Source organism: Adiantum capillus-veneris, chromosome 20 (genome assembly GCF_014529385.1).
Source record: "Adiantum capillus-veneris isolate H3 chromosome 20, ASM1452938v2, whole genome shotgun sequence".
NCBI classification, from domain to species: Eukaryota; Viridiplantae; Streptophyta; class Polypodiopsida; order Polypodiales; family Pteridaceae; genus Adiantum; species Adiantum capillus-veneris.
In genome coordinates this window covers 63,045,313-63,189,491 of record NC_140950.1, presented here as the reverse complement: position 1 = coordinate 63,189,491, position 144,179 = coordinate 63,045,313, and positions in this window count along the sequence as shown.

The following is a 144,179-nucleotide window of genomic DNA, read 5'->3' as shown; positions in this document are numbered from 1 at the left end:
AAAAGTAACATCTGCCTTCCTGCTCGTCAGATCCTCCTTCAAGTCATAGCTTAATTGCCCATCCCCTAGTGGAAAATCTGAAACATGAAACTTTCGACGAGCTCTCCTTTTCCTCTTGGCCTTGACATCCTCGCCTTCATGGCTCTTTCCTTTCTTCTTACTAGGACCTGAGGCATTTCTTCCTTCCTTATCCTCTGTGGTCCTCTTCCCAATAGGCATCACTAATGTATCCTCTAGCTTTGATGCCTTCTCCAAGGTGACTACACTTAGCACTTTTGTTTTTCCCTTTTCCTCCTGGGTCAGTCCACTGGTTCCTTCGTCTCCCTTAATTTCGATGCCATAATCATTTGACCTAGTTAGCACCTGTCTTGGCAATGGATACATGTCTCCCCCCATCCTTGGTGGCTTATCACATTGCGGGCTGATGTGACCCAACTCTCCACAATTATAACATGTGGGCGTCCGCCTCCAAAACCTACCATTGCTTTGTCCAACACCATTCCTAGGCCTTTCTTCACTTCCTTGCTGATTTGCAAACCTCCCTCGACCTCGATTATTTCCCACTTGACCTAGCATGTTTAAGCTGAGATTCTTCATCAAATCTACCATTTGCCTCATGTCTTGCCTTAGCCCATCATCTTGCACTGCTGTAGTGACCACTGCTAGCATAACCTGAGTAGTACTAGGAACAACTGGTTCGTGATGAACCCCTGACATGCGCCCTTGTAAAGACTCTATAGGCTGAAATTCAGACCTCATTGGCAAAGACTCCACCCCTAACTGGCTCATTTTCATCAGCTTCCACTCTTTGTTCCTTGCTACCTGTAGTGTATCCTCATATGTCCTAGGCTTCTTTAGCTCCACTCTCCAACGTATATTCTCCCAAAGACCAGCTAAGAACCTGTCCTTCTTCATCATGTCAGGCGGGGGTACCTGTGGTGCTAAGGCCTTGCACATCCGCTCCCATGCCAATGAGAACTTACGTATGTACGCATCTACTGGCTCACCTTCCTTTTGCACCAAACCTTGTACTTCTTGCCACACCTTGTCAGGATCTTCTATCTTCACAAACTCCACTTCCAACCCATGTCGTAGATTGTCCCAACTCAACCTTACAGGTGGATCAGCCACACGCAACTCCTCTTCAAATGCTTTAGACCAAACTCGTGCATCACTCTTCAAACAAATTTGGAGAAGGAGTAACATTTGCGTAGGGTCATGAATCTGGTTGCTAATGCAGGCAACCTCCATCTTTTCCAGAAATTCTTCCACATCTTCATCACTTCTTCCATGAAACTCGGGATAAGAGAAAGCCATGGCTACCCAAATTATGATGCTTTGAGAACCCCTTCGAACACACGTGCAAGAACCCAAAACTTTTCACTACCCAATCCCCAGAAACTTCAATGGAGCTCAGCTTTAGATAAGGACAAACACATGCACATCAAATGAGTTTTCATAGTTAATCATCGGAATGACAACAGGCAAAGGACATTCCAGGATCTCTCTCAATCTTCTTGGCCCAAACATAAAGACTATGCGCTGCTGGAAAAAGATCTTCCTGGACACATGAACATTAATCTGAATTCTTTGAGTTAAATGAAAAGGAGTGAACTGAGGGCCATTTTGATCATCCATTAAAGCCAACCATGAAGCTCCCAAGAAGGCACACTTGACTCAACCTCTGATTTTGCCAAAATTTCAGCAGCATAACAACATAAATGGCTCAAAATACCAAAAAACTAGCCATCATAACTTCGGAAAATTTTGACAGAGTTTCCCTAGAAGTAGAGCAGTAGGAATCCAAAATATAGATTGTATCTGTATGCATAAACTGCCAACAATAGAACCTGAGCATCAAATAGGACTCACTAGTACATAGCCCATGGCGAGGTCACGAAAAGGGTGCTCCAGCTACCTGTATCACCGAAAGGATCTCCACATTTGAGAATCCCCCAGCTCAATAAAAACCTCACGCTATCGACCCTCACACGAAGGCTAATGCAAATCGCATATAGTCAAGTCTCAGAAATGACTATCTTCCAGACCAAGTCTCAAAAATGGCTGGGACTGCCAAATACAACCAAGTATGGCTCCACAAATGTGTACAATGGCAGTTTCCACAAGTAACGTACAATCCAGCAGACAATGCGCTCAAACAGGCGCCAAGTGATGCATACCCACAACAACTGCAAGTGACATCACTGCTAGTATATCACTGTACTCCGGCTACCTGTACCTGTGTGAATCACCTGTACCTGTACCTGTCCCTGTCCCTGTAACCTGTAACCTATAATCTGCAATCTGCAACCTGTAATCCCGAAGCTCGAAGCTCGAAGCTCGAAGCTCGAAGCAGAAGGTACTCGAAGAAGATCCTCCGTGGGGGCGCCAAAAGAATGTGAGCGGGATGAAAACACACACAGCGCCTCTATAACGACCCGACACACACTCTTGGGAAGATACACACACACACTATGGGGCACCACTCGGCTTAGACAACACACCTGGCCGAGACAGGGAACACACCTCTGGAGTGAGAGGAGAGAGACTATCCACTTGCCCACTCCACACAGACACACACACACACACACACCCCCCCAAAAAAACTCAGCTCAAAAGAGGAGAATTTCTGATGTTTAGATACAATTGAGCTTGGGCCAACACCAATGGGGCAAATAGCTCACACAGTATGGGTAAAATAAGCTAGATATAATCACAAACTGGAGCAGAAACTTCGCTCATAGGAGAAACTTACACAGAAAAACAGCAGGAAAAGAGTGAGGAATTTGGCAAAATGGACAGCGCCATCGCGTTCGGACACTCTTGGGAAGATACATACACACACTATGGGGCACCACTTGGCTTAGACAACACACCTGGCTGAGACAGGGAACACACCTCTGGAGTGAGAGGAGAGAGACTATCCACTTGCCCACTCCACACAGACACACACACACACACACACACACACCCCAAAAAAACTCAACTCAAAAGAGGAGAATTTCTGATGTTTAGATACAATTGAGCTTGGGCCAACACCAATGGGGCAAATAGCTCACACAGTATGGGTAAAATAAGCCAGATATAATCACAAACTGGAGCAGAAACTTCGCTCATAGGAGAAACTTACACAGAAAAACAGCAGGAAAAGAGTGAGGAATTTGGTAAAATGGACAGCGCCATCGCGTTCGGAACGGCCCAAAACCCCAGTCTACAATGTCAAAGTGCTCAAATCCGACCTCGGATGAGCAGTTTACGGCCAAAACAGGCTCCAAAAACCCAAAAAACACACCTGCGGCTGTTCCTCCTCTCTTCTCCACGTTTTTTCTGGTCTTCTCTCTGTTGTTTCAGTTCCCACACTTAGCTTTATTAGTTGGGCACCCTTGGCCTTGTAGATGACCTCAAACGGACCCCGAACAGGCCAAAAATTGACCTCGTAGTGCATAGTTGTCACCATTTTGCATCATCCGCACACCTGGCACTCAGCTTTTTTCCAATAATGCATCTCGCCACCACGTGAAGTGGCCCCAAAAAGTGGTCCTAATGATGACCTTTCTGCGTAACTCTCACAAGAAAACACCCACGTTGTGTCCGTCCTCATCTGCGTGCAAATATTGACCTCGTTCGCCCTCCTGATGCCACTAGATGCCATCTGACGCATCTGCTGACCTCATGTCGTCGGCCCGCGGATAGCTTCCTCGAGAAGTTTTACACGGTATAAACTCCTCATTATTGTAGAAAAACACAGTGGTACTAGTAATAGTGAAAATCGATGCACTATGTACACCCTGTCCTACCTGTACACATGTGGGCCCCACATAACCACCTGGCTAAGGAAAATGGGCAATCCTTTATTTGATGCAGCATGCATGTATATGTACATATGCGCAATCCCTTGCTCCAAAAAACTCGTGACAACGGTTTGAAGTGCTGATTTGCAAGGAATTACGACTTGAATTTGCAAAAAAGGCAATACAAGGAGTGAAGCATTATATCTGAAGCCAAGAATAAATTTCCAAGTGTGAAGTATGTATTCAATTGAGTTGTGTGAGCCCATATATGAACTTAAGATCAGGCAGAGTTTTGGGAAACTTGGGTACCTGCGGGAGAATAGGAGTAGAGCATTTGCAGAAGACAGTGTAAACCAAGGGACACCATTAGAAACTATTGCAGAAGAAGTACCTGACACTTATTCTGACTCAATCTTTGAGATATCTTCCTTTTCAACTCAACCAGGAGGTGGGACCTCTCTCAAGTTCAAGCATATCTTGACCTTATTCAAAACCAAGAAGTATGAAGCCCATATCTACCTAGACACTAATGAGGAGTTTGTTGTAAAGATCGATGACCATCCTGGCGAGTTTGAAGAAGGGATTAGGGCCAACAAACATGACAAATTCTGTATGGACCAAAATGGAGCTCAATACCTCAAGATACAGGATCTTGATTTAGTAGACAAATGGGATTGGAGGTTAATACTCTAATTCCTAATAAGGTTGTGAAAGAAGGACCTCGTGTACTCGAACTAGAAGGATATGACTTGATAGATACCAAACCTCTGAAACGTTCCTACGGATAACCCTAGGATTGGATTCTATTGTTGGGAAGCCAACAATGTCACAGATTTGATCTGGACTACCCATGCCAAGCTAGGACAATTAACACCCTTGAAGATAGTGTATATTTTTAAGATCAAGGAAAAGGGTTTAACAGACCTACCGATTCATCTCTTTAGGGATTGCTATAACAACAAGTATGTCATGATGACTCCAAAGGAGATTGAGAAGTTTAAATACTAGGTCCATTCTATTTGAGAAGTGATTACGGGAACGGGCACATGAAACTGAATAGAATGTAGGCCCAAATGATAAAGCCTATAATAGCATGTTCAATCAAAGAGGAAGCATGTCTAGGGGAAACCACCTCAATGATGGGACCAAGGGTAGAAATGCAAAAACCACCTACAATAGGGAAAGAATGGGTGACACTAGGACAAGGAGAGGTCCAAATGAGACACATCTACCAAACAACTGGTTTGAAGGTTTAATGGAAGAAACCCCGGCTAGAAGAGAGAGAGCAGGTACTGAGCATAACCGTAGAGTCAGGCCACTATACTTTCAAAAATGGGTCAAAAAATACAGCAGGTCAGGGGATCCTTATGACCATTTAGCAAGATTCAGTAGATAGATTTTGAGAGCTAAGCACATAACCGACTTCCATACACAATTTGAGGGATTTGGGATGACATTAGAGGGCAAAGCTTTAGCCGGGTTTCAAACCATACCTCCTGGGTCAATAACCAATTTATCAGATTTGGCAATGAGATTTGTTTCTTTTTATTCTAAAATGGGAATAAAGCATAGTACCGTGGCACAAACTATCAGAGATAGTGTGAGTCCAATGAGGCAATACATAGACAGATGTCCAGAATTGGAGATTCCAACCGTGGAAAGACTTGTCTTGCTGTTTCTAGAGGGGCTATTAAACAAAGATTTGCATGCTATTTATATAGCAAGAAACACGTGATTTGGGGCGCATGTAGTCCATATGTGATCAACTTTATGATAATTGTAGGATCTTCAACGAGGAAAGAAAAGTTAAAGATACTCAGAGCAAGCGAACTACACCCACTGTGCCAACACAAGGAGGACTAGTTGTTGCAACTCCTACAAATGCTATAGAGGACATGCTTAAATGCATGAACAATATGATGACCAACATGCAAATGATGTCAATGAGAGGCTTGAGATAGGGACCAAATTAGGAACAACATATGGGACAACAAAGACAATTGAAATGGTGTACCATGGAAGGAAAATGGACAAATCAAGAGACAAACGAGTGCTACTACAAGCCTAAATATGATGAAAATATTCAGCACGTGCCAATGAGGCCACAAGGATAGCCCATGTATAAGTACCCACCAAATGTGGCACCAATGCAAAGATTGCCTATGAATATGGAGAGACCACATCCATCATTAGACCAAAAACCACCACAACTAGTAAATAATGCTATATTGATCAAGTACATGTTTCTTGAGGGACAAGTGGATGAACAAGTACTACTACCCGTTACTCCTTATCGTGAAACGACTTCAGTAAAAATGGGGATAGAACAAGAGTGCTATAATCAACCTACTCAAGTCCCTGTAGAGCCAATGTATCAAGCACCTACTAATACAACACCTATCTACTTTATTGCAAACCAGGGAGTGAGAACACCTATGATGATGCCAATGCCCAAACCAAAAAATGAAAGTTTCCATAATTGTGGAGTGGATGACCATTGGAGAAACAACTTTCTAGAACCAAATTAGAATGCGAGACCTATAGAGGCGTACTGTGGAGCTTGTGGATGTAAGGGTAGACACTTTTCTGAAGACTGCCCTAGGAATTAGCAAACAACGGGAAGATTTCCATAAATGTAGTTCAGGTTGTGCCAAGTAATTCATCAAAAGGGGAACCAGAAAGAATTGTTTGAGTGATGACAAGGGCTCAAGCCAAAGGGAATAAATAGAAAAATGCAAATCGATCTGACAAATCTAGCAATTTCTCTAAAAACTCCAAAAAAGAAAGATGCAAACAATACAAACTCAAGAGACAAAAACTACAAAAGGAAGTTGAAGGAAAGATACGGAAGGAGGTTGAGGAAAAGATACAAACTTTTTCAACAGATTTTAAGGAACCTACACCAAAATCAATTGGATCAGTACTGGTCGAAAAAATTTACAAAACAATCAACACAGCCTTGGAAGCTTTTCAAGCCGGGTTAAAAGCCGGTCAAACATTGGAAGACAAATGGAAAAAATATCCAACACCTGATATTAGAAGCCTACAAAAACCTGGTGCAAATCATGCAAACCATGATGGAAAAACAGAATCCTCAGTTGGAAGTCATAGGAAAAACCTGCAAAACTGAGACCAAAGCCGTTAGAGAAAATCTCAAGAAAAGGGTAAGTCACAAACCTTGGGAAACGATAATATGCAATCACCTAAACTAGTTGTTCCTGATAGTGAGGAAGGATGGGACGGAGTGCAATAGTTAAAGAAGACTATCCAAACCATATGTGGGAAAAAGTTAGGAAAGCAAAAGATGGGAGCTTCACTCTAAAAGCAGCACCAATTGAAGAAGTACGGCTGGATAGACCACCCATGGAACTAGATGAATAGTCCTTGTATGATATTGGAGAAGGCAGGCTCTACAAAATCTGGAACATTAAGGACACTACCTTCTTACCTAGGAGAGAATGGAGAGAAATTGATGGTCTACAAAACGAAAAAAACTAAATAGGCCAAAACAAACATGGATGTGGCTAATCTGCAATCCATTATGTCAACACCAATTTAGTGCACAATCACTTTAGGTGAGCTACTAAAGTTACAGCCACCTATCAGGAGATTTGCAAACCACAATGGAAAAGATGAGATTAAAGGGAGCATCTCAAATGGACCTAGAAAAATTGCAAAATGAAGAGGCACAAACTAAACTTGTCAATTCGGTGCCTATGAACAAGGTAGGGGACTACTGTGAAGGGAATGAGGGAAAATCTACCCTTCTAATAAAATACAATGATGTAACGGCCATGGCTATTTTAGACGATGGAGCAGGCATTGCCATAGCAACCAAAGTTGTGTCACAAGTCTGGGAAAAGCTAGTAATCAGGAAGACAAGAATGAAACTGCAATTGGTAGACGGACACATGGAGAAATGTGATAGTCAACTCCTCTGGGACTGACTAGCAACACACTTTTGCCATTGTAGACTTTCGAAAGAAACTCAACTATGAAATCATCTTGGGAAGACCGTTTATGAGACAAATACAATTAATCTAAGATTGGGGCAATGATTGTCTCTACTTGAAACAAGTAAGGATGATTATCAAGTGAGCTTGAGATAACATTCTTAAAAGGATGTCCTGAGGACACCAATACAAGAATTGGACTCTAAGACCTCTGCATAGACTAAAATGCCATCATGGATACATAAAGACATTCTAATTTGGATGTGTGGGGCTTCAAATTTTGGTAGTTTACAAAGGGAGAACTGTGTTTTAGACAAAGAATTGAATGATGCAAATTATGTACCTGAACCATTCCCTGAACATTTGTTCAAACCGTTTGAGTGGACCCAGATTCTGGCCACAATGTATGTGTGTGTTAATGAATCTACATCTACACACTTTTGTGACGGAGAGGGTTATGATATAGTCCCAATATAGATAATATTTATCAAATGATCGAGGAGCAAAATGTCTTCTTTGATCCCTATTATGATGCCACAAATGAGTTGGGAGAAGGAACAATTAGAACTGAGGGATCATACTCGGAAAAAGAGCATGTAAGAGCAAAACTTCTACTCAGGGGAGGAGAATTAAAAGCAATTGAGTCTCCAAACCAACACAAAAGACACCAACAAAGATATAAAAGAAAACGAGACAATAACTTAAGAAAGGAAACTACAAAATTGACATTGTGGACAATAAAACTCAATTCTTGATCAAAGTTGTTAACTCAATAAACGTCAGTTAAAAGGAGCTATTAAAGACCGAAGACGTGTGGATGCATATCGAAGATCAATAAGAAGAAGCAGTAAAGATTGGAGTTACACATTTTCCACATTTTCCCAAAATGGTAATGTATTGTAAATTCCCGATTTATTTCAAGCCATTGTAATATTTCAATGTGTTACGGGCTCAATGGGAGTTCGAAGCTGTAAACAACATGTGAGTTAGTGTGCCTAGGTAGCAGATTCAGTAAGTGGTGGATCCTTAAAGGCCTTGGATGCCCGGACATTGCAAATTTTTACCCTAGGTATATAAGGCAGTGTGTAAAAGAAATTAGGGTTCTCAAGCTCATTCGTTGAGAGCACTCTTTGGTGAGAGCTCTTGAGGTGTGTGGCTATGGAGTCCTTGAGCTTCTCCTTGCCCATGTGACTTGGTTAACACTAATCAATGCTAATTTCTCTTTCACTATGTCTCTCTCATGCTTCTTATGATTGCTAATGATGCTTAGATTATCTAGATCGTAACTAATTAGTGGTTAATCTCTCTCTAATCTTGTGTGATTTCCTCTTTTTCTTGTGTGTGCATGTAGGTTTTATTGGAGTATGGTGCTTGATAGATCTATGTGTGTGTGCTTGCGATTAGTGTGTTGCATGATAGGATTAGTGTTGTGTGCGTCTTGCAATCGTTAGTGTGTGTGATTGGGTTGATTGGAGGTGAAGGGAAGTGTATATGGAGATTTCCCTTCATTGTGGCTTAGCTCCTCCATAGGCCAAGAAGCTCATCTCGTAGAGTTAACCATTTGTGTTTCCATGATTAGCTCACTAATCGTGTGAGTGTTTCCATGACCTAGCTGGGTAGCTCATCCCTCCGGATTTATAATTTTATTGGTCATTGGAGCTATGCAACAATGGGACCCCCAACATTTGGCGCCACTACCAGGGACGATGGCCTATGCTAATGTAATTGTAGCATAATTGAATGTGTTTCCTCACTAATTTCACTTGTGTGTTTATTGTTTTGTGGATTTTGGATGTGTGTGCATGAAGCAATGTGTTCATTGTTCCCTAATTTGTCATCGTATCTTGCCAATTGTGTGTTTATACACCCTAATTTCACACTAACCCCTAGCTAATTTGATTAATTTTTCTAGCTTACACACTAATTTTCTATGAAGGATTGGAGCTTTCAGCCGTTCAATTGATCTTCATTGGAAAGGTAATCAAGGTGGTATTCTCAACCTCCCTAGAATCAAGAGATGTATAGAATTGTGTAGAGACTCCACCATGATGCAATCTAATGTTGATGCTATGTTATCGCAATGCAATGTTGATGCTATGTTGCTTTAAAAATTTTTTGATTGTTTGTTTTCATGCCGTCGTAATGCCGAAATTTTTCAGATTTGGTGGCGTATGAATTTGACAAGTTCAATTGCTAATTGGTGATTGTGTGTTTCTAATTGTGTGCCTAATTGATCTAATTGCATACTTGAATGGTAAATTACAAGTGTGTGTGCACTAAAATCAAGTATGTGCGCATTTTAATTGAGTGTGTGCATGCCTAATTTTAGGTGTGTGTGCACTATTTTGCGCTTGTTTGTGCACCTAAAAATCAATGTGTGCTTAGTGATTTTCCAATTATGATGATTGATTTGTGTTGTGGTCATGCCCAACTAATGATTTGTGAAATCTCATTGCAATTTCTACAAGATTAACTCTTTTGTGTGCGCACCTAAAGATTGGTAAAAAAACTATCAATTATTAGTACGCGTGTGTGCCTAAAAAGTGCTTAATGTGCATGATTAATTCAATTTTTGATTGCATGTTTGATGTGTGTAATGGTTAATTGCTGCATTTTTTAGCTCAAAACAAGGATTTACAAACTTCAATTGCATCAAATTTTGACCTAATTTTGCTGCTAATTTTATCGATTTAATTGCCTACTTTGTATTTTATTGATCAAATTAATTGGCAAATGAATTGATGTGCTTTTTGTGATTTTATTTTGCTGCACTAATCTCCTATGTGTGGAGAATGTTTAGAAGTTTTTGGGTATTTTTTGGATAATTTTTTCAATTTTTTTGCATTAATTTTTTGTTAACTCCATAAAATTTTGATATCCTGTGATCTTTCAAGCTGTTTTGAATGTGTGTTTAGGGCTTGATTTCAAGCGCATTTGGACTTTGTTTTGCCAAATTTTGAGCGTTTTACTATTTTTGAGAATTAGGTTGACGATTTTGTCAAATTTGGTGTTTTTGGTAAAAACTGCTATTTGTGGTATGCTTTTGCATGTTGAAAGTGTTTGATTGTGATTGTCAATGATTTTTTAAGATTTCTAGAAATTTTCAAGAAATTTTTGGATGTTTTGGGTAATTTTTTGGGATTTTTAGACGATTTTATGGATTTTAAAGTGAATTTTTGGATTTTTGGCACTTTTGGATGTAAAAAATAAAAATCAACGGATTTGGAGTTTCGGTGCAGATCGGTGAGACTTTCCAAACCTCGGTGTGCAGTCGGGTATGGTGTCGACGTCATGGCAGGTGATTTTTTTTTTGCGAGCCACGGCAAGAACAACCCCTTATGGTGCTAAGGCTCAACTTTGTCAAAAATTTAAAAAATAATCTTTTTTAAAAATCCCTCCCCCTCCTAAAAGCCCGCTTATTAACACTCTCTCTCCTTCCCCTCACTCTCTCTCCAATTATTTGTATTCTCTCTCTAACCCCCTCACTCTCTCACTAACTCCCCCTATCACTCTCTCTCTAACTCCCTCATTCTCTCAATCGCGCTAATTTACACTCTCTTACTAACTCCCCCTCACTCTCTCTCTAACTCCCTCTCTGTCCCCGTTGACCCTCTCTTTTTGTTGCTTAGCTCACACACTACACACAAACACACCCACTCGCTCTGTCCGCCTCGATTGACGCTCACCGCGAGCTCACATGGAAACTCTTAAGTTGGTCTCTCCGGTCCGTGCTGCCCACATCGTCTCTCTCTCTCTCTCTCTCTCTCTCTCTCTCTCTCTCTCTCTCTCTCTCTCTCTCTCTCTCTCTCTCTCTCCTGCACACGCAACGGCACTGTCCCACTCCCTCTTTCTCTTGTCATCTGCTTGCACGCCAGGGCCCCTTCAACGTCATCTCTGCCAGACCTCCTGTAGCCCACGCGTGCCCACATTCAAGTGAACTGCCCAATGTGATCCCATTATTTATTTTGGCTTTTTGGTATTTATTTTACTTATTTGTCAAAGTCTCGATAGGGCACTTAGGTGGGTATATATGCAACCCATTGCCTCCATTGTATAAGCATAAGTTATTCATTGCCAAGGTTGGTTGGTTCAGGAGTCTCTCTCTCTCTCTCTCTCTCTCTCTCTCTCTCTCTCTCTCTCTCCTGCACACGCAACGGCACTGTCCCACTCCCTCTTTCTCTTGTCATCTGCTTGCACGCCAGGGCCCCTTCAACGTCATCTCTGCCAGACCTCCTATAGCCCACGCGTGCCCACATTCACACACACACACACAGTTCCCACAGGCTCCCCCTCTCACTCGCTTTACTCTCTCTACCCCACTGAGCCCGCTGCCCACCTTCCCCCACCGCGCATCCCGTGCGTCCGCCACGTTAGCACTGCGTGCACGCCTACTCTCCCTCTGCCTTGCATGCGCGCTTTCAAACCGCTATTAGGCAGGAAAGTCAACACCGAAACTCGCGCTACCAGCGCACCAGGTAAGCAGGTGAGTTTTCTTTTTTTTTAAAAAATCATTATTACTATTTATTTTGCATTATTATTATTTATTTTTAGTTACAAAATAATTAAAAAACAACAATTTCTTTTCTAAAAATATCCATTAAATAAATAAATATATATATATATATAAGCTTTTAAAAATTAGAAAAATCACACAAATTTTTAAAAAAATCTCTTTACAAAATATAAAAGCAAATTTATTAAAAAAAAAAAAAACTAGAAAATTACCAAAAAGAAACTCATCAAAAATTTTGAAAAAAGAATAAACTTTACTGGAAAATTCACAAAAAAACACAAAAATAGTTGAAAACTCAAAAAACTCACAGAAAATTCATAAAGAATCTTAACTTGACTAGGAAAAATCACAGTAAATAAAAAAACTCATAAAATCTTCACAAATAATTCATAAAAATTACAAAAAAAAATAGAAAATTACCAAAAACATTCTTTAAAAATCAAAACTTTCCTCAAAAAATCATAAAAATATTAGAATAATTAGAAAATTCAAAATTTTATAAAAAGTTAATAAAAATAAAAAGGAAGTCGTCGAAAGAGCTAGAAAGAGGCAGAAAAAAAAAGCAAAGTCGGAAGAGTTGCACATCGAGCAATCTGCACAAAAGCGAGCAAATCGCGAAAAAAGTCAAAAAAGCAGAAGAGCAGCCGAATAAAGTGAGAAAACAGCCAACTCAAAGCTGTTTGAGGGACAGACAAATTTCAAAACTTTGCACACTAGAAATTGGGTAGTGCAATAATTGCATTGCAAATTAGCTTCCAGTTGGACGAACAGGGGCACAAAATCACGGTGGATTGCAGATTAGGCTATTCAGAGCCCAGATTTCATCGTTTCAAAAGGCTGCAATCAATTTTGAAACTTTGAAGCTAGAGATAATCAACTCTTGCGAATCTGAAGAGCAGTCAACTGCAAAAATTTCTTAGACTAAAGTAGTTTAATCAAACCGAGCATGAGAAATTCTGCTAATCAACACAAAAATCTGCTAGGAGATAGTTTTTACAGAACTAGTCGACATGGACTCAAATCGAGCCGAAAGTTCAAGTACAACAGAGCAAGCTAGTAGCAGTAACAACACATGCACAACTCCAATAGAGCAGATTTTACAGCTATATGGCTACAATGGAGATAAATTCTTATATGAAAATTTAGAAGGCCATAGATACTTGATGAGGAGTAAAAGCAACATAGGAGCCAAGATCCTATTGATGAGAGTAAAGGAAGACTCAAAGAACTCCCAGATGCTCACAGACTTTAGTGGAGCCAGGTATTACAAGCTCAAAGATGAAGTGCAGATAGAAGTTCAGAAAGTCAATCCAAGTGTTTATTTAGAAATCTTCACAAGCCAGCAAATTATCCATTTAGTGCATATGCAATCAGGGTCATTGTACACAGATTACAGTGGTCAAATCTATAATCGAGAACTAGAAATTCAAGATCCAATAGATCAACCAATAGAAGCCAGTCTAATTGGAGAAAAAAGCCAAAGACGGTATAAAGGTCAAGACGGAGCAATCTACAACTTGATGCTTAGTGTTTTAAAAGAAAATATTGACAACTTGACAAGCACAGAAGCTAAAACTTCTTAGCTAGAGCTTGACATGATAGAACCAAATGAAATACCATCAGTCATGGCATATTGCTCAGATTGTGGATGAAAAGGTGGACATTTTTCTGAAGATTGTCCAAGAAATCCAGACAACAAGGACACAAGCAAGGTACAAAGAAAATTGGAAATGCGATCTCGATGTAAGTGCATTTAACTCGTCACTTTTAATACAATCAGATGATTCTGCATTACCATTAGAAGCACGACTAAAAGCACTACAAATTCAAAATCAACATAAAGATGCACAGGCACCTAAAATGCTTAAAATTGATTCCTTGAATAACAAATTCCTGCATGAATTTGGTCAAGATGTCGAGATATGACCGAATGTTGAAAAGACTGCTTAAGTTGTAAATTATTATGCATCCACTACCACAAGTGTGCAATCATTTATGAGTCTAAGGGACACATCAAATAGAATGATGTTAGCTTTGTATGGTACACATAATTCATATGCACACTATGTAGACCAAAAAGGAAAACTGTATAAAAAGGATCAACCAGTGTTTGAACGGCCCACACACCAGCTCATAGAAGTACATTCAGTGATAGATCAGAAAGGATGGTTCATTTCATAAGAAAGAATCTATTATAGCCAATCCGCTCTAGAGTTGAAGGATATTACCAGAATGAACCCAAAAATATGTTCAGAGCCAAACTCTCCTCCATCGGAAATCAAGCTTCGACATTGTAACCAAACGAGCATATACTTTGATCAAAACAGTCTTAGATATAGACGAGAGTCTAGCATCTATGATGCCTTGGGTCCTAAAACCACAGAAGTTCATATCATAGGAGACCCCTGGGATAGACAATATCAAGGCAAAGATAATGCTATCTATAGCTTGACTTGGGGAATATTTTTTCATGTTTCAAGGAGATACATAGGGAACTATGCAGAAGGTTTACAGATGCCAAATGCCAACAATACTACCCAAAGTGTACCTTCACAATCCCAAAAGGTGAAACTAAACCAATGCCAAACAGTTTTTAACTCTTTACAATGAAATAGGCTATAGTGATCACCTTAGGAAGGGGGGAGCTATAAATCCATCAAGCTTAGCTTATGTACCAGGAAATGCTACACCAGTTAGAACCCTAGAGCTTCTAGCCAACAGACCCTTCAAGAAAGAAACCATTGAAAGATCATATGGTTGTTGGAAGTTTTCGATTGACCTAGATTCCCTCAAAATCTGCAGACAAATACCTCTATGAAGAGGACAAAATTTTCAATTGATCTCCACAAATCAAACTCAAAAGCCGACAAATCCAATAGTGTTCAAATAACTACATGTGATCAAGCTCACATATGGATATCAAGATGCACATGGCAATGAATATCAGGAAGATCACGACCTTGTACAAACCCCTACGAATGGCTGGACTGAAGTGAAAGACTATCTGAAGATGATGCAAAGCCTCAAGCTGCCAAAACAGGTGACAGAAAATTCAAAATTAATGAAAGCTAAAGTCTAGAAAGATACACAAAGGTCACCACCAAAATCTCCTCCAAAGAGACAGATTCTACCAGAAAGTATAGTGGATCTATTAAGATCAAGAGTTACCCAAATGAAAAAAGAAAATGCTCAACAATTGCAAATAAGTGCAGTATCATAATCATACGAGTCGACATCAACGAAAGCAGGTAGTCATAGCAAAGAAATTGTGGATAAAGCTCAACCAAAGGACACAACCACTCTTGAGACGATCAGGTGCAACATTGTTGGTGAAAACGAAGAAAAGTTGTCAAGTTAAGTAAAGCTAGATTTTCAGCTAGACAAGAACCTCATGTAGTTTTGCACTTGGAAAAGATGTGGCCAACCACAGCTAGAAGATGCTCCTGAATTTGTGAGCATATCAAGAAACAAATGAGCAGAATGCTGGGGAATCATCTCCACCACCATTGAAGTAAGTTCACAGATCATCATAGCTCAATTCCACATGATCACAACAAAAGATATGGAAATGCCAATGGTTCAAAAGATGTTAGAGATACAAAATTCAATAAAGATCCAGTCTTTAGAGACAATCAAGAATGAAGACCAAGACTGGTCACTCGTGGACGACATCACAAGGTCCTCAAGCACAGTTAAAATGGAGACTTATATCAAAGAAGATCTTATTGAAGATGATTCATCTCCATTGAACAAAACTTCAATAGAGCTTGAAGCAAATCAGGAAATAGCAAGTCCAAATCAAACAGAGCAAAGAGCAACCACCAAAGCTATTGAGGAGGGAATGCCATCAAAGCTAGAAGTTAAGAAAAACAAGGTTGTAGACAACCAAGAAGCAATAGGAAGTCCAAAGATCAAACAGACATTGCTAGCTGAATCAGCTGATGTAAGTCAGAGTGGAGCACAAAGTCTCAAGCTACCCTCCATGAAGACACAATTATATTAAGATGAAGTCATAACAAAAGCAGGACAAAAATCTTGAATAGAACCTCCAATGATAATAGCTGTAGTTCTCAGCAGTACAAAAGGAGCAAGCGTTAGGTGCAATGCTCTATTGGATAATGAAGCAAAGTACAATATGGTTGCAGAAACATTTAGAGAATTCTAGAGATTACTCAAGGCAGCCAGATAATAGAGAAATCATGTGTAAGGCTACAAGTCAAAAAGAAATGGTTGCTACCCTTAGCATCCAAAATCATGCAGAGCAAGTAAAATTTCAGGTGAAGCCTTCAAAGGAAATGCTTGTAGATGTCATCATTGGACATCAGTGGTTAGACCAACACAAGGCCTACAAAGAAGATACAATGCTACCACTCTCTTTTCCAAGAGGTAACCAACAACATTTTCAGGTACCGTTAATGCTAGATTCAGAGTTGCAGAAGTCACAAGAATCAAAGACAAATCTTGCAGACAAAGGTAAGGATAAAGTGGACCCTCCACCGATTGGTAAAGAAGGTGTGACATCATATGCCTCTACATCAAAGAACCCTCATGGATCAGCTTCTTCAAGGAAGTCAAGCTTTCAAAACTTCAAGTCAATTGCTGACCCAATTGAGACCTTCAGGAGACACCCAAAAAAGCAAAGATATATCAGCCAAAGGACTCAAGAAAGCAAAGGAAAGTCAAGCAAGTGTTTGTTCCGAGAAGTTAGTCAAAGTCAATGATCCGGTTTGGATTAAAGACAGGAAATCAATACAGAAAGACAAACACATGGGATGGATAGCATCACAATGGAGCTTAAAAGAACATGAGTACTATGGAGGTAACAAATAGATATGGGTTCCAAAACCTCATGTAAGGGCATATGAAGTAATGTCAAGTCCCTCCCAAGAAATAAGGCCCACAAGGTATCAACCTCGACAATATCCTAGGACACCTAAGAAGCGGGTATACAATGTAACAACATCAAAAGATGCTAAAGTCAACCACAAATCTCAAGAGGATACAGAATAGAGATGGATCTCAAAGAATCTTCCTCTTAGACAAGGATTCTACAAAGTATATACAAAGATTTGGCTACCAGTCAATTGCAAGCTAGCTGCAGCTACACCAGACCTACATGAAGATCTAAAAAACTCAACAAGACCTAGAGTGAAGGAAAGTCAACAAAGGAGTTACAAAGGTCATCAAGAGATTTGGATTCCTGAGTCTTCCAATGCTTCTAGTGAAAATCCAAATGAAACAGTGAGCAAAGGCCTACAACAACATCAAAGATTTCTTACAACGGGCCTAATTGGAGAATCAAACAAATAACGTAGTCTTCATAGTCAAAGAAGGACAACCCAACCAACACGAATGCAGATTCAAAGATGATAAAACAGGTATGGAAAAAGAAACCTTCAATGCCAACTTGGTCCTTCACAAATCCTGTTTTTGAGGATTCAAGCTTACTTTTACCTGAAGAAATATTTGTAGTAAGCACAAGAATGTAAAAAGTCAAGCCCCCACGGTGCAAAAAACACTCTTTGGCATAGTTAGAGTCGGGCTGTTGAGCCATAAAATGAGCAAAGCATTAGACCCAAAGCTTCAAATCATATTAAACTCTGTGCTAAGATTCGTAGTTATTAGGCTTACGCTCAACCTGGAAGAGTTGAGCATATCTAATTTGTCGGCTCATGCTGGATGAGATGAGCATAAGAGTCAAAGTCTATTAACTTACAATTGGTGGAGTGTCATAGAGTCCAACACTCACGCACAATGCACAGTAAGATGAGAGCACATTACCTCGTCAACAAAAAGCATTATTAAAGGGGTGCCAACTTACAAAGCCATGTCATATGCTTTTACAGCTACACCATCTTTTTGAAGAACTCCTCAAAATACTTCTTGCACAGCATATTGTCATCGGACATATGCAGTAGACACTCCTTTTTCCTTCCACCAATGCACCTTGAGTGGACTACAATAGGAAAACCAATGTTCCATCAAACTACCCTCTCATATTTGCTTCTTTTTTAATTCCGTATCTATCAACAAATAATCCCTTTACTTTATTAATATTTTCCATGCTAATAAGTACTCCAATAATGTGCGTATCCCAAAGGCACTTTTTTTCCACTGGGTTTTTTCCCTTTGGTCATCCAGGTATTAGGCCCTAGTTTAGAAGCTCATCATTCTACTTTCCTTGTACATACTTTTCATAAATAAACAATAGCCTCCCCATTATGCTATTACAATGGACAAATGCAACATCATCTCTCACAATAAACATATTTGAACCAATCAAGATGCTGGAACGAGTTGAACCTCATCAACAAATCCAACGACAAATGAAGACGATCAGCCCATCAACAACCAATCAAAACCTTCCCTTGCCTCCATGGACACATTTCACCAATGCCCGAGGACGGGCACTAAAATTGTAAGGGGGGAATGTTAACTGAATCAACGTTAGTTAACAGGAGATGCTAAAGATCGAAGACGTACGGATGCACATTTAAGATTGATACAAAGAAGCATTAAATATTGGAGTTACATATTTTCCACATTTTTCCAAAATGGTCATGTATTGTAAATTCTCAAATTATTTGAAGCCATTGTAATATTTTAATGTGTTACGGGCTCAATGGGAGTTCCAAGCTGTAAAGAACAGGTCAATTAGTGTGCCTAGGTAGCAGATTCAGTAAGTGGTGGAGCCCTAAATGCCTTGGCCACCCGAACATTGCATTTTTTTACCCTAGGTATATAAGGCAGTGTGTAGAAGAAATTAGGGTTCTCAAGCTCATTTGTTGAGAGCCCTCTTTGGTGAGAGCTCTTGAGGTGTGTGGCTATGGAGTCCTTGAGCTTCTCCTTGCTCATGTGACTTGGTTAACATTAATCAATGCTTAATTCTCTTTCACTATGCCTCTCTCATGCTTCTTATGATTACTAATGATGCTTAGATTAGCTAGATCATAACTAATTAGTGGTTAATCTCTCTCTAATCTTGTGTGATTCCCTCTTTTTCTTGTTTGTGCATGTAGGTTTGATTAGAGTGTGGTGCTCGATAGATTTATGTGTGTGTGCTTGCTATTAGTGTGTTGCATGATAGGATTAGTGTTGTGTACCTCTTGCAATCATTAGTGTGTGATTGGGTTTATTGGAGGTGAAGATAAGTGGATGTGGATATTGCCCATCATTGTATCTTAGCTCCTCCATTGTCCAAAAATCTCACCTTGTAGAGTCAATCATTTGCGTTGCCATGATGAGCTCACTAATTGTGCGAGTGTTTCGATGCCCTAGTCAGGTAGCTCATCCCTCTGGATTGATAATTTTGTTGGTCATTGCAGCTATGCAATGATGGGACCCCCAACAAAAGTAAATGTAGTGGACTGCATAAAAGATAAGATAACTGGAAGGTATCTAGACGCAAAGCATTCAGTGTGATGGAACCAAACAAAATCAAAGTCATTCAAGCATAATAAGACCAAAGGGGAAGAACCTCTGATGACAAAAATGGAGCGTCGGGAGAAATCAATGCTATATCTCATTATAAAAAATACACTTTGAAAGATCACAGGGTCATTGTAGAGAAACCCTTTCAACAATCAAAAGAATCAAGGAGATCCTATGAGGGACCTGAAAACACCAAGCAAAATTGACCTTGTAGAGCTTGGAGGAGACTCAAGACCAGCATACATAGCTACAGATCTATTGCCAGAGGAATAAGAGATTCCCATAAGAACGTTAAAATAATATAGGGATGTCTTTGCATGGTCATACAAACATCTCAAAGGGGTGGATCCTGCCATATGCCAACACACTATCCCTATGAGGGATGATGCTAAGCCGAGCAGACAAAGACCATACACCTAGAATGAGATATTTGCCAAAAAAATTAAGGAAAATATTGAGAAGCTCAAGGAGACTGAGTTCATCTATGAAATAGAACACACTAATTGGGTATCACCAATTGTTGTGGTGCCTAAAAATAATGGAAAACTTAGAAGGTGAAAGCCGCCACCATTTTGAAAAAACTATCCTCTTCCTATGGCAGATCATGTGCTAGTACGAGTAGCTGGAAAAGAATCTCATAGAAATTTGGATGGCTTCTCTTGATACAACCAGTAAACTATAGATCCCAAAGGTCAACATAATGCATGTAGTTGGAATTTCTCCCTTTGTAAAACTCAACAATTAAGTTGACTTTGTCGTGTAAAGTCTTTTACTAAGTCAAGTGCCTTGTAGGCATCTGTAACGGTGATTTGGATGTCCAACCTACTAAAAATTTTATCTCTTTTTGTGGGTCCTAAAGTGATATCCTTATTCTCTTTCACTTCTTGAAGGTGATCTTCTTTCTCTTTAGCTTTAAGGATGACTTTGTTGAAAAAATAGTAGTAGGAGCTTGTTCTAGATTCAATTTGGGGGTTTGCAACAAAGTATCCATGTTTGCCTCAAACTCCATCCCCAAAGACCTCCAAATATCATCTTGTTCCTCGCAACTTATAGATGAATTTTGTTGCTTGCTCCTGCTTCCGGTCCTGCCTATTCTTCCTGCGGGTTTCCTAATGTACCTGTACTATGCCTGTATCTCTATTGTCAACACTCTGATTTACTGTCACTGAAGGAGATTTATTCATTACTGCCTACAATTCCATGTTTCTTGCCCTGCCCCCCCCCCCCCCCCCCCCCCCTCTGAGGGTTATCATACTCATAGCATGAATATGTAAAGCAATTAGGAATGCAGCAATCTTTGTAGTTCTATCTCTTTTTTTCTTCTTCTGATAAATTTTAGTACCAAGCCTATGGAGAGAAGATTAGCCCATCCAATTTTCCTTCCACCTTTAGCAGCATGCAGAATTGCAAAGTTCTCCTTGGAGATGCCTCCAACTTTACCAACCCACATACTCTCTCCATGTACCATTTTATCTATTGAAATCTTAATGGATTTTACGTTCTACTAATTGGATAATATGCTCTGTTTTCTTGAGGGTGTCAAAAATCCTTCTCCATTAGCTCATATGAAGATTTTCCAACTTGATTATCCTCCTCTACATGCAAATTAAAAAAAAATTCCAATCAAGTCAGGACTAAGAAACATGTTGCCAAAAATATTACCCTTGGTGTCTTGCATCTGGGTCAAAATAACCTCCAGTGAAGTATTATTTCTCCAATGCTTCCATGGAAGCATGGCATATGGAGATCCAGTTCTCTACAGCCATTCCCTGTGTAGTGGCATATGGAGATCCAGTTCCTGCTTCATGTCCACAAAGGTGTAACCTACTAGTCTAATCTCCATGGTCAATGGGGACTCTTCAAGCGTTGTTGCATCTCTTCATTTATTACTTCAAGTGATGCAAAATGGCATGAGTTGTTGCTTTTTGCTTTGCGGGTTGATCTTTGTGTGACCATGGTGTCGACTCCCTCAGTTTTTCAAGAAGGTGACAAAGCATCCTTCACTTTGACAGTGAGAAAAAGCTTAGACATAAGGTGCGAGAGAGATAAAATGCTTAGACATAAGCTGCAAAAGAGATAAAAGCAGAGATTAGCATATTAGAGACACACGAGTGAGATAATCGGAGGGAATAATGCAAAAAGAGTGCTTCTTAGATTTTAAACTTCAAATTGGGGATGTAAGAGATTTGATGCATGCCCACTTATTGTGTAAATCTCCCCAACATATTCTCCTTGATTTAGGGGATTTGTCCCACTTCCCTCAAAACGAGTCCCTTCATTATAAAGGGTTTCAATCCAAAGCCATCTATTTCCTTTGGGAGAACTCTTCCCTGAATGTCTTCCAATAGGTAAGTTGATGGTCCAGCCTCTTTGGCAACCTGAAAAGGCCCCAAATATCTCAACTTCAATTTTCCAGGTCTCTTGCCCAACCTACTGCTATGCATAAGCACCCAATCACCCCCATTAAAGATTTTGGGCTTTTATCAACCCTTGCCTGCCTCCTCCTTTGCATCGCTTCAGAAAGTTAGGTTTCTTGAATACCAATTTCCTTTAATTTCAGGAGCTGCTCTTGTCTAAGGACTAAAGCATCTTGTCTGGAGAATTTATGCTTCACTGCAATTCTCAAACTTGGCACCACAAATTCCATTTGTTGTCTACACACCATCTTAAATGGTGTTGCCCCTATACTTACTTTGAAATCTATCCTAAATGCCCACAATGATAAATCCAACTTAGTATCCCAATCTTTCTTGTTTTCTCACACCATTCTCTTATTAATGGATTGTGCTTGACCATTTTCTTGAGGGTAATAGATTGTAGACTTCTTGTGTACAATTAGGAGATATTCAATCAACTTCTTGATTACCTTGTTGATATAATGGACTCCATGATCAGATACCAACTCAGCTAGACACCAAAATCTTGTGTATATTTTCATACAAGAACTTTTCCACACTTTCTGCTTTGTTTTCCTTCATTGCTTGTGCTTCCACCCATTTAGTGCAATAGTCAGTTGCAACTAGAATGTATTGATTTCTTGTGAATTTTGCAGCTGGTTGGACAGGTCCCACAAAATCAAGGCCCCACTTTTGAAAAGGTTCAAGTGGAAGAATGGGTTGTAAAGGCATCTTGTACACATCCCAATGTTCTATCATCCCTTTGACAGGTCAAACAAGTTTTCAGATACTGATGAGCATCCTTAAAAACCGAGGGCCACCATAATCCTACTTGAAGAACCTTCTTTTCTATAATGTCACCTGAAAAAGACCACCTGCATTCCCTAAATGGGCTTCAATTAATACTGCTTTTTTTTCCAAATGTTGACCACATCTCCTCAAAATCTGACCAATTCCCCTCTTATAGAGGGCTCCCATGATAACTGTAAAAGATCTACTTCTCCATGCCATTTTCCTCCTTTGGACCACTACCATTTGTTTTGGAGGGACCCCTTCAAGCTTGAAGTAAGGCATGTCCTCATATCAGGAATCTTTGTCATCTACTAACTATAACGGAAACAGTCCTACATCAGGCAATTCATCAATCTCCTGAATACGAGATTCTCCTGTAGCTAACCTGCTCAAATAGTCAGCTATCCCCTATTCCTACCCCCACCTATGTATAATTGAATAATCAAACTCTTGCATCAACAACACTCATCTAGCCAAACTTCCTGATAGATGAGGTTTATTGACAAGATACACCAGGGCTTGATCCACATGGATTATTTCTTTATTTTCCAACAAGTAATGTCTGAATGTTTGCAATCCAAAAATCATCCCCAAGGCATTCTCTCTCAGTAACTGTGTAATTCTGTTTTGCAGGTGCTAGCACTCTACTAGCAAAGTAAATTAATTTGAACCAAAACTTCTCCACTTCTTGCATTAAAAACGCTCCCAGTCCTTTTTTAGATGCATCCCCAAACATATGAAAGTGCAACTTCCAATAAGGAGGAATTTGTATAGGTGCAGTCACCAACATCTTTTTGAGCAGCTTAAATGTAGTATCCTACACTTCCTTCCACCAAAAATCTGCATTCTTCTTTGTCAAATTTGTAAGTGGTAAGAAAACATGTGCTAAATACCTCAGACATTTGCTATGCCACTTTACCTTCCCTATAAACCTCATCATTTTCTTGAAATATTTTGGAGGTAATGCTTTCAAGATTGATTCCACTTTCCTTGGATCAATGGCTATACCTTTCTTGCTAATAATGTGGCCCAACAGAATACCACTTTTGATAGCAAAAGCATATTTTTCAAGATTAAGGGACAATCTTCATTCCCTACATTTCTCAAAGCATAACCTCAGATGCTTGAGGTGATCCTTTTTATCTCTTGAGACACTGAAATCATATAAAAAAGCATTCATAAATGTGGTTAAGTAAGGACCAAACACCTCCATAAACCACTTCTGAAAAGTAGGTGTTGCATTCTTTTGTTCAAAGTTCATCATTGTAGAAACATATACTCCCCATTTAGTGATGCAATCTTTTTTGTCCTATCCTTCAAAGGCATTCTAATCTGATTGTATCCACTAAAGCCATCTAAAAAACTATACATCTCCTCTCTTGTTACTGCATCCAGCATTGTATCACAATATGGTAGAGGAAATGGATCAGTCATTGTGGCAACATTCAGTTTCTTGTAATCTACACAAACCTTGATTTTCTCATTCTTCTTTGGGACAACCACAATTGGTGACAACTAGGTAACCATATCTACAGGGTAGATAAAAACAATTTCCAGTAGTTTATCAATCTCTTCCTTCACCTGTTTTGCATAATATGGATTCATCCTGTTTCTTTGTTGCTTCACTGGCATAGCATCTGTTTTTAAATTTATTGTATGTTGACATATAGTTGGATCTTCTCCCTTCATGTTAGTGTATGACCAACCATATACATTTTTAAACTCTAGCAGTAAAAATTTCAATGCTTTTTAAAATCTTATCTCTACCTTAGTAGATACCTTCACCCTTTTAGGATCATTTTCCTCTCCTAGATTCATATCCTACAAGGCATCTTCTCTCACTCTAAAACTCTTAAACATTCTCTCTACCTAAGATTATAAAGGATTCTTTTCCAAATTTTTCCAAATATTCTACATTTCCCTTGATGGCCATGATTTTGCAGGTGTCTCAACATCCTGAGTTAGTTAGATTTCCTTTAGAACCCCCAATCTGATTATGTCATGTGCTTTCTAGTCCGTTGGTCCTTCAGGGTCATTATCTTGATCCTCATATTGTATTTTTAGCTTCCCCTTTGACCTGGCACTAGTTAAAGTTTTTAACTCCAGAGGTTTCTCCACAACCTCCTCAATCTTGATGCATGTAGGTCAATCACATTGAAAACAATGAAAAGAATCTCCTTCTGGTTTTTTCCATCTTGCTTGTGGTTGTTCAGTATATTGCTTCCAATTTCTACCTCTTTCATGACTATCTTGCTAGTCAATTGAACAAGGTGTTTCTTCCAAAAGCATTGCATTCACTTGAGTTGGTGCTTTCATCCTCCCATCATTTGAAAATCTACCTCCTGTATTTGTAGGAGTGTAGTTCACAATTGGAATTCCTCTCTCATTCATGTGCTTGCACCAAAGTTCACATACAAGTCCCTGCCTATGTCCCAAGTTCCACACTAAGTACAGGGTTGCATTGGATTATTTGGTTGTTGATATCTTTGCACATGTTGCCAATTTCCTTACTGAAATGACCTTGGTTGAACTGAATTTTGAAATCTGCTCCTGAAGGGTTGTGGTACAACCACATTCGCCCCTGATTCCATCTTGGCAAGAATATTTGCTAGTCTTCTTCCCCTAAAATTAGGGTTGTAATAACAATTTTCATAATCATGTACATGCCTTTGACATACCTGACAAAATGGTTGTTTTGGAGGATTTACAAATGGTCAAGGTTGAATCTCCTTCAACTTCTCCAAAATCAATTTGTTGATACTAGTAGCATCATCAAGATCTGATTTACCATTCTTCTTCTTTCCTTTTCCCTTTTCCTTCTTTGTCTTGGCATCTTTCTTATTCTTTGGTCTCTTTTTCTTCTTTGCACTCCAAATGTCCTCTTCATCCTCATCATTTTTTGACTCTTGATCTAAATATAAATCTAAATCCACAGCTTGGATTTTTTTCTTCTTACTCTTATTCTGCTCACTTGTCCCATGCCTTCTTTCAACTCTCAATGACGGCCCTACTTTAGGGTTGGGTGGTGGTTGAGCCATTATTGGTGGTTGGGGTGGTGGTGGGCCTCCTAAGGGATTAAAAATTAATGGTGGTATCTAAAGTGGGGGTACCTGAAACATTAACTTCCTTTTTTATTTAAAAAACTAATGGACTACTCAAACTCCAGCCAACTAATGGATAAAGTTTTAAGGAGCTTCTGGGGTTCTTCCTGCTCTCTTTGCTTAGGTGAAGAACTCTCCCCTTCTTCCTGTTCCTGGTCACCACTTGAAGTGCTAGAATCTTCTGACTCTGTCCTCTCAATAATTGGTGGCATGCTTGTAATCACCCCTACTTTAGGAATATCATCTCTTGAATTACCACATGATCTCTAAATTAGAGATTCCAACCAAGAATCTTATGTTCTCCTCTGAAATGTGGTGCCATAAGTAATGCTTGGTGGTTGTTCCCCTAAGTCAGTCATACATCTCTCCTTCCTTTTCTAATTCTTCTTTGAGACCTCAGATATTGAATGACATGACTTTTACAGTAAAATGACAGATATTTAGGAGCGTTGCAGGCATCAAATGGAACCAACCCTACTAACTTTGTAATGATGAATCCTCATTGCAATGTTGAGTCTTATGTCATCAAGTAATAAATCAAAGTAAGTATCCAAAAAAGCTTTTTTATACTCTTCAATCTCCTCTTCCTCAGTAACCCAATTAGAGAATTCTCTCAAGAACTCCTCAGGTTCAGTCTCTATTAGCTTTAATCAGTCCCATTGCCTAATTAGCCTATTGAATTCTTTCCGCAGTCAGCGGGATTGCCAAGTGTTACTAGGGCTTATGGAGACTCACAAACACCACATAATCAAGACTTAGAGGTATTCATGTCATTAAGACTGTGTTTGGATGACTAACAGTAAAGAAACAAAATTCAAAAGACACTTAGAAACTTGCATCACCATTGAATTCTAAAAACAAAAGAAATAGCTTAACACCATTACACAATTGTAGAACCTCTTCTCCTTCTTCCTTTCATTTTCGTTAAAACTCTACAATCCCAAGGATAACAAAGAATCCTGATTTGAAGAGGTACATATTCCTTTTTTAATACAAAAAACTAAAAATAAACTAAAAATCTACAAAAACGTTACTGCAAAATAAATACTCCTAACTTATGGGTTTAACAAAAACACCTATATTGCTATCAAAAGAGAAATGAGCACGCCATGTAGCTTGACAAGACTTCAAAACTGGGGATGTCCCCCACCCTATCTCCAACACAAGAGAATCCTCCAATCAAAGCAAAGCCAAAATAGCCTCCATAAAAGCAAGTTATCACTCCATTACTCCTCGAATAGACACCATTCCAGATGAGACACTTTTTTTTGTATCTGGAAGGAAATGCATCCAACAATCATTGTCTTGCCCAATGTGCAATTTTTTGAAGTCCTCTTTCTAGCATTATAAAACATCAAAGGATGAGTATCCAAACAACAAACAAGAAAAGGACATGCAATCAAAGCTGCAAAAAGACGAAGGCAATCAAATCATCATGTGGACATACTCACACAAACCTCTAAACCAATCATAAAAGAGTTATCAAATGAGTACTCACAAATATATTTTCTCCTCCTTCATTGACAAGACCATATGCTAGCTTGTCCAAGACAAAAACATGACGTGCAATATCAAGACCTTGGATTCAAACATACTGCTCAATCCATGTAATGCATGTACCTAAATAAATAGAAAAAAGTATACATCACTCAAAAGTCAAAACTTTTGTGCTTGATTTGAATGACTGGAAATATGACAAGAATTAAGAGATTAGCTATGAGAGGAGCCATCATGACAAGCGAACCATTTTTGCCCAAGAAAGTTGCCGCAATTATCACACCAAATCTCACATGCTCTTCAGTGAGTCTATTTCGTTGTGGAACTCCTTGGAAGCCCTCCAAGTCAAATCCAATGGGGAAGTATAAAAATATAAAATTTGATGCCCATTTCACCTTCTTTCCCATCCTTAGAGAATCCTTTGTCAATCCAGTGCCAAGAAAAATCATGCATTCTAGTATACGCTTCATTCTTCTTCCCACTTGCAAAATCTTGGCCCATAGCTATATAGTCACCCACATCACACCCATATAATAAAGCATATCAAGTTATTGAAACTATTGAAGCCAAAAAAAGTATAGTTTATGAATTTAACTTTCTCAATCTCCCTTGTCTCTTTCATATCAACCAAAGTGTTGGCAACTTCATGCTCAACAACTGTAACTTCTACACCAAACAATATGATTATGACAGGATAGAGTTTGAAATAAGAAATAGACTATATCAAAGCAACCCATAAATTTCTTGAAAGTTTTCTTACTGTCATCATGCATTTCTATATTTTTTGCATTCTTATCCTTCTTCTCATTGTTGGAACTCATGGATTGCTTCCCACGTCCATGGAGTTAAAAGAGTTATCGCTCTCTTGCAAGGACAACTCCAGGTTTAAGATCAATCCACCAAGGATCATTTGAAAGCTCCCATGAAGAAAAACCATCCATGCATGTTGGATACATATGACTCACACTTCCCAAATCAGACCATGAGAGGCATTGTACATGGAGTTCTCTCAATTTACCCTCTTTGACCAATGTAGAAAGATATCTACAACACATTTAAAGCCAAACCATGGTAGCACCAAAGACCTATAAATACATTATATTTTCTTTTTCACTTTCATATAATGAATCATTGATTGGAGGTTACTTGTAGTCGACACGTTGTGTTGCTTAGTCAAGCTCTATTGCCTTAGATTGTGTAGAGTCACCATTGCAAGCACCCTTGTACTCCGACTTTGCATCCACTATCCTCATTGATACAAACATATGATTTCTAGCTTCACTGTATAATCTCCTTCATATAAGCTTGCAAGGTATAATCATGGGGAAACAATAATGAAGAGGCTAGATCACATAGAGAGCAAAGATCTCATAGAGTAATTGCCGATGCACACTTGATTTTCTCCAAGAAAACTTATTTTGCTAACCACCTAGAAAAGGCACAAAATGTCACACAAATGTTATGTACAAAATCAAAGATGATAGTATTTGGCATATTACCCTCTGTAGTCAGTCTCCCAAAGGCACAAATTACATCTCTTGAATGCGCTTACTTGCATCAAGAAGGAATAAAAGATTTACTCTTTTTTCAGCCCTCATTTTTGTCATGGCAAGGCTCTTTAGCTTACTCAAGGTGATGATACATCTTTGCTATCAAACCATAGTGAAAAGACCCTCTTTCCATACATCATCAAGTCGTAGATCAAGGACACTCAATATCTAAAGAAACACAACATTGGTTCACCAAAGGAAAATATAGAGGATGGATAAAAAACAAACCTAATGAAGAAAATCTACTAACCATGCCCATTTTATTGGAGTACCTTTTATGGATGCGCACTTTCTCCTTCGTTTTAGATTGAAGTATTTCCTCATCTAGCTTTGTCTTTACAATTATCTCCAATGCTCAAGCAAGATCTGCATTATACTCAACTTGGCCATTGATTAATCCTTCAAAACATAGCATCACAATAAATACAAATATATATTAAAATATGTGAGTAATCACCTGAAAAACTAGTTTTTCCAAATAGCCTAAAGTAAATGGAAACTAAGGCTTTTTTCCCTTTCTCTCTTTGTTCCTAGACTTCTCAAGTATCCTCAATTGATCCTTTGGAAGACTCTTCATATTAACTCTTGATTCACAATCACAAATATTATTTGTGTTGATGAGGGTATCACGATGTAAGGACATGGTTCCTATGGGCAAGGCCACCGACACAACTGAATAGTGTGTATTCTAGTGGGAGGCTATATGATAACATGGTTGGGTGGAGACTAGCACATGGCATTACTCTCGTCCTTTCAGTGGTATCGAGCTATTTCGAAAAAGGGAAAAAGTGGTCTGCATGTGTATGCGATGTGCATCTCATCTCCCATGATCTGCAAGCAGGGAAGACGACGCTCTCCATAGTGCAAAAGATAGACACAGAGTTTTGTTTGCATCACGAGAATACATACATTGAAACAGTGACCATAGCCACACACCTATGCCCTCCACAATGTACGACCAAGGTGGACGGGCGGGTGACCAAGGAAAACTCGGCCGGCAACTCTACGACACTGAGGCTCTGTTGGCACCGTTGGCTGTGTGTATAGGAAGACCCTCTAAACCCTTGCATGAAGGAGGGTTGAACCCACCCCATAAGGGTAAGAGGCCAACACTCTACCATCCAAGCTATTCAGCCTTGTTGTATACAACAAGAAAAGATAGCATACTTGAGTTGACAAAGAAAGCTAGAAGGAAAGGAAAGCTACAAACTTCAAGGAAGTAGTTTCACCCTTCCTTTTCACTTCTTAGAGAAAGGCAAGTTCTCCTCCAAACTTACTTTTTCTTTAAGGAGGAAGCTTCAATAGTGAACAAAAGCCTTCACAAAAATGATGAGGTTTTGTGAAGAATTAATGAAAAGACCATATTAGGTATTTTGGTAAAAATCTCACATTATGGGAATCCCCAAATCGACTAAATTCATGTAATTTGGGAATTTTCCACTTAAAGTGGGAAAAATTGAGGTGTGTGGTCAGTAAATAAAGTGAAAATCTCATAGGATTGTGGTGTTGATAAACACCAAAAGTCAAGAGGATGTACAACACATGGATTTGAATAATAACTACGAATTACATAAAACAAAGGAAGATACAAAAAAGATTTTGTTTACAAAATTGACTAGTATAGTCACAATAGAAGCTCCACATAATTCTACTCCACATTTGATACCATATCTAAACTTTGATCCAAGTGTGGTTGATGTGCACGAGTGAGGCCTTCTTTGGCTTTTAGAGCATGCCTTTCTGGAATCTTTATTCTAGAAAATGGTCCTTCTTTGTTGGGTCTCCAGGACCAAACAATTGCATCTACAGTTTCTTACACTTGTGGGTCCTTATAGTTGACAACCCAATAACCCTTCCAACAATTACTGTAAGCTTGAGTATCTGTCATCCCTCTTTTTCTCGCGCAAGGTGCCCAATATTGAATCAAGAGTTTTTTGTAGTTTGGTGATGTAGGCTCATTATCAATGTCAGATAAATCCATTGCAAGCCACACTGGATAGACTTCTATGTCACTCGGAACAAGCATAAGAAAGTCACCTTGGTGCACATCAGACATAGGGTCAAACTCTTCCCTTGGCCTATCTCGTTGAGGCCCACAAAAATGATCGTTCAACTCTTCAAGGCCTAGGAATCTTTCTGCTCCTTGTTGCAAATTCATTGTAGTGCTTTGTAGGTGAGCATATTCTTGAGTTTTTGGCCAAAACATGTCATACAAGACTCCCTCTCATATGGTTGCTTTTCCAATCTCTTCAATTACCTTGATCCAATAATCTATCACGGGTCTATAATATCGCGGAATACTTGAACCATTCCCTAAATTTTTCCAAAATTTTATATAGTTCTTTAGCCCCAAAATGACTTCTTTGTGGGCCTTGACATACTCCGCCATTGGTACTAGAGGTGGATCTCCATGTGGTAACATTGGCTTGCCTTCTGTGTCTGTTTTCCAAAGGCGAATACTTCCACTCCAACTTGATACACCTACATGTGCCTTATATTGCGTCATTGGTGTCTCATCCTGCATAAAGAACCTGAACTGAAGCGGTTTGGAATGTCCAACAAGTATATCTTGTCCATCACAAAGATAGCCATCACAATATTGCTTGAAATCGGGGATCTTTGTGAGAAAAAATGGAGCTGGAGATGAAGATGAGTTGTTTCGTAATGTATCCATCAAATGTGGAAAAGTATAGGTTTGTGTAACTCTCAACTTCTCTTAAACCCTACTAAACATGGCGTCTATGTCCTCATGTGTATGCCCAACCATTAAAAATCCTAGCTGGATGGTTTTGAAAACACCCCTTGCAACAAGCATTGACAAATAGGCAAATAAGTATCGATTTTTGTTTTCCCCTGCACAATTATCCAATTGTAGCAACAAGTTCTCTGGCAACCTGCGAAATGTTGACCCCAATTCCTCTTTTGCAATTTCTGATGACTGCACAATGGGCTCTTTTCCATCACTCAAGATATGGTAGTCCAAAGGATCCCTTGAGTTCAAAGCATGTAGTAGTGAAATATTTCTCCTTGGAAGTCCATTTGTTACTAGATCACCAAGAGGATGCTTATCTATCCTCTCTAGGTTATGTAAACAATTAGCAATTGAGCCAATTGTAAGATTTGGATCAGCTGGCCACAAACCCTTCAAGACAAAGTGTCCGTAATGACCTTCTCCATGTCCATGAGTGATCATGACAATCAATGCCACTTGCAGATTATATCATGAATCCACACCCTTAGGAACAATGCGTAATCTAGGAATGGCAGTCTTCTTTTGATCCATCTTATCATGGATTATGTGTACATATTTTTGTGGTTGGGTTTCTGAATACGTGCGCCATGCATAATATAGGCTTCTACAACTCTTTTGTTGTGCCATGTGAACTTCTCTCTCCCTCAAGAGAAGAGCTCTCTCTTCAACAGAAGGTTTAGCTTCTAACCTTGCCTTGATTGAGCTACAAATATTGCACTTAGAGAACTCACTCGTCTTTGTTAAAGTGACATGTGGGTACTCTTTGTTCCAAATTCTACCAAAAGAAGATTGGGATAGCTTCTTCTCATAGCCCATTTGGTCAAGTGTCGTGTTGATTTCACATAAAATATCCACTTGTTTGTATGTTGATGGAATCACCAATTGAGTCTCTCTTGAGCCATCTAGCAGTGTTCTACTTCTATGTGGCATCTTCTCAGAGTTGTTTTCCACAAACTCATTTAGTAGTGCTCTTGCTAAACTAGTATGTTGAAGTCCCCTTCTCAATGTACATGTGTTCCCATGTACATATTGGTGCACACCATTTTCAAAGTTCTCCTTGTATCGATAAAATGATGTCTTTGGTATTCCATGTAGCTCATACCATGCTCTACAACAAACAATAGAGCCATTTAGCCTGGATTGGTATCATGACTGCTCATCTTTCTGATAACATATAGAAAGAACATCATAAACATAATTAATGCGTGATTTTTGAGACTCTCCCCAAAATTGTTGTCGTAACCTTGTCACCATATCACGATCTGTAAACTGGCAACATTTTTGTGCACAACAATCAATGCATGATACCCTTCAAATTGATTTTTTTGAAAGGTAAAAAGTGGAAGCTGGTGCTGCTTTTGATTTTTGAGTCCTGTTCATGAAAGTGTATCGTTCTTCCTTGACAACTGGACAACATTACTCCCATCAAGTTTTTTTCCAACATTGTCATCGTTGGATACATCCTCATATGTAGCATGCATGCCATCAACAGGAACAAAGCGTTGTAATGGGCTCCCATTCAACATTGTTGTCTACTTGATGGGCCACTTTAGCAAGGTGATGCTACCCACTTCAACCACATCATCAATGCTTGCATTTTCTCTTTCAATACCCACACCCACACAATCATGACCAAGTTCCTAAAAGTTGACATAATCATGTGGAAATACATATAATATGGTCCCTTCATTCACGGTTTGCATCATTGTGTCATCTTTTAAAAGGACCCTCTGATTTTTCCAAGACTCTCGAATCACTGCTTCAAATTCTGGGCTTGTCATAGGTATTGCATCTGTAACTAAAGGGTCAGAATGATCATGATCTTCATCACCATTGTAGCTTTCCTGTGGATCAATTAAGTTCCCATTTAATATAAAAGATCACAAAAGAAGCTTTGACCATCAAACAGCACTCCATAATGATCCTTGGAGAGATGAAGTATCCATTGTAGGAAAAGGTAGGACCACATCCTTCAAGCATTCCTCCACTAGTATGGAGACATTTCCTTGCCCTATCTTTGTACCACCACAAGTGGAATCTGGATCTGTTCTACACACACAACCAATATCAACAATTTCATTGTCAAGTATCATATGTACTTTCTCCCTAGATTCGAAGTCCATCCTGTAAGTGAAAAAGATTACATTGTTAAATCCATAGTTATAGAAAAATACTCTTCAAATAAAAAATCATGCTACAACATGAAAAAGATTTGCATAGGTTGGACAAGTGGTGAACCTTGAGACCAAATCCTCCTTGCTATATTAATGGAAGAAAGGTTGGAAATTATGGTGGATCTTGAAACCAAAGCATCCTTGCTATATTAGAGCATAGTTTGGACAAGTGGTGGACCTAGCTATAATACCCACTGCCACCTATCAACTACTATAGGACTATGCTTTCCAATGTCCAAGTATCCCTTGAGTTTTGCAAGGTTGAACACGTGGTGGATCTTGAAACTAACATCCCCTTTCTATATCAAAGCATAGCTTGGACAAGTGGTGGACCTATTTATAATGCCCAATATCCAAGGTGAAATACCTTACGACCTTGCTACCTTGCTTGCCAATGTTTACGTAGCCCCTCATTTCTTTAATGGAAGCAAGGTTGGACAAGTGGTGGACCTTGAAACCAAAGACTCTTTGCTATATTAGAGCATAGGTTGGACCTAGTTGTAATACCCACTACCACCTATCAACTAATATAGGACTATGCTTTCCAATCTCCAAGTATCCCTTGAGTCTTGCAAGGTTGAACACGTGGTGGATCTTGAAACAAAAATCCCCTTTCTATATCAGAGCATAGCTTGGACAAGTGGTGGACCTAGTTATAATGCCCAATATCCAAGGTGAAATACCTTAGGACCTTGCTACCTTGCTTGCCAATGTTTACGTAGCCCCTCATTTCTTTAATGGAAGCAAGGTTGGACAAGTGGTGGACCTTGAAACCAAAGCCTCTTTGCTATATGAGAGCATAGGTTGGACCTAGTTGTAATACCCACTGCCACCTATCAACTAGTATAGGAATATGTTTTCCAATGTCCAAGTATCCCTTGAGTCTTGCAAGGTTGAACATGTGGTGGAGTATTGAAACCAAAATCCCCTTTCTTTATCAGAGCATAGCTTGGAAAAGTGGTGGACCTAGTTATAATGCCCCTCCTTTTTTTAATGGAAAAGTGGTGAATCTTGAAACCCAAACCCTTTGGCTATATATAGAGGATAGCTTGGACAAGTGGTGGGCTTAGTTGTAGTATCCAATGTCCAAGGTCCAAGGTGAACTATGTAAAGACCTTACTTCCAAAAACAATGTCGTACAAGTGGTTCTCCTTGAAACCAAAACCTCCTTAGTGTATTAGAACATAGCTTGGACAAGTGGTGGACTTAGTTGTAATGGTGAATGTCCAAGCAAACTATTCTAGGACCTTGCTTCCCAAATCAAGTTTGGACAAGTGGTGGATCTTGAAACCAAAACCCCCTTGCTCTATTAGAGCATAGCTTAGATAAGTGGTGGACCTAGCTGTCATGGAAAATGTTAAATGTGAACTTCTACAGGACCTTGCTATTAAATGTCTAAGTAGAGCTAGCTTCTTTAATGGAATCAAGGTTGGGAAAGTGGTGCATCTTGAAACCAAAAGCCCTTTATTGTATTAGAGCATAGCTTGGACAAGTGAGGGACCTAGTTTTAATGTGTGATGTCGAAAGGAAAGTATTACAAGACCTTGCTTTCCAATATTTGAATTGGTCAAGTGGTTAAAACTAAGTATAAAACTTTGACCATTTTCTTCCCGAATTGCCAAAAAGCTAGTTTTAGACACACCTAAATGAAAATGGTTTAGGGTGGCCTTAAACAACGTTTTTTCAAAGACTTGAACAAAAGGGTTGCCAAAGAGTAATGAAAATTTATTATGGCTTGAAGTGCCTGAGTATGTGAAAACAAGCCTAGGTTTTCCACGAGGCAAAAGGTGACCAAAAAGAACGGTTGTCTCTTATGACATAATAAGAACATTGGAAACTTAGGATTGACCATGTGGACTAAAATTTGGCAAGTGAAGTGGTGGCACAGTGTGCACTTGGTCCTATATGTGTTGACCACTTGGCTAAATCTAGGACCATAAGGCCAAACCTTTGGTACCTTAAATATAGTATGGGACACAATCTAGAAGTGATATACTAAATTAGTAGTATAGTTAATATATTAATATTTGTATTATATTTAAGTATATGCTAAATATAATTTATGTTCAAAATTTCACTAATGAAGAATGTTCCCATTTAGCACTCCAGATGCGGGGTCTTAGGGCAATGCCACAATGGGGTGACAAGGCAGCGCTTCCACGTGAGGTTTGGGGGTAGCGCTCTTGATGGGGATGTGGAATATAGCGCTCTCCATGGGGGGGTTGGGAGGCTGATTTTGGGATATTGTTCTGGGCAGGGTCAAGGGGCAGCGTCCATAGATTTTTTTAAAAAAAGTGAATTCCTAGTATAGAGTTACGCATATTTTGCATATTTTCAACCATGATTTCTTTAATTTTGGTCGTGTGAATTGGTTAATGTTTTATACTGCTTTTGTTTTTTTTAATCCTATGATAAAACGTGGACTTGTAGCTCACGTGGCATTCTAATAAACCCTATCAAAATTAGGCACAGAGAGAGAGCACGAGCAACGCACACAGAGAAAGCAGGAGAGCAACAAACACACAGAAAGCGCACGCGGATCGCACACAGTTGAAGTATACGCGCGCGTAGAGGAGCAAACCCAGCATCGTACACAACGCACAGGTGGAGCGCACAGGATTGACAGTTCACACACAAGATAAAGAAACAGCATCATACACAACACTTTCCAGAAGGGCAGGATCGGGCATAGCTTCTTCTCAGGAGACATTGCACACCTCATGAATAGAGAAAAAACAGGCATTTCTCTCTCTCACACTCCCTGTCTTTCTCTATATAGAGAAGATGGTTCTCTGTAACTCTTTCTTGCACACACTCTCTCTCGTCAAAAGACAGAGATACATAGTTTAAAAGTATTCCCTCACACATACACATATTCCCACACATCGTCTTCCTCTCTTCCACATACATAACCATGGTGAAATTTGTTATCTTGCTGTCTCTCTCTTGAAAATACATGCACATATTCCCACACATCGTCTTCCTCTCTTCCACATACATAACCACAGTGAAATCTGTTATCTTGTTGTCTCTCTCTTGAAAATACATGCGCATATTCCCATACATCATCTTCCTCTCTTCCACATACATAAACACAGTGAAATCTGTTATCTTTCTCTCTCTCCTCTCTCTAGAAAACAGTTATTTTGCTCTCTCTATCTCTCTATCTATCTATACCTGTATCTTGCTATCTCTCTCTTGAAAATACATGCTCATGTATGTGTGCGTCTGTGTTATCTATGTGTATGTATGTATATTTGTGTTGTTTCATTGTAATACTCATACATAATGTAGATACACAACTACACTTAATTACGATATGCACACATAGTATATATACATACATAAATATCACAGATAACTAGCACATTGTAATACTAGTAAACTTGAATGGAAGACTTACTTGCGTGATCTGTTAAAGTCGATTCTTGTAGCGAGTTCTGGATGTATGCTGAGCTGATTTTCCTCTAATCCATTTGTAGATATGATTGTAACTTCTGTTTCTCAACAAAAGTAGTCTTGTTTAGTGATACACCTAATGGACATAAATGGTTGAAACTAGGACATGTAGACCAAAAATACGTGATGATTTCTTTGGATGAATATATACACTTTTTGGTGACCCTTACTACAAGTGGTGGACCTTGAGACCAGTGGACTATAAGGACCTCCAAACAATACCTTGTACACGCAATCCTTCTTGGTATCTACGTTGGACAAGTGGTGGACCTTGTTCAAATTCTCTAACCACTCTCTCTAACATGGTGACATAATTTAGGTGTGATAAATTCATATCTATGCAAACTAATAACAATTTAGGCTTGTTAATTTGAATTTGTTTGAATTTATGTACAATATAATGATTTGAGGTTTGCATATTTGAATTTAGGTGGGATAATGATATCTTTTGTGGTAAACTTGAATTTAAAATCAATTTCGCACGGAATATTTTAAATTTAAGCGGTAAAATTTAAATTTTATAAAAAAGTTTGAATTTTAAAATTTTGGCGGGATATTTAAAATTTGGGAGGGATATTTTAAATTTAGGCGATAAGATTTTGAATTTTAAATTTAGGCGGGAACGTTTTGAATTTATAGCGAGATCTCCCATACATAAGAGAGTATAGGTTGGACAAGTGGTGGACCTTAAAGCTAGAGCATCCATGCTACTGGACATGATAGGTAGGGAATCTAGTTCAATATTGTATGTATAGTATATATGTAATAGCTCTAGCTTGGACAAGTGGTGGACCTTGGAAACACACCCCATGTAAAACATATCATGCACATTCCAAGTGGTGAGAAAAAATATCATTAAAGATATAGCCTTATAGGTTGGACAAGTGGTGTACCTTAACACCCAAACCTTCTTACTATAATGACATAGAGTGTAAAAGTGGTGAATCTTGAGACCAAACCACTCACGCTACTAAGGATAATAGGTTGGACAAGTGGTGCACCTTGAATGTAAACCCCCCATGTACAAAATATCGTGGGCTTAAGGTATTCCAATGGAGCCTAACATCTTGGAGACATGGTGCAACTTGCTTCTCTTCATGTTCCAATGGAACCTTTCTTGGACAAATGGTGGAGCATCTTTCTCTCCATGTTTCAATGGAGCCTAGCTAGGACAAGTGTTGGACCTTTGCTTCTCTCTATGTTTCAATAGAGTTAGCCTGGACAAGTGGTGGACCTTGGAACCAAACCTATCATGGTCACTCCAAGTGGTAAGAAAGAATAACCTTTAATATATAGCCTTATAGGTCGGACAAGTGGTGGACCTTAACACCCAGATATTCTTAATATAATGACATAGAGTGAAAAAGTGGTGAATCTTGAGACAAAACCACTCATGCTACTAGCAATAATAGATTGGACAAGAGGTGGACCTTGAATGTAAACCCCCCATTTTTCAATGGAGCCTATATTGGACTAGTGGTGGACCTTTCCTTCTCTCTATGAGAAGAATAGAGTTAACTTGGATAAGTGGTGGAGCTTGGAACCAAACTCCCATGTAAAACATATCATGGTCATTCCATGTGGTGAGAAAGAATACCCTTTAGGATATACCCTTATAGGTTGGACAAGTGCTGGACCTTAACACCCAGATCTTCTTAATATAATGACATAGAGTGGAAAATTTGTGAATCTTGAGACCCAACCACTCATGCTACTAGGGATAATAGCTTGGACAAGTGGTTGACCTTGAATTTAAACCCCACATGTAAAAAATATCGTGGGTCTTGGAGACATGTAAAAAATATCCTAGCATCTTGGAGACATGGTGCATCTTGCTTCTCTTCATGTTTCAATCAAGCCTATCTTAGACAAATGGTGAATCATCCTTCTCTCCATGTTTCAATGGAGCCTAGCTTCGACAAGTGGTGGACCTTTGGTTCTCTCTCTGTTTCCATAAAGTTAGCTTGAACAAGAGGTGGACCTTGGAACCAAACCCCCATGTAAAACATATCATGGTCATTCCAAGTGGTGAGAAAGAATACCTTAAAACCCACATCTTCTTAATATCATGACATAGAGTGGAAAAGTGGTGAATCTTGAGACCAAACCACTCATGCTACTAAGGATAATAGGTTGGACAAGTGGTGGACCTTGAATGTTAAGCCCCTATGTACGAAATATCGTGGGTTTAAGGTATTTCAATGGAGCCTAGTATCTTGGAGACATGGTGCAACATGCTTCTCTTCATGTTTCAATGGAGCCTATCTTGGAAAAATGGTGGACCATACTTATCTCCATCTTTCAATGGACCCTAGCTTGGACAAGCGGTGGACCTTTGTTTCTCTCTATGTTTCAATATAGTTAGCTTGGACAAGTGGTGGACCTTAACACCCAGATATTCTTAATCTAATGACATAGAGTGGCAAAGTGGTGAATCTTGAGACCAAACCAATCATGCTACTAGGGATAATAGGTTGGATAAGTGGTGGACCTTGAATGTACACCCCCCATGTACGAAATATCGTGGGTTGAAGGTATTTCCATGGAGCCTAGCATCTTGGAGACATGGTGCAGCTTGCTTCTCTTCATGTTTCAATGGAGCCTATCTTGGACAAATGGTGGAGCACCCTTCTCTCCATGTTTCAATGGACCCTAGCTTGGACAAGTGGTGGACCTTTGCTTCTCTCTATGTTTCAATAGAGTTAGCTTGGACAAGTGGTGGAACTTGGAACCAAACCCCCATGTAAAACCTATCATGGTCACTCCAAGTGGTAAGAAAGAATAACCTTATAGGTTAGACAAGTGGTGGACCTTAACACCCAGATATTCTTAACATAATTACATAGAATGGAAAAGTGGTGAATCTTGAGAACAAAACACTCATTCTACTAGCGATAATAGGTTGGACAAGTGGTGGACCATGAATGTAAACCCCCCATGTACGAAATATCTTGGTTTTAAGGTATTTCCATGGAGCCTAGCATCTTGGAGACATGGTGCAGCTTGCTTCTCTCCATGTTTCAATGGAGCCTATCTTGGACAAATTGTGGAGCATCCTTCTCTCCATGTTTCAATGGACCCTAGCTTGGACAAGCAGTGGACCGTTGCTTCTCTCTATGTTTCAATAGAGTTAGCTTGGACAAGTGGTGGACCTTGGAACCAAACCCGCATGTAAAACATATCATGGTCACTCCATGTGGTGAGAAAGAATAACGTTTAAGATATAGCCTTATAGGTTGGACAAGTGTTGGACTTTAACACCCATATATTCTTAATATAATGACATAGAGTGGAAAAGTGGTGAATCTTGAGACCAAACCACTCATGATACTAGCCATAATAGGTTGGACAAGTAGTGGACATTGAATGTAAACCCCTCATCTACAAAATACCGTGCGTTTAAGGTATTTCGATGGAGCCTAGCATTTTGGAGACATGGTGCAGCTTGCTTCTCTTCATGTTTCAATGGAGCCTATCTTTGGACAAATGGTGGAGCATCCTTCTCTCCATGTTTCAATGGACCTTGGCTTGGACAAGTGGCGGACCTTTGCTTCTCTGTATGTTTCAATAGAGTTCGCTTGGACAAGTGTTGGACATTGGAACCAGACCCCCATGTAAAACCTATCATGGTCACTCCAAGTGGTGAGAAAGAATAACCTATAAGATATAGCCTTATAGGTCGGACAAGTGGTGGACCTTAACACCCAGATATGCTTAATATAATAACATAGAGTGAAAAAGTGGTGAATCTTGAGACAAAACCAGTCATGCTACTAGCGATAATAGCTTGGACAAGTGGTGGACCTTGAATGTAAACCCCCCATGTTTCAATGTAGGCTATATTGGAAAAGTGGTGGAACTTTGCTTCTCTCTATGAGAAGAATAGAGTTAGCTTGGATAAGTGGTAGATCTTGGAACCAAACCCCCATGTGAAACATATCATGGTCATTACAAGTGGTGAGAAAGAATAACCTTTAAGATATAGCCTTATAGGTTGGACAAGTGGTGGACCTTAACACCTAGATATTCTTAATATAATGACATAACTGGAAAAGTGGTGAATCTTGAGACCAAACCACTCATGCTACTAGCCATAATAGGTTGGACAAGTAGTGGACCTTGAATGTAAACCCCTCATCTACAAAATACCATGGGTTTAAGGTATTTCGATGGAGCTTAGCATCTTGGAGACATGGTGCAGCTTGTTTCTCTTCATGTTTCAATGGAGCCTATCTTTGGACAAATGGTGGAGCATCCTTCTCTCCATGTTTCAATGGACCCTAGCTTGGACAAGTGGCGGACCTTTTCTTCTCTCTATGTTTCAAGAGAGTTCGATTGGACAAGTGGTGGACCTTGGAACCAGACCCCCATGTAAAACCTATCATGGTCACTCCAAGTGGTGAGAAAGAATAACCTTTAAGATATAGCCTTATAGGTCGGACAAGTGGTGGACCTTAACAACCAGATATTCTTAATATAATGACAAAGAGTGAGAAATTCGTGAATCCTGAAACAAAACCAGTCATGCTACTAGCGATAATAGCTTGGACAAGTGGTGGACCTTGAATGTAAACCCTCCATGTTTCAATGGAGCCTATATTGGAATAGTGGTGGACCTTTGCTTCTCTCTATGAGAAGAATAGAGTTATCTTGAATAAATGGTGGATCTTGGAACCAAACCCCGATGTAAAACATATCATGGTCATTCCAAGTGGTGAGAAAGAATACCCTTTAAGATATACCCTTATAGGTTGGACAAGTGTTCGACCTTAACACCCAGATCTTCTTAATATAATGACATAGACGAGAAAAGTGGTGAATCTTGAGACACAACCACTCATGCTACTAGGGATAATAGCTTGGACAAGTGCTTGACCTTGAATTTTAACCCCACATGTAAAAAATATCGTGAAGACCATATTAGGTAAAGTGGGAAAATCCCAATTCCCAAGTTGGACAACTTTCAATATATCATGTACAAAATATAGAGATTTTGTCAAAAATTTGAGTTTTCTTAAGGTCTCATTCCACTTTATGCACATACAATACACAATGAAAACAACTAAAGTACCATGGTTTCAATCAATTGGATTATTAGGAGACGAGTATATTGCATCCATTATCGTTGTCTATGTCCTACTGTCCTACCTACAACTTATCTCAACATGGAGAGCTTGGTTTCTAGGTCCACCACTTGTCCAAGTTAATGTAAAAGTGACTCAAGGTTCACAACTTGTGAAAGAAAGGATCCATTGAGGAATACAATCCACTTGGCTATTTTTCCTTAATTTATTGCATGTGACATTCAAGCAAGGTCCACTTCTAATCTATAACTTCTTAATTTGAGGCATAGGGCATACATAAAATATGTAACATATGCTCTATTGACTCATAGGAAGGTTGGTTTCAAGGTGCACTTATCCATGCTAGCCTATCTTGGAGAAATGATGGAGCTTGCTTCTCTCCTTGTTTCAATGGAGACTAGCTTGGACAAGTGGTGGACCTTTGCTTCTCTCTATGTTTCAATAGAGTTAGCTTGGACAAGTGGTGATCTTGGAACAAAACCCCCATGTAAAACCTATCATGGGTATTCCAAGTGATTAGAAAGATTACCATTTAAGATATAACCTTATAGGTTGGACAAATGGAGCTTGGCTTGGAGAAATGGTGGACCTTTGATTCTCTCCATGTTTCAATGGAGCCTATCTTGGATAAATGGTGGAGCTTGCTTCTGTCCATGTTTCAATGGAGCCTAGCTTGAACAGTTGGTGGACCTTTGCTTCTCTCTATGTTTCAATAGAGTTAGCTTAGACACGTGGTGGATCTTCAAACTAAGCCAACTACTATCAATGTTTCCTAGCTTGGACAAGTGGTGGAGTGTTTCTCTACTCCATGTTTCAATGGATCTTAGCTTGGACAAGTGTTGGACCTTAAAACAAAAACCCCATGTACAACATAGAATGGATTTTCTAGATTTCAATGGAGTCTAGATTTAACAAATGGTGGAGCTTTTCTTCATCCATGTTTCAATGAAACTAGCTTGGACAAGTGGTAGACCTTGTAACAAACCCCCCCATGTACAACATATCATTGGTTTTCTAAGTGATGGGAAGGAATACCATTCAAGATATAAACTTATAGCTTGGATAAGTAGTTGACTTTAAAACCAAATTCATCATAATACAATGAAATACAGGTTAGCCAATTCCTAAATCTTGAGACCAAACCTCCCATGCTATTAGAGATAATATATTGGATAAGTGGTGGACCTTCTATTATTTTCCCATGCCTAGTTTAGACTACCGGTACACTTTGCAGCTATAAAGGTTGGACGAGTTGTGGAGCCTTGTTTCTATCCATGTTTTAATGGATCCTAGCTTGGACAAGTGGTGGACCTTGGAAAAAAGCTTCCATGTACAAAATATATGAGGTTTTCCATGTTTTAATGGAACCTATCTTGGACAAATGGTGAATCTTGCTTCTCTCCATGTTGATTTTGGAACTACCTTAGACAAGTGGTGGAGCTTTGCTTTTCTACTCTTCATAATACAATGAAGTATATGTTGGTTACATGGTGAATCTTAAGGCCAAACCTCCCATTTTACTAGAGATGATAGGTTGGACAAGTGGATCAACCTTCTATCATTTCTCCATGACTATATTGGACAATTAGTAGACCTAACATCTCTCTATGTTTTCTAGAGATAAGCTTGGACAAGTGATGGACCCTGCTTCTCTCTTCCCTTGGTTTACTAGTTTGAAGACTCAGTATATATACTTTCTTAGATCTAGCTTGAACAAGTGGTGGACCTTGTATCCACAATCTTAATTCATTACAAAAAAGTATATGAAAAAATAACATAGGAATCTTGGTTTGAAGGTCAAGCAATTAGGTTCCAAATGCACATAATAATATATTTTCCACCCATAATAAAAGAAAGTTAAATATGTTATTACCAAATTGACAAAGGTAACGTCCAATAATTCTAGCTTTGCATCTTGTCAGATCTAAATCTTCATCAAGGCGACATGCATGTATACATCAACTTTCAAGCCATTCAAGAATACATGCACTTAGATTCCATAGCTTTGTTTTCAAAGTCTTTTAGGTTCTAAAACTCTTTCACGTAAAGTATGTAATGACAAAATTCTTGAAGCAAACATTTGTGCCCAAGAAAAAGATCCCTCTCACATATTTAAAGTCCATGAATTCTCTGATCCATACTTACAAGTTTTATTTTGACATCAAACATCAATTCTCTCATAGTTACAAATAAATGCAACCTCGATATGAATTGACTAAAAATGAATTTCTTTTACTATATGACCCAACATAGGCCCCAATCAAATAAAAAATGAGTCTCCAAAAATTTGGGTGCACTCTAGCAATACATCAGAGTCCCCTTACAATAGGATGCACTCCAATAGTACATTGAAGTCCCCTTAGAGTAGGGTGCACTCCATTCAAGTGTTCATAAAATTGACACACCTTTGTTTTTTTATAAAAAAGACTATATCAAATTATACAAATGTTGAAAGATACACACTAGAATTAAAAAATCATCTTATGGCCATATTTATTCAATTCTTTCGTGTTGACAAGTACACACCAAGGACATAATTTGTCTCTGAATCACTATACTGATTTACAATTGTGTTGTATGTATAGACTCTCTTATCTCTTGCATACAACCATCCTACCAACCATGGAATTATGGTTCTCTGCAAGAAGTTTTAAAGTTTCTCGGAAGTTTGCCTCCACATCTTTGGAAATATAAGATATGTCCCTGGCATGTTCCACATCACCCTATATGGAGTGTCATAAAAAATTAAGGTATTGTTTGCATCCAAATCCTCAAATATCTTCCAAATATCACTCAAATTTTTGTGATAAACCCTTGTAAATCCTAACATAATATTTGGATTTTGGCAATTTTTGTTACTCATAAACACCTTGAACTTGGTATATAGCTCAGGAAAACATTTTTGTGTGATGCGTTGCACCCTTGTTAAGTTATAGAAACTCCATATCCATAGCTCAAAGTATTCAGCACAAAAATCCAAAAAACTTTGTGCGTCTGGTCGCACCACATGATAAACTTCATCTTTATCCTCCACAAGTCGCATGTGTTGAGCTCAAGATGGCATAGAATCTCCATGTTTCATTTCAATTGTCTTGAGAAGTAACCCCTCTAGATCCAAGATAAGTACTCTTTTGATGTCCTTGAAAGAAAGTGGTAGGTGATAAGGAGGTGATTCATTCCTTGGACAAGGTCTTGGAGGAGATTGGATGGGTAATTCAATAGTTTTCTTCAATTTATGCCAGCATATAGCCAATGCATTTTTCTGTAATGGTTCTGAAATTAAAGAACAAGAACACTTAATGCAAACACAACAATAGACATGAGTTTTACATTGTCTACCCTAAGGTTTTATTAGATACCAAAATCCATCTATGATCTACTCATTAATAGAAAGAAAGTCAAATTAAAATCTTGACTCTTTTTTATGCTACACTCTCTCTCAGTTTCAATACCATGGAGGTCAACTAGACTTAAGTCAACTAATAACTACTACTTGTTGTTAAAGGTATGCTTGAAGTGCATAAGGCTTTACCAATGCTCTAGTGTAGAATGGGTATTTAGGTCTCAAGGTCTACCACTTATCCAAGCAAAGATCCATTTAGATATGGAAACCCAATTTTTCTTAATATAATGATATAGAGTGGACAAGTGGTGAATCCTGAGACCAAACCACTCATGCTACTAGGGATAATAGGTTGGACAAGTGGTGGACCTTGAATGTAAACCCCCCATGTACAAAGTATCAGGGGTTTTGGGTATTTCAATCGACTCTAGCATCTTCGAGACATGGTGGAGCTTACTTCTCTCCATATTTCAATGGAGTCTATCTTGGATAAATGGTGGAGCATCATTCTCTCCATGTTTCAATGGAGCCTAGCTTGGACAAGTGGTGGACGTTTGTTTCTCTCTATGTTTGAACAGATTTAGCTTGGACAAGTGGTGAACCTTGGCACAAAATCCCCATGTAAAACATATCATGGACATTACAAGTGGTGAGAAAAAATACCATTCAATATATAACCTTATAGGTTGGACAAGTGGTGGACCTTAACACCCAATTATTATTAATATAATGACATAGAGTGGACAAGTGGTGAATCTTGCGACCAAACCTACTAGGAAAAGTAGGTTGGACAAGTGGTGGACCTTGAATGCAAACCCCCCATGTACAAAATATCACTCATGCTACTAGGAATAATTTGGTATTAAGGTCCATGTTTCAATGGAGCCTAGCTTGGAAAAGTGGTGGACCTTTGTTTCTCTCTATGTTTCAATAGAATTAGCTTGGACAAGTGGTGAACCTTGGAACAAAACCCCCATGTAAAGCATGTCATGGGCATTACAAGTGGTGAGAAAAAATACCATTCAAGGTATAACCTTATAGGCTGGACAAGTGGTGGACCTTAGCACCCAATTCCTCTTATTATAATGACATAGAGTGGAAAAGTGGTGAATTGTGAGACCAAACCTACTAGGGATAATAGGGTGGACAAATGGTTGACCTTGAATGTAAATCACCCATGTACAAAATATCATGGGTTTTGCGTATTTCAATGGAGCCTAGCATCTAGGAGACATGGTGGAACTTACTTCTCTCCATGTTTTAATGGAGCCTATCTAGGAGAAATGGTGGAGGTTCCTTCTCTCCATGTTTCAATGGAGCCTAGCTTGGACAAGTTGTGGACCTTTGTTTCTCTCTATGTTTAAATATGGTTAGCTTGGACAAGTGGTGGATCTTGGAATGAAAGTCCCATGTAAAACATATCATGGGCATTTCAAGTGGCGAGAAAGGATACCATTTAAGATATAACCTTATAGGTTGGACAAGTGGTGGACCTTAACACAATATAATGACATAGAGTGTACAAGTGGTGAATCTTTAAACCAAACCACTCATGCTACTAGGGATAATAGGTTAAACAAGTGGTGGGCCTTGAAATAAAACCCCCTAGAGTGTTTCAATGGATCCTAGCTTGGAAACATGGTAAAGCTTGCTTCTCTCCATGTTTCAATGCAGCCTATCTTGGATAAATGGTGGAGCATCATTCTCTCCATGTTTCAATGGGTGGTGGACCTTTATTTCTCTCTATGTTTGAATAGAGTTATCTTGGAAAAGTGGTGGACCTTGGAACAAAACCCCCATGTAAAACATATCATGGGCATTACAAGTGGTGAGAAAAAATACCATTTAATATATAACCTTATAGGTTGGACAAGTGGTGGACCTTAACACCCAATTATTCTTAATATAATGACATAGAGTGGATAAGTGGTGAACTTGGGACCAAACCTACTAGGGAAATAGGTTCAACAAGTGGTGGACCTTGAATGTAAACCCCCCATGTACAAAATATCACTCATGCTACTAGAAATAATTTGGTATTAAGGTCCATGTTTCAATGCAGCCTAGCTTGGAAAAGTGGTGGACCTTTGTTTCTCTCTATGTTTCAATAGATTTATCTTGGACAAGTGGTGGACCTTGGAACAAAACCCCCATGTAAATCATGTCATGGGCATTACAAGTGGTGAGAAAAAATACCATTCAAGCTATAACATTATAGGTTGGACAAGTGGTGGACCTTAACACCCAATTCCTCTTAATATAATGACATAGAGTGGACAAGTGGTGAATCATGAGACCAAACCTACTAGGGATAATAGGTTGGACAAGTGGTGAACCTTGAATGTAAACCCCCCATGTACAAAATATTATGGGTATTGGGTATTTCAATGGAGCCTAGCAACTTGGAGACATGGTGGAGCTTATTTCTCTCCATGTTTCAATGGAGCCTATCTAGGAGAAACAGTGGAGGTTCCTTCTCTCCATGTTTCAATGAGCCTAGCTTGGACAAGTGGTGGACCTTTCTTTCTCTATATGTTTTAATAGAGTTAGCTTGGACAAGTGGTGGACCTTGGAATGAAACCCCCATGTAAAACATATCATGGGCATTTCAAGTGTGAGAAAGGATACCATTTAAAATATAACCTTATAGGTTGGACAAGTGGTGGACCTTAACACATAGTTCTTCTTAATATAATGACATAGAGTGTACAAGTGGTGAATCTTGAGACCAAACCACTCGTGCTACTAGGGATAATAGGTTGGACAAGTGGTGGACCTTGAATGTAAACCCCTCATGTACAAAATTATGGGTTTAGGGTATTTCAATGGAGCCTAGCTTGGAGACATGGTGGAGATTGCTTCTCTCAATGTTTCAATGGAACCTATCTTGGAGAAATGGTGGATCATCCTTCTCTCCATGTTTCAATGGAGCCTATCTTGGACAAGTGGTGGACCTTTGCTTCTCTCTATGTTTCAATAGAGTTAGCTTGGACAAGTGGTGGGTCTTGGAACAAAACCCCTTTGTAAAACATAGCATGGACATTACAAGTGATAAGGAAAAATATCATTCAAGATATAACCTTATAGGTTGGAAAAGTGGTGATGGACCTTGACAAGTGGTGAAGGATACCATTTAAGATATACCCTTATAGGTTGGACAAGTGGTGGACCTTAACACCCAGTTATTCTTAATATAATGACATAGAGTGGATAAGTGGTGAATCTTAAGACCAAACCACTCATGCTACTAGGTATAATACGTTAGAGAAGTGGTAGACCTTGAATGTAAACACCCCATGTACAAAATATCATGGTTTTAGGGTGTTTCAATGGAGCCTAGAATCTTGGAGACATGGTAGATCTTGATTCTTTCCATGTTTGAATGGCACCTATCTTGGAAAAATGATGGAGGTTACTTCTCTCCATGCTTCAATGGAGCCTAGCTTTGACAAGTGGTGAACCTTTGCTTCTCTCTATGTTTGAATAGAGTTAGCTTGGACAAGTGGTGGACCTTTGCTTCTCTCTATGTTTGAATAGAGTTAGCTTGGACAAGTGGTGGACCTTGGAATGAAACCCCCATGTAAAACATATCATGGGCATTTCAAGTGGTGAGAAAGGATACCATTTAAGATATAACCTTATAGGTTGGACAAGTGGTGGACCTTAATACATAGTTCTTCCCAATATAATGACATAGAGTGTACAAGTGGTGTATCTTGAGACCAAACCACTCGTGCTACTAGGGATAATAGGTTAGACAAGTGGTGGGCCTTGAAATAAAACCCCCCATGTACAAAATAAAATGGGTTTAGGCATTTAAATGGATCCTAGCTTGGAGACATGGTGGAGCTTTCTTCTCTCCATGTTTCAATGAAGCTATCTTGGAGAAATGGTGGAGCATCCTTCTCTCCATGTTTCAATATAGCTTAGCTTGGACAAGTGTGGATCTTTGGTTCTCTCTATGTTTCAATAGAGTTAGCTTGGACAAGTGGTGGACATTGAAACAAAACTCCCATGTAAAACATATCATGGGTAGTTCAAGTTGTGAGAAAAAAAACCATTTAAAATATAACCTTATAGGTTGGACAAGTGGTGGACCTTAACACCCAATCCTTTTCAATACAATGACATAGAGTGGACAAGTGGTGAATCTTGAGACCAAAGCTATCAAGCTACTAGGGATACTAGGTTGGACAAGTGGTGGATCTTGAATGTACATCCCCTATGTACAAAATATCATGGGTTTAGGGTGTTTCAATGGAGTCTAGCATATTGGAGACATGGTGGAGCTTGCTTCGCTCCATGTTTCAAGTGGTGGACCTTCAATTATTTTCCCATACCTAGTTTAGACAACCCATACACTTTGCAACTATAAAGGTTGGACGAGTGGTGGAGCTTTGTTTATTTCCATGTTTTAATGGATCCTAGCTTGGACAAGTGGTGGACCTTGGAAAAAAGTCCCCCCTGTACAACATAGCTGAGTTTTTTCATGTTTTAATGGAAGAGAGATTTGACAAATGGTGGAGCTTGCTTATCTCCATGTGGATTTTAGAACTAGCTTGGACAAGTGGTGGAGCTTTGCTTTTCTACTCTTCATAATACAATGATGTATAGGTTGGTTACATGGTGAATCTTAAGGCCAAACCTCCCATCTTACTAGAGATGATAGGTTGGACAAGTGTCAACCTTCTATCATTTCTCCATGCCTATAATTAGACAATTAGTAGAACTAGCATCTTTCTATGTTGTCTAGAGCTGAGCTTGGACAAGTAGTGGACCTTGCTACTCTCTTCCCTTGGTTTATTAGTTTGAAGACTCATTATATATACTTGCTTAGATCTATATAATTACTCATTAGTTAGGTTACAAGTAGGTATGTAATTTGTTAGCCCCAAGGGACTTTGAATATTGAATAGTAAGAAAGTCAAGTGCTGGTTTGAAGATCTTTTGCTTATCTAAACTAGACTCTAACTCAATAATAAGTCTCTTAAGTTCCACGAATTGTCCTATCTAGGCTCCAAAAGAGTCTTAATTGGTTTGTGCTAGATTCTAACTTCCTTGATGGGGTAGAATCCTAGAAAAATGAGGCACTATAAGTTTTACCTTAGCTCAAATGGATTTTCACTTAAACTAGACTGCAATTTGGCACTCTAGTATCTTTGTCTTGATGGAGTTTAACACTAGATACATAGTAGTGATATTTAAGCTTCATGTCTCTTCACTTGATCGAGATATGAGACCATACTTTCAAGGTCACCACTTGTCTTACCTAAAGACCAATGTGAGACATGGGAGCAAGAAAGCCATCCGATATTGTTTTAAGGACTATTACATAGACAATCAATAACTTAAGTAAAGCAAAAAGACTTGGATCTTTCACAATTAATAACTTAAGTAAAGCCAAAAAGACTTGGATCTTTGACAGTTTTTTTCAAACTAAAAAAAGCACAATCTCATGCTAACAAAACTATAAATCACAATTGAAAGTTTTGAACGAGAAAAAGATCAGCAATCTTATAAGAAGGATACTTTTCATTTCATTTGATGATTACAAACTAAAATAAAGTCTCTCAAGAAATTGATAAACAAAAAATGTAGGTGACTGCTTCATTATTTTGAGCAAACATATCAAAATCTCTATTGATTGAGCTCCATCTAGTAGTATCCTTTGTAAGATCCTGCAGAAGGAATAAAAAGAAAGATTTGTTAGATACCATGCACATGAGTGTTCAAGTATGTGTATCAAGAATATATGACATGTCACTAGTACCTTAGGGTTGCTTTCTATCCAGCCTTAGAAGATTGTTCTCAGCTTTCACCTTATTTATATAAGCCTTTGCTGTGGTTGCCTTCAAAACTCCTTTTGTGTTACAACCCAATTGCCTAGCTAAAGTGGTCAATTGTGACGCCTTCATGCTTTCAATGGGTGTACGCTCCTTTGCTAAGATCTCTTGTATTTGGGCTCTTCTCATTTCATTGCGGTGGCTTGTGTCACTTGCATTTTCAATGATAGTTTCATCCCTGTCACCTTTTGCAGGTGGTATTCTTCTTGTAAAGAACACCTTAGCTGACCAAACATCATTTTTTTGCTTCCAATACTCCATGATTTGTTTGTATTCACTATCATTTGTCACTATAGGTTGTCCATAACGATTAGAAGCAATTAAATCACGCACATCCCTTCTCTCATCAAGCTGAATCAAGTATGGCAGTAGCTCCTCCAAGAGCATATTGTCAACCATCTTCTCAGCATCAAATTGTGGTGGAAAAATGCAATTGTTTGCTGGTGAAATACATCCCTTGTAAGGAGAGTCATCAATAAGCACTGTTCTTTGTGGATCACATTCAAACCCCATGGCAATTTTGGCTAGAGGCTTGAACATTGCCTCAACGTTTGGATTGTCGGGTCTAAACAATTTTTGAGTTTGAGCGGTGTAGCAAACATCTTGCGACCAAATTGCAAAGAAAGGCAATGTATCCTCAGCTAAGTTGTTTAGTGCTGCAAGGATTTGATACACATTATTCCTAGTAGCTGTCGACCAAATTGCAACATTAAACCTTGTAAAATAGTCTTCAAGAATTGGATGCAACCTGGCCTGAGTATAATATATCTTTTTGAATCCATTTGCACTGAGTTGTGGTGTGAGGATGGTTGAGGGGAACGTTTCAACAATAGACCATTTAAATCCAATATAATTGTAAGCATGGATTTCTCAACATCTACGCTACATGACGTAGTACCAATTGGCAATAGCTCGTGAGTGGACTTTTCAGTCTCTTTTGATGTATGTTGCATTTTTGAAGCATCGATTTCTTGGTTTCATTATTGGAAGCTTGCTCAAGTTGCACAACACTAGACTCTAGTATAGAAATATCATCCATCTTGGGCACTTTAGAAACCATAGAATCTATGGATTCTATAGTTGTTGACTGAACCATAGGAGCATTATCCATCCCAGTTTGTGAATCTAAGAAAACACACACACAAATGGTATCTCAAAACCACTAGAATTTTATTCACCATATTTATATGTAGAACTCCTAGTAAGAAATTTATTTAAGGTAAAGTCGTTGTTAGAATCCTTGCAACCATTTTCAGCATTCGTACACCAAACACCACTTGTCTAAAATACAATCTACTAACTCAACATTTTCCATCCTACACTTTATTAAAGATGAGTACTTAAAGTGAAAACTAAAAGCCACCCTTGTTGAGGAAACATGGATACAAGGTCCACCAAATGTCCAACCTAGACTACAAGCAAACAATTAGAGATTTGGCTTAGATTTGGATTCAAAGGCCACCACTTATTCAAGTAAGATAACTCCACTTGTTTAAGACAGTAATGTTTGAAGCCCCACCACTTGTCCAACCTAGACATTGATTAAATTTTGGTAAGATTTATCACAAATCTAGAGTAGAATCAAGATTCTATGGCCAAGGTAGTCAAATAAGTTAGACAACACACAAAGCATAAGAGCACTTAGATTCTCGTTGAGCATAAACTAAACAATAATCAAATGTTATATTCACTTGAGATTTCATCCATGAAAAATGAAAATGATGCATGTACTTGAGATTTCCATCCATGTACAATACTTTACAATGTCAAGTAAAGTTATAGTCAGCAAACAACTCTTCTCCTGCTTCAACTTGACAAATAGTCTCAATGCATACATGGCCATATTCTTCTGACTTGATGTGTGAAGAGGTGCATTTATGCCAAGGTGGAAAATTTGGATCAAATGTATAGCGTACGTTGGGACAGACATTTGTACTGTGAGAACTATTTATATAGCCCGACACGTTTCCTTCTTCTACACAACCAATAATGTATGATTGATCTTCCTCTTCTTCTATGTTTGGATCCTCTAGAAGAGAATATTTATAAGCTCTTGGAAAAATTTTGCATATCTTTTTCCAGTCTTGAAATCTATACTTATGCCCTCCATAGTTTAGAATAGTCAAACCACTTTCCAGGGTAGTATGCACAAATAGCCCATAACCAGCTCCTTCAATACATGAAAGTCGCACTTCAAAATCCACACCGTTAATATGGAAAATTACATCTTTGGGAATAGGAAAAGTTGGTGTCCCAAAAGGATCTTCATGCCAATCATAGTGTGAAATACATCTAGTTTTTATATCACTTAACTCCTTTGTGTCTGCAAAAAGAAGAAAATATTATGCATAAAATAATGACAATATCAAAGAAAGATATCATTATTTTATAGTCCAATAGGTCTATTGTATGGAAGACTTAGAGTACCTCTTACATGGTGCCTCCAAGGTTTCCAAAAAATAAAATGATTGGAAAAAAAAGCCCATTTGAAGCATAGAGAGAACCAAGGTCCACCACTTGTCCAAGCTAGACATGGAGCATTGACACAAGATCCAACACTTATCCAAGAACCCTATAGTATATGTGGTAACATGGGATGCATTGATGCAACAAAAGTAGTCTAGCCTCCTCATCCATCTCTTTTTTCTTGTAGCCTAGAGGGATTAGTTTCAAGGTCTATCACTAGTCAAAAACTACACATAGAACATTGATACAAGGTTCCACCACATGTGAAACCTATCATCTCTAGTAGCATGGATGGTTTGATATCAAGGTTCACTGCGTGTCCTACCTATACTCTATTGTAGCATAGAGATTCTGGTTTGGTGGTACTACACTTGTCCAAACTTGGCTTGTTGTTGATATCTGGAGGTAATCAAGGGTCCTCCACTTGTCCAAGTTAGGCATATAAAACAATTGCAAGGTCCACCATGTGTACAACATATGATTGATTATAGCATGCATGGTCTTATTTCATGGGCAACCATCTTCTCTCCAACATGTGTCCAACCTCGGCTCCATTGAAGCATGGAGAGAAGCAAGGTCCACCACTTATCAAAGCTATTATTTTCTCCAGTGCTTTCAAAACCCATAATACGTTGTACATGGGGGGGGGGGGGGGATTCTTGTTTCAAGGTCCACCACTTGGCTAAGATTGGATCCATTGAAACATAAAGAGAAGCAAGCTCTACCATTTTTCCAAGCTAGGTGCCATTGAAACATGAAAACCCCATAATATGTTGTATACGGGGGGTTTTTTTCAAGGTCTACCACTTGTCTAAGCTATGGTCCATTGGAACATGGAGAGAATCAAAGCTCCACCACTTTTCTAAGCTAGGATCCATTGAAACATGGAGAGAAGCAAGCTCCATTGTTTGTCTAAGCTAGGCTCCATTGGAACATGGAGAAAACAAGCTCCACCACTTGCCTATTATTGCATAGAGATTCTGGTTTGAAGGTCCACCACTTGTCCAACCTTGCCTTCATGTATGGAGATAATAAAGAGTGCAATGCTTCTCTAAGCTAGGGACATAAAAGAGTTTCAAGGTCCACTACATATACGATCTATGATGGGTTGTAGCATGGGAGGTTTCATTTTAAGGTTGACCACTTCTCCAGCTCCGCTTGTCCAACCTCAGATCCATTGAAGAATGGAGAATAAAGGTGTACCAACTCTCCAAAATAGGCAAGAAAATCTCTATAAAACCCATGAATTGTTAATATATGCTATGCTGTGGAGTTTTGTTTGAAGGTCCACTCCTTATCCAAGCTACAATCCATTGAAGCATGGAAATAAGTAAGATATATCTCTAGTCCAAGATAGGATCCATTGAAACATAGAGAGAATCAAGGTCCACCACTTGTCCAAGCTATGCATGGGTAATTGATATAAGGACCACTACGTTTTCACCTATACTATGCTCTATCATGGATGGTTTCATATACCACCAATTTTCCAACCTATTTAGTAGGTTGTATTATGGGGGTTTGGTTTCAAGGTACTTCACTTGTCTAAGGTGGGTTCCATTGAACCATGGAGAGAAACAATGTCTACCACTTGTCCGAAATATGCTCCTTTAAAACATAAAAGCAAGGTCCACCACTTGTCCAAGCTAAAGTTTCTCTCCATTGAAGCATGGAGAGAAACAAGGTCTACCACCTGTCCAAAATATGCTCCATTGAAACATAAAAGCAAGGTCCACCACTTGTCCAAGCTAATATAACAAATGGGTGTTGGTTACAAGGTGTACCACACTTGTCTAAACTAGTCTCATGCAAGGTCCACCACATGTCCAAGCTATATGAGCTTGGTTTGAAGGTCTACCACATCTACCTCTTGAAATTAGGATCCATGTAAGGTCCACCTTTTGTCAAGCTATGCCTTTAATGAGTACTAAAACTAAGTAAATTGCAGTACTTAAATACCTTTCCAAGCTCATTAAGATTTTGGTCTCTAAGGCCACCACCACATGTATAATCTATGCTCTAATTGATTACTTATGCTAGTTCTCAAAGTCCAAACATAAGCTCCCTTCTAGCAAGGTTAGTTTAAATTTAGGCTCCAACACCTGTCTAAGCTAGGTTCAATTTATGAAGCATCACCATTTAACCATGCTACGATCTAATGTATCATATCAAGGGGGTATTGATAAAAGGTCCAAAACTTATTGAGTTCAAGCTCTTAAGTAATTAAGTCTTTGTGAGTATTAAATGTTATAGTTTTAGTCTAAAGATCCACCATTCAAAAACTCAAGTAATTTATTATTTACATTCAAACCTTGAATGCTTGAGATAAAAAATACAAAATCAATCAATACTATATAAAGCAAAATCTAACATTAAGAGTATCAAATCAGTAACAAGAAACACTAACATGTAATGGAATTTGCCTATTCAATTTGAGAATAGCGGAATTTAATGAGAGTACTTTCAAGAAATGATTTTGTGAGCATAGCGGGTAGACATAATTGAAGATAGCAACATAATCATAGCAATTAGTTAACTTGGCTTAGACAATACTTTTGCAAGAGAGAGAGTTTAGAGAACATGACAACAATTGAGGACCAGATTTATGTGGAGCCGGTCCCCCCCATCCAAAAAGGCATTTGTATATTATTTCTCCCATAAAGGAGAGACTTGTTACAAACAGTCTTTGTGTTCCTTGTGACCTAGGTGATTGCCATAAGCTGAAGGCTTCATGCACCACAAACATAACATAAACTTGAAGAAAGCTTTACTATCCCAAGCCTCAGTCCAAGACCTCAAACACCTTCGAAGGTGGAGAGAGCTAGCAGGGAATGAGTAGGGAAGAGGAAGAAGAAACATTTCGTAAGAGAAAGAATTAGTTCCTCACTTATCATACTCTTGTTGCTAGCATACATAATAGCATAGTAATGAAGAAGAAGGAGATGGCAAGCTTAAGCATTGAAGCATGGCTCTTGGTTGGATTTGCACTCCATAGCCAAGAGTGTTGGTGTAGGCTCTCAACCTCTACTTGCTTGGAGAGGGAGCTCTTGCACTTGCATAGCACACATGAGAGTGATTGTGAGTGTTGTGGGTGAGTATACCCCCTAGGCACCCCCCTAGCTTGCTTGGGTCGACCCCCCCTTGTAGCTCATGCCTGAAGTCATTGGACCCCTCCAGGCCTAGCAATCCAAGCAGGAGCCATTACAAGCAACATGGGTAGCCTTGGGACAAGTGTCCCCCTTTCCCCTTGAGAGAGAGGACTTGATAAATGCTAAAACAATTAGATATTCATGTAATTTATCATTGGACCCCTTTGAAGCTTAGCCAATAGGCTTCAAGCAACACATGAAGGTAACATGGGTAGTGGCCTTGACATGTGTCCTTGCTGCCTCTTCAAGTTGGGGCTTCCTTGTGTGTGTGAGTGGGTGTTCTCTCTCTAGCTCCTAGGAAAAGGGCTCGCCCCCCCTCTTGTAGGAATGATTTTGACTTTAGGTGATCAAGCACCTTACTCATCAAGCATGACAAAGCACTTGAACTAGGGGTTGTTCCCACAAGCATCTCAGGCAGCTTCTCAAGGCACCTCAAGTACCTTAATCATGCAGCAAGTCAAGCACCTCAACATGGAGCCAGTCAAGCACCTCAAGCATCTTAATCAAGCACCTCAAGCATGAAAAAACACCTCAAGCATGACAAGCACCTCAAGCAGGACAAGCACCTCGAGCTTGGGCCGGGTTCCCACCTCAAGCTCAACCCTAGCTTACTTAAGGTCAAAAGGACTTTTACACACATTTATTGGAGGTCTTCAATGAAGCTAACCCTAAGGTCCTATGCTCCATTGGTTAGCCTTGCTCTTTGATAGACCATCTCCCTTTTGGGCCCCTTTACATTGGCCCCGTGTTGAGATAGATCTAAAAGCACATACCTATATCTTAACACTTGTTCCCGTTTATTCTCCCACATTAAGTGATCAATTTAATATGAGAAAATCATTTGGGTTAGTTAGATATTAGATTTTATGACACTAACATGCACAAGAAACTCAAACATACGTGTCTCCATTTCCAAAAAGTCCTCCATTGACAGAGGATGTTGTTGTTGTTGTTCTTCTTCTCTTTGTGGAGAGCACTCCTCTGTAACAGGCACAATGTCATCTGATTGCGAAGTGGATTGTTGAAGTCCAGCCCATTTTTCTATATCTTCATGAGACTTAGCAAAGTCTAGCAGCATGGTCTCCACGTTTTTTGCCTCCTCCACACTATCAATTAAGCATATAACTTCTTTTTTCTGTTGTATTCCTTCTTGTGCAACCAAGGAGCCATCACCAAAAACATCAACAAGCTTGCGGTCTTCAAAACAATATGTACGAATGTAGTGCTTGACCAAAGCTCTTTTTTTGGCCTCCAAATATTGCAAATCTGACATATCGTTATCTGCTACTTGAAGAAGAGAACAATCAATTGGCATGGGATGTTCCTCTGATCTTCTTCTCAGGTCTTCAAATGCATTGCCTTGTCCCAAGAAGGCAATAACTGTTAGGAATTTAATTGCTCCTTTGCAAGGAGCTGATGGAAAGTGATGCAATGCACCACAACAATGGTAGCTCGGATTATCTCCCATGGCGTGAAAGGCACATTGCAATTTTGTGAAGTTAGTGAAATCCACAAATGCAAGAAAGACAAATCCAGGATCTGTTGACCCTCCAGTAATAGCCAAGATCCCATCCAAAGCATTGTTAAATGTCTCCTCACTCCACTTCAAATTGCCTCCAACGTTTTTTGTCATATCTAAAACACATAAGCCAATAGGCACTTTATTATTGAAGTGGCGCATCAAGTAGAGATTGCCTTCCATTTGTAGGCTCACCACATAGATTGACCATGGCAAATCTCTAGGCTCAGTTTTCTCTTTTTGAAGGTGAATTGCCCATTGCATGTATTTTATTGCTCCATCTGGAAAAGCCATTTTCTTTGTTCCACGCGTCAAACTAGATTTGATCCATTCCTCACATAGCATTAAAATTTTTTTATAAACAACATCATTGATGTTATACATTTTGACCACCTCCTCCCAGTCTTTACATGGTGAAGACTCATTCAAATTGTTGAAGCCTTCAAGAAGTGCATCTTGAATCAATTTGTCTTGCTTCAACTGCTTGATTCGATCATACATGTCAGTTGCATCACCATCCTTTGCACTCTTTGACAGTAAAATCTTCTCATCTCTAATCTCTTCTTGAATAGTCTTTACCTCTGATTCCTCAAGGCCACAAAGGTATCTAAATACAGTTGTTGGGGGTTTCTTATTCTCCTCTTCTAGATTTTCAATGATTTCTATCCAGCAATCATAAACTAAATCAGAGTACGTGACCATGTGTGCCTGTTTAGCAATCCAACTTGCTGCTACACTCATTCTTGCCAATCGAAGAAAAGCCTAAAAAGAAATAGAGAAATAATTAAACTATTGAGCAAGATTTGTTAATTAAACACTATCAAAAAGGCAAAGAAAATAACTTACATCCCATCCGGCACGAGATGCATGTCCCTCTGCAATTCCACTTGCTGCCTTTGGTGGTCATCCTAAGAAGATCCATTGACTCCGTAAATGTCTCAATATTTGGCTGTAAGGTTGCTTGACATACAATGCCTGAGCCTCCTCATTTGCAATGGCAGATATAGCAGTTGCAACAAATGGAGGAGCATTCACAACAATGCGAGCCTTTCTAAATTTATACACGCTAATCAATCTTTCAAATATCTCTTTGTTGTTTTGTTCATTGTGAAGCAAAACTTTTGCAGCATAGATTGAATGTGCCCATCAAGAATCCAATAATGATAATCTTTAATTTTTTGCTCCTCTACCTCTTCTACTTCCAAAGGAGTCCCCTTCTTTGATTTTGCATTTCGAACAGGCATCAAATATGCACATGCTGCAGGCTTGGTCGTACTCCGTGAAAATCCAAATAACACACTTTCAACGTGTTTTTTATCCATAATACGTGCATTATAGTGATCAGGAGCAAGCCAACAATTTTGAATAGGGATATCAAATTCCCTATATTGGAAAGGAAAATAATTTATGTACTTATTCATTCCACCAGTATCTTTTTCTTGTCCTTTCATGGCCTCAGCTTCTAAGAAATCTGGATCCATAATTCTCATCTTTGACATTGAACCCTCTGTTGATGAGGATGCCAAAGATGCCTTGTCTATATCCAAAATGGAACTAGTTCGCTTAGCTGCTACTTTTTGCACTTTTGCTTGCTTCTTTGTGGATGGTGGTCGTGAAGCTTTCACCTTTTTTCGTTGTAGTGTGGCAATGATGGAGCTTTGAAGTTGATCTGCTGTGATGTTTGGATTTGATTCTGCAAACTTCCATCCTCGAGAAAAATTGTCTCTTCTTTGTTTCTAGACATGCGCTCCAATGCATATGCTCCTGGAGATAGTTGAAATTATAGATTCATTGGAACTAGAATGTCAATGCATTCCACCTTCGGATGACTATCAACTACAGAGACAGATGCTTCCACAACTTGTCCAACATCTTCAAACAAGTTGTCATTCTCCTTTTTGGCAATAAATAGATGCACCTTATGAAATTATGCACCCTCTATACCATGTATGTCCAAATACCATTTCCTAACATCATTGCAAGTATAGTCAACTGAGACAGCAACCCTTGCAACCTGTTTTTTTGGAGCCATCTTTCCTGAAACAAAAAAAACCAAATGTTATTTTAGCATATACTTTTTTGTAATGATTAAGTTTGTGTGAATACAAGGTCCACCACTTGTTCAAGTTAGATCTAAGCAAGTATACATAGTAATCTTTTAAGCTAGTAAACTAAGGGAAGGGAGAAGTAAGGTCCACCACTTGTCCAAGCTCAGCTCTAGACAACATGGAGAGATTCGAGGTCTACTAATTGTCTAATATAGGCTAACTATATTGAAACATAGAGAGAAGCAAAGGTCCACCACTTGTCCAATCTAGGGTCCATTGAAACATGGAGAGAAGGATGCTCCACCATTTGTCCAAAATAGGCTCCATTGAAACATGAAGAGAAGCAATATGCACCATGTCTTCGAGATGCTAGGCTCCATTGAAATACCTTAAACCCACGATATTTTGTATATGTGGGGTTTAAATTCAAGGTCCACCACTTGTCCAACCTATCTCCCTAGTAGCATGAGTGGTTTGGTCTCAAGATTCACCACTTTTCCACTCTATGTCATTATATTAAGAAGATCTGGGTGTTAAGGTCCACCACTTGTCCAACCTATAAGGCTATATCTAAAATGGTATTATTTACCACCACTTGGAATGCACATGATAGGTTTTACATAGGGGTCTGGTTCCAAGGTCCACCACTTGTCCAAGCTAACTCTATTGAAACATAGAGAGAATCAAAGGTCCACCACTTGTCCAAGCTAGGCTCCATTGAAACATGGAGAGAAGGATGCTCCACCATTTGTCCAAGCCAGGTTCGATTGAAACATGAAGAGAAGCAAGCTGCACCATGTCTCCAAAATGCTAGGCTCCATTGAAATATCTTAAACCCATGATATTTCGTACATGGGGGTTTACATTCAAGGTCCACCACTTGTCCAACCTATTATCACTAGTAGCATGAGTGGTTTGGTCTCAAGATTCACCACTTTTCCACTCTATGTCATTATATTAAGAAGATCTGGGTGTTAAGGTCCACCACTTGTCCAACCTATAAGGCTATATCTTAAAGGGTATTCTTTCTGACCACTTGGAATGACCATGATAGGTTTTACATGGGGGTTTGGTTCCAAGGTCCACCACTTGTCCAAGATAACTCTATTGAAACATAGAGAGAAGCAAAGGTCCACCACTTGTCCAAGCTAGGGTCCATTGAAACATGGAGAGAAGGATGCTCCACCATTTGTCCAAGATAGGCTCCATTGAAACATGAAGAGAAGCAAGCTACACCATGTCTCCAAGATGCTAAGATCCATTGAAATACCTTACACCCACGATATTTTGTACATGGGGAGTTCACATTCAAGGTCCACCACTTGTCCAACCTATTATCTCTAGTAGCATGAGTGGTTTGGTCTCAAGATTCACCACTTTTCCACTCTATGTCATTATATTAAGAAGATCTGGGTGTTACGGTCCACCACTTGTCCAACCTATAAGGCTATATCTTAAAGGGTATTCTTTTTGACCACTTGGAATGACCCTGATAGGTTTTACATGGGGGTTGGGTTCCAAGGTCCACCACTTGTCCAAGATAACTCTATTGAAACATAGAGAGAAACAAAGGTCCACCACTTGTCCAAGCTAGGCTCCATTGAAATATGGAGAGAAGGATGCTCTATCATTTGTCGACGCTAACTCTATTGAAACATGGGGGGTTTACATTCAAGGTCCACCACTTGTCCAACCTATTAACGCTAGTAGCATGAGTGGTTTGGTCTCAAGATTCACCACTTTTTCACTCTATGTCATTATATTAAGAATATCTGGGTGTTAAGGTCCACCACTTGTCCAACCTATAAGGCTATATCTTAAGGGTTATTCTTTCTCACCACTTGGAGTGACCATGATAGGTTTTACATGGGGGTTTGGTTCCAAGGTCCACCACTTGTCCAAGCTAACTCTATTGAAACATAGAGAGAAGCAAAGGTCCACCACTTGTCCAAGCTAGGGTCCATTGAAACATGGAGAGAAGGATGCTCCACCATTTGTCCAAGATACGCTCCATTGAAACATGAAGAGAAGCAAGCTACACCATGTCTCCAAGATGCTAATCTCCATTGAAATACCTTAAACCCATGATATTTCGTACATGGGGGTTTACATTCAAGGTCCACCACTTGTCCAACCTATTATCTCTAGTAGCATGAGTGGTTTGGTCTCAAGATTCACCACTTTTCCACTCTATGTCATTATATTAAGAATATCTGGGTGCTAAGGTCCACCACTTGTCCAACCTATAAGGCTATATCTTAAACTTTATTCTTTCTCACCACTTGGAGTTACCATGATAGGTTTTACATGGGAGTTTGGTTCCAAGGCCCACCACTTGTCCAAGCTAACTCTATTGAAACATAGAGAGAAGCAAAGGTCCACCACTTGTCCAAGCTAGGCTCCATTGAAACATGGAGAGAAGGATGCTCCACCATTTGTCAAAGATAGGCTCCATTGAAACATGAAGAGAAGCAAGCTGCACCATGTCTCCAAGATGCTAGGCTCCATTGAAATACCTTAAACCCATGATATTTCGTACATGGGGGTATACATTCAAGGTCCACCACTTGTCCAACCTATTATCCTTAGTAGCATGAGTGGTTTGGTCTCAAGATTCACCACTTTTCCACTCTATGTCGTTATATTAAGAAGATCTAGGTTTTAAGGTCGACCACTTGTCCAACCTATAAGGCTAGATCTTAAAGGGTATTATTTATCACCACTTGGAATGACCATGATATGTTTTACATGGGGGTTTGGTTCCAAGGTCCACCACTTGTCCAAGCTAACTCTATGGAAACATAGAGAGAAGCAAAGGTCCACCACTTGTCCAAGCTAGGCTCCATTGAGACATTTAGAGAAGGATGATCCCCCATTGGTGGAAGATAGGCTCCATCGAAACATGAAGAGAAGCAAGCTGCACCATGTCTCCAAGATGCTAGGCTTCATCGAAATACCTTAAACCCAGATATTTTGTACATGGGGGGTTTACATTCAAGGGCCACCACTTGTCCAAGCTATTATCGCTAGTAGCATGAGTGGTTTTGTCTCAAGATTCACCACTTTTCCACTCTATGTCATTATATTAAGAATATGTGGGTGTTAAGGTCCACCACTTGTCCAACCTATAAGTATATCTTAAAGGTTATTCTTTCTTACCACTTGGAGTGACCATGATAGGTTTTATATGGGGGTTTGGTTCCAAGCTCCACCACTTGTCCAAGCTAACTCTATTGAAACATAGAGAGAAGCAAAGGTCCACCACTTGTCCAAGCTAGGGTCCATTGAAACATGGAGAGAAGGATGCTCCACCATTTGTCCAAGATAGGCTCCATTGAAACATGACGAGAAGCAAGCTGCACCATGTCTCCAAGATGCTAGGCTCCAGCGAAAAACATTAAACCCATGATATGTCGTAGATGAGGGGTTTACATTCAAGGTCCAAACTTGTCCAAGCTATTATTGGTAGTAGCCTGAGTGGTTTGGTCTCAAGATTCACCACTTTTCCACTCTATGTCATTATATTAAGAATATGTGGGTGTTAAGGTCCACCACTTGTCCAACCTATAAGGCTACATCTTAAAGGTTATTCTTTCGTACCACTTGGAGTGACCATGATAGGTTTTACATGGGGGTTTGGTTCCAAGGTCCACCACTTGTCCAAGCTAACTCTATTGAAACATAGAGAGAAGCAAAGGTCCACCACTTGTCCAAGCTAGGCTCCATTGAAACATGGAGAGAAGGATGCTCCACCATTTGTCGAAGCTAACTCTATTGAAACATGGGGGTTTACGTTCAAGGTCCACCACTTTCCAAGCTATTACTGCTAGTAGCATGAGTGGTTTTGTCTCAAGATTCACCACTTTTTCACTCTATGTCATTATATTAAGAATATTTGGGTGTTAAGGTCCACCACTTGTCCAACCTATAAGACTATATCTAAAGGTTATTCTTTCTCACGACTTGGAGTGACCATGATAGGTTTTACATGGGGTTTGGTTCCAAGGTCCACCACTTGTCCAAGCTAACTCTATTGAAACATAGAGAGAAGCAAAGGTCCACCACTTGTCCAAGCTAGGGTCCATTGAAACATGGAGAGAAGGATGCTCCACCATTTGTCCAAGATAGGCTCCATTGAAACATGAAGAGAAGCAAGGTGCACCATGTCTCCAAGATGCTAGGCTCCATCTAAATATCTTAAACCCACCATATTTCGTAGATGGGGGTTTACATTCAAGGTCCACCACTTGTCCAACCTATAAGTCTATATCTTAAAGGTTATTCTTTCTTACCACTTGGAGTGACCATGATAGGTTTTATGGGGGTTTGGTTCCAAGCTCCACCACTTGTCCAAGCTAACTCTATTGAAACAGAGAGAGAAGCAAAGGTCCACCACTTGTCCAAGCTAGGCTCCATTGAAACATGGAGAGAAGGATGCTCCACCATTTGTCCAAGATAGGCTCCATTGAAACATGACGAGAAGCAAGCTGCACCATGTCTCCAAGATGCTAGGCTCCATCGAAAAACATTAAACCCATGATATGTCGTAGATGAGGGGTTTACATTCAAGGTCCAACACTTGTCCAAGCTATTATTGGTAGTAGCCTGAGTGGTTTGGTCTCAAGATTCACCACTTTTCCACTCTATGTCATTATATTAAGAATATGTGGGTTTAAGGTCCACCACTTGTCCAACCTATAAGGCTACATCTTAAAGGTTATTCTTTCTTACCACTTGGAGTGACCATGATAGGTTTTACATGGGGGTTTGGTTTCAAGTTCCACCACTTGTCCAAGCTAACTCTATTGAAACATAGAGAGAAGCAAAGGTCCACCACTTGTCTAAGCTAGGCTCCATTGAAACATGGAGAGAAGGATGCTCCATCATTTGTCGAAGGTAACTCTATTGAAACATGGGGGGTCTACGTTCAAGGTCCACCACTTGTCCAAGCTATTATCGCTAGTAGCATGAGTGGTTTTGTCTCAAGATTCACCACTTTCACTCTATGTCATTATATTAAGGATATCTGGGTGTTAAGGTCCACCACTTGTCCAACCTATAAGGCTATATCTTAAGGTTATTCTTTCTCACCACTTGGAGTGACCATGATAGGTTTTACATTGGGGTTTGGTTCCAAGGTCCACCACTTGTCCAAGCTAACTCTATTGAAACATAGAGAGAAGCAAAGGTCCACCACTTGTCAAGCTAGGGTCCATTGAAACATGGAGAGAAGGATGCTCCACCATTTGTCCAAGATAGGCTCCATTGAAACATGAAGAGAAGCAAGGTGCACCATGTCTCCAAGATGCTAGGATCCATCTAAATACCTTAAACCCATGATATTTCATAGATGGGGGGTTTACATTCAAGGTCCACCACTTGTCCAACCTATTATCGCTAGTAGCATGAGTAGTTTGCTCTCAAGATTCACCACTTTTCCACTCTATGCCATTATCTTAAGAATATCTGCGTGTTAAGGTCCACCACTTGTCCAACCTACAAGGATATATCATTAAGGTTGTTCTTTCTCACCAGTTGGAGTGAACATGATAGGTTTTACATGGGGGTTTGGTTCCAAGGTCCACCACTTGTCCAAGCTAACTCTATTGAAACATAGAGAGAAACAAAGGTCCACTACTTGTCCAAGCTAGGCTCCATTGAAAGATGGAGAGAACGATGCTCCACCATTTGTCCAAGATAGGTTCCATTGAAACATGACGAGAAGCAAGCTGCACCACGTCTCCAAGATGCTAGGCTCCAGTGAAAAACATTAAACCCATGATATGTCGTAGATGAGGGGTTTACATTCAAGGTCCAAAACATGTCCAAGCTATTATTGGTAGTAGCCTGAGTGGTTTGGTCTCAAGATTCACCACTTTTCCACTCTATGTCATTATATTAAGAATATGTGGGTGTTAAGGTCCACCACTTGTCCAACCTATAAGGCTACATCTTAAAGGTTATTCTTTCTACCACTTGGAGTGACCATGATAGGTTTTACATTGGGGTTTGGTTCCAAGGTCCACCACTTGTCCAAGCTAACTCTATTGAATCATAGAGAGAAGCAAAGGTCCACCACTTGTCCAAGCTAGGCTCCATTGAAACATGGAGAAAAGGATGCTCCACCATTTGTCGAAGCTAACTCTATTGAAACATAAGGGGTTTACGTTCAAGGACCACCACTTTTCCAAGCTATTACCGCTAGTAGCATGAGTGGTTTTGTCTCAAGATTCACCACTTTTTCACTCTATGTCATTATGTTAAGAACATTTGGGTGTTAAGGTCCACCACTTGTCCAACCTATAAGACTATATCTTAAAGGTTATTCTTTCTCACGACTTGGAGTGACCATTATAGGTTTTACATTGGGGTTTGGTTCCAAGGTCCACCACTTGTCCAATCTATCTCCATTGAAACATAGAGAGAAGAAAACGTCCACCACTTGTCCAAGCTAGGGTCCATTGAAACATGGAGAGAAGGATGCTCCACCATTTGTCCAAGATAGGCTCCATTGAAACGTGACGAGAAGCAAGCTGCACCATGTCTCCAAGATGCTAGGCTCCATCTAAATACCTTAAACCCACCATATTTCGTAAATGGGGGGTTTACATTCAAGGTCCACCACTTGTCCAACCTATAAGTCTTTATCTTAAAAGTTATTCTTTCTTACCACTTGTAGTGACCATGATAGGTTTTATATGGGGGTTTGGTTCCAAGCTCCACCACTTGTCCAAGCTAACTCTATTGAAACAGAGAGAGAAGCAAAGGTCCAGCACTTGTCCAAGCTAGGCTCCATTGAAACATGGAGAGAAGGATGCTCCACCATTTGTCCAAGATAGGCTCCATCGAAAAATAAAGAGAAGCAAGCTGCACCATGTCTCCAAGATGCTAGGCTCAATCAAAATACCTTAAACCCAGGATATTTTGTACATGGTGGGTTTACATTCAAGGGCCGATACTTGTCCAAGTTATTATCTCTAGTAGCATGAGTGGCTTTGTCTCAAGATTCACCACTTTTCCACTCTATGTCATTATATTAGGAATATGTGGGTGTTAAGGTCCACCACTTGTCCAACCTATAAGTCTATATCTTAAAGGTTATTCTTTCTTACCACTTGGAGTAACCATGATAGGTTTTACATGGGGGTTTGGTTCCAAGCTCCACCACTTGTCCAAGCTAACTCTATTGAAACAGAGAGAGAAGCAAAGGTCCACCACTTGTCCAAGCTAGGGACCATTGAAACATGGAGAGAAGGATGCTCCACCATTTGTCCAAGATAGGCTGCATTGAAACATGACAAGAAGCAAGCTTCACCATGTCTCTAAGATGCTAGGCTCCATCGAAAAACATTAAACTCACGATATGTCGTACATGAGGGGTTTACATTCAAGGTCCAACACTTGTCCAAGCTATTATTGGTAGTAGCCTGAGTGGTTTGGTCTCAAGATTCACCACTTTTCCACTCTATGTCATTATATTAAGAATATGTGGGTATTAAGGTCCACCACTTATCCAACCTATAAGGCTACATCTTAAAGTTTATTCTTTCTTACCACTTGGAGTGACCATGATAGGTTTTACATGGGGGTTTGGTTCCAAGGTCCACCACTTGTCCAAGCTAACTCTATTGAAACATAGAGAGAAACAAAGGTCCACCACTTGTCCAAGCTAGGCTCCATTGAACCATGGAGAGAAGGATGGTCCACCATTTGTTCAAGATAGGCTCCATTGAAACATGACGAGAAGCAAGCTGCACCATGTCTCTAAGATGCTAGTCTCAATCGACATACATTAAACCCACGATATTTCGTAGATGAGGGGTTTACATTCAAGGTCCACCACTTGTCCAAGCTATTATTGCGAGTAGCCCGAGTGGTTTGGTCTCAAGATTCACCACTTTTATTAAGAATATGTGGGTGCTAAGGTCCACCACTTGTCCAACCTATAAGGCTACATCTTAAAGGTTATTCTTTCTCATGACTTGGAGTGACCATGATAGGTTTTACATGGGGGTTTGGTTCCAAGGTCCACCACTTGTCCAAGCTAGCTCTATTGAAACATAGAGAGAAACAAAGGTCCACCACTTGTCCAAGCTAGGTTCCATTGAAACATGGAGAGAAGGATGCTTCACCATTTGTCCAAGATAGGATCCATTGAAACATGACGAGAAGCAAGCTGCACCATGTCTCCAAGATGGTACGCTCCATCGAAATACATTAAACCCATGATATTTCGTAGATGAGGGGTTTACATTCAAGGTCCACCACTTGTCTAAGCTATTATTGCTAGTAGCCTGAGTGGTTTGGTCTCAAAATTCACCACTTTTATTAAGAATATGTGGGTGTTAAGGGCCACCACTTGTCCAACCTATAAGGCTACATCTTAAAGGTTATTCTTTCTTCCCACTTGGAGTGACCATGATAGGTTTTACATGGGTGTTTGGTTCCAAGTTCCACCACTTGTCCAAGCTAACTCTATTGAAACATAGAGAGAAACAAAGGTCGACCACTTGTCGAAGCTAGGCTCCATTGAAACATGGAGAGAACGATGCTCCACCATTTGTCGAAGCTATGTCTATTGAAACATGGGGGGTTTACGTTCAAGGACCACCACTTGTCCAAGCTATTATCGCTAGTAGCATGAGTGGTTTTATCGCAAGATTCACCACTTTTTCACTCTATGTCATTATATTAAGAATATTTGGGTATTAAGGTCCACCACTTGTCCAACCTATAAGGGTATATCTTAAAGGTTATTCTTTCTCACCACTTGGAGTGACCATGATAGGTTTTACATGGGGGTTTGGTTCCAAGGTCCACCACTTGTCCAAGCTAACTCTATTGAATCATAGAGATCAGCAAAGGTCCACCACTTGTCCAAGATAGGGTCCATTGAAACATGGAGAGAAGGATGCTCCACTATTTGTCCAAGATAGACTCCATTGAAACATGAAGAGAAGCAAGCTGCACCATGTCTCCAAGATGCTAGGCTCAATCAAAATACCTTAAACCCACGATATTTTGTACATGGGGGGTTTACATTCAAGTAACACCACTTGTCCAAGCTATTATCGCTAGTAGCATGAGTGGTTTTGTCTCAACATTCACCACTTTTTCACTCTATGTCATTATATTAAGAATATGTGGGTGTTAAGGTCCACCACTTGTCCAACCTATAAGTCTATATCTTAAAGGTTATTCTCTCTTACCACTTGGAGTGACCATGATAGGTTTTACATGGGGATTTGGTTCCAAGGTCCACCACTTGTTCAAGCTAACTCTATTGAAACAAAGAGAGAAGCAGAGGTCCACCACTTGTCCAAGCTAGGCTCCATTGTAACATGGAGAGAACGATGCTCCACCATTTGTCCAAGATAGGCTCCATTGAAACATGACGAGAAGCAAGCTGCACCATGTCTCCAAGATGCTAGGCTCCATCGAAAAACATTAAACCCACAATATGTCGTAGATGAGGGGTTTAGATTCAAGGTCCAACACTTGTCCAAGCTATTATTGGTAGTAGCCTGAGTGGTTTGGTTTCAAGATTCACCACTTTTCTAGTCTATGCCATTATATTAAGAATATCTGGGTGTTAAGGTCCACCACTTGTCCAACCTATAAGGATATATCATTAGGGTTATTCTTTCTCACCACTTGGAGTGACCACGATAGATTTTACATGGGGGTTTGGTTCCAAGTTCCACCACTTGTCCAAGCTAACTCTATTGAAACATAGAGAGAAACAAATGTCCACCACTTGTCCAAGGTAGGCTCTATTGAAACATGGAGAGAACGATGCTCCACCATTTGTCGAAGCTAAGTCTATTGAAACATGGGGGGTTTACGTTCAAGGTCCGCCAGTTGTCCAAGCTATTATCGCTAGTAGCATGAGTGGTTTTTTCTCAAGATTCACCACTTTTTCACTCTATGTCATTATATTAAGAATATTTGGGTGTTAAGGTCCACCACTTTTCCAACCTATAAGGCTATATCGTAAAGGTTATTCTTTCTCACCACTTGGAGTGACCATGATAGGTTTTACATGGGGGTTTGGTTCCAAGGTCCATCACTTGAATCATAGAGAAATCCAAAGGTCCACCACTTGTCCAAGCTAGGCTCCATTGAAACATGGAGAGAAGGATGCTCCACCATTTGTCCAAGATAGGCTCCATTGAAACATGAAGAGAAGCAAGGTGCACCATGTCTCCAAGATGCTAGGCTCCATCAAAATACCTTAAACCCACGATATTTCGTAGATTGGGGGATTACTTTCAAGGTCCACCACTTGTCCAAGCTATTATTGCGAGTAGCATGGTTTGGTCTCAAGATTCACCAGCTTTCCACTCTATGTAATTACATTAAGAATATCTTGGTGTTAAGGTCCACCACTTGTCCAACCTATAAGGCTATATCTTAAATGATATTTTTTCTAACCACTTGGAATGTGCATGATATGTTTTACATGGGGTTTTGCTCCAAGGTCCACCACTTGTCCAAGCTAGATCTATTACATATATATTATACATACAATATTCAACTAGATTCCCTACCTATCATGTCCAGTAGCATGGATGCTGTAGCTTTAAGGTCCACCACTTGTCCAACCTATACTCTCTTATGTAAGGGAGATCTCGCTATAAATTCAAAACCTTCCCGCCTAAATTTAAAATTCAAAATCTGATTGCCTAAATTTAGAATATCCCTCCCAAATTTTAAATATCCCGCCTAAATTTTAAAATATCCTGCCCAAATTTTAAAATTCAAACTTTTTTATAAAAATTTAAATTTTACCACTTAAATTTAAAATATTCCACGCGAAATTGATTTTAAATTCAAGTTTACCACAAAAAGATATCATTATACCACCTAAATTCAAATATGCAAACCTCAAATCATTATATTGTACATAAATTCAAACAAATTCAAATTAACAAGCCTAAACTGATATTAGTTTGCATAGATATGAATTTATCACACCTAAATTATGTCACCATGTTAGAGAGAGTGGTTAGAGAATTTGAACAAGGTCCACCACTTGTCCAACCTAGATACCAAGAAGGATTGAGTGTACAAGGTATTTTTTGGAGGTCCTTATAGTCCACTGGTCTCAAGGTCCACCACTTGTGATAAGGGTCACCAAAAAGTGTATATATTCATCCAAAGAAATACACGTATTTTTGGTCTACATGTACTAGTTTCAATCATTTATGTCCATTAGGTGTATCACTAAACAACACTACTATTTTTGAGAAACAGAAGTTACAATCATATCTACAAATGGATTAGAGGAAAATCAGCTCAGCATACATCCAGAACTTGCTACAAGAATCGACTTTAACAGATCACGCAAGTAAGTCTTCCATTCAAGTTTACTAGTATTACAATGTGTTAGTTATTTGTGATATTTATGTATGTATATATACTATGTGTACATATCGTAATTAAGTGTAATTGTGTATCTACATTATGTATGAGTATTACAATGAAATAACACAAATATACATACATACACATAGATAACACAGACGCACACATACATGAGCATGTATTTTCAAGAGAGAGATAGCAAGATACAGAGATAGATAGATAAAGAGAGTGAGAGAGAGAGAAATACCTGTTTTCTAGAGAGAGGAGAGAGAGAAAGATAATAGATTTCACTGTGTTTATGTATGTGGAAGAGAGGAAGACGATGTATCGGAATATGTGCACGTATTTTCAAGAGAGAGACAACAAGATAACAGATTTCACTGTGGTTATGTATGTGGAAGAGAGGAAGACGATGTGTAGGAATATGTGTATGTGTGCGGGGATATTTTTAAACTACGTATCTCTATCTTTTAACGAGAGAGTGTGTGTGCAAGAAGAGTTACAGAGAACCATCTTCTCTATATGGAGAAAGACAGAGAGTGAGAGAGAGAAATGCCTGTTTTTTCTCTATTCGTGAGGTGTGAAGAAGCTATGCCCGATCCTGCCCTTCTGGAAAGCGTTGCGTACGCTGCTGTTTCTTTATCTTGTGCGCGAACTTTCAATCCTGTGCGCTCCACCTGTTTGTTGTGTACGATGCCAAGCTTGCTCCTCTACGTGCGCGTATACTCCAACTGTGTGCGATCCGTGTGCGCTTTCTGTGTGTTTGCTACTCGCCTTCTTTCTCTGTGTGCGTTGCTCGTGCGCTCTCTGTGCCTAATCTTGATAGGGTTTATTAGAATGCCACGTATGCTACAAGTCCATGTTTTATCATAGGATCCCCTTGACCCTGCCCGGCAGTTGCGCCGGGAGGCGACAAGGGGCTGCCGCCCCTTGACCCCGCCCGGAACAATATCCCAAAATCAGCCTCCCAAGCCCCGCCATCGAGAGCACAATATTCCACATCCCCATCAAGAGCGCTACCCCCAAACCTCACGTGGAAGCGCTGCCTTGTCACCCCATTGTGGCATTGCCCTAAGACCCCGCATCTGGAGTGCTAAATGGGAACATTCTTCATTAGTGAAATTTTGAACATAAATTATATTTAGCATATACTTAAATATAATACAAATATTAACATATTAACTATACTACTAATTTACTATAGCAGTTCTAGATTATGTCCCATACTATATTTAAGGTGCCAAAGGTTTGGCCTTATGGTCCTAGATTTAGCCAAGTGGTCAACACATATAGGACCAAGTGCACACTGTGCCACAAAACTTGGCCACCACTTCACTTGACAAAGTTTAGGCCACATGGTCAATCCTAAGTTTCCAATGTTCTTATTATGTCACCTTTTGCCTCATGGAAAACCTAGGCTTGTTTTCACATACTCAGGCACTTCAAGCCATAATAAATTTTCATTACTCTTCGGCAACCCTTTTGTTCAAGTCTTTGAAAAAACGTTGCTTAAGGCCACCCTAAACCATTTTCATTTAGGGGTGTCTAAAGCTAGCTTTTTGGCAATTCGAGAAGAACATGGTCAAAGTTTTATACTTAGTTTTAACCACTTGACCAATTCAAATATTGGAAAGCAAGGTCTTGTAATACTTTTCTTTGGACATCACACATTAAAACTAGTTCCCTCACTTGTCCAAGCTATGCTCTAATACAATAAAGGGCTTTTGGTTTCAAGATGCACCACTTTCCCACCCTTGATTCCATTAAAGAAGCTAGCTCTACTTAGACATTTAATAGCAAGGTCTTGTAGCAGTTCACATTGAATATTTTCCATGGCAGCTAGGTCCACCACTTATCTAAGCTATGCTCTAATACAGTAAGGGGGTTTTGGTTTCAAGATCCACCACTTGTCCAAACTTGATTGGGGAAGCAAGGTCCTATAATAGTTTGCTTTGGACATTCACCATTACAACTAAGTCCGCGACTTCTCCAAGCTATGTTCTAATACACTAAGGACGTTTTGGTTTGAAGGAGAACCACTTGTACGACTTTGTTTTTGGAAGTAAGGTCTTTACATAGTTCACCTTGGACCTTGGACATTGGATACTACAACTAAGCCCACCACTTGTCCAAGCTATCCTCTATATATAGCCAAAGGGTTTGGGTTTCAAGATTCACCACTTTTCCAACCTTTCTTCCATTAAAGAAAGGAGGGGCATTATAACTAGGTCCACCAATTGTCCAAGATATGCTCTATATAGAAAGGGGATTTTGGTTTCAATAATCCACCACGTGTTCAACCTTGCAAGACTCAAGGGATACTTGGACATTGGAAAGCATAGTCCTATAGTAGTTGATAGGTGGCAGTGGGTATAACAACTAGGTCCAACCTATGCTCTGATATAGCAAAGAGGCTTTGGTTTCAAGGTCCACCACTTGTCCAACCTTGCTTCCATTAAAGAAATGAGGGGCTATGTAAACATTGGCAAGCAAGGTAGAAAGGTCCTAAGGTATTTCACCTTGGATATTGGGCATTATAACTAGGTCCACCACTTGTCCAAGCTATGCTCTGATATAGAAAGGGGATTTTCGTTTCAAGGTCCACCACGTGTTCAACCTTGCAAGACTCAAGGGATACTTGGACATTGGAAAGCATAGTCCTATAGTAGTTGATAGGTGGCAGTGGGTATTACAACTAGGTCCAACCTATGCTCTCATATAGCAAAGCGGCTTTAGTTTCAAGGTCCACCACTTGTCCAACCTTGCTTCCATTAAAGAAATGAGGGGCTACGTAAACATTGGCAAGCAAGGTAGCAAGGTCCTAAGGTGTTTCACCTTGGATATTGGGCATTATAACTAGGTCCACCACTTGTCCAAGCTATGGTCTGATATAGAAAGGGGATTTTCGTTTCAAGCTCCACCACGTGTTCAACCTTGAAAGACTCAAGGGATACTTGGACATTGGAAAGCATAGTCCTATAGTAGTTGATAGGTGGTAATGGGTATTACAACTAGGTCCAACCTATGCTCTCATATAGCAAAGAGGCTTTGGTTTCAAGGTCCACCACTTGTCCAACCTTACTTCCATTAAATAAATGAGGGGCTACGTAAACATTGGCAAGCAAGGTAGCAAGGTCCTAAGGTATTTCACCTTGGATATTGGGAATTATAACTAGGTCCACCACTTGTCCAAGATATGCTCTGATATAGAAAGGGGATTTTTGTTTCAAGGTCCACCACGTGTTCAACCTTGAAAGCCTCAAGGGATACTTGGACATTGGAAAGCATAGTCCTATAGTAGTTGATAGGTGGCAGTGGGTATTACAACTAGGTCCACCACTTGTCCAACCTATGCTCTAATATAGCAAGGATGCTTTGGTTTCAAGATCCACCATAATTTCCAACCTTGCTTCCATTAATATAGCAAGGAGGATTTGGTCTCAAGGTTCACCACTTGTCCAACCTATGCAAACCTTTTCCATGTTGTAGCATGATTTTTTGTTTGAAGAGTATTTTTCTATAACTATGGATTTAACAATGTAATCTTTTTCACTTACAGGATGGACTTTGAATCTGGGGAGAAAGTACATATGATACTTGACAATGAAATTGTTGGTATTGGCTGTGTGTGTAGAATAGATCGAGATTCCACTTGTGGTGGTACAAAGATAGGGCAAGGAAATGTCTCCATACTAGTGGAGGAATGCTTGAAGGATGTGGTCCTACCTTTTCCTACAATGGATACTTCATCTCTCCAAGGCTCATTATGGAGTGTTGTTCGATGGTCAAAGCTTCTTTTTCAATCTTTTGTATTAAATGGGAACTTAATTGATGCACAGGAAAGCTACAATGGTGATGAAGAACATGATCATTCTGATCCTCTAGTTACAGATGCAATACCTATGACAAGCCCAGAATTTGAAGCAATGATTCGAGAGTCTTGGAGAAATCAGAGGGTCCTTTTAAAAGATGACACAATGATGCAAACCATGAATGAAGGGACCATATTATATGTATTTCCACATGATTATGTCAACTTTCACGAACTTGGTCCTGATTGTGTGGGTGTGGGTATTGAAAGAGAAAATGCAAGCATTGATGATGTGGTTGAAGTGGGTAGCATCACTTTGCTAAAGTGGCCCATCAAGCAGACAACAATGTTGAATGGGAGCCCATTACAACGATTTGTTCCTGTTGATGGCATGCATGCTACATATGAGGATGTATCCAACGATGACAATGTTGGAAAAAAACTTGATGGGAGTAATGTTGTCCAGTTGTCAAGGAAGAGACGATACACTTTCATGAACAGGACTCAAAAATCAAAAGCACCACCAGCTTCGACTTTTTACCTTTCAAACAAATCAATTCAAAGGGTATCATGCATTGATTGTTGTGCACAAAAATGTTACCAGTTTGCAGATCGTGATATGGTGACAAGGTTACAACAACAGTTTTGGGGAGATTCTCAACAATCACGCACTAATTATGTTTATGATTTTCTTTCTATATGTTATCAGAAAGATGAGAAGTCGCGATACCAATTCAGGCTAAATGGCTCTATTGTTTGTTGTAGAGCATGGTATGAGCTACATGGAATACCAAAGACATCATTTTATCGATACAAGGAGAACTTTGAAAATGGTATGCGCCAATATGTACATGGGAACACATGTACATTGAGAAGGGGACTTCAACATACTAGTTTAGCAAGAGCACTACTAAATGAGTTTGTGGAAAACAACTCTGAGAAGATGCCACATAGAAGTAGAACACTGCTAGATGGCTCAAGAGAGACTCAATTGGTGATTCCATCAACATACAAACAAGTGGATATTTTATGTGAAATCAACACGACACTTGACCAAATGGGCTATGAGAAGAAGCTATCCCAATCTTCTTTTGGTAGAATTTGGAACAAAGAGTACCCACATGTCACTTTAACAAAGACGAGTGAGTTCTCTAAGTGCAATATTTGTAGCTCAATCAAGGAAAGGTTAGAAGCTAAACCTTCTCTTGAAGAGAGAGCTCTTCTCTTGAGGGAGAGAGAAGTTCACATGGCACAACAAAAGAGTTGCAGAAGCCTATATTATGCATGGCGCACGTATTCAGAAACTCAACCACAAAAATATGTATGCATAATCCATGATAAGATGGATCAAAAGAAGACTGCCATTCCTAGATTACGCATTGTTCCCAAGGGTGTGGATTCAGAATATAATCTGCAGGTGGCATTGATTGGCATGATCACTCATGGACATGGAGAAGGTCATTACGGACACTTTGTCTTGAATGGTTTGTGGCCAGCTGATCCAAATCTTACAATTGGCTCAATTGCTAATTGTTTACATAACCTAGAGAGGATAGATAAGCATCCTCTTGGTGATCTAGTAACAAATGGACTTCCAAGGAGAAATATTTCACTACTATAATTGTGCAGGGGAAAACAAAAATCGATACTTATTTGCCTATTTGTCAATGCTTGTTGCAAGGGGTGTTTTCAAAACCATCCAGCTGGGATTTTTAATGGTTGGGCATACACATGAGGACATAGACGCCATGTTTAGTAGGTTTTCAGAGAAGCTGAGAGTTACACAAACCTATACTTTGCCACATTTGATGGATACATTACGAGACAGCTCATCTTCATCTCCAGCTCTATTTTTTCTCACAAAGATCCCCGATTTCAAGCAATATTGTGATGGCTATCTTTGTGATGGACAAGACATACTTGTTGGACATTCCAAACCGCTTCAGTTCAGGTTCTTTATGCAGGATGAGACACCAATGATGCAATATAAGGCACATGTAGGTGTATCAAGTTGGAGTGGAAGTATTCGCCTTTGGAAAACAGACACAGAAGGCAAGCCAATGTTACCACATGGAGATCCACCTCTAGTACAAATGGCGGAGTATGTCAAGGCCCACGAAGCAGTCATTTTGGGGCTAAAGAACTATATAAAATTTTGGAAAAATTTAGGGAATGGTTCAAGTATTCCGCGATATTATAGACCCGTGATAGATTATTGGAGTAAGGTAATTGAAGAGATTGGAAAAGCAATCATATCAGAGGGAGTCTTGTATGAAATGTTTTGGCCAAAAACTCAAGAATATTCTCACCTACAAAGCACTACAATGAATTTGCAACAAGGAGCAGAAAGATTCCTAGGCCTTGAAGAGTTGAACGATCATTTTTGTGGGCCTCAATGAGATAGGCCAAGGGAAGAGTTTGACCCTATGTCTGATGTGCACCAAGGTGACTTTCTTATGCTTGTTTCGAGTGACACAGAAATCTATCCAGTGTGGCTTGCAATGGCTTTATCTGACATTGATAATGAGCCTACATCACCAAACTACAGAAAACTCTTGATTCAATATTGGGCACCTTGCGCGAGAAAAAGTGGGATGACAGATACTCAAGCTTACAGCAATTGTTGGAAGGGTTATTGGGCTGTCAACTATAAGGACCCACAAGTGTGGGAAACTATAGATGCAATTGTTTGGTCCTGGAGACCCAACAAAGAAGGACCATTTTCTAGAATAAAGATTCCAGAAAGGCATGCTCTAAAAGCCAAAGAAGGCCTCACTCGTGCACATCAACCACACTTGGATCAAAGTTCAGATATGGTATCAAATGTGGAGTAGAATTATGTGGAGCTTCTATTGTAACTATACTAGTCAGTTTGTAAACAAAATCTTTTTTGTATCTTCCTTTGTTTTATGTAATTTATAGTTATTATTCAAATCCATGTGTTGTACATCCTCTTGACTTTTGGTGTTTATCAACACCACAATCCTATGAGATTTTCACTTTATTTACTAACCACACACCTCAATTTTTCCCACTTTAAGTGGAAAATTCCCAAATTACATGAATTTAGTCGATTTGGAGATTCCCATAATGTGAGATTTTTACCAAAATACCTAATATGGTCTTCGTGGGTTTAAGGTATTTCAATGGATCCTAGCATCTTGGAGACATGGTGCATCTTGCTTCTCTTCATGTTTCAATGAAGCCTATCTTCAACAAATGGTGAATCATCTTTCTCTCCATGTTTCAATGGAGCCTAGCTTCGAGAAGTGGTGGACCTTTGCTTCTCTCTATGTTTCCATAAAGTTAGCTTGGACAAGTGGTGGACCTTGGAACCAAACCCCCATGTAAAACATATCGTGGTCATTCCAAGTGGTGAGAAAGAATACCTTAAAACCCAGATCTTCTTAATATCATGACATAGAGTGGAAAAGTGATGAATCTTGAGACCAAACCACTCATGCTACTAAGGATAATAGGTTGGACAAGTGGTGGACCTTGAATGTAAACCCCCCATGTACGAAATATCGTGGGTTTAAGGTATTTCAATGGAGCTTAGCATCTTGGAGACATGGTGCAGCTTGCTTCTCTTCATGTTTCAATGAAGCCTATCTTGGAAAAATGGTGAAGCATCCTTCTCTCCATGTTTTGATGGACCCTAGCTTCGACAAGTCGTGGACCTTTGCTTCTCTCTATGGGAAGAATAAAGTTAGCTTGGATAAGTGGTGGAGCTTGGAACCAAACCCCCATGTGAAACATATCATGGTCATTCCAAGTGGTGAGAAAGAATACCCTTTAAGATTTACCCTTATAGGTTGGACAAGTGTTCGACCTTAACACCCAGATCTTCTTAATATAATGCCATAGAGGGAAAAGTGGTGAATCTTGAGACCCAACCACTCATGCTACTACGGATAATAGCTTGGACAAGTATTTCACCTTGAATTTAAACCCCACATCTACAAAATATCGTGGGTTTAAGGTATTTCGATGGAGCCTACCATCTTGGAGACATGGTGCAGCTTGCTTCTCTTCATGTTTCAATGGAGACTATATTGGACAAATGGTGGAGCATCCTTCTCTCCATGTTTCAATGGACCCTAGCTTGGACAAGCGGTGGACCTTTGCTTCTCTCTATGTTTCAATACAGTTAGCTTGGACAAGTGGTCAACCTTGGAACCAAACTCCCATGTAAAACCTATCATGGTCACTCCAAGTAGTGAGAAAGAATAACCTTTAAGATATAGCCTTATAGGTTGGACAAGTGGTGGACCTTAACACCCAGATATTCTTAATATAATGACATCGAGTGGAAAAGTGGTGAATCTTGAGAGCAAACCACTCATGCTACTAGAGATAATAGGTTGGACAAGTGGTGGACCTTCAATGTAAACCCCCCATGCACGAAATATCGTGGGTTTAAGGTATTTCCATGGAGCCTAGCATCTTGGAGACATGGTGCAGCTTCCTTCTCTTCATGTTTCAATGGAGCCTATCTTGGACAAATGGTGGAGCATCCTTCTCTCCATGTTTCAATAGACCCTAGCTTGGACAAGCGGTGGATCTTTGCATCTCTCTATGTTTCAATAGAGTTAGCTTGGACAAGTGGTGAACCTTGGAACAAAACCCCCATATAAAACCTATCATGCTCACTCCAAGTGGTGAGAAAGAATAACCTTTAAGATATAGCCTTATAGGTTGGACAAGTGGTGGACCTTAACACCCAAATATTCTTAATATAATGACATAGAGTGGAAACGTGGTGAATCTTGAGACCCAACCACTCATGCTACTAGCGATAATGGGTTAGACAAGTGGTGGACCTTCAATGAAAACCCCCCATGTACGAAATATCGTGGTTTTAAGGTATTCCATGGAGCCTAGCATCTTGGAGACATGGTGCAGCTTGCTTCTCTTCATGTTTCAATGGAGCCTATCTTGGACAAATGGTGGAGCATACTTCTCTCCATGCTTCAATGGACCCTAGCTTGGACAAGCGGTGGACATTTGCTTCTCTCTATGTTTCAATAGAGTTAGCTTGGATAAGTGGTGGACCTTGGAACCAAACGCCCATGTAAAACCTATCATAGTCACTCCAAGTGGTTAGAAAGAATAACCTTTAAGATATAGGCTTATAGGTTGGACAAGTGGTGGACCTTAACACCGAGATATTCTTAATATAATGACATAGAGTGGAAAAGTGGTGAATCTTGAGACCAAACCACTCATGCTACTAGAGATAATAGGTTGGACAAGTGGTGGACCTTGAATGTAAACCCCCCATCTACGAAATATCGTGGGTTTAAAGTATTTCATGAAGCCTAGCATCTTGGAGACATGGTGAAGCTTGCTTCTCTTCATGTTTCAATGGAGCCTATCTTGGATAAATGGTGGAGCATCCTTCTCTCCATGTTTCAATGGACCCTAGCTTGGACAAGCGGTGGACATTTTCTTCTCTCTATGTTTCAATAGAGTTAGCTTGGACAAGTGGTGGACCTTGGAACCAAACCCCCATGTAAAACCTATCATAGTCACTCCAAGTGGTAAGAAAGAATAACATTTAAGATATAGCCTTATAGGTTGGACAAGTGGTGGACCTTAACACCCAGATATTTTTAATATAATGACATAGAGTGAAAAAGTGGTGAATCTTGAGACCAAACCACTCATGCTACTAGTGATAATAGGTTGGACAAGTGGTGGACCTTGAATGTAAACCTCCCATGTACGAAGTATCATGGGTTTAAGGTCTTTCGATGGAGCCTACCATCTTGGAGACATGGTGCAGCTTGCTTCTCTTCAATTTTCAATGGAGCCTATCTTGGACAAATGGTGGAACATTCTTCTCTCCATGTTTCAATGGACCCTAGCTTGGACAAGTGGTGGACCTTTGCTTCTCTCTATGTTTCAATAGAGTTAGCTTGGAGAAGTGGTGGACCTTGGAACCAAACCCCCATGTAAAACCTATCATGGTCACCCCAAGTGGTGACAAAGAATAACCTTTAAGATATAGCCTTATAGGTATGACAAGTGGTGGACCTTAACACCCAGATATTCTTAATATAATGACATAGAGTAAAAAAGTGGTGAATCTTAAGACGAAACCAGTCATGCTACTAGCGATAATAGATTGGACAAGTGGTGGACCTTGAAGGTAAACCCCCCATGTTTCAATAGAGTTATCTTTGACAAATGGTGGAGCATCCTTCTCTCCATGTTTCAATGGAGCCTAGCTTCGACAAGTGGTGTACCTTTGCTTCTCTCTATGAGAATAATAGAGTTAGCTTGGACAAGTGTTGGACATTGGAACCAAACTTCCATGTAAAACATATCATGGTCATTCCAAGTGGTGAGAAACAATACCGTTTAAGATATAGCATTATAGGTTGGACAAGTGGTCGACCTTAAAACCCAGATCTTCTTAATATAATGAAATTGAGTCGAAAACTGATGAATCTTGAGACCAAACCACTCATGCTACTAAGGATAATAGGTTGCGCAAGTGGTCTAACTTGAATGTAAACCCCCATGTACGAATTAGCATGGGTTTAAGGTATTTTAATGGATCCTAGTATCTTAAAGACATGGTGCAGCTTTCTTCTCTTCATGTTTCAATGGAGCCTATCTTGGACAAATTGTGGAGCATCCTTGTCTCCATGTTTCAATGGAGCCTAGCTTGGACAAGTGGTGGACCTTTGCTTCTCTCTATGTTTCAATAGAGTTATCTTGGACAAGTGGCGGACCTTGGAACAAAACCCCCTTGTAATACTTCTCATGGTAACTCCAAGTGGTGAGAAAGAACAACGTTTAAGATATAGCCAATGACATAGAGTGGAAAAGTGGTGAATCATGAGACCAAACCACTCATGCTACTAGCGATAATAGGTTGGACAAGTGGTGGACCTTGAATGTAAATCCCCCATGTACAAAATATCATGGGTTTAAGCTATTTCAATGGAGCCTAGTTCCTTGGAGACATGGTGTAGCTTGCTTATCTTCATGTTTCAATGGAATCTATCTTGGAAAAATGGTGGAGTATCCTCTCTCCATGTTTCAATGGAGCCTAGCTTGGACAAGTAGTGGACCTTTGTCTCTCTCTATCTTTCAATAGAGTTATCTTGGACAAGTGGTGGACCTTGGAACCAAACCCCCATGTAAAACCTATAATGGTCACTCCAAGTGGTAAGAAAGAATAACCTTTAAGATATAGCCTTATAGGTTGGACAAGTGGCAGACCTTAACACCCAAATATTCTTAATATATTGACATAGAGTGAAAAAGTGGTGACTCTTGAGACCAAACCACTCATGCTAGTAGTGATAATAGATTGGACGAGTGGTGGACCTTGAATGTAAACCCCCCATGTTTCAATAGAGTTAGCTTCGACAAATGGTGGAGCATCCTTCTCTCCATGTTTCAATGGAGCTTAGCTTCGACAAGTGGTGGACCTTTGCTTCTCTCTATGATAAGAATGGAGTAATCTTGGACAAGTGGTGGACATTGGAACCAAGCCCCCATGTAAAACATATCATGGTCATTCCAAGTGGTGAGAAACAATGCCCTTTAAGATATAGCCTTATAGGTTGGACAAGTGGTCGACCTTAAAACCCAGATCTTCTTAATATAATGAAATTGAGTGGAAAAGTGATGAATCATGAGACTAAACCACTCATGCTACTAAGGATAATAGGTTGGACAAGTGGTCGACCTTGAATGTAAACCCCCCATGTACGAATTATCATGGGTTTAGGGTATTTTGATGAATCCTAGTATCTTGAAGATATGGTGCAGCTTGCTTCCCTTCATGTTTGAATGGAGCCTATCTTGGACAAATGGTGGAGCATCCTTGTCTCCATGTTTCAACGGAGTCTAGCTTGGACAAGTGGCTGACCCTTGCTTCTCTCTATGTTTCAATAGAGTTATCTTGGACAAGTGGTGGACCTTGGAACCAATCCCCCATGTAATACTTATCATGGTAACTCCAAGTGGTGAGAAAGAATAACGTTTAAGATATAGCCAATGACATAGAGTGGAACAGTGGTGAATCTTGAGACCAAACCACTCATGCTACTAGAGATAATAGGTTGGACAAGTAGTGGACCTTGAATGTAAATCCCCCATGTACGAAATATCATGGGTTTAAGGTATTTCAATGGAGCCTAGCATCTTGGAGACGTGGTGTAACTTCCTTTTCTTCATGTTTCAATGGAGTCTATCTTGGACAAATGGTGGAGCATCCTCTCTCCATGTTTCAATGGAGCCTAGCTTGGACAAGTAGTGGACCTTTGCCACTCTCTAGCTTTCAATAGAGTTATCTTGGACAAGTGGTGGACCTTGGAACCAAACCCCCATGTAAAACCTATCATGGTCACTCCAAGTGGTAAGAAAGAATAACCTTTAAGATATAGCCTTATAGGTTGGACAAGTAGTCGACCTTAAAACCCAGATCTTCTTAATATAATGAAATTGAGTGGAAAAGTGATGAATCTTGAGACCAAACCACTCATGCTACTAAGGATAATAGGTTGAACAAGTGGTCGATCTTGAAAATTAACCCCCCATGTACGAATTATCATGGGTTTAAGGTTTTTTAATGGATCCTAGTATCTTGAAAACATGGTGCAGCTTGCTTATCTTCATGTTTCAATGGAGCTATCTTCGACACATGGTGGAGCATCCTTGTCTCCATGTTTCAATGGAGCCTAGGTTGGACAAGCGGTGGACCTTTGCTTCTCTCTATGCTTCAATAGAGTTAGCTTGGACAAGTGGTGGACCTTGGAACCAAACCCCCGTGTAAAACCTATCATGGTCATTCCAAGTGGTAAGAAAGAATAACCTTATAGGTTGGACAAGTGGTGGACCTTAACACCCAGATATTCTTAATATAATGACATAGAGTGGAAAAGTGGTGAATCTTGAGACCAAACCACTCATGCTATTAAGGATAATAGGTTGGACAACTAGTGGACCTTGAATGTAAACCCCCCATGTACGAAATATCGTGGGTTTAAGGTATTTCAATGGAGCCTAGCATCTTGGAGACATGGTGCAGCTTGCTTCTCTTCATGTTTCAATGGAGCCTATCTTGGACAAATGGTGGAGCATCCTTCTCTCCATCTTTCAATGGACCCTAGCTTGGACAAGCGGTGGACCGTTTCTTTTCTCTATGTTTCAATAGAGTTAGCTTGGACAAGTGGTGGACCTTGGAACCAAACCCCCATGTAAAACCTATCATGGTCACTCTAAGTGGTATGAAATAATAACCTTATAGGTTGGACAAGTGCTGGACCTTAACACCCAGATATTCTTAATGTAATGACATACAATAGAAAAGTGGTGAATCTTGACACCAAACCACTCATGCTACTAGCGCTAATAGGTTGGACAAGTGGTGGACCTTGAATGTAAACCCCTCATCTACAAAATACCGTGGGTTTAAGGTATTTCGATGGAGCCTAGCATCTCGGAGACATGGCGCGGCTTGCTTCTCTTCATGTTTCAATGGACCCTAGCTTGGACAAGTCGTGGACCTTTGCTTCTCTCTATGTTTCAATAGAGTTAGCTTGGACAAGTGGTGGACCTTGGAACCAAACCCCCATGTAGAACATATTGTGGTCATTCCAAGTGGTGAGAAAGAATATCCTTTAAGATATAGCTTTATAGGTTGGACAAGTGGTCGACCTTAAAACCCAGATCTCCTTAATAGCATGACATAGAGTGGAAAAGTGGTGATTGAGACCAAAACACTCATGCTACTATGGATAATAGGTTGGACAAGTGGTGGACCTTGAATGCAAACCCCCCATGTACGAAATATTGTGGGTTTAAGGTATTTCAATGGAGCCTAGCATCTTGGAGACATGGTGCAGCTTGCTTCTCTTCATGTTTCAATGAAGCCTATCTTGGACAAATGGTGGAGCATCCTTCTCTCCATGTTTCAATGGACCCTATCTTGGACAAGTAATGGGTCTTTGCTTCTCTCTATGCTTCAATAGAGTTAGCTTGGACAAGTGGTGGACCTTGGAACCAAACCCCCATGTAAAAGTTATCATGGTCACTCCAAGTGGTAAGAAAGAATAACCTTTAAGATATAGCCTTATAGGTTGGACAAGTGGTGGACCTTAACACCTAGATATTGTTAATATAATGACATAGAGTGGAAAACTGGTGAATCTTGAAACCAAACCACTCATGCTACTAGCGATAATGGGTTGGACAAGTGGTGGACCTTGAATGTAAACCCCCCATGTACGAAATATCGTGGGTTTAAGATATTTCATGGAGCCTAGCATCTTGGAGACATGGTGCAGCTTGCTTCTCTTCATGTTTCAATGGAGCCTATCTTGGACAAATGGTGGAGCATCCTTCTCTCCAGGTTTCAATGTACCCTAGCTTGGACAAGCGGTGGACATTTGCTTCTCTCTATGTTTCAATAGACTTAGCTTGGACAAGTGGTAGACCTTGGAACCAAACCCCCATGAAAAACCTATCATAGTCACTCCAAGTGGTAAGAAAAATTAACCTTTAATATATAGCCTTGAAAGTTGGACAAGTAGTGGACCTTAACACCCAGATATTCTTAATATAATGACATAGAGTGGAAAAGTGGTGAATCTTGAAACCAAACCACTCATGCTACTAGTGATAATAGGTTGGTCAAGTGGTGGACCATGAATGTAAACCCCCCATGTACAAAATATCGTGGATTTAAGGTATTTTGATGGAGGCTAGCATCTTGGAGACATGGTCCAGCTTGCTTCTCTTTATGTTTCAATGGAGCCTATCTTGGACAAATGGTGGAGCATCCTTCTCTCCATGTTTCAATGAACCCTAGCTTGGACAACCGGTGGACCTTTTGTTCTCTCTATGCTTCAACAGAGTTAGCTTGGACAAGTGGTGGACCTTAACACCCAGATATTCTTAATATAATGACATAGAGTGGAAAAGTGATGAATCTTGAGACCAAATCAGTCATGCTACTAGCGATAATAGGTTGGACAAGTGGTGGACCATGAATGTAAACCCCCCATGTACGAAATATCTTGGTTTTAAGGTATTTCCATGGAGCCTAGCATCTTGGAGACATGGTGCTGCTTGCTTCTCTTCATGTTTCAATGGAGCCTATCTTGGACAAATGGTGGAGCATCCTTCTCTCCATGTTTCAATGGACCCTAGCTTGGACAAGTGGTGGACATTTGCTTCTCTCTACGTTTCAATAGAGTTAGCTTGGACAAGTGCTGGACCTTGGAACCAAACCCCCATGTAAAACCTATCATAGTCACTCCAAGTGGTACGAAAGAATAACCTTTAAGAAATTGCCTTATAGGTTGGACAAGTGGTGGACCTTAACACCCAGATATTCTTAATATAATGACATAGAGTTGAAAAGTGGTGAATCTTGAGACCAAACCAGTCATGCTACTAGTGATAATAGGGTGGACAAGTGGTGGACCATGAATGTAAACCCACCATCTACAAAATATCGTGGGTTTAAGGTATTTCAATGGAGGCTAGCATCTTGGACACATGGTGCATCTTGTTTCTCCTCATGTTTCAATGGAGCTTATCTTGGACAAATGGTGGACCATCCTTCTCTCCATATTTCAATGGACCCTAGCCTTGACAAGCGGTGGACCTTTGCTTCTCTCTATGTTTCAATAGAGTTACCTTGGACAAGTGGTGGACCTTGGAATCAAACCCCCATGTAAAACATATTGTGGTCATTCTAAGTGGTGAGAAACAATACCCTTTAAGATATAGCTTTATAGGTTGGACAAGTGGTCGACCTTAAAACACAGATCTTCTTAATATCATGACATAGAGTGGAAAAGTGGTGAATCTTGAGACCAAACCACTCATGCTACTATGGATAATAGGTTGGATCAGTGGTTGACCTTGAATGTAAACCCCCCATGAACGAAATATCCTGGTTTTAAGGTATTTCCATGGAGCCTAGCATCTTGGAGACATGGTGCAGCTTGCTTCTCTTCATGTTTCAATGGAGCCTATCTTGGACAAATGGTGGAGCATCCTTCTCTCCATGTTTCAATGGACCCTAGCTTGGACAAGTGGTGGACCTTTTCTTCTCTCTATGCTTCAATAGAGTTAGTTTGGACAAATGGTGGACCTTGGAACCAAACCCCCATGTAAAAGTTATCATGGTCATTCCAAGTGGTAAGAAAGAATAACCTTTAAGATATAGCCTTATAGGTTGGACAAGTGGTGGACCTTAACACCTAGATATTCTTAATATAATGACATAGAGTGGAAAAGTGGTGAATCTTGAGACCAAACCACTCATGCTACTAGCGATAATGGGTTGGACAAGTGGTGGACCTTGATTGTAAACCCCCCATGTACGAAATATCATGGGTTTAAGATATTTCATGGAGCCTAGCATCTTGGAGACATGGTGCAGCTTGCTTCTCTTCATGTTTCAATGGAGCCTATCTTGGACAAATGGTGGAGCATCCTTCTCTCCATGTTTCAATGTACCCTAGCTTGGACAAGCGGTGGACATTTGCTTCTCTCTATGTTTCAATAGAGTTAGCTTGGACAAGTGGTAGACCTTGGAACCAAACCCCCATGAAAAAACTATCATAGTCACTCCAAGTGGTTAGAAAGAATAACCTTTAAGATATAGCCTTATAGGTTGGACAAGTGGTGGACCTTAAGACCAAGTGGTGACATAGAGTGGAAAAGTGGTGAATCTTGAGACCACACCACTCATGCTTCTAGCGACAATAGGTTGGAAAGGTGGTGGACCTTGAATGTAAACGCCCCATGTACGAAATATTGTGGGTTTAAGGTATTTCGATGGAGCCTAACATCTTGGAGACATGGTGCAGCTTGCTTCTCTTCATGTTTCAATGTAGCCTATCTTGGACAAATGGTGGAGCATCCTTCTCTCCATGTTTCAGTGGACCCTAGGTTGGACAAGCGGTGGACATTTGCTTCTCTCTATGTTTCAATAGAGTCTGCTTGGACAAGTGGTGGACCTTGGAACCAAACCCCCATGTAAAACCTATCATAGTCACTCCAAGTGGTAAGAAAGAATAACCTTTAAGGTATAGCCTTATAGGTTGGGCAAGTGGTGGACCTTGAATATAAACCCCCCATCTACGAAATAAATTGGGTTTAAGGTATTTCGATCGAGCCTAGCATCTTGGAGACATGGTGCAGCTTGCTTCTCTTCATGTTTCAATGGAGCTTATCTTGGACAAATGGTGGACCATCCTTCTCTCTATGTTTCAATGGACCCTAGCTTGGACAAGTGGTGGACCTTTGCTTCTCTCTATGTTTCAATAGAGTTAGCTTGGAGAAGTGGTGGAACTTGGAACCAAACCCCCATGTAAAACCTATCATGGTCACTCCAAGTGGTGAGAAAGAATAACCTTTAAGATATAGCCTTATAGCTTGGACAAGTGGTGGACCTTAACACCCAGATATTCTTAATATAATGACATAGAGTGGAAAAGTGGTGAATCTTGAGACCAAACCACTCATGCTACTAGCGATAATAGGTTTGATAAGTGGTGGACCTTGAATGTAAACCCCCCATGTACGAAATATCGTGGGTTTAAGGTATTTCCATGGAGGCTAGCATCTTGGAGACATGGTGCAGCTTGCTTCTCTTCATGTTTCAATGGAGCCTATCTTGGACAAATGGTGGAGCATCCTTCTCTCCATGTTTCAATGGACCCTAGCTTGGACAAGCGGTGGACCTTTGCTTCTCTCTATGTTTCAATAGAGTTAGCTTGGACAAGTGGTGGACCTTGGAACCAAACCCCCATGTAAAACCTATCATTGTCACTCCAAGTGGTGGAGCTTTGCTTCTCTCCGTGTTCCAATGGACCATAGCTTAGACAAGTGGTGGACCTTGAAAAATACCCCCCGTATACAACATATTATGGGGTTTTCATGTTTCAATGGCACCTAGCTTGAAAGCACTGGGATAAAATAATAGCTTTGATAAGTGGTGGACCTTGCTTCTCTCCATGCTTCAATGGAGCCGAGGTTGGACACATGTTGGAGAGAAGTTGCCCATGAAATAAGACCATGCATGCTATAATTAATCATATTTTGTACACATGGTGGACCTTGCAATTGTTTTATATGCCTAGCTTGGACAAGTGGAGGACCCTTGATTACCTCCAGATATCAACAACAATCCAAGTTTGGACAAGTGTAGTACCACCAAAGCAGAATCTCTATGCTACAATAGAGTATAGGTAGGACCCGTGGTGAACCTTGATATCAAACCATCCATGCTACTAGAGATGATAGGTTTCACATGTGGTGGAACCTTGTATCAATGTTCTATGTGTAGTTTTTGACTAGTAATAGACCTTGAAAATAATCCCTCTAGGCTACAAGAAAAAAGACATGGATGAGGAGGCTAGACTACTTTTGTTGCATCAATGCATCCCATGTTACCACATATACTATAGGGTTCTTGGATAAGTGTTGGATCTTGTGTCAATGCTCCATGTCTAGCTTGGACAAGTGGTGGACCTTTGTTCTCTCTATGCTTCAAATGGGCAATAGAGTGGAGACACAGTGGCCTTTTTTTTTCAATGATTTTATTTTTTGGAAACCTTGGAGGCACCATGTAAGAGGCACTCTAAGTCTTCCATACAATGGACCTATTAGACTATAAAATAATGATATCTTCCTTTGATCTTGTCATTATTTTATGCATAATATTTTCTTATTTTTGCAGACACAAAGGAGTTAAGTGATATAAAAACTAGATGTATTTCACACTATGATTGGCATGAAGATCCTTTTGGGACACCAACTTTTCCTATTCCCAAAGATGTAATTTTCCATATTAACGGTGTGGATTTTGAAGTGCGACTTTCATGTATTCAAGGAGCTGGTTATGGGCTATTTGTGCATACTACCTTGGAAAGTGGTGTGACTATTCTAAACTATGGAGGGCATAAGTATAGATTTCAAGACTGGAAAAAGATATGCAAAATATTTCCAAGAGCTTATAAATATTCTCTTCTAGAGGATCCTGTAAGAAACTAGGCAACTAGGCTCTGATAGATCCTCCTCCCAACCTCCCTTTATAGGGTGGGCTCCTAGCCCCTTGCCCTAGACGGATCCCCTGTCCACACTGCCTAGCCCGGCCCGTGGCCGTAGTCCTTGTGCCTGGCCTAGTTCTTAGGGTACAGGACCCATGTCCTGACATTACTTCCCCCTTAAGGAAGACTTTTCGTCCTCGAAAACACAAGTAGTAACATCTTCTTAAGAATACTAGTGTTCTCTTTATTGACGTCCCATAAGTGAGCCAATTGTTTGTATGACCGATAATTGGTGCAGTGAGGAGGTTCAATGAAACCAAGATGAATATCTTGATTTTCAACATTGTTGTCCGTTTGCAACCACTTGGGTCTAAATGGTAACTCCATTTATAACTCACTTGAGTGCTGTAAAGGAGTAACCACAACTAAGAGTCACTTGGGTTTAAATGGTGACTCCATTTATAACTCACTTGAGTATTGTAAAGGAGTAACCACAACTAAGAGTTTTCCAAAGGCATAACCAGTTTTCAGATCTTCTTAAGGGACTGGAATAATGCAAGGAAACCTTGACGTAACTTTCCATGCAGTTGTGAGCCAAATTTCCTACTCGCTTGAGTATCTTAAATAGTCCATTACATGTGCATCCCTAATGAAGGTTACTTGCCAACATGTTCTATCAGCACACCTGGTAAGTCCTTGACGTATGAAAGTATTGACACAATCTCCAACCCCACCACAATAGGTGTTCAAAGTTGAAAATCGTACTTAAGAAAATTCTAGAATAGGGAGAAACTCATCTATTTAGAAATGCGTTGTGTTAACGTATGCTCTTAGCAGTTCCTTTAGCACAAGATTACTCTTTGTAATCTGCCTATCCCCTTGGATAACTGACAATAGTGAGGTGTGTTTTCCTCACGGTTTACAGATAGTCGTCACAGATGACTGGTGAATGGAAAATCACAGTAGTGTTTAACATTGGTGAAGAATCAACAATGTCGAAAATAACCATCGTGGTTAACTTAAAAAAATCCACAAACGCCCAAACCGAGCCATGACCTCTATTGGTGATTTATAGACTCAAAGGTAATCTCATAGAGATAGTGCACATAAAGTGCAAAATGCTTCATAAGCAACAACTTGAGGAATATGCATGCCGTTCCAAATCAGCCTTTGCTAAAGACTAGGGCCCATAACACCTAGTGTGCATGCATTTAGCAAAAACAGATCCGAACCTGTATTTCCATGGTAATTCTTGCCAATACTTATGGCAAATGTGATGCGCCTAGCACACATTAACAGGAATGTAAATAGTTCTGAAAAGAAACTCAATCTTTTGCAAACTTTGCTTAAACATAATAGAAGGTGAATAGTGATCACTTCTAGATACAAAAAATGAAAACTTTTCATTTTCTATATGTATAAACAACCATCTATAATGTTTTTTAGCAATACTTGTACCTTAACAAGTCATTCTAAGTATCCGACAATTTCTGGCCACGAAATTGCTCTTGATACGTTGTGCTAAAAATGGTCTAGAAAATAGATGTGACTAGCACTTAGGGACTTTGTCGTGACACATATTTGAAATAGAGGGCGCCCGTGTCAGTCCCAGAGACACATATTCGCCACATGTGGAATATTTCTCAACTAAGGATGTCTGAAAAAGAACATCCTAAAAGTACAAGATGTACTTGTGTGTGGAGGTAGCTCTAAACACTTTACGACAAGAGTGAGAGGGACCCTCATTCATTTCTCCACATTGGCTAAACCGAACTCCGTGAGTTCCTAGACCATGTTGTATCCCATGTGACAACATGTGCCAAATTAAACCCTACAAGTAGGTTCGTAACAGTATAAGGCAGAAAGATAGATTGGATACTTGGCCCAAAATACTTTGTGCCGACATGCCCTTGGCATGACTCTGTAACATTCAAGGGTACTTGTACGTCTTGAAAAACCAAGAAAAGCATACTAAAAATGGAATGACACCAAATCAATAGATGCATACCTGGAGATTTGGACGTAATGTTCACTTACCCGTATTCAAATGGAGAGGAGCACGTCTCCTACTTGAAAAAACAAACCGCATTGCAGTGGGAACCTCGAAAATCCAACCTCTTTGGTTAAAATCTACATAGGCAAACCCTTTGGTAAGACCTTTTGTAGAAACTGCTCAACTAGCACGTAACAATAAACAACATAGTTAACCGTGTACGTATTGATTGAAATCAATTGAAAAGTTGAATTTGTCCGCTACCGCGTGATAGAGTGCAGAATTCTTTTCTTGAAAGTCTAACTGGGAGAGATCAAATTGTGATCCTCAATGCAGATCAAACTGTGATCCTTAATGCCTATGGGGTGATGTAACAATCACGCGTCGGGTCTTACCTCAACAAGTATATCCATAGACATGCCGTAGTGCTATAGTGAGAGTAAGAAATCCACATAAGTCAAATGTCTAGCTCGTATTAGGAGCCATGCTGTCTTAATTGTGTGTTGTCTCTAGACTCCATGGTATAGATCACCTGATGGAAGTGCAAGAGTATCAAAAACTCAACGTGAGCATCGTATTAGAAACCTATAGTGCGAAAATGACACCCTAAATATCCGTAATGACAAGACTCTTGCTTGTCCATTAATGTCGATGTGTACTTCCTTGGGTATATCTTGACAACAATCACCCAAAGAATGCTCATAGTTGGGTCTTACCCTTATCCTAACATCGGCTCTTAGCCTGTTTGGCTCATAGCCCTTATGCAAAATAGTGTTCAATCAACGAACCAATGAAGACTAATTTGAGTAGCATCTTAGCCACGTGTTAGCTGAGAGCTAGAGCTCCTTTGCTCAGGCTAACTCACGAGCAAAACATGTATCAAAAGCTTCTTAGAATATTTTCATGTTTCCCTTAAAGAGAGAGAGAGAGAGAGAGAGAGAGAGAGAGAGAGAGAGAAGAAGAAGAGCATGCTGGGCTGAGTGTGCACCCAAGCTATGTGCTCTTATGCATCTTATTCCTGACTTGCAGCTTATCGTATAAGCATTCCACAAGTGTTCGGTATGACTCGCTCATTGAGAGAGGTATCACATCTTGATCTACCTTCCTGGTAGGGGTCGTGATTGTATGAAAATGACTTAGCATAGGCACGTTGCCTGTGAAAGAAGTGTGGTTTTATGGTGACAACAACCCCAAAAACAATCCAGAACGTATCTTATCCTCAACCAGTTTGTGAGCCTGGATAGCAACCAAAAATTATGGGAAACAATGCTTAACTAATAGTGTCCTTGACAGAGTGATTTGTAAGAGCATACTGTACACCATCTGGGTAGCATGCCTTGCAGACAAAAACGAGAGCCCGTGGCTACCGTAATAACCGTTGAAGTCAACATCCTAAGTGCCTTGCACCGGTTAGACTGGTAAGGATTCAATGAGATGATATCCTGAATAATGTAGGTGCCCCAAACTTGGGTATGGTCCGACATAAATTCAAAGGGTGAGTTGTAGGACACGTGTATCATATACACCCGAACTCAGTGATCTTGCCTACATCTCAGAATGTTTTCGGCAGATCATATAAGCCGAGATGATGTGAATGGTCGTGCCAAAAACGACTGTGGCAGAAAACAATTGGGGTTTAACAGTACCCAATTCAAAAAAACGTACAATACGCTGAAATTTCCATATTGAAGTATGAGAAAATGGCTATGCATAACATATTGAAAAAGCCATATAACTACTCTGTCGTGCACCAAAACTGGAGTTTATGTCAAAGCACAAACTCATGCATCATGCTGAAGTTTTTCAACATGTGGGCACTGCTTTTTTTTAATGTGTTCCTAAGCAAATAAAGCATAATTTTTTACTTTTCGCACGTTGAAATTGGGATGGTGATAGGCACTTCTTGACCACGTTGGTCGTGCCCCGATGTGTTCCGACAACCAAAGTATTATGGACATGTTGGACCTCTTTGGTCATAACTGGTAAATTGGCAACCCTTGGGTTGCTGGCAAGTGGAGAGCTGATTCTGGTAGCATTCTGTAAATTAATTGTGTAAGATTTTCTACTTGTGTAACCAAGATTTGAACCTTGACAACGAGCTTGCAAAATCGGGCATCAAAAGTTTTCCAGTCCTGTCGAGTGACAAACTCCCTGGCATCTAGCAATTGACTGTCATCCTCTAGAATGTCCAACACGCTCTGTGGAGGAGAGGTTGACAATGGGGAGACAGAGATGGATCACCTGGGTTTGCACCATCCATCCTTGTTGCCACGAGGGAACTCTCCGTGAGAGTTACCGGCCCCATGACATCCACAGGTGGAGCCCATTCGATATATTCAAAGTCGAACATGTGTTGATCATCAATTTCCGCACTCATGGCAAATCTGTGTTGTGCGAACAAAGAGAAAACAGTACCTGATGTCGGTAGTACTTGTAAATTATAGCTACTTCGTGTCGTAGCAGTGAATCGTCGTGCTAAATCTGCCTTGTTTTCCAAAAAATACTCCCGTAGTTGTAGCTTGCACCGTAGCCAATAATTAGCAATAAAGAATCCTGTGGAATAGCACCAAGTCGATTCCACACAAGAGCAGCTTGAAAATATTGAGCAAATCAACAATCGATGATGCACTCCAAAGCACAGAGTAAAGTTAAATTTCCAAGAATCTAGTTTGCATCGTATGCAAGACGCTAAAACGGTGAAATTTTTGACCAATCGCTGGTTTTTCAAAACTTCAAAATCTGATTTGCAGAATTGCGGACTTTGGAGGTATCACCAAGCCACAGTAATTTTGACTCGATTTTGTCGCTGAATTGAAGATGGGAACAGGAGCAAGAGCAATAGGGGAAGCTGGCCGACACTTGTTGTGTGTGCACAATCCCTTGAAAGGGGCACCAAGGTTGGCCAAGTATGGGTGGCCAACCTTGAAACACCCTAATTGTTTTTTTTTAGGGTGGGCTCCTAGCCCCTTGCCCTAGACGGATCCCCTGTCCACACTGCCTAGCCCGGCCGTGGCCGTAGTCCTTGTGCCTAGCCTAGTTCTTAGGGTATAGGACCTGTGTCCTGACATATCCAAACATAGAAGAAGAGAAAGATCAATCATACATTATTGGTTGTGTAGAAGAAGGAAATGTGTCGGGCTATATAAATAGTTCTCACAGTACAAATGTCTGTCCCAACGTACGCTATACATTTGATCCAAATTTTTCACCTTGGCATAAATGCACCTCTTCACACATCAAGTCAAAAGAATATGGCCATGTATGCATTGAGACTATTTGTCAAGTTGAAGCAGGAGAAGAGTTGTTTGTTGACTATGACTTTACTTGACATTGTAAAGTATTGTACATGGATGGAAATCTCAAGTACATGCATCATTTTCATTTTTCATGGATGAAATCTCAAGTGAATATAACATTTGATTATTGTTTACTTTATGCTCAACGAGAATCTAGAGTGCTCTTATGCTTTGTGTGTTGTCTAACTTATTTGACTACCTTGGCCATAGAATCTTGATTCTACTCTAGATTTGTGATAAATCTTACCAAAATTTAATCAATGTTTAGGTTGGACAAGTGGTGGGGCTTCAAACATTACTGTCTTAAACAAGTGGAGTTATCTTACTTGAATTGTGGTGGCCTTTGAATCCAAATCTAAGCCAAATCTCTAATTGTTTGCTTGTAGTCTAGGTTGGACATTTGGTGGACCTTGTATCCATGTTTCCTCAACAAGTTGTGGCTTTTAGTTTTCACTTTAAGTACTCATCTTTAATAAAGTGTAGGATGGAAAATGTTGAGTTAGTAGATTGTATTTTAGACAAGTGGTGTTTTGTGTACGAATGCTGAAAATGGTTGCAAGCATTCTAACAATGACTTTACCTTAAATAAGTTTCTCACTAGGAGTTCTACATGTAAATATGGGGAATAAAATTCTAGTGGTTTTAAGATACCATTTGTGTGTGTGTTTTCTTAGATTCACAAACTGGGATGGATAATGCTTCTATGGTTTAGTAACAACTATAGCATCCATAGATTCTATGGTTTCTGAAGTGCCCAAGATGGATGATATTTCTATACTAGAGTCTAGTGTTGTGCAACTTGAGCAAGCTTGCAATAATGAGAACCAAGAAATCGATGCTTCAAAAATGCAACATACATCAAAAGAGACTGAAAAGTCCACTCACAAGCTATTGCCAATTGCTACTACTTCATGTAGTGTAGATATTGAGAAATCCATGCTTACAATTATATTGGATTTACATGGTCTATTGTTGAAACGTTCCCCTCAACCATCCTCACACCACAACTTAGTGCAAATGGATTCAAAAAGATATATTATACTTTGGCCAGGTTGCATCCAATTCTTGAAGACTATTTTACAGAGGTTTAATGTTGCAATTTGGTCGACAGCTACTAGGAATAATTTGTATCAAATCCTTGTAGCACTAAACAACTTAGCTGAGGATACATTTCCTTTCTTTGCAATTTGGTCGCAAGATGTTTGCTACACCGCTCAAACTCAAACATTGTTTAGACCCGACAATCCAAACGTTGAGGCAATGTTCAAGCCTCTAGCCAAAATTTCCATGGGGTTTGAATGTGATCCACAAAGAACAGTGCTTATTGATGACTCTCCTTACAAGGGATGTATTTCACCAGCAAACAATTGCATTTTTCCACCACAATTTGATGCTGAGAAGATGGTTGACAATATGCTCTTGGAGGAGCTACTGCCATACTTGATTCAGCTTGATGAGAGAAGGGATATGCATGATTTAATTGCTTCTAATTGTTATGGAAAACCTATAGTGACAAATGATAGTGAATACAAAAAAATCATGGAGTATTGGAAGCAAAAAAATGATGTTGGGTGAGCTAAGGTGTTGTTTACAAGAAGAATACCACTTGCAAAAGGTGACAGAGATGAAACTATCATTGAAGACGCAAGTGACACAAGCCACCACAATGAGATGAGAAGAGCCCAAATACAAGAGATCTTGGCAAAGGAGCGTACACCCATTGAAAGCATGAAGGCGTCACAATTGACCACTTTAGCTAGGCAATTGGGTTGTAACACAAAAGGAGTTTTGAAGGCAACCACAGCAAATGCTTATATAAATAAGGTGAAAGCTGAGAACAATCTTCTAAGGCTAGATAGAAACCAACCCTAAGGTACTAGTGACATGTCATATAATCTTGATACACATTCTTGCACACTCATGTGCATGGTATCTAACAAATATTTCTTTTTATTCCTTCTTGCAGGATCTTACAAAGGATACTACTAGATGGAGCTCAATCAATAGAGATTTTGATATTTTTGCTCAAAATAATGAAGCAGTCACCTACATTTTTTGTTTATCAATTTCTTGAGAGACTTTCTTTTAATTTGTAATCATCAAATGAAATGAAAAGTATCCTTCTTATTAATATTGCTGATCTTTTTCTTGTTCAAAACTTTCAATTGTGATTTATAGTTTTGTTAGCATGAGATTTTGCTTTTTTAGTTTGAAAAAAATGTCAAAGATCCAAGTCTTTTTGGCTTTACTTAAGTTATAATTGTGAAAGATCCAAGTCTTTTTGCTTTACTTAAGTTATTGATTGTCTATGTAATAGTCCTTAAAACATTATCGGATGGCTTTCTTGATCCCATGTCTCACCATGTAACCAACCTATACATCATTGTATTATGAAGAGTAGAAAAGCAAAGCTCCACCACTTGTCCAAGCTAGTTCAAAAATCCACATGGAGATAAGAAAGCTCCACCATTTGTTGAAGCTCTCTTCCATTAAAACATGAAAAAACTCAGCTATGTTGTACAGGGGGGACTTTTTTCCAAGGTCCACCACTTGTCCAAGCTAGGATCCATTAAAACATGGAAATAAACAAAGCTCCACCACTCGTCCAACCTTTAGAGTTGCAAAGTGTATGGGTTGTCTAAACTAGGTATGGGAAAATAATTGAAGGTCCACCACTTGAACATGGAGAGAAGCAAGCTCCACCATGTCTCCAATATGTTAGACTCCATTGAAACACCCTAAACCCATGATATTTTGTACATAGGGGATGTACATTCAAGGTCCACCACTTGTCCAACCTAGTCTCCCTAGTAGCTTGATAGGTTTGGTCTCAAGATTCACCACTTGTCCACTCTATGTCATTGTAGTAAAAAGGATTGGGTGTTAAGGTCCACCACTTGTCCAACCATAAGGTTATATTTTAAATGGTTTTTTTTCTCACAACTTGAACTACCCACGATATGTTTTACATGGGGGTTTTGTTTCAATGTCCGCCACTTGTCCAAGCTAACTCTATTGAAACATAGAGAGAACCAAATGTCCACCACTTGTCCAAGCTAGGCTATATTGAAACATGGAGAGAAGGATGCTCCACCATTTTTCCAAGATAGGCTTCATTGAAACATGGAGAGAAGCAAGCTCCACCATGTCTCCAAGCTAGGATCCATTTAAATACCCTAAACCCATTTTATTTTGTACATGGAGGGTTTTATTTCAAGGCTCACAACTTGTCTAACCTATTATCCCTAGTAGCACGAGTGGTTTGGTCTCAAGATACACCACTTGTACACTCTATGTCATTATATTAAGAAGAACTATGTATTGAGGTCCACCACTTGTCCAACCTATAAGGTTATATCTTAAATGGTATCCTTTCTCACCACTTGAAATGACCATGATATGTTTTACATGGGGGTTTCATTCCAAGGTCCACCACTTGTCCAAGCTAACTCTATTCAAACATAGAGAGAAGCAAAGGTCCACCACTTGTCCAAGCTAACTCTATTCAGACATAGAGAGAAGCAAAGGTTCACCACTTATCAAAGCTAGGCTCCGTTGAAACATAGAGAGAAGTAACCTCCATCATTTTTCCAAGATAGGTGCCATTCAAACATGGAAAGAATCAAGATCTACCATGTCTCCAAGATGCTAGGCTCCATTGAAACACCCTAAAACCATGATATTTTGTACATGGGGTGTTTACATTCAAGGTCTACCACTTGTCTAACGTATTATACCTAGTAGCATGAGTGGTTTGGTCTTAAGATTCACCACTTATCCACTGTATTTCATTATATTAAGAAGAACTGGGTGTTAAATTACCACTTGTCCAACCTATAAGGGTATATCTTAAATGGTATCCTTCACCACTTGTCAAGGTCCATCACCACTTTTCCAACCTATAAGGTTATATCTTGAATGATACTTTTTCTCATCACTTGTAATGCCCATGCTATGTTTTACAAAGGGGTTTTGTTCCAAGATCCACCACTTGTCCAAGCTAACTCTATTGAAACATAGAGAGAAGCAAAGGTCCACCACTTGTCCAAGATAGGCTCCATTGAAACATGGAGAGAAGGATGCTCCACCATTTCTCCAAGATAGGTTCCATTGAAACATTGAGAGAAGCAATCTCCACCATGTCTCCAAGCTAGGCTCCATTGAAATGCCCTAAACCCATAATTTTGTACATGAGGGGTTTACATTCAAGGTCTACCACTTGTCCAACCTATTATCCCTAGTAGCAGGAGTGGTTTGGTCTCAAGATTCACCACTTGTACACTATATGTCATTATATTAAGAAGAACTATGTGTTAAGGTCCACCACTTGTCCAACCTATAAGGTTATATCTTAAATGGTATCCTTTCTCACCACTTGAAATGCCCATGATATGTTTTACATGGGGGTTTCATTCCAAGATCCACCACTTGTCCAATCTAACTCTATTAAAGCATATAGAGAAGTAAAGGTCCACCACTTGTCCAAGCTAGGCTAATTGAAACATGGAGAGAAGGAACCTCCACCGTTTCTCCTAGATAGGCTCCATTGAAACATGGAGAGAAGTAAGCTCCACCATGTCTCCAAGATGCTAGGCTCCATTGAAATACCCAATACCCATGATATTTTGTACATGTGGGGTTTACATTCAAGGTCCACCACTTGTCCAACCTATTATCCCTGGTACGTTTGGTCTCATGATTCACCACTTGTCCACTCTATGTCAATATATTAAGAGGAATTGGGTGCTAAGGTCCACCACTTGTCCAACCTATAATGTTATAGCTTGAATGGTATTTTTTCTCACCACTTGTAATGCCCATGACATGATTTACATGGGGGTTTTGTTCCAAGGTCCACCACTTTTCCAAGCTAGGATGCATTGAAACATGGACCTTATAAATACCAAATTATTTCTAGTAGCATGAGTGATATTTTGTACATGGGGGGTTTACATTCAAGGTCCACCACTTGTCCAACCTATTTTCCCTAGTAGGTTTGGTCCCAAGTTCACCACTTGTCCACTCTATGTCATTATATTAAGAATAGTCAGGTGTTAAGGTCCACCACTTGTCCAACCTATAAGGTTATATATTGAATGGTATTTTTTCTTACCACTTGTAATGCCCATGATATGTTTTACATGGGGGTTTTGTTCCAAGGTCCACCACTTTTCCAAGATAACTCTATTAAAACATAGAGAGAAACAAAGGTCCACCACTTGTCCAAGCTAGGCTCCATTGAAACATGGAGAGAATAATGCTCCACCATTTATCCAAGATAGGCTCCATTAAAACATGGAGAGAAGCAATATTTACCATGTTTCCAAGCTAGGCTCCATTGAAACACTCTAGGGGGTTTTATTTCAAGGCCCACCACTTGTTTAACCTATTATCCCTAGTAGCATGAGTGGTTTTATTTCAAGATTCACCACTTGTACACTCTATGTCATTATATTAAGAAGAACAATGTGTTAAGGTCCACCACTTGTCCAACCTATAAGGTTATATCTTAAATGGTATCCTTTCTCGCCACTTGAAATTCCCATGATAGGTTTTACATGGGAGTTTCATTCCAAGATCCACCACTTGTCCAAGCCAACCATATTCAAACATAGAGAGAAACAAAGGTCCACGACTTGTCCAAGCTAGGCTCCATTGAAACATGGAGAGAAGGAACCTCCACCATTTCTCCTAGATAGGCTCCATTAAAACATGGAGAGAAGTAAGTTCCACCATGTCTCCAAGATGCTAGGCTCCAGTGAATACGCAAAACCCACGATATTTTGTACATGGGGGATTTACATTCAAGGTCAACCGCTTGTCCAACCTATTATCCCTGGTAGGTTTAGTCTCATGATTCACCACTTTTCCACTCTATGTCATTATATTAAGAAGAATTGGGTGTTAAGGTCCACCACTTGTCCAGGGTATAAAGTTATACCTTGAATGGTATTTTTTCTCACCACTTGTAATGCCTATGACATGCTTTACATGGGGGTTTTGTTCCAAGGTTCACCACTTGTCCAAGCTAATTCTATTGAAACATAGAGAGAAACAAAGGTCCACCACTTGTCCAAGCTAGGCTCCATTGAAACATGGACCTTAATACCAAATTATTCCTAGTAGCACGAGTGATATTTTGTACATGGGGGGTTTGCATTCAAGTTCCACCATTTGTCCAACCTACTTTTCCTAGTAGGTTTGGTCACAAGATTCGCCACTTGTCCACTCTATGTCATTATATTAATAATAATTGGGTGTTAAGGTCCACCACTTGTCCAACCTATAAGGTTATATATTGAATGGTATTCTTTCTCACCACTTGTAATGTCCATGATATGTTTTACATGGGGGTTTTGTTCCAAGGTCCACCACTTGTCCAAGCTAAATCTATTCAAACATAGAGAGAAACAAACGTCCACCACTTGTCCAAGCTAGGCTCCATTGAAACATGGAGAGAATGATGCTCCACTGTTTATCCAAGATAGGCTCCATTGAAACATGGAGAGAAGTAAGCTCCACCATGTCTCCAAGATGCTAGAGTCCATTGAAATACCCAAAACCCATGATACTTTGTACATGGGGGGTTTACATTCAAGGTCCACCATTTGTCCAACCTATTATCCCTAGTAGCATGAGTGGTTTGGTCTCAGGATTCACCACTTGTCCACTCTATATCATTATATTAAGAAAAATTGGGTTTCCATATCTAAATGGATCTTTGCTTGGATAAGTGGTAGACCTTGAGACCTAAATACCCATTCTACACTAGAGCATCGGTTAAGCCTTATGCACTTCAAGCATACCTTTAACAACAAGTAGTAGTTATTAGTTGAATTAAGTCTAGTTGAACTCCATGGTATTGAGACTAAGAGAGAGTGTAGCATAAAAAAGAGCCAGGATTTTAATTTGACTTTCTTTCTATTAATGAGTAGATCATAGATGGATTTTGGTATCTAATAAAACCTTAGGGTAGACAATGTAAAACTCATGTCTATTGTTGTGTTTGCATTAAGTGTTCTTGCTCTTTAATTTCAGAATCATTACAGAAAAATGGATTGGCTATATGCTGGCATAAATTGAAGAAAACTATTGAATTACCCACCCAACCTCCTCCAAGACCTTGTCCAAGGAACCAATCACCTCCTTATCACCTAGCACTTGCTTTCAAGGACATCAAAAGAGTACTTATCTTGGATCTATAGGAGTTACTTCTCAAGACAATTGAAAGGAAACATGGATATTCTATGCCAGCTTGGGCTCAACACATGCGACTTGTGGAGGATAAAGATGAAGTTTATCATGTGGTGCGACCGGACGCACAAAGTTTTTTGGATTTTTGTGCTGAATACTTTGAGCTATGGATATGGAGTTCCTATGACTTAACAAGGGTGCAACGCATCACACAAAAATGTTTTCCTAAGCAGTATACCAAGTTCAAGGTGTTTATGAGTAACAAAAATTGCCAAAATCCAAATATCATGTTAGGATTTACAAGGGTTTATCACAAAAATTTGAGTGATATTTGGAAGATATTTGAGGATTTGGATGCAAACAATGCCTTAATTTTTTATGACACTCCATATAGGGTGATGTGGAACATGCCAAGGACATATCTTATATTTCCAAAGATGTGGAGGCAAACTTCCGAGCAACTTCAAAACTTCTTGCAGAGAACCATAATTCCATGGTTGGTAGGATGGTTGTATGCAAGATATAAGAGAGTCTATACATACAACACAATTGTAAATCAGTATAGTGATTCTGAGACAAATTACGTCCTTGGTGTGTACTTGTCAACACGAAAGCATTGAATAAATATGGCCATAAGATGCTTTTTTTATTCTAGTGTGTATCTTTCAACACTTGTAATTTGATATAGTCTTTCTTTTTTCTAAACAAAGGTGTGTCAATTTTATGAACACTTCAATGGAGTGCACCCTACTCTAAGGGGACTTCAATGTACTATTGGAATGCATCCTATTGTAAGGGGACTCTGATGTATTGCTAGAGTGCACCCAAATTTTTGGGGACTCATTTTTTATTTGATTGGGGCCTATGTTGGGTCATATAGTAAAAGAAATTCATTTTTTGTCAATTCATATCGAGGTTGCATTTATTTGTAACTAGGAGAGAATTGATGTTTGATGTCAAAATAAAACTTATAAGTGTGGATCAGAGAATTCATGGACTTTAAATATGTGAGAGGGATCTTTTCCTTGGGCACAAATGTTTGATTCAAGAATTTTATCATTACATACTTTATGTGAAAGAGTTTTAGAACCTAAAAGATTTTGAAAAGAAAACTATGGAATCTAAGTGCATGTATTCTTGAATGGCTTGAAAGTTGATGTATACATGCATGTCGCCTTGATGAAGATTTAGATCTGACAAGATGCAAAGCTAGAATTCTTGGACGTTACCTTTGTCAATTTGGTAATAACATATTTAACTTTCTTTTCTTATGGGTGGAAAATATATTATTATGTGCATTTGGAACCTAATTGCTTGACCTTCAAACCAAGAGTCCTATGTTATTTTTTCATATACTTTTTTGTAATGGATTAAGATTGTGGATACAAGGTCCACCACTTGTTCAAGCTAGATCTAAGAAAGTATATGTACTAAGTCTTCAAACTAGTAAACCAAGGGAAGAATAAGCAGGGTCCATCACTTGTCCAAGCTCATCTCTAGACAACATAGAGAGATGCTAGGTCTACTAATTGTCTAATATAGTCATGGAGAAATGATAGAAGGTTGATCCACTTGTCCAACCTATCATCTCTAGTAAAGTGGGAGGTTTGGCCTTAAGATTCACCATGTAACCAGCCTATACTTCATTGTATTATGAAGAGTAGAAAAGCAAAGCTCCACCACTTGTCTAAGGTACTTCCAAAATCAACATGGAGAGAAGCAAGCTTCACCATTTGTCCAAGATAGGTTCCATTAAAACATGGAAAACCTCATATATGTTATACATGGAAGCTTTTTTCCAAGGTCCACCACTTGTCCAAGCTAGGATCCATTAAAACATGGATAGAAACAAGGCTCCACCACTCGTCCAACCTTTATAGCTGCAAAGTGTACCGGTTGTCTAAACTAGGCATGGGAAATAATAGAAGGTCCACCACTTATCCAATATATTATCTCTAATAGCATGGGAGGTTTGGTCTCAAGATTTAGGAATTGGCTGACCTGTATTTCATTATATTATGATGAATTTGGTTTTAAAGTCAACTACTTATCCAAGCCATAAGTTTATATCTTGAATGATATTCCTTCCCATCACTTAGAAAACCAATGATATGTTGTACATGGGGGGGTTTTTTACAAGGTCCACCACATGTCCAAGCTAGTTTCATTGAAACATGGATGAAGGCAAGCTCCACCATTTGTTAAAGCTAGACTCCATTGAAATCTAGAAAATCCATGCTATGTTGTACATGGGGTTTTTGTTTTAAGGTCCAACACTTGTCCAAGCTAAGCTCCATTGAAACATGGAGAGGAGAAACACTCCACCACTTGTCCAAGCTAGGAAACATTGATAGTAGTTGGTTTAGTTTGAAGATCCACCACGTGTCTAAGCTAACTCTATTGAAACATAGAGAGAAGCAAAGGTCCACCAATTGTCCAAGCTAGGATCCATTGAAACATGGACAGAAGAAATCTCCACCATTTCTCCAAGATAGGCTTCATTGAAACATGGAGAGAATCAAAGGTCCACCATTTCTCCAAGCTAGGCTCCAGTTGTCCAACCTATAAGGTTATATCTAAATGGTAATCTTTCTAATCACTTGGAATACCCATGATATGTTTTACATGGGGGTTTTGTTCCAAGGTCACCACTTGTCCAAGCTAACTGTATTGAAACATAGAGAGAAGCAAAGGTCCACCACTTGTCCAAGCTAGTCTCCTTTGAAACAAGGAGAGAAGCAAGCTCCATCATTTCTCCAAGATAGGCTAGCCTGGATAAGTGCACCTTGAAACCAACCTTTCTATGAGGCAATAGAGCATATGCTACATATTTTATGTATGCCCCATGCCTCAAATTAAGAAGTTCTAGATTAGAAGTGGACCTTGCTTGAATGTCACATGCAATAAATTAAGGAAAAATAGCCAAGTGGATTGTATTCCTCAATGGATCCTTGCTTTCACTCAATGGTATTTTAGTTGTTTTCATTGTGTATTGCATGTGCATAAAGTGGAATGAGACCTTAAGAAAAGTCAAATTTTTGACAAAATCTCTATATTTTGTACATGATATATTGAAAGTTGTCCAACCTGGGAATTGGGATTTTCCCACTTTACCTAATATGGTCTTTGAAGGTGTTCTTACAAAGAACAAGACGTGAAGCACTACAATTTCTGCAAGGCGAGAATCGCATGCAACACAAAAGTCTCCGAGCATAAAAAACACAAAGACTTCAATCTTTACAAGATACAAGTTCACGTTTTTTTTCTCTCTACATTAGCGTGTGTTTACGATGGCCAGCGAGGATATGCCACCTACACACACTTTGAATTTTGAGCACGCCCATCAAAATTTGGGCACCACTGGTGCTGCCAACATTAATATGCATAATGATGATGATCTAGGAGATCATGGCCTTGTAGATATGGCTACTTTCAAGACTTTGGAAAATCACCATGTACTTGAATGCAACCTCTTGTAAGTCGATTGTTTGCACACCGTTGAGCACTAAATGGTAATGTTGGGTTATAGGCAGTCAAATAAGACCAACACAAAGTGAGAGATAGCGCCCCTCCCTCTATTTGTTGTCGTATGGCCCGCATATACATAGTATTGGTCTATGTGAAGTTTCTTTGCGCACTGTGGAGCATAAAAGGGGTAACAAAACAAGGAGAGAGAGGAGTTATAACTCAAATAAAATGAGCTACTCTAACTAAAATATGTTAATAAAAAACTAACCCTAATGAGACCAATCTATCATAAAGAGAGAGAGAGAGAGAGAGAGAGAGAGAGAGAGAGAGAGAGAGAGAGAGAGACATTGGCTTACAGTTAAATGGCAAGAACAAAGGTGACTGCGAGGAAGGCAGAGAAAGAACCTAGTTTGGTTGCGAAATCAGGAGGAAGATCTGCTAGTAAAAAGAAGAGATCGACCAAGGAAGCCCATGAGAATCTTTCGAAAAGCTCCAAGGGTGAATAGGCTACAAAGACACATCAGAATGTTTAAGGGTAGGCTCAAAAATGTACCAAGCTTGTAGTATCAAAGCTTGCATTCCAAAGACTGGTCAGGTCAATATGTGAGGAAGCATGTTCTATTACCTTGAGGTGGAAACCTGTTGCACTGCTAGCACTACAAGAGGCAACATAGGATTTTTTGCTCGAATATTTCAATGACATAACAATGGTTGCAGAACATGCACACAGGGTTATGATTATGGACAAAGATAGTGAAACTTTGAAAAGAATAAGGTGGAGATATGATAAGATGCTCCAGTCCAACAAATTTATAGATAATAAAATGAAGGAAATTTTGCTTATTCCTCCATCAAAGCCAGAGGCAGTGAAGATTGTAGAAGTCACCCACGATGTCAACACTAGGTCCAGGGTTGAACAGGAAAATTGGCGTGCAGAGGAGTTAAATAAACTGAAAGAGAAGGAAAAGGTAGCACATGCTATAGAAGAAGAGGTTAACAGCTACCACATTGTGACACACAAAATTCATGTCAGCAAAAAAAAAATGTCATCTATGGAGGAAGGATTAATAGTAGATATAGAGCTAGAAGATGGTATAAGAAGACTTGCATTAGATTCTATAGATATCAATATATTGCGGGATCCAAATGCTCAAACCACAGATTCAATTGTATATATCTTCCTGAAGTAAGATGCTTTCACTAGCTCTAGCATATTTTTATTCAACCTTGAGGCTAGAGACTAACAACATCAAACTATCTTGATAAAGAGCCAACTACCTCCACAATGCCATGTAGAAATATATATATTGGATTCCCAGATTTCTCCCTTTCTAAGAATGAAAAATACCCCTATTGGCACATTCGAGAAGTGGCTTGCTCATTGTCAAATGCTACAAGTAACAACCATAATTTTTCCATATGAGAGCAACCACCACTGGAGCCTCATGGGCATTGAAATTGACAAACCAGCTGTCTAGACACTAAACTCAATTCAAAGAACGCATCCAATATTGAGATTGTGAGTAATGATAATTGTAAATTGGTTTTATTTTTTATAGACCATGGAGACAGTTATTGTGTTGGGTTCATACCAACACCTGCTTGCAGATGCATAAAAAGACTATTGCACATATATGGAAGGCTTTGAGTGAATCTAGACCTATACCTGCTAAAAATTAAGGAAGTCATGGTGTCTTTACAGATTGATGGCAACTCTTGTGGATGGAGATGCCTCCTCCATGCCGAGTTTATACTGCACAACTTTTTTGCATTAAAGCCCTTCATGTCAAAGGTATGAATTTTTCACAACATTACTATAACATTGTGACAATTTGGACCAAGTCGTGTCTCAGTTCCTTTTTGTTTTCTTTTTTTCTTTTGCAGAGTGCATTGGAGAAGTACACCATAGAGTATTTTCCAACATCTGCTTTCAATTTCACATAGCATGAGCATGGATGCAGAACAAACCCTATTGGATGACCACATTGTAGAGTTAATGATGGCTATTGATGGACTACAGTAACAGATTCCATAAGGGCAGCTGAGAAAGTACAGGAGAAAGAGGAGGGAGGGACTCTCGAGATGAGAAACGCTGTAGAGGGAGAGTTTGACAAGCAGAAAAGTTCAAATGATGGGAAGCCCACACAAGAGAAAGATCACACAGATTGAGGGTCTGATAAATAAATAAATGTTGAAACTCCCTCTGCACTTGGAGAGTTTCACAAGGATGAAGACTCTATGCAGAGGGAGGGGTTGAGAAAGAACTCTCTTACCCTCAAGAAGAGCATACCTCTGCCACACCTCCACCTGTTGAGCTTGAAAATCAAGATTCTTTTATGATTGACACACAAACAGATCATAGCACATTAGAAGAAAATTCAGGTGCAATGGAGCCTCAACACTGGAGACACAAGAGTCTCAAACAACAAAGAAGAAGAGAGGCGCACCATTATTTCAACACTAGATAAGACAACCTTGATGGCAAGAAAACCCAATATGGACCCTTGCTAGACATCCTATGATTGTTTGGATAATAGCCTATATTAGAGAATATGAAAGTCAACCTACTATCTAGCTACTTATCTGTTTTACAAAATGTTTGCAGAGATTGATTATTGTGGACGTCAACGGGTTGTTCTTGTTTCGCGAGCCGTATGATCCCCACACAAAAGTTATCAACTAGTGTAACTTTAGGATATGCGATCACAGATGTATTGTGCATCCAGGAACTAAGGAATTTATACAGTTTCTACTTCCAATGTTTTGGGTTGCCATATGGTCCTCTATGTTGCAGAGAAACCTCAATCCCCTTGTAAATATGGTTTGCAACATAGCGGGAATCGAACGTTCGCAATTTGATATTTTGTATATGCAAAAGTTGTGTATTTACATTGAAGGTGACTACAACCCTACCAAACCAGATGTATTGCTATTCTATAAACCTTTTTTCCAAATCCATGTCCCACATGATGATATCAACACTTTGTTGATAGATGACACGCCCCATAAGGGCTTGCTAAATCCACCGGGCACCACTCTCTCCCCACCCTCATTTGAAGGTCTCTATGTGTGTGTGTGTGTGTGTGTGTGTGTGTTTCAATAATATTAATACATAGACACCAAAGAATTTGACCAAATTCAAAAGACACTAGAAACTATGTCAGGAAAGAGGGCTGTATAATTCCATTATCATGTCAAAAAATGGTCTTATACACAAGTGGGGAAATTTAAAAAGCTTCCCTAGTAAGGATGAAGAGATACAAGTCCTGCAAATCTCCAGACCAACAAAAATTTGATAGCTTAGAGTTGAGAAGGTAACCCTCACCTGCATCCATAGAGACAATATAACATTTAGTTAGTATTGGCACTGTCTGCAGGTGATGCATAGGTATCCCACTTGTTATCGATGTCACCCAACTTTAAAATTGCTATCAATTAAAGTAAAGAGATGAAAACTTTTAACCAGTGCGATGGGAAAAAATGTTTGAGACTTATGTGTTTCACGATATCAAAGACCATACAACTCTATCAGTTTAACAATCATAAAAAACCAAGCTGTATGGGGACAAAATGTAGTTTTTTTTTCTTTTTTATAATTAGCAAAATTCCTGATATCAAAACAGATTTGTCTAACCAAAACAAACTTAGATTTAGGAATTCTAAGTGGAGCTCTTTTTAATTTTACAAGCTCTAAAAATGAAAGGTCGGAGGCGAGCTTTGGAGGCTATTTTTTCCCCGAAGTGGACTACGTACGCCCGTCTCTCCACTTGGCGGAGTTTGGCATTTATTGCCGCAATTTTTTAGGTTCTGAAATTGTGCTCATGCGTTCCTGTAAATATACAAGTATTAGCTCCCAAGGTAAATAATAATAACTTGAATTAGTTACTACCTTTTAGGTGTTTTTTTTCATTCCTTGTGATCAAAAAAACATTTATCATTGGGATGAGAGGAAAAGGTATTAGTAACAAGTGTTTACATCATCCCATCTACGGGTCATCTTAGTCATATCCCAAAAAAAGTTGCTACTATTAAGGTTTTAGCAGAAAGAAACTCTCAACAGCCCAATAACTAGGTTCATTCCGGTCTTCAGAGAGCAAAAGAGATGACACAAAGGTAAATATCAATACTCTTACTAGGTGACGGCCCTGCCAGAATTATCAATTACAAGAAACATATCACAAAGTTTCAAAAAAGATCCATAAGAAGTATAAGCCCTCTTTTAGCATGTAAAAAGAGATGACACAGTCAGCTGGTATATGTAATAAGCTTTTAGAAAAACAAGCAAAGTGCAAAAACCAGTTACAGCCAAGTGGAGTTGTCCTAAAAAACATATGTCTGAGATTTATAAGACTTAAAATACCAAGAAGACTCAGCTCAGTCCTGGTAGCATACTCCCGAGGAGATCCTACCAAGTTCCAAAGATCCCCAAAAAAAAGGTCAGTAAATAGCAAATAAAAAGAGGGACCAGTCTGTCAAGAAACTGCAAATCAATCAAATATATAAAAAATGTGTTACAGAGCAGAGCTATTGTTAGAAAAAAAGATATTTAAAGTAATCAACCAAAGGAAAACCACTCCCAAGCTTTATTTAGTCTTTTAAACAGCAACCACCAAAGTGATGACAACTGCTAGATTTTTTTCAAAACCAGGATCGTGTTTTTTAAGCATTGATCCAGTAGATCCCAGCTCAAAAAGAAACAAAGGTATCCTCTTCCCCATCTTGGAGGTTCAAGGAAACCATAACATAAACACATAAGACCTAGTGTAACAGGTGTCAGCACTCATTATTTACAAGGGCAGCTCAGTACTGAGTAGAAACTAGTTATTACGGCAGTATATGGATGTTATCATCATCTACTAAGCCATAAGTATTTACATAACCTGATGTACGGAAGAAAAGTAAGTTCTAACCGATAACCGTTAGCCAGCAGCCAGCTTATGAGCGCCATATTTGGTTATGGCTAAACATCCAAAATAAGCAAGACCCAGCCCAAAATCTAGTACCGAAAATCAATCAGCACCCAGTGAAAAAGGGCCATGAGATACCCTTTAATACAAAAAACTGGATAACTTTTTAAGAAAATTATTCTCAGAATTTTTCCAGATCAGCATGATCAAAGTTTTCCACTATAGCAACATTCCCAAAATCTCTGGCCAGCAAAAAACAAACCAACCCAATGAGATGCTTCTACCTATTTAACCATGGATAGAAAACTATAGCCAAGATATGAAACCATCGTAGGCCACATGCTCTTGAAACATCCAGGCCTAAAGGACACAAACCAACTATATTGTGTGAAGTAAAAGAGAGACACAAAACCATTTAGACCGCTTCCAGATCCGCAAGCTATCTTGACAAAAAACCAAGAATCCGGTATCCGAATGTTGCCAAAGTTGTGTTCTTGGACACCATAGCAGCCAAAAAAAACACAAAAAGTTGTACAAGAATGATGCTCAATTCAAATGCAGGTATAAGCATTCAATCAACAAAGAGACAGCCAATACCACAAAATAGCATAGTTGCATCCAACTATATAGTTGCATAAGCAAAAAGTTCAGGTTAGTAACAAAACAAAAGAGACTGCAGCCATGATTAGCCACTCCATTATCCAACACATTGACCAGATTTTCATAGAGTTATACTGATGCACCTCAGCCCCAAACAGAGAAGCGGCCTAGCTCCCAACCAAATCTCCAAAACCCAAATATTCCCAAACCCATAGTCAACCTTAGTGGAGTTCCAGCATGCCAAGTTCTATCAAAACCATCAGCTATACCAAACAAGCCATAATGCTGTCATGAGATGTAGGAAAAAAGACCATAAGAACCAGTCCATAAGCCATATAAGTCCTATTAAAATAAAGAAGAGCAACAACAACAAATGAAGCTTAAAAAGCAAGGTATCCACCTCATGGTTGTATAGGTAAATTGATTGCAGAATATAACCGATACGGCTTTCCAAACAAATAAATAAAGTTCATGCCAATAGTGCAAAAGTGAATTCAGTCACAATCAGTTGCCCCCGTAAGCAAAGCGGTGAAATGGCCAGACTTTCATGGAGCCATATAGATGTAGCTCAACCCCAAACAGAATAGTAACACATCTCCCAAACAGAGCACCATTCATATACCATAGGCAGACCTAGAGAAGCTCCACTAGGCCAAGTTCCACCAAAATAACTAGTCATAATATGTATGTTATATTGCTGTAATGCCACACATGGCCTATCAAAATGGAGAAGAGTAGCTACAAAACCACATGAAGCTGAACCTAAATAAAGCTCAATATAAATGCAGGCATAAGCATTCAATCAACCGAGTTCTGCGAGTATCCTTAAGTCAGGCATGGTATTCACGCCAAAAGACCAAAATCCCACTACTTAGTTATAACCACAGAACATAAGTTGCTTGGCTAAGCACAAGAGCCCTTTAAAAACAGTCCGGTCTCCAAAGCAAGCAAGCCTAGACAGAAGTTCATAGAATAATCGACAAAATCTGGATATCCTTTGCTAGTACAAAATAGAGACAGAACCTGGGTGATATTTTAACCTCAGAATTTTTCAGATCAGAGTTTTCTCATTACAGCACCATCCCCAAAATCTCCGACCAACAGAAAACAACCAATCCAATGAGATTTTTCTACTCATTTAGTCATGGGTAGATAACCAAAACAACAATATGAAAACTTTGTAGGCAACTTACGGTCGGATTATAACGGAAACAACCAACTACATTGAGTTAAGTAAAGGAAAGAAAAAAAACCATTTAGACTGCTTCCAAACCGCAAGCCAGCTTTTTACCACAAAAATTAAACAAGAGATCAAGTATTTGAAAGCCCATGTCCAACAGTAATACCTGTGTTTGAGTTGGAGCAGCCAGCTCCACAACTGCCAATTTATCTTTCCCTTTAACCATCACTCAAAGCTTTTCCCCAACAAGAGATAGTGCAACTACTAAGTGGTATTTGCAAACACACAACGAAATGAACAAGTGCACAACACTAAGTGAGCTCCAAGAGAGCTCACCTTTATATACAACTCGCGCAGCAGCTGGAGGAGTGGGAGAGATCCATACGGACGATCCCTGAGGTTAATGCCTTCGGTGGCGTTCTGAGTGAGCAGAGCAGAGCGTATAGGAACCCGCGCGACAGAGTGCAGGAGTGAGGGAATGAGTGCGCCGTGTAGAGTGGGGAGACAGAACAGAGATCGCAGGCCGGCTCGATTTGGGGGAGGGCATTAAGTGTAATGGCCATATGCCCTCCAATATTAGGAGATAATAAGTTTTATCATGTAAGGGTAGTGCCCCATGCAAGAGAGTTTAATAATCCAGTTTAAAGGTAGGTAGTATTAGAGTAAGTGTACGAGTGTGTAGGAATAAATGTCAAGAGTAATGTAGGTTTTTGAATAGCTAGCGGCCTTCATAGGTATTCTGTGTGTGTGTGTGTGTGTGTGTGTGTGTCCCATGCTAGGGGGTTTAGGAATCTAGTTTTAAGGTAGGTAGTGTAAGAGTAGGTGTAAAGGTCCCGGTAGCGGCCATAGCTAGAGAGAGTTAAGAAAGATAGTGTGTGTGTGTGTGTGTGTGTGTGTGTGAGAGAGAGAGAGAGAGAGAGAGAGAGAGAGAGAGAGAGAGAGAGAAAGAGAGAAAGAGAGATATTATACATAAAACTCTGCATATGTTTTTCAAAATATACAGTTATCACACTACTAGCTAACATTGGGACATAGGTAGTGAGAGAGACCTCATCTTACAATTGAAATAAAGATATAACCAAATTGTGGGAATCATATCATAACCAAATTGCAAGAAATTTTGGAATGGAAGTCATGAATATAGATTCACTCAAGTTACATAGGCACGATTTGGACTCGGCCAGTTAGTTCTCTACAAACAATATCTTTTTCCCATCGTTGCATTACTTTGCATCCACCAATTAAGAAATAGAAAGGTGAGGGCTTGTTCTCTGTGGACTCGTCCACGATGTCGTGTCGAAGTTGCAAAAGGTTTCATTGCTCTCTTATTGTGACCTTTTTCACAAGGCTAAACTCTTTGTTGAATACCTCCACATCTATGACACAATCGTTCTCCAGGCCTACTGACTCTTGATCAATAGGAATAAACTTAGAGTAGCCTGCAACATATTGAGAGCATTGGTACTAGAAGGAGATGAGAAGGGACTGTGTGCCAATCATGTACTTGGCCACCAAAGTGTCTAGTGCAACCTTGCAATGTATGTCGTCCACCTCTTTAACATACCACCCTCTATCAAGCAGCTTGTCCACAGAAGCAAGCATCTAGAGATTTACATACCAGCATTGTCTTTGCAACATGTATGTGGCATGTGTGAAATAGTTCTACAAATATAATTATAGTACAAAAATTAGCAATCTTTATCAATTTAGTGGGCACTAAATTTTGTAGGGACCTTTGCACATCCCTTAACAGCTTGCTTCTAAGATCCTCACACACAGAGGTGTCCAAGACTGGCCAGTCAATACAACTCCAATTGGTAGGGAGAGGTAGTTTAACCAGGTTACCTTTTTTATTTTTTTGGTTGAGCTGGTATAAATGCTCATAGAAGAAAATTCCCTCATCTGCAAGACTCTTGCTAGTTCTTCCATCATATTGTAAAACAACAATGTCAGCGTGGGTTATAGAGATGAGACCTATATGACACTCCAGTGACTCCCATTCCTTGTATGATGAAGGATAGACATCTGATCTGCAATTGCAACAAAAAAATGTAAGACACCTAGTCTAACTATTGAAACGAATGAAGAACTTATGAGAAATTGATCTTGCTCTGTTAACATTGTTCTACCTCTTCAAAAGAAAAAACAAATAAAGAGAACAACAAGGTCTAATAGTAAGAATAGAGATGGAAGGCTATGAACACTCTCATAGTTTCATCGAGGATGATAAGCCAACGAGACATCTCCTCCATTAGCAATCACATCGGAGTGACTATAGACATGTTGTACCAAAACTTCCTTAATAGTTTTCTTGTCCACCTCCACTTTGAAATCTAGCACTCGTGCTTTCCATGCTGAAAAAAATAGATTTGCTATTGAGGATCTTTTCCTCCTTCTTGGTTGCATAAGAATCCAAAAACCTTTGTATATTGTCTGGTGTTGCCATTGACTATCTATATTGATGGAGTTTGAGATAGTGATACAGCTTATGGTGCTACTTGGCCTCCTTGGGAGACTAATGACAAGGATTTCTGGGGAGAGAGCACAAAAACCCCTATAGCTATTAGGGCAAGAAGTAGAAGAAGAAGGAACCATGGCTCTTTTTGCATTGTAGGAGAAAGCGTGAACTTGCTTCCAATGGAGGGAAATTTAATTTTGAACGCTTGGTTAATGGAGCAAGATCTTTTGGTGGTGAGAGAATGATGTAGTATTGTAGCTATCTTTTAGTACCATAACTACATTCAGACCCTGGGCCCACATATAGATACCTTCAACGCCATAAAGACGAGGTTTTACCTCATGTTCTTCTCTTTCTTTTGCATTATTTAATTTATTTCTTCCTATTTCAACATTACGTTGGCTTGTTGTTCATAAGATGCACTTCCTTTTCTCTCTCCTCAATAAGGCCCTCCAAATGACCTCCCAAATTTCCCTAATGTTTTTGACACTCATGGATAGTGTCTTACGTACCTATCCTGGAAAATTCAATATGGTTTTCCTTGATGACATTCTCATTTATAGTAAGACTGAAGATGAACACATGGAACACTTGAGATTAGATTTCGAACAGCTACGAACTCACACCCTGTATGCTAAGTAAAGCAAGTGAGATTTCTTTAAAGCAAAGATACATTACCTCAGTCATGTAATCTCTTATTATGGAATCAAGATGATCACTGACAAGGTCGCTACCATTCTTTGATGGCCACATCCGAACACGGTTGAGGAGATCCAAATCTTCTTAGGCATGACTGGATTTTATTGATAATATATCCATGATTATGACAAAATCGTTGTTCCTATGATGAATCAACTAAAAGAAAAAGGTAAGACCTTTTCTTGGGAAGAAGCCCAACAACGCAGTTTTGAACAACTCAAGGTAGTTGTAGCCACTGCTCCCATCCTAGCAATCGTTGGCCCACTTAAGCCGTTTGTGGTAGAGACTAATGCTAGTGATAAATCAATTGGTGCGGTACTTCTCCAAGAGGGGAGACCTATAGCCTTTGAAAGTAAAAAGTTGGATAGATCTCAACAAAATTATTATGTCTATGACAAAGAGCTCTATGCCATAATTCACACTTTACGAAAGTGGAAACACTATTTATATGGTGCAGAGGTGGAAGTAGTTTTTGACCATGAGAGTATAAAATAATATACTACTCAAACGGTCTTGAAGGGTCACAAATCTAGATGGGCAAAGATCCTTCAAGATAATGAATGTAAGATACGATATTGCAACATGTGATATAATGTAGTAGCAAACTCACTAAGCCGGATGCCTCAGATTAATTCACTTGCTTTCACAAAAACGAGTGATTTTTTTGGAGTCATTACATGGAAAGTGTGCACAAGATCAATCATATGCTAAAGTGTGGAGTGAAATTTTAAGAAGTGATTCTGCACACTCACATGTCTTTGCATAGCCAACTCAACATGTTTCTGCACACGTAGATAAAAACTCCAACACATAGAGCTCCACCCCTACTCAGAAAGTGCTTAAGTGATGGAATAATTTTTCCATTGATGATGGCTACCTACTCCACAAGGGTAGAGTATGAGTACCAAAGGAGTCAAAAACTAGGTGCCAAATATTATTTGAGTGTCACGATAGTGCAAGTGTTGGTCATGTACGTATTTGTAAGACGTATGCCTTAGTTCGATGGCAATTTTATTGGCCAAGCCAACATCATGATGTTGAAGAGTACATACTAAACTGCCAACAATGACAAGTTAATAAGGTAGATAACCTCAAGGTAGTGGCCTTTTACATCCTTTGGAGATTCCACAAGGTAAGTGGGAGAGTATCTCTATGGATTTTGTAGTAGGACTACCTACTACAAACGGTGGCCATGATGCGTTATGGATAATTGTAGACAGTCTAACAAAGATGGGTCAATTTATTTCCACTAAGACTACGATTATGCCACCAAAATTAGCATGGCTATTTATAGAGCATATATACAGACTCTATGGTATTCCAGCTAGTATCATTAGTGAAAAAGATCAAAATTTTGATAATCACTTCTGGAGAGCTATGTTCCAAAAGTTGGAAACTACACTTAATCTTTGTACGACTGATCATCTAGAAAGAGATGGTCAAACCGAAAGAGTTAATCAAGTGCTAGAGGATATGCTACAAGTGTACATTAGCAAGAACCAAACCAATTGGGAAGACTACTTACCTATATTGGAATTTTCTTATAATAGTTCAAAGCATGTGACTACAGGGTTTAGTCCATTTATGCTTTTATACGGTTTTAAACCTAGATCACCCGTTACAATGGGGTTGGCTAAGGAGAAGATACAACAAGCAAAGGATTTTCTCCAAGACCATTTTGATATGCTTCAAGTTTCTTGACATAATGTTAAGCAAGCTCAAGATCGATATAAGAAGTACCCATATGAGCATCATCGTCTTGCTACTTTTGAAAAAGGAGACAAGGTTTTCCTCAAGGTTCTGGAGCATTCAAAAAGTTTGAAGACGAGAAAAGTTGCTAAACCCTAATATCATGGACCATTTACCATTCTCAAATGTATAGGTCAAGTGGGCTATAAGTTATCTCTTCCTGAGCACTCACGAGTTCATCCGTTTTTCATGTTAGCTGTTTGCAAAAATAGCTAGGACAGAATGATAATGTCATTGACACAGGTGTGTTAGTTGAACTTATCAAACCTCCAACCATCCCTCATGCACCTGAAAAGATTTTGGACTCTCATGAGATTTGCACCAGACATCATGTCAGAAAATAGGTTTTGGTAAATGGCTGGACAGACCTGAAGAAGGTTCTACATGGGAGAATGTCTCCCATGTAGAATTCTTAAGTGCAGAGAATGTCTCCACACTTAAGAAACATTTCCCTACGTTCATTTTCAAGGACAAAAACAATTCTCCAAGGCGGGGGGGGGTAATGTAAGGACATGGGTCCTACGGGCAAGGCCACTGGCACAGTCGGACAATGTGTATGCTAGGGGGAGGATAAAAGATAGCATGGTTGGGTGGAGACTAGCACACCACATTACATGTGTCCTTTCACACAAAGACTTGGCTTAATGATGGCATGCTCATTCAATCTATCGTGAGATATTAAAAATACTTAGCTTAGAGTGCCTTAATCTTCAATGTGAGCAAAAATAAAGTCAATGAGACGAACACATACGAATTGCCCCTTTGTAGAGTTGCAAGCAAGGCAATTTTTGGTATACGAGTAGTATCAACCAAGCTATAAAATATCTGAATATATATGTCTTGCCTTTGTGTCTTTATAGCAGTCACCTATGACTTGCATCCATGCAGTGGTAAGATGGTTTCCTTCCTAGACAAAAAACATCATTTTTTCATGAACTGTCAACTTGCATTTCCACTCAAGTTCTTTTCAAACTTTGAATCCACTTCTTTCCATAATGGATACCACGAAGCAAAAATCTCATATGTCACTTGATTTTCTTCACCATTGTCTTTTCACATAGAGACAATAAAATCACCCTTCTCTAGCATATAGTTTTCATATTGAAAGCTATTTTCAAACCTCCTACATCAAGACAAAGACCTCACACTCGAGCATATGGTATTAATCTACAAAGAGGTGCTCAAGGAAACTCATCTGAAGCTAGGACCCTACACTGAGCGATAACATCATTGTCCCCTGCAATCATCTTTTCCATCTCAACCTCATCTACATAAACATATTCTTCCTTTTCTTGCTCCTCTTGAGGATCTGCATTGCTTTGTCCAAATTTGTATTTATAATTGAATCCTGCTCATTGAATGAGTACTCTCATTCACGAGCATGGAATAAGAAGCTTCTTGTGTGCTATCACATGGCACAATTTCCAATGGAGAAATTTCAAATGGGATGGATGATTTTCCACGAGTGGTATTTCTTTTCTCTATTTCCTGTAAGATGTACAAAATGAAAAAAGACCCAAAAATGACAAGAGCAAAACCATGTCAAAAGATTGCATGTCAACAAGCTATGTTTTTTATATAAAAATGACAAGAGCAAAGCCATTTCAAAAGATTGCATATCAACAAGCTATGTTCTTTTATACAACTAAATTCATCACAAAAAAAGAATCATTGCATGGCACAACACTTTAAATAAGAGCTTGCTAACATGCATGTTCTTGTGCTCTCTCAAAAACACGCTCATTGTACATCACATTCATTGTACTACGCCACACTCATTGTATGATGAAGTACTAAAAAAAGAGCATGTTGACATGCACACTTTTGTACTCTCTCAAAGAAACAAACACTCATGCACAATTTTCATCCTAAAAGAGAGACGCTCGACTCACCTTGAACTTGAAGCCCAAAAACTTGAACTTGAATTGAAGTTGGAAACTGGGACCATGTGCAGTTTGGAATTAATGGTTACTCTCTAACTCCTTGCCCTCGTAGTTTTGCAACCTAAAAGAGATATTAGTGTCAACTCCTTTTGATGGTTGCGACCCATACTATGAGATTTTGCATCATCATCTAGAAAAAAAAACAACACAATAACAAATGACACATAACGTTTGTCCCATATGTTTAGCGTTACACATTGTCAACCCTTTGTAGCTACTTTACTTGTTTGTAAAGACTCAAATGGGTAGTCAAAATTTGCATGGAATCCTCAAGGATCTCTACATAGATATAAAATACAATCTATCTCTCTCTCTCTCTCTCTCTCTCTCTCTCTCTCTCTCTCTCTCTCTCTCTCTCTCTCTCTCTCTGTGTGTGTGTGTGTGTGTGTGTGTATTTGAGGACAGATCAAACGGGCGCCCAATTGGTCGGACACATAGCTGGACACCACATTTGTACTCTATTATTTTTCCGAGCTAGTGTAGTAATACTCCGTGTAAATCCTAATTACATAGTAGTGGATCAATCCCCAAAGTTGTAATGTTGTAATAATGCATGGAAATGTCCGTGTGATCCAGCCACTGGCCATTTAGAAAGCCCTAGGTATAAAGGTCAATGACCTTAATGTGAAAGGGGGCTTATCTTTAGAAGAAGAAGGGAGCTCAAAAAATGTACGCTCAAGCTACGAGCTGCTCCACCTTGTAATCATCGCAGTTAATGAATGGGTAATCCGTTTTTTATTCCAAAACTTGCATTGTGTTCCTCTTTCTTTGCTCTTTAAATTTTGTGTAAGCATTGTCAGTTTTGTTGTGGTTCACGACTACACGTCTGTGAGCTATAATTGCAGATTTGAGTGCTTAAAATACTGTTTTTAGTCATTTTGACCATAGGCGAGTGTTCTTAGACCATAGGACGACAGTTCTGGATAGATCTATTGCAGTTTTCAAGACCTTTTTCATGATGGTTTGTGATTTTGGTACCTTGTCGGATTGCAACCAGACTTGCTAGGATAGTGCCCCTAGGTGTCCTAGACCTCCTCCTAAAGTTTTGTTGCATTTCGAGTCCGTTCGAGTGCCGAAATGGCGTGATGACCTAGAGTTGTGAGAAAGGACATATGCAAATTTCCCTGATCATTGAGTGTTGGTTTGCTTGTTGAGCTAGTGTGTTTGCTTGTTAAGGTTCACTTCGTGAGATTGACGATCTCATAGAGTCTCCGTGCCCCATCCAAGCCACTTTCCATGAGTATTGACATTATGTTAGTGCCAGAAAGCTATGCTGCAGATGTCCGTCGTGGCGACCCGCTAACATTGGTGCCGCTACCGAGGATATGATCCTGAGATGGTGAGTGACCTAGTGCGTTTTTTAGAGCGTTCTTTTTCTAAGATTTGTCTCTCCATTCCATTTACACCTTAGCAATGAAGCAGGTAGACATGGGGTTTAGTGCTTGATAGAGCCTAGAAGTCGAGGACTTGCTAGATCTATTCTTGAGAAGTAAAGAGGGTTGTGAGTGAGATAGCCAAAAGCATTTCATTCTTCGATTTTCTCTATGCTTTCAGAGTGCTATACCATTTTCGTTACGACTTTAATTTTTATTGTTCTGTTTGTTTTTGTTTCATGTTTCATTTCAGTACTTAAGAGTAGGATAAGTAGAATCTACCACCATCAAAATTGGGCTAAAAGATTGAGGAAAAAAAGGGTGAAAACCATATTTTGGCAAAAACGATCATAACTCTAAAATCTTGAAAACTTGATGGTAGAGAGCTCAAAAGTGATCCAAATTCAAAAATTTGTGGATCAAAGGCATCAAGATACTCTCTAGAACAAATCTTGAAAGTTTGGCCAGAATCTGTGGAGGAACATGGATCGCGATCCATGTACCCCAAAAAACCATTTTTGGTGAAAAGTGACCAGTTACAGTGTACATCATTGGGAAACTGCTCTGATCAAGTTTTCTTGAAAGAAAAACTCAAAAATCACATTAGAATTGGTTGTTAGGGTAAAAACAGCAAAATAGGCATTTCAGACACAAAATTGGGCAAATCTTGAGATTTTGGGATCCAAATTCAAAACGGGGTGAGATTTGACTTCTACAGGGCATAAAGAACTAACAGAACAAAATTCATGAAAAAATGCTGCCAAACATGGATCGCGATGCATGTACCTGTTTGACATTCTGGGTTCATATTTGACAAGTACATGCCTGATATCATTTGAAACAACTTTTTTCCAAAAGGCACCATGTCAAAAAATTGAAAAAACTTGGTCAAAATAGCTAAATATAGAAACCAGTCAAAAATCGTAGGACAGACAGAAAAACTTGCTTTTGAATGACAAAAACTAGTCTAAATACAAAACTTTTGATACCATAGCATCTAGTAAACATGTTGATTCTGATGGTACCAAGAAATGTCAGTTTGGCTTCCAAACATGGATCGCGATCCATATACCTCATGAAAATGTTTTGAAAATTTTTTGGTTGAGATTTGAGCAGTAGGTAGCTGGTACCATTTGCAACAACTTTCCCAAAAGAACCATATGCAAAAAAGTTGTAAAAAGTGGTCAAAAGAGCCAAAAATAGAACATTGTCAAAACTGTTGCAGCAGACTGTAGAAGTCAGTTTTGGTTGGGCAAAATTGATCCAAATTCAAAAATTCTTGGTGAGCAGTCTACAAACATCATAAGCTATCAGAACACAAAAATTCAGATCCAAAAGTGGTGGAACATGGATCGCGATCCATGTACCCTTGATAAATTTTTGGAAAAAATATTTTCAAGCCTGTAGCAGAGACCATTGTGAACAAAGGTCTCCAAAGGAGTTTTGTCAAAAAAGTCCAAAAAAGTCATCAAAAGTTCCATAAACTGTTCAAGGTGAAAACTCTAAAACAGACCTGTGAATTGACTTTTGCCTGACCTAGACAAGTCCAAATCATACAAAAACCATATAGCAGGAATCAAGAGACCAAGGACAAGCTGTGTGCCAAGTTCCAGTGCAATCTGACACATAGGTACATGGATCTCGATCCACGTTCCTTTGTCACAGTCTGATACCAAACTTGCACCATAGCTAGAGGACATCACAAGCAATCTAGTGGTCTTTTCAAAAGTGAAATTGGATATCAAAAACCTGTCCAAAAGCCCAGAACGGCAAAGTACTCCGTGCAAGTGCCAGAACTGACCTAACTTCCAATCCAGAGGTCCATTTTCAAAAAAATTGATACCATAGGACCTCCTAAGCATGGTGAATCTGATGATAACAAGAGAAGTCAATTTGGGCTCCAAACATGGATCGCGATCCATGTACCCTAGTGACAGCCTAACCTGAAAATTTTCCAGATCAGTAGTGCATATACAAGGAAACATATCCCCAAGTCTAGTTTTGAAAAAAATTGAGCAAATTTGGGTCAAAAGGGAGCAAAACAGGTGACACACTGAAAACCGCAGTACAGACCTAGTGTTGGCAATTTAACCTATCAAAACAAATCCAAATCCAAAAAGATTTGAGATTTAGCTTGTGGACATAGTCAGGAACAAACTCCTAAGAGGACAAGTCCATATGTGGTTGAACATGGATCGTGATCCATGTACGTCAACCGCAAAATTTGCTAAAACTTGGTACAGAGCCTGCACATGACCTTGTCTACACACAATAAAAATTGGAAAAATTTGGAGAAAAAACCTGACAGGGAACATGGTCGTGATCCATGTACCTCTCAGCATAGTGGGGGTATCTGACTTGGTGATCTTGTAGACATACTTGAGAACATCCCAAATCTCAAGTTTGAGCAAAAAATACCTTCGAGAGGCCAAGATACAAGCCAAAGTTCCTGTGTTTTGGTCCTGAGACTGTTTTGAGTGTTGTTTCAAGTGCAGTTCACTAAAATTGCTCTAACTTTCGATAGACAAGTCCAAATTGAGTCAAATATAGCTAGGAAGAAAGCTTGCAAGTTGATCTTTACTAGGTTTCCTAGATCCAAACTTTTAGGGTACCCCAAGACTAGTTTTCAGAGACCAAAAGTCACAAATTCCTAACTTTTGAGAGACCTCACCAGGGGCAAAAAGAGATAAGTTGCACTAAGCCAAAGTGAGCTTGTCAAGGACTATCTTGAGAGATTTGAGTGATCCTTAATCATGATAAATCATTCACCACCAAGTTCTACTCCACTCAAAGACATGAAAAACGTTGCAATGCCTTCCACAAGGGGATTGGGAGAATACCTAGAGGAGAGGCATCCTCTAATCGACAAACCAAACGTGAGATTCATCAAAGCCAATGAATCCAGGAGAGTGCTTACAGATTACACTCATGAGGGCTTATATAGATTCACAAACGGGGATCCATACATCTTCTACAGGTGTGTAGAGCCCAATGCTAGAGAGTTGACCACCTATAAGAATCTCTATGCATTCACGTACACAGATGCCAACGGAGTGCAAGTTTTGATGGTAGATAAGTATGGACGTGAGTACAAACTTGTCAATCCAATTGACTTAGAATGATACACATACAAGGGTACTCCAATCTCTACATGCTTTCATCCAATAACAATGCCACAATACACATCACAGAGGATTCCACCGGGATTCTCTCCAAGACGCGAGGATAGGGCGAGAGATGTCTTTCCAAGAGACCACGAATTGGTTAAATTGGTGACTAAACCACAATGATTAAGCCCATATCAAGTGGCTCAATGTGTCAAGACAAAATACAATGGGTCAGGGGATCCATATGCTCATGTCTCACTCTTCAAACAAGTGTTGAGAGCTGAATGAATTGCGGATTTTCATACTCAATATGAGGGATTTGGGTTAACATTGGAAGAAGCGTCCTTGACTTGGTTCCAATCACTAAATAGAGATGATTTTCCAAACATAGAACAACTCTTACAAGAGTTTGTAGAGGAATTCTCAAAAAGGGGAATCAAACATAACACCATGTCCCAAATCTCATTTTCAAACAAAAAGCAAACAAAAGAGTGAAGGAAGCTTTGCTTCACTTCAAACAATACATTGATAGATGTCCTGTGAGAGAGTTACCGCAAGATGAGAGATTATCTGTTCTCTTCATAGAGGGCTTGAGGAATGAGACTCTCAAAAAGGACCTACATCTAAAAGGATGCACAACGTTTGAGTAAGTCACTAGAGAAGCTCTATATCTAGTTGACAATTGCAAGGCCAACAGAGAGGTGAGTGAAGATACAGACAACGGGACTAGTAGTGCCTCATCTCTGAAGAGAAAATCAACAACAAATAGAGATGTTCAAACTCCTTGGGAACCAATCATTGATCAAGTGGTTGAGGGAGTGATTAGAAGAATAAACTAAGGCTACATACAGAACCCTATTGTACAAAAACTTCAATTGAGGATATGTAATACTTGTGGAGGGGATCATCCCACTCCATGGTGTAGGACACAACCAAAGCCACAATGTGTGCTAGGGCAACAAGCACCACTTCTGAATGATGGGAGAGTGATATTTAACTACACTCAGCCAACGGATGTGCCACAACCCATGAGAAATCAGTACTCCATGGATGCGAATACGCTCATGTTCATAGCCAATCATCATGAGTATGGGTCAAAGAACATTCTTACCAGGCAAGAACAACCATTGGCTAGATCACCAGCTATGAAACAAGAAGGTCCTTGATATGAATGTGGAGGTGACCATTGGGCACGAAGTTGTCCAAACAAGGGTCCACAAATCAAATTATTCGTATTTTGTCAACGTTGTGGGACAGACCATCTACGCCAAAACTGTTCTAAAAATCCATACTACAACAGGAAAGCAACAATGAATGTTGTAGGCATGATGACTTCTTCAAGCAGATCCGAGGTAGAACCCGCCATTCCTTTAAATGTGATGACTCGAGATCAAGCTCAAGAAGCTGCCAAAAACAAACCAGCTGAAAAAGCCACATTGCCTGTTCAAACAAAATTTGAGAACAAATTGGGGAGAACCTTCGGAAGAAGATCATGGAAAGGCAGACAAGACAAAATGAAATTGAAGAGGCTGAAGGAGAAAGCGGCTTTGGAGAGAGCAGCTTAGCCAAGAGCAAGAAAGGAACAAAAACGCAAAGGGACCTAAAGAGTCAAAGACTAACTTGGGAGGTTCAGTCTTAGTGAAAAAAGTCTTTGAACCTTTAGATGCAATTTTGAATGCTTATGAAGCTAGGCTAAAACCAAACCAAACCCAGGAGGATAGATGGCTGACGTATCCTCATCCAGGGTATGAAAAAGAGAGGTTGCAAATGTGCAAGGAGCTCATCCAAAAGGCCCAAGCTCTTATGGAACTAGTTCTAGATGCTCCAAAAATGGAGGTGCTAATCTGTGAAAAAATGCAGGAAATGGAAAGTCAAGGTATTGTAAACAAAGAGGAAGAGCCGGGAGTTGAGGCACCTTTAGATACAAGGGAAGTAGCCAATACCACAGATGGGGTGGGATCACAAGCAGTGATGCCTATTCCGGAGGTAGAAGAACCGTGGCCACAATCCTTCTAGGAATCAAGCAAAAACCGAAAGGATGGTAGTGCTACATTACAGTCAGCACCTATCCCTGAGATAAACATGGATCATGAATTTTTCCCAGGAGATATACGAGTCTCTATACGGGGATGTCGGGTATGTCGCATATGAAGAGAGTAAACCACGCTCTCTAAAGACTTTCCATATTTCATAGGAGAACACGAGACAAAATCCGAGGTTAAAATGGTATCTTCTCAATGGAAAGCCACACCAAAAATGATGGATACCAAGAGCTTGCATGAATTGATGTCTTCTCCTATACAATGCACACTTTACCTCTCAGAGCTACTAAAAATTAGACCACGTCTATGGGGCCAAATGGGCAAACACCTCTAAAAGATGGGGTTGAAAATCCCTTCACATGACCAACTTGCGGACAAAAACATGGACGACACCTTGCCTAAGAAGCCACATACAAAACCAATACTAGTAAATAAGGTGGGTGACTACTGTGAAGGAGAAGAAGGAAACACCACCTTACCACTCGAGTACAAAGGAGTAAAGACGGTTGCTATATTAGATAGTGGGGCAGGAATTTCCATTGCAACCAAAGAGATATGGAAAAAATGGGTAAAGCCTGCTCTTAGGAAAACTCAAATGAGACTGCAATTAGCGGATGGATACACGGAGAAACCAATTGGAATATTAGAACAAATTATTGTATCCCCATGTGGCATCGAGTATGAGCACACCTTTGCCATAATGAATTTTGACAAGAGCAGCAACTTTGATGTCATATTGGGTAGACCATTCATGCATCAGCTCAAAATGGTACAAGACTGGGGCTATGACTATATCGCTTCAGACACAATGAGGTCACAACAAAAATCAGTGTCAAAGATCATAGTTATAGAGAATTAGTGCAAACCCCGGGGGAAGATTTAAACTCCACAATTGATTTGGAAAGCAAAGTGCATATTTGGATGTACGGAGCTCCTAAGAGTGGAAGTCTCAGAAAGGAAGATTGCATCCTAGAGCATTCAGTAGAAGATGAGGCATATGTACCAGAGCCATTTCTAGAGGAGTTATTTCAACCCTTTGGATGGGATCAAATACTGGCAACTCTTGATGTCTCCGTAAACGAGGTGACATACACCAAATTTTGTGATGAAGATGGGTATGATATAAATCCCTTGTTTACGATAAAGGTGTTGAAGGAAGCTAACAATGTTTGTGAGTGTGAAAGCAAAAAATGTGAGATAGATAGCTACATCATGGAGCATGATACCAAAGTGCAAATGAAGGAAGCAGAGTAACCACAAGAATATGTCATCATTGAAATACCTAAAAACTCGACAAAAGCTATTTCAAAGAAATCGACTACAGAAAAAGCGCAAACCAAAGCAGATGAAGGAAAAAAGTTTCTAAGTTCAATGTCAAATGTTCAAAAAATGCAAGATCAAGAGAAGAACAGGGACAAAGAAGAAGATCGTATGTCTCCTATGATGATCAAATTCAGCATATGTGGAGAAACAGGACTCAAAATCACATAGTAAGTTGAGATAGATCCAAAAGCGACAAAGATTCTAATGACTTATGAAACATGGATCATGATGGGAAAGCCGCCAATCACCAAGCTAGAGGAGATAGTGTACACAAGTTCTAAAACGACGATTCCTAGCTTTGGCATGGCAGAATCCGTACTCAAGTTGAGTACCGAGGAGTATAAGGATACTTTCCATATAATCGACTCCCATCACATCAAGGAGAGTCCGATCCTGACAGAAAGCTGGAGGAACATCTTCTTTCATCCACAAGGAAAATCTTCAACAACATCACCATCAAAAGCCCCAAAAGAACCTCAAATCAATGCACAAAAGGAGCAACCAAGCATAGCAAAAAAAGGTAAAGCTAAGGTAAAATTTTAAGTATATCAAAATCGGAAGATGACTTTACCTTCAACGAGCCTCCATCAGACTTCCCATGAAGCCTCTACATCAAGAGCCAAACCATCGACAATGCAATGGAAACCGAGACAAAAAGTCTATCAACCAAAGTTTTCATCGCATCAAAGCATTAGGAAGAAGCCAAAGAATGTCAACCAAGTGTTGGTATCCAAAGAGCACATCAAAGTCAAAGACTCAGTTTGGATACATGAAGCACAAAGTTCAACATCAACAAAAGGTGATAGGGTGGGTAGCATCAAATGAGTCAATCATTGCTCAGGGCTACTTCCAAGGAAACACTAATGTTTGGGCCAAAAAGCCTAAAGTAACAGCTTGGACTTACCCACCTCAACCAACGATTTCTACAAGGAACAAGACGTGCTATCAACGGAATACAAAATACTCAGGCAAGTGAAAGAACACCGACAAAAGGCAAACAAAAAGACTTCCAACCAGGCAATCTGAAAAGGTTGGGTACCAAAATCAGACTTCACCAAAGATACCCAACACAAACAGGTGAATCAATGGATGATTCGAATTAAGCTACTCGAAGCACAAGGATTTTATGAAGGTAACAATAAAATATGGTTACCAAAAATTGTAGCTCAACCTAGAAAAATGGCGCTCAATCAAGAAGCACCACAAGGCTCCACCCAAAGGCACACAATCAATAGGTAGAGCCAACAACAAGTCACCATTAAGGGTGCTACAACCTCCAGATGGATACCTTGTCATCAATTACAAAAGCAAGGCTTCTACAAAGGAAATCATTAGATCTGGCTATCGAAGACTAGTGTCTATCAAGTCATCGAGCAAAAAGAGCAAATGCAAAAGACGATCACACACGAGCCAAAAACAAGATGGGTTCCAAAATCACTAAAGGAAATTCAATCACAAAGAATCCACACCTTTCAACAACCGCTTCTCATGCGAGATAAAGCAAAGGCTACATCAGTCACTCAACAAGAGAGTCAAGAGGAGCCAAAGTATGCCAACCTACTTGACAAAATGGTGGCATCCAAAGACCAACACAATGGAAGAGGCCTAGATTTCCAGAACTTATGGAATTGGGTTTCTGGACTTGAACAAGTAATTCCAAGTCACCATTAAAAATACATGGCATAAAGTCAGAGTCGGGCAGCTAAGCCACTAAATGAGCGAGGCATTAGTCCCAAACCTTCATGTAATATTCTCTGTGGTCTAAGTCTTAGTTATTCTAGGTACTGGTCAAGCAAGAAGATTTGAGCATGATTACATTGTGTCGCTCATGGTGGTATAGGTGAGCATAAGAGTCGAAGTCATTGTAGTATAGTGGTAAGTGAAGGAGGAAGTCCAAAAGACACTCATGCACTCAACACAGTGAGTTATGAATGGATAAGCTTCTACATTAAAAACCCTTCTTGGAAACATGGAAGCTATTAAGACATCCTTCGATGTCACATGTGCTACATCCGTTCCTTGAAGCATCCATCATCTCCATCTCTTACACTGCATGCTTTTTTTCAATAGATTTTCATATGCATATAGAGTGTCCCATAATTGGCACTTGCATTAGACACTCTTCCTTTGTTTCTCCCAAGCACTCACCTTGCATGAAAGGTACTTCAAGTGGATATGCTCAACTTTAATAAGAGCGTATACCAAAGGCACTTTTTTGCCACCGGGTTTTTTCCCCTTTGGTCATCTAGGTTTTAAGACCCTAATCTAGAAACCCTCATCATTGACTTCTTGTATATATTCCTTCTACATCAGCAATAAGGAAATGTCTTCCCAAATCAATCGACAATGACTTGGAGCAAACATAGCAAGTCTCCATATGCTTATCAAGAGCATCTTTTATCTAAAAGGGCAAGAACAAATATCCATTAAAAAATGGCAAGTCAAAGAATGGCCTACAACGACAAGCAATGAAAAATTCAGCAAGCAAGCTATCCACAACAATCAAAAGTAGCTCACACAATGCTTCAACATTGGTGACCTATTGCAGACAACTCAAATTGCAGTGGACCTTGAAAGAAAATCCATCATAAAGTCCAGCGCCAAAGAGGATCAGTTCTACAAATTCAAACACATCAACATCCACCTTTACGGGGGCTAAGAAGAGGCGAATGCACAGTAAGAAGAAAAGTTTCCTCAAAAATCAAAGATCAAATTACCTATCAACATGACAGATATGAATCACTCAAGGAAGGGGGGAGTGTCATCAATGCCAAATCTCTTCCAAAGCTAAAGAAAAACCTTGTAGACAAAGATTCAACGATCAATGGAAAGATGAAGAATGTCATACAAAGACGTTATCATGCAAACAATGATAACTTCAGCACAAAGGCTCCCAACAACAAAACATAAGGAGTTCCATAGTGCTAAAGATAGTGAAGTATTGCAAGTCAATGACAAAGACAGAAACATCAAAAGAACTCTTCATGGCAGATATGAATCACTCAAGGAAGGGGGAGCGTCATAAACAACAAAGCACTTCCCAAGTTGAAGTCCAACCTTGAAGACAAAGCTAAAGACAACCCTATGACAAGACTGCACAAGGTCGTGTGAAGGGACGACACGAATTAGGAAGGGGGGAATGTTTGACAACAGATCAAACGGGCACCCAATTGGTTGGACACATAGCTGGACACCACATTTGTACTCTATCAGTTTTTTGAGCTAGTGTAGTAATACTCCGTGTAAATCCTGATTATAGAGTAGTGGATCAATTCCCTGAGTTGTAATGTTGTAATGATATATGGAAAGGTCCATGTGAGCTGACCATTGGCCATTTAGAATGCCCTAGGTATAAAGGTCAATAACCTTAATGTGAAAGGGGGCTTATCTTTAGAAGAAGAAGGGAGTTCAAAAAACATACGCTCAAGCTACGAGCAGCTCCACCTTGTAATCATCGCAATGAATGAATGGGTAATCCGTTTTCCATTCTAAAACTTGCATTGTGTTCCTCTTTCTTTGCTCTTTAAATTTTGTGTAAGAATGTCAGTTTTGTTATGGTTCACGACTATGTGTATGTGAGCTATAATTGCAAATTTAAGTGCTTAAATCGTTGTTTTTTGTCGTTTTGACCATAGGAGAGTGTTCTTAGACCATAGGACGACAATTCTGGATAGATCTGTTGTAGTTTTCAAGACCTTTCTCATGATGGATCATGATTTTGGTACCTTGTTGGATTGCGACCAAACTTGCTATGATAGTGCCCCTAGGTGTCCTACACCTCCTCCTAAAGTTTCGTTACATTTCGAGTCTGTTCGAGTGCCGAAATTCCCCGGCATGAGTCTTACCATGTGGTGAGCAAGATTTCTTGAGCGAAGGAAAATCTGAGCAAATGAATAAAGAAACCAAATGGGCTTCGTTACGAAAGATGAATGAAGATCCTACTTAAAGCCCCAAGTGATAGCAATAACACTATTCAAAATGAGAATCTTTTCTTGAATCCGTAAGTAATCGTAGCAATAGCATTGTTCAAAATTAGACTTTAGATTCTTTTGTGTAGTTGAGGCTTGATGTAGAGCAATGAGAAACCCAAGAAGGTAGCAAAGCTATTACAAACCATGCAATGATCCACAACTACATTCAACACCATAATTTTAATTTTAACTTTAAATTTAGTCAACAATGCTCATACATCTACAAAGTTTCTAAACTATATTAAGAGACAATTGTCATATATTATACCCAAAAAAGAGAGATTTCTTCAGGATTGTAAGATAACAAGTGGAATATTTAGTGGAATATAGAGAGCAGCATGTCATGCCTCTACACTCTAACAACAACAAGAAATGCTACGGTTCTATCTCGTGACTATAAAGAGTCACACTCATCATCAATAAAGACATTGCACCTCTGACACTTCTTGTGGGTGTCAAAATCGTATCGTATATCAGCAGCCATGGTTTTTGCAATCCCCTCGGCATAAACTGGCAACACACTTCCATACAAAAATAAAAAGGTAAGTCTCACAATCCACATGTAAGCAATACATAACCTACATCATTGAAACACAAGAATTCTCAAATTGTCTTTTGAATCATTATCCGGAATTACCAGATACTGAATAATGATACCAAAAAGTGACAAAATAGCATAAAAGTATGATGGAAACATAAAATTGGGGGGGGGGGGGGGGGGGGGGGGGGGATGGAGTGTAAGGTGGACTCTCACTATTCATCAAAGGGGTTGACATGCGAAGGCATGTCACCCACATCATCAACATCAAGAGAGGTGGAGGCCCCCTCTCTGCTTCGCTTTTTAGGGCAAAATAATGGTTGCACATAATCTAAAATCAAAGTGTCATCACTGTCGATTGCTGCACACACCCGCCCTGTGCCTAAACATGCTACCAATACGGGTGTTGTACCACATCCCAACTCCAAACAAAGACCTCCATGCCTACAAAGAAGCTCCACAAAACATGCAATAAAAGAATGACTTCGCTGCAAGCCACCACGCCATGTCTCTCCGGATGATGATCTCGCTAGAGAAGACTCTAGAAGATGGTGCATCATGTAAGAATCCAAAGGTTGCATGCCAAGTCGATTGAATAGTGGAGTGCTCTTAACCACAAGCAAGGTGGTTGCATGCCAACCCTATGCACCATAAGTAAGAGAGAACAATGACACTACACCACCACATAGACAATTAGAACAATAAAAATAACAATAACACACCAAAATGAGAAACAAACAAGTTAATTATGTAGAAGAGCATTACCTCAATCTGACCACCAAAGCTATTACCATAACCATAAGCTCCATGATGAAGGACTACAATGCGACGATGAATAGCCATCTCTGATGCACGACAAAATCTCTCAACCTAGCCAATGGTATCTCCTGCAAAAGTTTTCTAAAGTCACAATAGAAAACACACAACAAAAATATAGACAAGTATTGCATAAAATTATGATTGAAGCACAAACCTGTCATAGAGACCATGATCAACAACCACCCAGAGTCTGACAAAGTCGAATATACAAGTTGCATGCCTGCACAAACATGTTCCTCACTACAAATATCCCAAAGGGGCACAACAAGGGAGGCTAAGTGGGAACCACCAAAAGGAAGATCCAAAAAAATAAAATCAGCAACCCATGCGACTGTTCTCCCACCACGCACGCACAAGGTCCGATCAAAGCGTGCAAATCCCATGTGCTCATGAACACGAATCCATGCCGGATGTCGAACACCGGCCCTAAAATCAGCAGCAATGGCTATGTAGTCCCCAGAAATGGCCATGCATCATGAGTCAGATAATGAGGACAGAGAAGACAAGGGAATATCAACAATGTAGACAAAAGAAATGGTTTTCTTTGCAAAAATCTCCCCACGAGCTACTGTGATACAAGAGGCTAATCAAAGTGAATTAACTCCAATAAATGAACATAAAAATGATTGCATCGTAAGCGATAGCTCACCATGCTCTCGCTCCATGTGTTCATCCACCCTAGTCTCAAAAATCACCTCCTTTCCCTTGTGAGAAGTATTTGTAGCTTAGAAAAAAGGAAAAAAACACAATATCACCAGTATGTAAAACAAATAAGTTAAGGAAAAAGAGAGTTTAAACCTCTTCAACAAATTATGTTTGAGACTGTTTTGAGTAACCATTTACCTGATATCACCTCATTCACTCTAGGAGGTAGAGTCACATCGATGGATGTGCCACCAACTCTCCTGGTATCTTGAAGCTCTCTCTCTCTCTCTCTCTCTCTCTCTCTCTCTCTCTCTCTCTCTCTCTCTCTCTCGCCAATACATGCCCAGAAGCCATGTCTATCCACCATGGACATGTCTCCATCTCCCAAGTAGTGAGCTTATGTATGGAAGGGGAGTACATGCATTCTTCCCTAGTAGATAGTTGTGCCCACTACTTAGCTAAGAATGGAATCCCTAGAAGAAAGCCTTTTCCAACCAAGGATAATAGAAATCTAAAACAATCAAGCAAAATAACATCACTATAAACTTTGTAATTATGAAAATCTTGAAATAAAAGTATGATGAGCTTGACCTATAGGCTAGCCATTGAGATGCCATGTGTACTGTGTCCACTTTCTTCATAGCTTGCTTGTCAACATCTTTTGTCTTAGCTTCAAGAGAGGTTTCCAAAGGAAAAAGATAGGGTCGTGCTTCAAACTTGAGCTCCTCAAAGTAAGAGGCAAGAGAGCAATCATGAGGCAACAAAATACCACCAACAATGTTGGTTAAGTCCTCCACAAACTTTCTGGCCCTATCAAAAATCCTTTGTAGAAGGCCCTCTCTACGAATCCAACTACATAACAAGAAAGACGAGAAAAATCTAAAACAATCACTAAAAACTAGCAATCCTACATCGAAGATTCTTAAATGTCAATAGAAAATTTACTTACATGCGATATACATGATCTCCTTTCTTTAAACCATAAGATGCTCTAGTAATCTTGTCTGGCTCAAGCAAGGAAACCCATAACAGTTTGCTCAAGATAGGAGCATCATGCATAGCAATCAAGTTCAGTTTCTCAAGCGTAGCCCAACTATCAGGACCCCACTTGAGTGCAAGAACTTAAACCATCTAATCCAGTCCAAGATTCGGATCAACAATATTCAACAACTACATTATTTGAGCAACGAATAAGAAACCAAGTTTGAACATCTATTACACTATGTGAAAAAAACCTGAACAAAAATAATTCAACCACCTTTCCAATGCTCTCTCCATATTTTAGTGCTAAATCATTCAATATCTTCTCCTCCTCTTTTATAAGTTCTTCATTTGTCATTGTCTGCCTAGATTGCTCTATTCTTTGGCTCAATTCCTTGGACATTTGAACCTTCAACACATACTTAAAAATAAATAATTTGCAAAAAAACAAGCACATACTCTTTGGCTCAATTACTTGGATATTTTATCCTTCAAAAAACAATTGAAAACACATAATTTTCAAAAATACCAAACACGAGATCTTTCTTGAAAAGCAAGCCAGAGACTCTTACATCGTATAAGATCTTTCCCTAGTATCGACGAGTAAGTGGATACCAAGGCTCCACACCCTTCGAGTATTTCTTACGGACTGCAGCAATCAACTTTTGATCTTTTTCTGGAAGCCCCGTTACATAAGCTTCATGATTTGTTGCACAAATGTGGGAGCACTTGACAAGATCATCCCTAAGATGGGTGACCACAAGAGCATGTGTGTTCATGGTATTCCAAGTTCATATAAAATACATACAAAGTCAGAAACATAACATAGACATTTTGTGCTAAAATATATAGAATGTCATAAAACTTACAAATTCATTATTTGCAAGCTACTAAGAAGAGCTATCTCTGGCACTCATGTAGGATCAATAACTGTACAAAGCGCACTACAATGCTTTTCTCGATCAGTGGAGAATCTCTCTTTAATAGCAGCCATCCAAGCTACCGTTCTATGATTACCCTCCCAAACATAGAACATTTTATTAGAGAGAACTTGAAGATTTGATCTTTTAGAAAGATCAATTTCAAACTCTTTGTGTATATCAACCCATATTGAGTCCCCTGAAGTAAGAAGGTCCTCTGCAAAATAGATAAGCATAGACAGAAAAGTATACTCAACTACTATTTATGAGAACGACAAAAAACATAGTAGAAACAGACAGTAGGAAAGATCAAAGTAGAGAAATGAAATACCTGTAACATAAGCTTCCTCCTTCTTGCAATTCCAAATTGAAACAATAAAAGCTCCTTTTTCTTGCATGTAGCCCTCCTTTGCAAAAGCAGATTTCAATCCACTAAAATCATCTCTTAAGCCTCTCACCCTTGCATAGGGGATCAATCGACATAAAGAAATTGGTGGACAATCAAAACAACTAAAGATGCGAGTACATTGAAGAATATCTTGTCCTCTATGCATTTAAATCTTGTGTTCATCCTCTATCTCTGTATCTATTGCTACTTCATCTCTTACGACATAAGGCACTATTTGTACACATGCCTCTTGTGGGGCAATGTTGGACGGATACGCCGCGACGGACGTCAGCACAGCGAGAACTAACCTAACAAGATTTGTCATCTAAGGACGAAGATCGACCCGCAGGCGCATGGAAGCAAGCATAGGGTGTTAACCTACACTCAACCGACTCCTAACTAATTCCTACAAAGGTCTTTACCAATTGTCTAAGTCACAACCTTCAAGAGTGCATAAGAGGAAACTTCCTACAATGCTTTCCAGAGTAGAACACCCATCAAACAATCTCGAAACACCATAGAACTTGAAGGAGACCCTACTAATACCAATAGGTCGCTCTCCCTAAGGTCTATGAACCAAAACCCCAACCCAAAACACCCGATGTAAAATCACGTAGGACGTCTGGCCGAAATTTGTAGGTCTTCGTTTCCAAAATCTAAAGTGCCTAATGTGTATTTCTACTCAATGTGAATGCGTGGATATGCTGCAATGCAAAATTGGACAACGTATGCTCACCAAATCACCAGATGAAGCTCATAGAAGGAGTTCTCAAAACCGGACCGTACGCGTGCAATGTATGTATCGGTGTGTAGCTCTCGTCGGGGCAACACACTGCACTTCTCCGTACTTGATTCCGACCACCGGTGCACACGTAGCATCAAGATGAAGCTCACACTCTCTCTCGTACACAGTACGCTCACTCACAGACTTCAAAACTTGTTTTTAAAAATGACAAAAAAAAAATTCATTAAGGTCAAAAAGTGGTATATATACCTTACAATTCTCAAACCCTAAAGTTCCAAATCAACCATCTACTCAATCTAACTATCAAAACTAGGATACAATCTAGAAACTTCTGTAAGCCGGCCCAATATTTACAAGGTGAAAAATCGGGCTTCCTCAATAAATGAATAATTACAAAAAATGATAATCTTCCGAGTAGTTAGTTTCCGTGGGGTGTGTCCAGCTTCTAACACTCCCCCCCTCCTTGCTCATGTCGTCCCCGACATGGCCGCTGATCTGCTTCTTCATCGTATGGTTTCGCGCATCTTGATCAATGATTCGTATCTTGCATGTAGATTCATCATTGTTGGGCCGAAAATATCAATGTTTATTGTGAAGAAGCCGGTGTAGAACGCTTCTTCAAAGGCCTGGAGATGATAGGATGGTAGAAACATTATCCTTTGATACAACACATGTATCACCTCCTTGGAATGCTGACCAAACAGATCATAGGCACATCTGTAAGTATCTTGGAAGAAGAAGATATTGTCTGTCACTTGGCCTGGTTTGAATGTCTCAAATACTGCTAAAAGAGTTTTGCAGATTTTCTTCATCATGATGCACGTAAGGTCAGGTGATCCAGTGAACAATTTGATGGCACCCGTTAGGGTTTTCACCATGTATGGGACACTTATTCTCTCACCTGCCTTCAAGCCCGGCAGCTTAGGATAATTCAGCCAAGTGGGTTGTCTCCTTTGTAATATATCATGGGCCTTCCACGTCCTGATCCTTGGTAGAGGACAAAAGCTGAGGTTGTCTATGATGTTTTTCGGTGCCGCTACCAAATGGATTAGGTATTGTGGGTACTTTGTCAGCCAGGCCTTCCTCCATTTTGGTTGAGAGTCAACTATTAGCCTGACCCCTTCTGGTGGGGAGATATCTGCGTTGTAGAGTGGCACTGTAAGCTCTTCTCTAATCCTCTTAATGATGGTGGCAGCTTCATACTTCAGCAAAGGATATGGGAGAGACGGTTGAAGCCATTTGCACCTGAGGTTGCTGGCGTTGATCTTCTGGATAGTCATGGATTTGAAAACCCTCTTCTCCCATTCCAAGGCTTCCTTAGCCGTCTCTCTGATCTCCACCTCTATTGCTTTATGGAGCTTTTTCTCCTCTTCCTGTGTCAGATCTTGTGGCTCTTGAGAGGATCCTTCTAGGATTTCCTCTTGCATAGGTGTGTCCACAGGATCTGCCACCTTTTCTAAATATATGCCTTCATTGGCTGTTGGCCCTGTGCCCTCTTGCTCTCTGGCTTGCTGTCCTCTCAGCTTCTCAATCTGCTTTAGGAGTTTTTGCTTTTCTATTTCAGCTTCTTCGCCCATATTCACGAGGAGGTCGTCCGATTCGGCGTTTATCCTTTCCGCCTCCTCGAGCTTTCTTTTGATACTTTCTAATTCTTCTTGCAGGGCTTTTTGGTCTTCTTCCATTCGTGTTTGCAGAACAATTGACCCTTCTACCATCATCAATCGTTGCTTTTTCTCTAGAGTCAGCTCCTTCTGAAGTTCTTGCATCTGTTCTTCATAAAGTTGGCTTTCCGTAGTGATGTGAGTCGAGCTAGTAGCTCTGACACTGGCAGGAGATGCCCGCAGCCTCTGGATGGCTTGATCTTTCACTTTGAGCTGGTCCTTGAGCTCAAGGACCTCATCCTGGCTAGCTTCTTGATCTATCTCCACCTTTTCTTTGGCGTTTCGCATGGCTTCAACTTCTTTAGATTCCTTAGCCAGCTGTAGGGTCAGGTTATCCCTTTCTCTCTCGGCATCTATCAATGTTTTGCTGAGTTGCTTATATTCCTCTTCAACTCCTTGCATTCTTTGTGCTGCTGCCTGATTTTCTTTCTCCATTTCCTGGCATCTTTGCAATGCCCTTGCTAGGCTGGCCTGTAGCTCCGCTTCTCTCTCTTTCTGCCTTTGACTTTGTCCTTGCAAAGTGTCTACTTCCAGCTTTATCTTCACTTCAGTGGCCTTGAGAGCTGCCATCTCACTTTCTGAGGCCATGGACTGCGCTCTTAACCCAGTTAACTTTGTCATCACCACATCCCAATCGTTGGAGGGCGGGTGCAGGTCCACTGTATCTGTGGCCATCTCTTTTAGTTCTACTAACCAGATGCTTTGCATTTTCTCCTTAGGCAGTCGAATGCGACTGTGGCAGCCTCTTCTTTTGTGTATCCTATTGCTAGCAGGTCCAAAAATGTGTTATATGAATCATTTGGCTCTTGTTTCCCACTTCGAGGCTTAGCCTCTTCCTTTGGTTCCGGCTCCTGGCTCTGCTCTTGCTTGGCCTCTTCTTGTTCTTCTGGTTTGTCTTCCTCCTCTTTATCTTCTTGTGGAGGGCTACTAGGAGGTGGTGAGGGTTGTGGGCTGCCGGCAGAGATGTAGGCTTTTTCTTTAAATCTCGGTCTGCCTTTGTCTTTCTTTCTCTCTCTTGGCTCTCTTGCTCGTCTAGCAGTTTCTGTTGTACTTGCTCCACTTCCTCTTCTGTAAAAGGTACATGCGGGATATTTTCTGATGCGGTATCAAGAATCTAAAATTTTTTAATGTAATCTTCAAATCTATCCCTTTGCACCCTTCGAGATGATCCCGACATTGCTTCTAGAGATGGCATCCAGAGTTCACTCAAATCGCCTTTAAGGGCTCTTTCTGCTCTGAAGCTCTCCATCAGCCACTCTAGTCTTGCCGCTTTTTGTGACTTTGTCTCTTTTGCCGGCACTTGGTAAAATTCTTTCTTTCCCTTCTTTTGCTCTGCCTGCTCTTCTTGAACGGGCTCTAGCCGTCTTTTCAATCTTGTAGCAACCCTTGGTGCTCTTTGTGGCTCGTCTTCTTTGTCTTCTTTGAGCCTCAGCCAGTCGTTTTGTAACCGGGGGTCGACATCTTCCTTTTGCGTGCAATGCCCCATAACTCACCTTAGTGATTAGTTCTCCTGGTACAATATATGTGGGCTTCTTGTTACCCATCTTCACTAGGTTGTCATGTATATATGCTGCATAATTGATTATCTTTGGAGTGCTCTTTATCATTGCCGAAGTGAACGTCGTGGCAATTTCTCCTGGTGGCATTCTATACTTTTGTGGCCTCTTCGTGCACATATGGAAGTATCGGTTGTACAATTGACTCATGATTGCCACTCTTGGGTTGGCAATATCTTCAAAAGTGTAGTTACCTTTCTTCTCATTGTACACCTTGACATCATCTCTTCTTTTAGTTACACTATCCCCCTTGTTGGAGAGGTCTAGTGCATCTGCTACAACTTGCTCGGTGATGACTATTTCTGTTTCTGGCCACTCCATCTTCTTTGATGGTCGTCACAAACTCCTAGACTCTCTTTATGTCAACCCTTGCCGGCACTGCTTAAAAATAGTTGTGGAGATCAATCTTCTCGAAGTACCCGGCCATCTTGCTTCTTACGAACTCATTGAGTTCCCGCAGTAGCATTGATAGCTCGATCACATTCCCTTCAGTGTCTTTGAACACTCCTTGGTAGATCTTTAGGTCGTTCGACTCTAGCAAATCTTCTTGGAACCATGTGCTAGTGGGCTTTAGTGTTCCTTCTGGTATGACGAAGGGCTCCACTTCTTCTAGGTAATCCTTAATGGTCATTCTTCTCTTCTTTGCCGGTGACTTCGCGGCTGCCATAGATCCTGTTGCACTCAGTAGTCCGAAGTTAGCGTTTTTTCCATATTAGCTGAGAAACAGAGTTTTAACTATCCAAATGACTTGAAAATTGAAAATAAAGCTTAAAAGGAACTTGTGAAACTGTGCATGTGCTCATAGTGCAATTATGGCCAAAATTTTCCATTTAGACATCCTACGCGTAGGATGTCTTTTTCATCAGAATTGGGTGATACTTGACATGCTCGTAGTCCTTGGACTATGGAACATGGCTATGTGCTTGGATATGGATTTGAGCATCAAAAAGTGAATTTTTTGGGCTGATTCAGGCTTTAGGTCACAAATTGGGTAGAAAGTCCATAACAGGTAGCAAGTGATGTCCAAATGGGTTGAAAATTGGTATATGGGCTCATTGCACCATGGCATTGGCTTCCATGATGTCACTCTTTGCATAGAAGGTCTAAATTATGCTGGAGACATCCTACGCGTAGGATGTCTATTTCATCAAAATGGCATGTGCTTTGTTCTGTGGGTAGTCCTTGGCCTATGGAACATGGCTATGCTCTTGGATTTGGATTTGGACAAGGATTGATGCTTGTAAGAGCCTGTGTAGTGTTTCTGGGCTCAAAATGTGTATCTTGAATGTGTTGGGGATCAAAAATGATTAGAATGGCTTCAAAATTGGTATATGAGCTCTTGATGATGAGGTGATTGGATCTGGAATGGACAAACATCCTTTGTAGGCCAAAAATGTCAAATAGACATCCTACGCGTAGGATGTCTACTTCATCAATTTTTGCTTCTGACCAGACAGATTGGTTGGTGATGTGTTGGTGAATGTGTTGTGCAAGTTTCATGTGATTTAGACAAGATTTGGTAGGTCTATGGCCCATTATTGCCTCTATGCCCTAACTTTGCGTTTTTCATGCATATGAGGTCAATGTTGGTCCAAATGTGATGAGACTTGGTGGATAGCATGTAAAGGTCATTCAGAAAATGTGTGTGATGAAAAATGTTGGGATCTGTGCCCAAAAATTCCCTTGAGACATCCTACGCGTAGGATGTCTCCTGATGATTTTTTCATGGATTGTGCCACTAGTGCTTGCCCTTAGTCCCCCTGAGTCCCTTTTAAGCCAAAAAAGTCAAATAGATAGAAATTAACTCCCTGTGTGGACTTCAGAGCCTCCGAGCCGTTTTCTAACTTTTGGAGTGCTTTTTGGCGATGAAATTTCTTGATGTTGGTCTCTATAGCTTCCCGATCCCTTGGGGATCCTTGCCGTATGGTTTTTGTCGACTTTGGCTTCACCGGAGCTTCATTGGGCAATTTGTCACTCTAGAAGCACCCGTGGTTGCGTTTACATGTCTTCGATGATTTGTGGTGGTCTGCCATCATAGGACTTGGTTGTTGATGGTCTAGGAAAGCCGCTCGTGAAGTTTGGTGGCAAACAGGCATGCGGTTTGGCCGCGAGAGCAATTTGACGCTTTGTGTGTCTGATGCCGTTTCTGAAGTTTAGTGCCACTTCAAGTCACTTTTTGGTCATGTGGGTCACATAGACTTGTCGAGCATGTCAAGATGCTCCTACCCATGAATTTTGGTAGCATTTGGGCACCTTTTCGCCGATTACCCATGTGGTGGCCTCTTACGGGATTCTAGGAATTAGGGTTTTTCCCGATGGTTTTCTACTGCCTTTGGACATCCAAGACTGGTCTCCTATGCTAAGGTAAGCTTCTGATGAAGTCTCGTTGCTTTTGGGTTAGCCGTTAGGTGGCCGCCTCTACTTGTAGGTCTCTACCACCCGCTTTTTGTGTGAACCCTACGCTAGTTTTCGCGACAAAACAACAAACATGCACAAAAAGCTCAAGGTGGTGAGCTTACATCTCATGTCTGAAGCCCGTCGAATAGTTGTGCGCGTCGTAGAAGCTGCTGGAAGGTCCGTTCGCTCTAGGTGGCAGAAGCTCTCTCCACAAGGTCAATAGTGAAAATGAGCTAAAAATGAGGTGAAAATTTTTTATAATGGAGGTCCCCGAACCACTTTTCATGAAATTTGACATGTACTCCCATCTTCTTGCGAGATGCGGTTTAGGCTCAAAAATTTCTTGATTTGGACTCCATTTGCTCTGTTTACCAGAAATTTGGCATTTCGGTCAAAACCTGGCCAAAACACGCTTTCCGCTCCAGTCTCTTAATTGCACCCCCACTGTACCATAGATTGTCCTATAGTCACTGATCATCCCCATATTTTTTGTTTTTCATTACAATCGTTTTTCACCTGCTTTTTGTATTTTTGAAGTTTTTCTGCCGAAAATTAGCAAAATTAAAAGGAAAATAGCAAATCAAACCCAGAAAATCCCCAAAAATCCTAATAAATCACAAACATCACCGCAAAACATTATCTACACTCACATGCAATTTTTATGGTTGGATTTCTCCGTTTTATCAATATTTTGTTCAAAAAATGGCTATTTCTACTTATATACACACACCTAGGGGCTTGATTTGGCGTTTGTCCCCATATACCTATAGATACATGCTGTATAAGGGCATATATACTTGGGTTAGTCAAGAAAATTTTGCAATCAAACAACAACCCTTAAAATAGTCGAAAATCATGCCCTTTTTTGCTCTTTCTGCTATTGGTTCCTCCCCCCCTCCTAGCTAGAGTCCTCCCGAACGACAAGGTATCACCTCGGAGTATGTGCCATGCATAGGTTGAAAATTTTGTGCTAATTCTTGGCCGATTAATGTGGCCCTAATTGATGCATACTCGGTCAATGCATGGAAAAATTAATGATGTGCAAGAGAAGGGAATAAGCAAGATGCTTATTGACATTCGCCGTCGAGGTTTCCTGTTTTCTTTGCAAGTAACAGCTGTAACTCTACTGCTCTCTGTTTAATTGTCTTTTTTGTA